The sequence below is a fragment of the Cottoperca gobio genome, chromosome 17, assembly GCF_900634415.1.
Source record: "Cottoperca gobio chromosome 17, fCotGob3.1, whole genome shotgun sequence".
Classification (NCBI taxonomy): Eukaryota; Metazoa; Chordata; class Actinopteri; order Perciformes; family Bovichtidae; genus Cottoperca; species Cottoperca gobio.
Window position 1 is genome coordinate 15,783,732 of NC_041371.1, and position 127,933 is coordinate 15,911,664.

The 127,933-nt window shown below is 40.0% G+C and overlaps 6 protein-coding genes and 1 pseudogene across 9 annotated transcripts; 4 read left to right on the top strand and 3 right to left on the bottom strand.

Annotated features, from left to right (window-relative positions):
- Nucleotides 1-30,106: 30,106 nt before the first annotated feature.
- On the bottom strand, nt 30,107-38,881 carry LOC115022717 (sodium- and chloride-dependent GABA transporter 2-like). Of its 3 annotated transcripts, XM_029453797.1 has the most exons (16): nt 38,837-38,881; nt 38,140-38,289; nt 37,197-37,399; nt 36,923-37,057; nt 36,682-36,822; nt 36,075-36,159; nt 35,841-35,973; nt 35,536-35,670; nt 35,133-35,236; nt 34,928-35,052; nt 32,716-32,828; nt 32,290-32,427; nt 31,919-32,021; nt 31,724-31,824; nt 31,400-31,567; nt 30,107-31,285 (listed from the first exon to the last, which is right to left on the bottom strand). In XM_029453797.1, the coding sequence occupies exons 3-16, from the start codon at nt 37,384-37,386 to the stop codon at nt 31,187-31,189; spliced, it is 1,770 nt and encodes a 589-aa protein (XP_029309657.1). In that variant the 5' UTR covers nt 37,387-37,399; nt 38,140-38,289; nt 38,837-38,881; the 3' UTR covers nt 30,107-31,186. The 3 variants fall into 3 exon arrangements, 2 of the variants coding, with proteins under 2 accessions (XP_029309657.1, XP_029309658.1); XM_029453798.1 differs by having other exon boundaries at nt 38,140-38,875; XR_003833949.1 differs by lacking the exon at nt 30,107-31,285 and having other exon boundaries at nt 31,544-31,567; nt 31,924-32,021.
- Nucleotides 38,882-39,418: 537 nt separating this feature from the next.
- LOC115022396 (sodium- and chloride-dependent GABA transporter 2-like) lies at nt 39,419-47,087 on the bottom strand. Its single transcript, XM_029453377.1, has 10 exons — nt 47,031-47,087; nt 45,983-46,086; nt 45,759-45,883; nt 44,632-44,744; nt 43,054-43,191; nt 42,813-42,915; nt 42,065-42,165; nt 41,784-41,954; nt 40,380-40,515; nt 39,419-39,483 (listed from the first exon to the last, which is right to left on the bottom strand). Exons 1-10 carry the CDS (start codon nt 47,085-47,087, stop codon nt 39,419-39,421), a joined length of 1,113 nt encoding a protein of 370 aa, XP_029309237.1.
- A 3,239-nt stretch (nt 47,088-50,326) lies between these two features.
- Nucleotides 50,327-57,110, top strand: trnau1apb (tRNA selenocysteine 1 associated protein 1b). 2 transcript variants are annotated; one of them, XM_029454080.1, is made up of 9 exons: nt 50,327-50,519; nt 51,167-51,264; nt 51,714-51,813; nt 52,712-52,764; nt 53,321-53,449; nt 53,931-54,047; nt 54,941-55,232; nt 55,581-55,626; nt 56,027-57,110. In XM_029454080.1, exons 1-9 carry the CDS (start codon nt 50,484-50,486, stop codon nt 56,161-56,163), a joined length of 1,008 nt encoding a protein of 335 aa, XP_029309940.1. In that variant the 5' UTR covers nt 50,327-50,483; the 3' UTR covers nt 56,164-57,110. The 2 variants fall into 2 exon arrangements, with proteins under 2 accessions (XP_029309940.1, XP_029309941.1); XM_029454081.1 differs by having other exon boundaries at nt 50,329-50,519; nt 55,584-55,626.
- An 892-nt stretch (nt 57,111-58,002) lies between these two features.
- fitm1l (fat storage inducing transmembrane protein 1, like) lies at nt 58,003-60,815 on the bottom strand. The gene is made up of 2 exons (XM_029453860.1): nt 59,613-60,815; nt 58,003-59,330 (listed from the first exon to the last, which is right to left on the bottom strand). Exons 1-2 carry the CDS (start codon nt 59,789-59,791, stop codon nt 58,652-58,654), a joined length of 858 nt encoding a protein of 285 aa, XP_029309720.1. The 5' UTR covers nt 59,792-60,815; the 3' UTR covers nt 58,003-58,651.
- Nucleotides 60,816-76,039: 15,224 nt separating this feature from the next.
- On the top strand, nt 76,040-88,363 carry LOC115022751 (myosin-7-like). The gene is made up of 37 exons (XM_029453832.1): nt 76,040-76,240; nt 76,748-76,891; nt 77,426-77,582; nt 77,683-77,710; nt 77,823-77,928; nt 78,288-78,380; nt 78,489-78,552; nt 78,663-78,761; nt 78,896-78,999; nt 79,309-79,447; nt 79,544-79,662; nt 79,822-79,971; nt 80,056-80,226; nt 80,317-80,632; nt 80,730-80,806; nt 80,917-81,122; nt 81,212-81,335; nt 81,434-81,570; nt 81,676-81,931; nt 82,010-82,252; nt 82,334-82,510; nt 82,606-82,751; nt 83,866-83,956; nt 84,043-84,432; nt 84,540-84,666; nt 84,752-84,870; nt 84,964-85,160; nt 85,707-85,890; nt 86,016-86,181; nt 86,273-86,397; nt 86,521-86,829; nt 86,913-87,116; nt 87,203-87,499; nt 87,599-87,703; nt 87,794-87,889; nt 87,973-88,107; nt 88,343-88,363. The coding sequence occupies exons 1-37, from the start codon at nt 76,040-76,042 to the stop codon at nt 88,361-88,363; spliced, it is 5,823 nt and encodes a 1,940-aa protein (XP_029309692.1).
- Nucleotides 88,364-93,457: 5,094 nt separating this feature from the next.
- On the top strand, nt 93,458-106,958 carry LOC115022753 (myosin-7-like). The gene is given in 39 exon segments (XM_029453833.1): nt 93,458-93,658; nt 93,847-93,990; nt 94,129-94,285; nt 94,372-94,399; nt 94,867-94,972; nt 95,082-95,174; nt 95,251-95,314; nt 95,406-95,504; nt 95,607-95,710; nt 96,007-96,145; nt 96,262-96,380; nt 96,509-96,658; nt 96,795-96,965; nt 97,056-97,365; nt 97,504-97,574; nt 97,761-97,966; nt 98,059-98,182; nt 98,552-98,688; nt 98,780-99,035; nt 99,187-99,429; nt 99,511-99,683; nt 99,798-99,947; nt 100,034-100,124; nt 100,208-100,426; nt 100,428-100,598; nt 100,704-100,830; nt 100,991-101,109; nt 101,195-101,391; nt 101,628-101,811; nt 102,448-102,613; nt 102,719-102,843; nt 102,927-103,040; nt 103,042-103,236; nt 103,320-103,523; nt 103,642-103,938; nt 104,159-104,263; nt 104,452-104,547; nt 104,732-104,866; nt 106,938-106,958. Coding segments are annotated over 39 exon segments (5,811 nt in total).
- Nucleotides 106,959-115,323: 8,365 nt separating this feature from the next.
- The window catches only part of LOC115022750 (myosin-7-like), a 13,980-nt pseudogene continuing 1,370 nt past the window's right edge, over nt 115,324-127,933 (top strand).

Genomic DNA, 127,933 nt, shown 5'->3' on the forward strand with positions numbered 1-127,933 from the left:
TATCAATCTTTCATCCACACACGAGGAAAGTGCTCTCGGTAGAGTGCAGATCTCTGCCAGGAGGGTCTCCCTCTCCCCTCCCAAACAAAAAAGGGTTGAATCTCACTGAATTGTCCATCCAGGCTCCCTTACAGTCAATGTGGCGGCAAAGACTAACTTCAATGGATCATAACATATCAAGTCCGGAATTAATCTGCAGATAATGAGACCAAACCTTTCTATGGATGCCAAAATATGGTAGGAGTATGACAGACAGATACACACACACAATCCCGCTAAACGCCTGGCGGGGATAATAAGCGTATTTTCCAAAATGTAGAAATATTCCTTTATGTGTGGGAAGATAAACCAAGCACATTACAAATCGTTAATTTCTATTATTCTCAAACGTCTTTTTGTACTGAGCTCTGGTATTATTAAAATTGAGAATCGACGGATAAACATATGGACTGACGGACGGACAGATACATGAATGGCAGGGTCTTTACTACGACACCTCGTGGGATTCATTTGTTTCATTGGCTTGTTTGCCATAATGGGCTTTATATGATGACTCCTCACCCCTGTCAGATTCCACCATGATCCAAACAAACACACACATTCATCACCATCTAACACACACACACACACACACACACACACACACACACACACACACACACACACACACACACACACACAGCTCAAATCAATGGTCATAAATTTGATCCCTGACAAGCCTGACACTTGCACCCACGAGGCCTTTGGTCACTCTGTTTCTCTTGACCACTCCTTATGCAACACACACACACACACACACACACACACACACACACACACACACACACACACACACACACACACACACACTCACACACACACACACACACACACACACACACACACACACACACACACACACACACACTTTTTTCCCCTCTCTCACTTCCCCTGACACACTTGTCAAAGACCTCGTTGACCCCTGACCCCGCCCCACTTGGCACCGTTATTGATTTTTCCTCCGACCCTCTCAATCTGGGATGAAGAAGGGTGAGAGCGGGGAATTAGTCGCCATAGTCAGGTATAACGGTGGGGACGCTGAGGATGAAGGGGAGCGATCAATGCGCACTGATGGCTGAGCTTGCAGCAGCAGAAACAACAGTCAACCATGGAGAAAATCAAAAGGGCTTGGGGCGAGATGTGGGAGCAACACTGATGGAGGAGACGGGGGAGGCTGGAGGGAGGTGTTGTTTTTATTGATATTTTTTACTAGACATAAAAAAGTAGTGCTAAAGATGGAAGATAAAAGAGAAATAGTTACATACTGTAATAATTACAAAACGACAGCATTTGTCAAATAAAGAACTCCTGAGTAAGTCTGTTGAGAACTAAAAGCCTTGAAGTTGACAAAGATGCAGATATTCATATCAAGTGGGAATTTTTTCCACATTACAACTTTCAGTTTTTTAGGTGATGGATGGTTTTCCTTACTTCTCCCAATCTCCTTCCTTGCTTTTAAGTTTGTTTATCCCCCTCTATTCCTCTTTTGCAAAATCTTTTATGGCGCTTTCACAAGCCAACATTTAGTCAGTTTTAATTGAACTGTGGTGCGGCTCAACTCCCAGTGCGGTTAATTTGGGCAGTTTTCGGATGCAGTAATCGTACTCTGGCACGGATCAAAACCACCAGTCTGCGAGAGGTGGTCTCGGATCGTTCCCAACCGAACCCTAGATTGCAGTAAGATCATAATCTGACTCCATCGCAGGAAGTGAACCAAGAGATGGACACAGGTAAACGACCAACATGAGTGGTAGAGGACTAACTTGGACTTCTGCAGGAATCCGATGGTTTGCTTGACGTCAGGGCATCTGTTTGGTAGGAACATTAAAGCAGGATTACTGTCAGTTTAGATGTTAGAATGTTGTCGATTTCCTTGTTTATATTTAAACAATATATATATACAATATATTTTAATTTTAGACTTCCGCTCATTCAGTCTGTATACAACAAGGCATAGCTCTGCTTCCTCACTACTGCAACGCATACTTTACTTTAAATCCCTCCTGTTTTAAGATTCAGGTGCTTGTTTCCTGTGTACCAATAAATATACCCAAATCATGTCCACCAGATGTGCATTTCAAGCTCTGCCTGGATGTTTGTGAGCTCAGGGACAGTCTGTGTGAAGCATGCTTGGATTTGTTCCAGAACATCACATGAGCAGAGCCACACCAGCAAACTAAAAGCATATTATTGCAGTAAATGGTTAAAACCTTGACATGAGTGTGCAGACTAAACTTTGCTTTACTCACATAGATATGCAGAGACTCATCACACGCACTAAAGTGAAAGACCTGTTTCTCTCGGCATCTTCGCTGAGATTTCTTCATTTTCACAAAAACAGTTTTCCCACTACATTCTTTATTTTTACCCCTTCAAGCTAATCTCATATTTTAAATTTGCAGCAGCACAACTCGAGCAGACTAACTCTAAAGAAATCTGTGATTGAAACTGGGTTTAAAGGAGGTGTCAAAGTTTTGACTTTTGAACCACACGTTGACCTCAAGCTGCTTCTGCATAAATACCATCCAATGTGTCTCGATCCTTTGAGCATCATACGCTTTACTTTCCAAACTAAAATGTACTGCCAATTCACAGTAAACAATCACTTCACTACTCCATGTACAAATGTCCATGTGTGTCTGCCTTTCTTCTGTTTGTCACTGAGAGTGTTCACATTTGAAGATGGCAGTATCTTTAGAAGATAAAGTCAGATTCCCGGCAAGATGACAAGTTACCTCCCCTTGTCTTTGCTTGTTTTTGCAAGTCACACACAGATACATCACATCGATGTTTGTTTGATATGTGTGCACTCTCTCTTAGTGGTAAGCAAAAGCTTTTTAAGCAACCGTGGGTCCTTTTTTTTTCTTAACGCGGCTTGCAATAATCCATTCTCGCTCCTCCACTCCACCACCACCTCCTTATGGATCAGGTTAGAGATTTCACAGCAGTGTTCGGAGGTGACACACTTAGACATAATCTTTTTTTTTTTTTTCTTATTTAATTTCCCAGCATCCTCTCAGCTGATTCTCCCCCTGTCACTTTAGACGCAGCTGAGAGACTGATTTGGCTTCCATAATCTCTTCTTGCATTCCCCCCTCCTCCACTTGAAGAAACCTCGAAATATCATAAGGAGATTATTTCATTCGTAATTGATTGAGTGGCTCCTCACCACAGACCAAGATACTTCAAAGTGTCTGAATTAAGACTTGGGGTGGGGTGACTGAGGCAGGGAGGGGTGCAAGGAGGCAACGGGGCTCCATGAGGCTACTGCCGGGGTCGAGCAGCTGAGCCTCTTTGGGCGGCAAATAAGAGTTGAGTCTGATCCTGTGATGGCAGCTAATTGGCTAAAGCAAAGACGTATCGGTCAGGGGAACATTTAGATGAGGCTCCTCAGCTCCTACACACCAGTTTGGAGGCTGCAACTTGGTCCACTAAGGCAGATACTTATGAGGAAGAAGTTTGTAAACTTCAGAAACCTTTAGCCTTAATTCAGAATAGTTTTGATGCAGTTTTCAGTCTTTTAGCACACATTTCCTAACGATTTGGCAGTGGAATAGATAGACATTTTGGGAAATATGCTTGCTCACTTTTTTGCCAAGAGTAAGATGAGGAAATGAATACAACTCTCATATCTGTCTGTTTGATATGATGCTGGAGCCAGGAGACGTTAGCTTAGCTTTAGACATTAAGAGTGTCAATCTGTCCAAGCAAAACAGTGAATAAGCATATTTCCCAAAATGTCAAACAATTCCTTTAAAAGGCAGATAAGATCCAGAATGTGTGTCTGTTATTGACCACAGGAATGCTAGATCCTGCAGATTTCTAGCATCCTGAGCGATCAGCATTTAAACTGCTCATACCGTCCTGCAGCCTTCAGGCTGTGGAGAGGTTGTCGACCCCCCGTTGTCTGTACAGTCAATCCAAGTATCAGGTTAAGCATTATCCCGCCGCTCCCTATCAGGAGGACACACAGATCCCAAATTATCACTCGTGAGTCTGAAGCAAAGTCTTTGGGGCCTGAAAGAGAGAGGATGAGAAGGACAGTTTCTCCAGTTTCCATTTCACATCTTTTCACCCCAAATCACCCGTCTCTGTCTAATTTTCTCTCTTTCTCTCCTCTCTTTTCCCCCCTTTTCCTTTCTCTTCCACTCATCCTTTTGTCCCTCCATCACCCCATTCCTCACTATCAGTCCTGACCCAATGCTGATCTTAATCCTCTTACCTCACGGCTCCATTACCCACTTCAGCCATTTTTGCATATACACCAAAGAAAGAGTGGCTCCTCTCCTCTTTCTCAAACCCCCAAAGCTCAGTCCTCCAATCCCCCCCCAAATATAGATCCCCCAAACCTCTGCCACATATACCATCTCTTATTGTATATGATTTCAAATGTGGATGTTTCTAAATCTGAGGAGGCAATTTATATGGGGGCAATAAGACTTTAGAGGGAGGGGTAAATTGTTCGTACCCTCTTTTCTTCTTCCGCACCCTCATCCAAATTGAAAATGGCGTTAATCAGTTCCCAGGCGGGTGTGGCCGAGCTGTGGGCTTATCTCCTGTTTTGTGTTGTTTTTAATCCCTAAATGCCACTTCTGGTCCCATCACTGCTGATAGGGAAATGCAAATGTTCCCCTCACTGCTCATTTGCTGTATAGTAATTTACCACGTCATTGTTGGTAACATAAGTGAACAAGAAGTCATCCTTCAGGCCATTTATTTATTTATCGGAAACATGCTTTTTCATGCTCTGTAATTCATCATGTCAGCTATCTCCCTTTCAACGCGACTGTTTATGATCTCTTCTTTTTCTCCCCTTTCTTTCTTTTCTAATTTACTGTTTCTCTCTCTCAAGGGAGAGATTAACCTCTAATCCCCTGATGTCCCATGGTTAATTGATATGATTTAACTATTACAAGGCCCTGGGTGGTTCCACACTGCTACCTCAGAGAGTGTGCTCCCTCCGCTGAGAACCACGACCTTCCCTTGTTTCACCATCCAACCCTCGTCTAGCCCCCCCCGCCCCTTCAATACTTCTTTCCTCCTTTTTCTCTGCTGCCTTTCCCCCATTTATCTCTTTCATCGCCTATCTTGTTTTCACTCCACCATGTCCCCACTTCTGTTCTCCCCTGACGCCCCTCGCTCTTGCTCCCAAGGGTCACCATTCAAAAGCAGTTAGCAGCGCACACTGGGAGTTAGTCTGCACCTCGAGACCAAAAGTTCAGTTGAAAGACTTTATAGAGTCCTAAGTGCCTTGGGTTGGTATGTATTGTATAATGTATACAATCAGAATTACAGTGTGCTTTTGAGTGTGAAAATAAAAGCAGCACAGAGTCCTTCCGTCCCTTTTTCACCTTTCTGTTCCCTTTGATTAAAAATTTAACAAAACAACACAAAATTAACACATCAACACAAACATTTTTCCCCCAAATATTAGCTGTTCGTGTGAACCTAACATTCAGTGTAAGAAATGTTTTAGTGATTATCTGAAAAGGACTTTCTTACAATAATTATGTTGCCAAAGCTCTATAAAGAATAACTATATTTGAATCTTTCGTTAATGGTATTACCACATGCTAACAAGAACCTGTGATGGCTTCAAGTCATGGAGGCAAAAAGTAAAACTGCTGTGTATATCTCAGAGTGGATTTAAACTAAACCACAGAGGAAAATATCAGGATTTTCAGTAATTTCCCACAACAAATCCAGCGATTAGTCTGCATCTCTGCTGCTCATAATCTCTAGATCGTGTTTGTGCAGCAGTAATATAATGCCATGAAAATCACATAAAAAGAGGTACTAATAGGTTTTATTGTGCGTTGTGTATTTTTGTTGTTTTAAATAAATAAAATAAATCAGTTTGTTAATTTCGTCTTTCGCCTCCCTCAACATTAACATTTAAGCATCAGCATGTGGAGCCTACTTTCTCTCGTTCTTTGTAGTTTAATAGTTCCTTATAAACATGTTATAATTTAAAGGAATTGTGCAACCTTTTGGAAAATACGCTTATTCGCTTTCTTGCTGAGGGTTAGATGAGAACATTAATATGACTCTCATGTCTTTACGATAAATACACGGCTGCAGCCAGGAGATGGTTAGCTTAGCATAATGACAGGGGAAAATAGCTAGCCTTGTCCAAAGGTTAAAAAGCTTCCTTAAAGCTCACTAATGAACACATTATACATTCTTTGTTTAATTTGTACAAACACCAAAGTATCAAAACATTTCCTCATGAATGTTTGCACTTTTTCGAAGTCGCTTTGGACAAAAGCGTCAGCTAAATGAACTGTAATGTAATGTAATAATTTTTTTCTGAAGCTTCGGCTGTTGACATGAGAGTGGGTATACATCTTTATCTAATTCCTGGCAAAAAAGCATTTTTCCCAAGAACTGCTGTATTTTCTGTCCACTTAAAGCTTTTAAACATCACTATAGATTCAGCCATTTGTGGTTGACTCTGTAGTTTGAAGTGTAGTGAAGAAGAGCTTTTATTTGACACTCTTGCATTCCTCATATACATCCCTCTGCCCCTAAACCTGTGCAGAGTGTGTTGACTCTATTATCAGTCTGGTGCTGAAATGTTACACCTCGATTGCAAATACGTAACATGAACTTCCTTTCACCGCATCTCTCTCTTCTTCTCTCTTTCTTCTCTCTAATCTCTTTCCTTCTTTCCCTCCCTCTCTTTCCTCTCTCACTATATATACAATTTTTCTTCAAAAGTCATACATACTCACGCATGTCCACCAGACACACACACACACACACACACACACACACGCACACACACACACACACACACACACACACACACACACACACACACACACACACACACACACACACACACACACACACACACACACACATCCCTGCCTACCTGCACTGAAACCTGAGAGTGTGTCGGTGAAATCACTGTCATATTTCTCGGGCTGATGGAACATTCTGCCCAGGTCCGAAAACATAATAAATAGAGGGCCGCGCTGTCTGCTCTCAGGCTTTAGCATGTATTCGTAATGTGATCATTCTCGAACCCACAACGCTTAGATCACAACATCCTTCCCTCAGCTTTTAAAGAAGAAAGAAACAACAAAGACTAAAATGTCAGACCTTCAAAAAAGAAATACTCAGGTCGCTCTTATGTCAAAAACCTTAAGAAAAATAATATTTAAGATAACAACTTGCCTACTTTATGTGCTTCAACCGTAAGTTTACTTATGCATTCTGAGGAGTTGGACTCAAGTATGAGCATCATGTTACGAAATAGAAAGTAATGTAATGTTTTGTGTGTGTGTGTGTGTGTGTGTGTGTGTGTGTGTGTGTGTGTGTGTGTGTGTGTGTGTGTGTGTGTGTGTGTGTGTGTGTGTGTGCGTGTGTGTGTGTGCGTGTGTGTGTGTGTGTGTGTGTGTGTCAGCTGAGGTCTTGGCTTTATATTCCTTGGCGAGCTCAGTGTAGGTGTTGAGGGAACATGTTATCAGAGGGATAGAGCTGTTTAGGGTTTGGAGTGTCAATGGGGAGGGCTAAGAGGGTATCAGTGTGTGTGTGTGTGTGTGTGTGTGTGTGTGTGTGTGTGTGTGTGTGTGTGTCTATGTGTGTATTCAGGGTTGTGTGTGTGCGTTGCCCTGCCGTTTACCTTTTGGCTCACCTAAATGTCTGCGTCCACTCGTCTGTCTTCTCGTCCCACTCATCCTCCTGCCATGCTCCTCGTAGCCCCCGTAAGTCACTGAGGTATTTCCACAGCAGTGTGTCAGTGTTAATATTTACTCTGATCTCATGGCTGGACAGAGGAGCTCCACCTTGTCGCCCAACGTACACCTCTCATAACTCGCCGGCCGTGTTTACAATACTGAATGCCAAAACTGGATGTATGAAAATAGAACGGGCTAAAATAAAACTTCTGTATATCCTTATTGTTTTATTTCAAGCATCCAAATGTGTGTGATTTTGTTTAGGTTCCTCACCAAAGATTATAGCTACATTTTATTATAGCGCACATTGTAAAAGGCAACGTTAAGTATAATTGGCTGTATTTAATTAAAATAATACATTCTATCATATAGTTAAAACTGTTCTGCATGAATATTGATGGAAGAATATGTCGCCATTTTTATTAAGTAGCTCGTGATGGTAAACAATCTCTAAAATGTATCTGGGAAAATGTTCAAACTTACCCCAAAACATGTTGAGTTCAAATGTGTGAAACATCAGTTTGCCCCAGTCAGCTGGGTTTTTTGTTTACATTTGCCGTCGTTCATATTTATTGCGCATGGTTAAAGTTGTAACACGGGGTTTAACTTTGTGAAGCGGTCGGCCATCTTTATTCTTTGTGGTTGAGGTTCAGATCTGGACATAATGCCTTTCAAAAAACTCCAAAGAACAGCAGCAGCAGTGAAAAAGTAAAGTTGGAATCATGCTTTTGCTAATGGACACGTAAACATCTTTGCTAATCTACGGGTGTTATGGGTATCCGTAGACTCAGGCCGGAGAAGTAACCTTCAGTCTTAAGAGTCACATGTCTGATTCAAAACGCATAACCCGACCTTGTCACAGCGATGCATTATGGACTATTATTGGTCTCTTAGTCTCCTCTGAGGAGTTATGGAACATTGCTTCAAAACGGCAACTTCAGAAAGATGGCCTTGCATCCAAAACACTACTAATAATAGTACTCCATCTCTATAATCTAGACATTTCTTCTTGTGCTTGTGTGCTTCTCTGTGCAGTAGTATGTGTGATGTTAAAGTGTTTATCTTTTCAAAGCGCCGTCTCCATGGAGCTGAGTTGTCTCGCTCAAACCTCTGGGTCACAGGGTCGTGAACCCTGGGTAAACCTCAAGCTGCTGCCTCCCAGCAGGAGAGAGAGGCCCAGTATTATACTATAATGCTGCACTGAACATAAGGGCAACACCACCGAACTAACTGGGAGGGAAAAGTAGAAAAACAAGAACATTCAAATTATACAAATGGAGAAAATGTCAGTTTTAATTGACATAAACTTCATTTGTAGAAATCCTGTTTTTGTGTATCGTTCACAACTGGGCTTGTGTATCATGTTTGCAGACCTGTGGGTTTGACCTGCTGCTCTGTTAAAAGATATCCCCTTTATGTGCCACAAAAGAGGCAATAGCACAATATTTGTATTTTATATAAATTGTCTATTATCCCTCTCTAACCCTAATCAGAAAAAGTTTTAAAGTACTTTATTAGTCCTCCGGTTCTGTCTTGTGTTTGTCCCCATTCATTGTTTTTCTCATTGCTATTACAGCAGACTATCAGACTTTTAATTGGCCCCTGGCAACAATTTGACAGTCGATAGAGCAACGACCCTCATTAAACACCTATTTCACTTCCATTTGGTATCAACGAAAAAAAACAGAAAAAAAAACAATCAGCACAGTCTGACTTTTGATTGAGAACAATGATGATTTAGTTAAACTGAAAATCCAATGCCTCCCTCCCTCAGCCCTGCGATCAGCACAGAAAACACCTTATCCAGTCGATCCTACAGAAAAAGAAAGGAGAAAAAAAAGGAAAAGCTGGCTCCTTTTCTTTATCCCCAAAGCAGGATAACAGCCCGCGTTAGGGGAATATCCACGCCTGCCAATTGCAGTAATGGCCCCTAATTCCAAATTAATTCAGTCTAAATGAACTGTCAGAGGGAGATTGATTTGTTGGAGCTGCTGTCTTGATGAGTGCTGTCGTGGGAGGGGGTGATTAGGCGCTGAGGCCTATGTCGCTCTCCCACAGCCGGAGGCTATGAGGCTAGATTCTATATTTTTTATTTTAGACCTGGACCTGAGCAGTGGTAACACCAGCTGTTTCAGGGATGACAGGTAAGAGGACATATGGCCACTTGGGGATGAAGTCCACTGAGTAGGTGGAAACGATCTGGGGCACATTTTCATGAACTTGATAGGACAATTTGACGCTGAGGGGGAGGTTGAAAGGGTTTCTGAATAGTCTGTGTGACTTGTCTGAAGAGAGAGAGAGTTCCCGCAGAAATACCCACAAAGACCACCTCATTTTCAATTACTTTAAAAGTTCAGTTTTTTGTTTTGCATCTATGAATTGAATTCCAGCCTCATCCACACCAAAAAGTTGCTTCTGCATATAGTTTCAGGCTTTTTCTATGAAGACAACCTTATTAATAGGCTCTCTTCAAAGTTAATTAGCTGTGGAAACGAGGCCAGGGGCACTGGCGTTTCCACCCCAGAGGACTTTGCTATCCCCGCTGATTCCCGGGCTAGGCTAATTATTTCCCAATAACCTTACTTACTGGCCATGCTCCCTCCTCTGGGCCTGAGCCTAACAAGCGTCGCCCTGCGACTCGAGAGGCTGTTCTGCTTGGAAGTTTTTAGCCACCTGCCTCCCTGCATGCCCGCCACCGCAGAGATGATTTCCTGCTCTTCCTCTTCCTCGAGTTTAGAAGCTCTCGGAGGCGAGAGGGTGGTGGCTTTCTAGAGGCGCTGCTGTTTGATGTTGAAAATTAAATTCCTTCAAATTCGCCATTAACGCTATTACTTAAAGTATTGGACACACTCCTAAGTATCCCAATGGCATTATGTCTGCTGTCATTAATTTTGCCCTCTCCTGTAGCTCTCCCTGCAAATATCAATATAAAAAAAACTCTAAATAGTTAACCTTATTACTCAGGCTGTTTATTTACTTTCTTATTTATATATTTCCTCTCCCACACCCAAAGCAGAATTGTCTGTTCTCATATACCGCACATATGAATAAATATGGGCCACATACATATTCTGAGGGCTGAAAAGCTGTTTATCATGCAAAGAGGGAACATCAGAGGCTAAGAGGGGAGGTGGCTAAAATAGGCTGAGCTATTAGAATAGATATTAGAATATATTAGAATATTGGAAATTAAATGTGAACTTGTGATCCTTTGACATACTTGAAGATGAAAGGCGAGAGAAACTAACACTTTAAAGACCAACATTCAAGATAACAGTTACCGTATAAAATAGCATTTTCCAGGTGAAAGTCATCATAATTATTCAAACGTAGCATCTGAACGAGACAAAAATAAAGTCAGTCTATAATCTATAATATATATATATATCTGACACTGTATACTGTATTTGCCCAATCATTTCTGCATCATGTGTTTGTTTCTACAGGAGTGTTTTTGTCACTCGGCCGTATTGCATTAATCCCCCTTTAAAGCTGTCCCATTACAATCCTCACTAAGCACACAGCCTGAGGCCGCTGCTCAGAAGCTGCACTGTACATACACTAACAGACCACTAATGATCAGGGAAACATGTTTTTCTTCTTCATTGATACCCATCATAACAGATTTCATGCCAAGTTTCTTCATAATAAGTGAAGGATGCATGACCCGTGTCTTTGGTAAGTTGGTTGTTTTTTTGCAGACTTGTCATGCATCCAGCTTTTAAGTGCTTTTAATTCCTGACGGCCTCCAGAACAACACGATCGAAGAGATGTTTGTCAGATAAGAAATATATCTGCCTTGCTATATGCTAGTTTGTTGTTCTTGTAATCTTTCACTACTACACATGTTTGTATCAGATCAAGCACACAGTGAGCTTGGAGTCAAATGACTTCTTGAGGTTTTAGTTTAATACATATGAGATATTTAGAGAAAAACACATTCAGATCATGTACAGCTGTTAGTATCAGCACACGTACTCTAATGAATCTAAAGATCTTGACTCGGGTATTCAGTGTCCTCCTTTTGCGGCCTCTTTGAAGAAGGTTTGTATTTTTCAGTTTAAAATGACTGAAATTAGATTTTAGAAAAACTAAAATGCTCTTAGAACATAAAAATGTCTGCTCCTCATAATATTCAGTTTTTAAGCAGATTGAAATGTCTTGGTAGACATCCAGTGTTTCTGTTTACCCTTTATTATTCAAAAATATCCATAAAACCATATTTTAAAATCCAAGTTACAAAGTTACTGAGATGACGTAAAAAAACAAACATGTTACATGTCGCAAAAGCATTTTTGTTTTAACATATCACATACAGTATGTCATATTTCTAAGTTGATGGGCTAAAACAGAGAAGCACCATTACGGTCCTAACGGCAGCCTGCAATTATCAGTCTGATCAAATAAAGCTAAAGAGGACCCCTTGTTGTAGTTGGAGCTGTTTGTTCTGTTCCTAATGTACTTAATGTACGGTTAAACAGCATTAGGATCGAGTTTATCTGTTTGACTTTTAAGAGTTTCAATTTGGACTATGAAACTGCTGCCTATGATGAGACATACGGTGGTCTGGTAAAGAAAGAACTGCACTTTAACTGCTGGACTGAATGAACTGTATTTCTTGTGCATTACTTTGTCCATTCAGATGTATACAAATTATTTTAGTTTGTCCTAATGTGTTTGTTGCAAGAACTGTCTGGACTTTATCAAGAAGAAATGTTATGCATTAAAAATGTATAAAACATTAAGATTGTAAGTATAGTCTATTTATACTGTAGATATCTGCAGACCTGTAGAAACCTCCTGCATGAGGCAAACATTTTATTATTTTATTTATTATAATCTTTTTAATCAAAAATAAAAATGAATTACAAAGGCCAAAATACATTTTCTTCAGGGGAAACATCTTGAAATAGGGAACTTGTCCATACGTAGAAAGCAGCTGGTTTTCCGCATCGCATTGTGGCCAACCTGCAGTACGTCGACATGTGCCTGTAGCAGGGACACACTGTTGTATGTGTGGTATGTGGTAAATAAACGACTATATGAGAATGTATAGTAATCTCATACTTTATAATGTGATAATTACAGATTCAATCATCATTCATGCATCAACATTGATTATAATGTTCAGAAGGCATGAGACTAAAAATAGATTTAACATGATGCAAGCCAGTTCTGTATCTCTAAAAAGACAGAAGAGATTTAAAGTCTGCAAAAGACATTAAAATGAGCAAATGAAAGATTTATTTTTGCTAAATAAAAAACAACACCTCAGAATAAAATAAACACACGACGAGAATTCTCCTCTCTTCTTTTCATTGTCTATAATCTATTTCCACCAAAAGTTTCCTTTTGTCCTCCCATAATGCACCTGGGGCCATAATAGAACCCGGGCATCTCATTTCCCTGATGGAGCTCCTCTCCGCCTGACACCACTGTCCACACACTCGTTAACAACTTTACTCCTCCGGCTGCCCCCGGCCATGCGCTGGATGGATAGACGGCCCTGACGTCTCCTTGTCTAACTCTCACTCCGTCTCTCACTACATCATTCCTCCTCCTCTACCTCCCGCACCATAACAGCCAGCTTCTCCTCCTCCTCCTCCTCCACAGCTCTGACTCCATCACTCCACACTGCTATTCTTCTGTTTCCTTGTTTTTTCCTCTTCATTTGTTCAAGAGCTATTCTGCTCTAAGCTCGCTCTTTGATCAATACAGAGTGGGGCTTTCTGACTGCATACATCCTACACCATGGCAGCTTAGCCTATCAATACTATTTAAATTCTCCTTATGGCCCCAAAGAAGCCTTTGCATTATTTAGCAGGCGTGCGGTCAATTGCACATTATCTACACAACATTAACAGGTAAATGGCGTTTGTGTGGAATCTGTCTAACAGTGGTCGTTGAGCGATGTGGCTTCTAGCGTCTTTGTCACACTGGACAGTCAATATGGTGGGTTTAGTCTCTGAATCCAATGTGCAGATCTCCTTATCTGTCTCTAACTTCTATGACATTTTCTTAATTCAGTGTAAGACTGGTGCTGGTGTCTTTTAGAAGAAGAAACAAACTTCAGAGTACAGCTATTAGAGAGAAAAACAGCCACAACATGCCATTACAAACCGCAGGTAAAACCCACTCTTTTATGCAGTTTCCTTTGTTGCTCCCGACTAAATGGAACAACCATGTTCAATCCAAAGCAGCAACACAACCATAAGTGTAATGTACTTCTAGATGTAGGAGAGAATGGGCAACAATAAAATCTGGGTCTCATTTAGTGTGGAAATGTTTTCCCATCTCCTGAGTTGAAAGGGGAAATATTCATTAAGGAATAAATCAAATGAGCCATGACTGCGACAAGGTTGCAGCGGAAATTCAATTTGTATTCATAAACAGCCACAAGCAAGGAGGTGATAATTCAGAGGAGTTGGGTTACTGAAGCTGTTTTCTACTTGTTATTTAAAAGACTTGCGTTGTGTGTGTGTGTGTGTGTGTGTGTGTGTGTGTGTGTGTGTGTGTGTGTGTGTGTGTGTGTGTGTGTGAGTGTGTGTGTGCGTGCGTGTGTGTATACAGTACATTTATATGCCATGTGCCTATACGTGTGTTTGTGTATTTCCTGCACTCGATCCCCTCATAAAATAATGAAGTCTGTTGGATCTATTAGTGATGATCATTTTCCAAGTATTGTTTAAACTCTAAACTCAATCACGCTAAACAAGCACCGGAGCTAATGTTCTTTCATTAATGTAATGAAACACGAGGTGTTTGTGAATAGTTTTGCAGACTTCATTATTTAAACGATTGTAACACTGGTTTAAATGAAAGTCCTTCACAAGGGAAGTAAATAGTTGTTCTTCTATTTATAGAAAATGAGCTCTTATGAAGTAAAAAACATTCCGAACAGATTCTCTGAACTTATTTGCTGAAAAACTGACGTAAATATTGATGCAGGAGAGGGTTAGGACGTTTAGTTATGACCTGCTGTGGATAAATGTCTGTGTCAAAGTTAATTTGCCCTATGGGAGTTTGCATTGTTGATTTGGACAGAAGCAACAAACAAATAACCAACACTGACCTGAGCTTTGATGGCTGCATGACAGAACTCGTCACTCCAATAATCATCGCTTCATCCCTCTTAGTCCTGCTAACAGCCTGGCTGCTGAATGCACTCAGAAGTTAAGATATTTACATTATGTCACACAATCCCACTAGAGACAATATATTATTCCCATCACAGTAAACAAGCAGACGTATACTTCTGATACGCACTAATGACTCGTGTCCTCTAAATCCAGACCAGCTCTGTTTTTGCTGTCAGATGGCCCTCATGTCTCGTAAGCACGTCAAGTTCCTGTTTGTTTGTGTATGTTTGGAACTGAGCAAATATACTGACATCTTATTTGTGTCTTTTCTTTCTCTTGTCTTGGTGCCAAAAAGACAAAATAGCAAAAGATTTGACAGAAACAAAACATAAAGGAGCTTCACTTTCAGTGACATTCGTAATGTGGTTCTTAACAAGATGGTTGGTTTGGGTTTAAGAAGAGTTGTGTTGGTGAGAAACCATGTTTTCAGTATATCTAATTATATGTGAGTGTGAGCAATATGAATAAAAAAAGGTAATACTTCTGGCCGAGACCTTGTGTGATAAAAAACTGTTTGGTTTAGTACTACATACGTTTCTTTTTACATAATCTTCACCCTATTTGCATTTACTTGATATTCATCTGATATAAGATTGGTTTGGTTTTTTTTTAATTGAAAATGTCTTCTTTTCCCTGCAAATCCACCTATAGCCTACTACCACACAACACTGCCAACTTACATGTATATAGTTGGAAAGCACATGAAACCAAAGGCCAAAGTCTGGTTGGTGCACATCTCCTTTGTTAATTTTGAACCACTCTTCTTCACGCTAACCTCTTCTCTTCTCAGAAAGTGAGAAAAAAAGCAAAACAAACATATTTAGAGCAGAGAGAAAGCAGGAGAGATGGAAAGAGGATGAGTTCTCTGCTGTGTTAGAGAGGCCGCCAAAATCCATTACCTAAGTGTTCTTTATCTTTTCCATATGCTTTTGTTGTCTAATCTATCTCCGCAAATCCTGGATTCAGAAAACAAACAAATGGATCAGTCCCGCCGCTTGCTGCAACCAACACCACAGAGGCGCACTGCTGCAGCGCTGCCCAGAGGCCGGGGGCAGAAGTGCAGGGAGATATGCATAAAGTGATGGGATGGATGGATAAGTGAGAGGGTGTTGGAGATAATCAGAGACAGCAGCTGGAGGAATTCGAGGACAGGAGACGGAGTTGCTAACTCTACTTTCTGCTCTGTCGGATCCTAGACTTTGGCCCTCGCATCCTTGATCCTCTCGGCTTTTACTCCCCCCACCTCTCCCCCTTCCCTGCTCTCTTCTTTTAAGGAGGATTGGAGTTTATTCCAGACAATCCACCCCAGTTCAGGAAGTGGAACGAGAGGGACTCAGGGAAATGCGGGATCATGGACGGACTTCCGAGGGGGAAAATCGTATCACAATAGTGCTGGGACTCTTATCAGATTTAAGTGAAGGGGTTTGGGGTTTATAAAGCCAAGAGCTCTGGCTCAGTGGTAAACTTTTAGATTGGTAGGGGGATGCACTGATTATTGAAATGGGTCTGAGCCTTAAGGAAGAGGGAGCGAAAAACACAGAGGCACATCATGCATCACTACTGCAGCACCCTGATTAGCTCTTAGCTAACACTGAAACAAGATGCAAACTGCTCTGTCACATGCAGACGCCATATAAACAACAGACAGGTTATTATGTATCCCACTGTAGTGGCAGAGTAGGACGTTCCTCCAAGATTCTAACTTTAGCTACTGCAAACCTAGACCTGATCCCAGCCTTGAAAGAAATACTCAGGCGGGTGGCTGACGTCTCCCTTAGAGATAGGGTGAGAAGTTCAGCCATCCGGGAGAGACTCGGAGTAGAGCCGCTGCTCCTTTACGTTGAAAGGAGACAGTTGAGGTGGTTCGGGCATCTAGTAAGGATGCCACCTGGGCGCCTCCCTAGGGAGGTGTTCCAGGCACGTCCAACTGGGAGGAGACCCCGGGGAAGACCCAGGACTCGGTGGAGAGATTATATCTCCTCACTGGCCTGGGAACGCCTCGGGATCTGGAGCTGGAGGATGTGGCCCGGAGAAGGGAAGTTTGGGGTTCCTTACTGGAGCTGCTGCCCCCGCGACCCGACCCCGGATAAGTGGTAGACGATGGATGGATGTTTAGTCTTGACACATACAGAAATGTAAAAACTAAACAGCTTTAGCAGTGAGGCTAACCGTTTCCACCTGTTTCCTGTCTAGGTGCTATGCTACGCTTAGTAGGCGGTTTAAGGGTGGAGGCCTTCGCCCTTTTTGGCAGAATGACCAGAATGCATGTCCTTAGATAACCTGCCATCTCCCCTCTCCATCCCCTAATAGCAGAGAGAGTGCAGCGGTTGTTTAGTAGAATAGTCTATTCTGCCTGACTCATTGATCCTTTATCTGACCATGGCTCTGAAATATAAAGTATAAATATATAAGTGTGCTATGTATTGATAAATTCATGGCGCTGTTTTATTAGGTATTTTTTGCATTTGCGACTTTTCTTTTGCGAGTCCTAAACTTCTTTCAGTTTTCTTCTTGAATATTCTACTATATAACATTTTCCACTAAATATGAAGCTACTTTTAGTAGCCTACTAGCTTAGCCTAGCGCAAGGACTGCAAACCGAGGGGAAGATAGCCTGTCTCTGTCAAAAGGTAACCAAATCTGCCTACCAGTACCTCCAAGGCTCACTAGTTAACATGCTGTTTCCTGATTGTTTAATCTGAACAAAAAGAAAAATGTAAAAACTAGAATTTCTTTAATGGACAAACAATTTCCCTGGAATGCACCCAAATCTATTTACAATCAATGTGTAAACATAACAATGTTTAACCTTATGCCTAAACCCAGCCTTCTGGTTTAGCAGTGATGGGATTTATGATTTTAGCACACAGGTGTATGATGTCAAAAAAGCCCAGAGATGCTCTTTTTCCTGTGTTTAATGTCAGTTAACTGCAGACAAATGACTCGCTGGAGCACAGACGCACAGATAGACACTTCTTTCATGCTTCAACCCTCCTCCACCCCACCCCCCTGTCACGCTGTAGGCTAAACTAGCTAGTGATCAGTCCCAGTCATTAAGCCCAGCAGCAGCAGCATGCTGTGTGAACAAACATCCCTAATCACAGCCTCTTAAAGACTCCTAATGAGTCTCTGCTAATTAGGCCTCTCTCTCTGAGTCAATGTTTTCTCTCTCTGCTCCACTCTGTTAGCCCAGACTCATTTGTCTGCTATAGATTAGTGGATGGAGGGGCCAGTGAATGTGTGTGTTTGTGTGTGAGGTTGGGCCAAATCAGGCTATTGAAAATCATCAGTAGTTAAAGTGAGGGTTTAGGATGGAAAGTCATCAATGATTAAAGGTGAGGCTTCACCTTTTTAGAGGTCTAATATCCTTAGTCCATCCAAATGTATATCTTGTCTGCTGACAAATGAAACTATAATTCATCCTATATAACTTATTTCTTGCGGAAAACAAGGTCACAAATCATGCTTTTTGGACCAACAACCAAAGTATTTAAATTAAAACAAGATGAAAAAGCTGTAATCAGAAAATGTTTCCTAATTGTATCAGATAGGTGGTTAAATTAATACTTATTTGTTAAAAATGTAGCCAAACATTTGGCACTATATTATTTCAGGTCCATGCAATACACTGCATTCAATGGTACGTGGCTATACTACTTTTTCCTTCGTCACCCATCTAATTAATTGTCCAGATATTTGTTATCCAAAACATATCAAAACTTCATATTTACCAAGAAAATCAGACGTAATACGATAATTATAAGGAACATTCTGCAGTTGATTAGAAGAGCCCTCAACAAAGTTTTGCTGAAACTCTTACCAACAAGAAAGCTTGTTTGTTGATGAGCATCTTTTGTCGTACAGGAAACATATTTGTGCTAAGATCTCTACCTTAGTCCCAGTGTATCTAACAATCCTGCATGAGAATCTGTTTTATACGGCTACTCGTGTCACTTTGCAGAAAGCTTAACTAGGTCATCATCACCCCTCCCTCCATAGAATAAAGGCTTCCAGCAGCAGCTATACACAGACTTCAAAACCCCTGGATTCACATTCAGACTGAACAATACAAATCCTGGCCGGGAGTCACTAGAAGAGAGACCTCATCATCTGCCAACCTATGAACCGTGCGTGCGTCTAAAAGCGAGATCTCAGAGGATAAGTTTGGAGATGAAGATGATTCGCCGTGGGCTGTCACTGACCACACACTCAACTGTTCCCTGTCTGTCTATTTTTTTCTGTCTCTCTTATTTCTTTTCTTTGTTTCAATTCTCCTCCTGTTTAAATGGGGCTGAAAGAGGCCGTCGCTGAACAAAACAAAACTTGGTCGCAGGGTCTAAAAACAACAGCTATGTACTCATCATTTACCAAACAGACAGACATTAATGTGAATGAACATTTTATCACAGAGCTGGGAATACTGATGTGCTACTGACGGCTGTGGAGCCATTATGCTGTCAATGATAGTCCTCCTGCCGGGGAAAGCGAACAAATTTACAAGTTTAATCTCAGGTACATGTATGTTTTAAGTTAGAATTCATTGATTTTACACACTCACATCTGTTTACTTGTCATATAGCAACAGTTGTGTAATGTCTTCTGTGTTGCCGTATCAAGACTGAGAGAATAATCCAACCAGTTTGGTTTGAGCCTTACATTTTTGTACATACAGCCGGCATTTGAAAGAAGTTTAAAAGAAGAAGCCTTTTATCAGGCTGGGGGGGATTAATGGCAGTGTGGAATTGCATTATGGGAACTGTATGATCCGGATCTTGGCCTCTGCAACAACAGTTTTGTCCCACTTGAAATTATTTTTAATCTGTCTCTTGGAAGTCACTAAACTTTATAAAAATACTAAAACAAAAACCAAACCCCATTTTTGATTCTCAGCTATATCCATTCAGTATGTTTGCATTCTGTAAGTAATATAGTAGATTTCATTGTTATTGGTGCAGTCCTCCTTCCCAGCATGGGAAACATAAATCCATGGACATGAAGAAGAGAGCCTGTGAATGTTTTTTGAGGAAGACGAAGCGTAGCTGTTCTTGACTGTGGTCTTTAATCTTCTTTATCAAAGCGAAACAATGTGATGCAATAAGCCCTCTCAGCACAAGGTGTGTGTAGCTGTGCTCTAAGTAGATACACAAGTTGCTCCTCTGCTCTTGTGTTTCTGACAGTGTAACCTCTTAAGGCCTTTGCCTGTCTGAGTGGTCGATACACACAAATGTAACTTTGTGTGTCACTGATACCTGACACTTACCTGACGTTACTGGTTACCATCAGGAACCAGTAACCACAGGGGGCCGCCAAATAAATCAAGACTTTTAAGGATTTTAACTGTAAAAACTCTTCTATGGAGCATGATTAGTTGTAATGACATTATAACAGGTTGATACTGATGTGTGAGCTGCCAAACCAAACCGATTTCCTTTTGGCTTTGAAAACACACACACGCACACATTAGCACACACACACTCTGGCTCTGTACTGCCCTGTGAAGGAAGGCGGTAATGGCTTGTTGAGCTGCTATAAGGCCGTGCCTCGGGGCCGGTCACAGCCATATCTCACACAGTATCGACCAGCAGAGAGCTAAGTGTGGCCCTCAGCCCTTCAGCCCTTCCTTCTTCATCTCCCTCTCCCCCCTGTTCTTGATCCTGTAAAGTTATAACTGTACTCATGTCAGTCGGGTAATTATCATTGATCTGCTGCTGCAGAAGGGGACAAATGCCACTGTTGCTGTACCAGCTGATCTGTGATCTGTCATGGTCCGCTGCGCTGACTTCACCACAGTACAGATGGACACTTGCTGCCAGGAGATGGATGGAGGGTTTTGATTGAGACAGGAGTATTTAACATACCCAAACTCATAATTTATGCATTTTTTGTATTTTCAACACAGATTGATTTCTGAATAATTTAAATTCCTCTTCCTGTGACACTCAAACACAACCCATGGCATACTGTGTTAAAGTAAATGCTTCTAAAACAGCTAAAAACAAGGTACCATCCTTCCTCATGATCATATTCTTTTTACCTATTCAGATGATGATTAATGATAGTCATATGCAGTCTATGGTGATAAGCCACAAGCCCCTTATTCATTTTTTATATTGCCAACGCAAGCACTGATGTCAAGTAACGGCTTCAAAACTTTTTATGTTTCTAATTAAAACAAATACATTTCCAATCATATTATAAATACAAACTATGATGTATCCACTACTGTCTCAGCTCCCTGAGTCTCTGAGACTCTTAATGATAAATCATTAGATACAAGCAAGGCCGAAGCAAGGGTTACAGGAAGACTGAGATCATCAAAGAATTGTAGAATAAAACCCGCCTGAAAAAAACCCTACATTTCCAGAAAAGATAAAGAGGTCATGACCTTACTGTCCTCAGAATCAGTTGGTCATAAATTAGTGAGGTGGTAGAAGTATATTATTTCTCAGGTTATTCCTCCACATCGGTAAAAGGGATTTCTATTAGATGATCAACCTCCACCTTCTTTAAAGATAAATTTAGATGCATCCCCCAAAATACAACTATACTGAAGGGGTGAAACAGCGTTGTGGGGGTCCCCCTATTGTACCCAAGAAGCTGTTTAAGCATTTCTAACAGCAAATGTGAGAACTGAGTATAGGTTGGATCACGGCTGTATGGTATCAAGTGCTTCATAGAGCATCCTGACGTTTTCATCCCACTTACCTGCTGGTACACACAGCAGCAAGTTCATCATCATAGAAAATAGTCTAGTAGGTGTCACATCATAACAAATTAGGCAGACAGGGCAACAGGGCAGCAGATTGGTACATTCATCACGGGAGAAATAGATCATGTCACTGTTGTCTGTTCTGCGGAGGCCTATCTGCTGCTGCTGCTGTGGGCCTCTGGACGGGGCGGCCCAGGCACTACATCAACCACAACTGTAGGAAATGAGGCCTTCATGACAAGTAATAGGTTTTATTGAGTGGATGATGAGTGTGTTTGAAATACATCATGACGGTCTCAGTGTGGTACACTTTGTACTTTCTCAAAGAACTCATAAAGTTTTGCTTTTTCCTCTGGAAGGCTGACGGATGACTGATTACTGAGGTGAGCAGGAAGATTTATTAGTGTTTATCCAGTCACCTGCGGCACCTCACAAAGAGAAAAGTTTGAGTGTGCATTTATGTTTTAATCTGTCTTTACTGCCTTTTAAAATGTCTTCTTTCAGTTTGTATAAGCATTTAAGCAACAGCTATCAGCATTCTCAAATCAAAGTCCATTATGGAGGGAGTGTGATTGCGTGTGTCTCATTGTCCCTATATCCTTTTGTAAAACACGACTGATAAATTCCCTTTTTGTAACCTCTGCAGGGTTCAGTGGCCACGTTCAATGACTGTGAGAGAGAAAGAGACAGGGAGAGGAAGAGCGACAGGCAATCATTTCTCTGTGCGAGCGGCAGAGCGGGTAGGCGAGCAGATGAAAGCCCATTTTCCTCTGATTAAGTCCTCTGAAAATATTCCATTTGTCAGTGCCACTGCAGCTGAGACAGGCCCTGGCCTGCACAGCCAGCCGACTGTATCTGTTGACTATGTAGCCGCCGCGATTTACATCGCTCACTGACAACATCATCATTTCCTCCTTTAATGTCCTCCTTCACTTCTGTCTATACCTCCATCCCATCCCTCTATCCCGCCACCCTCGCCACTGCTTTCCCTCCTTCATTCCCCCTCTCTCATCCCATCCACAGTGCTCAGCACCACCACCACCCCCCTTCCCCCCTAACAGCCTATTTTTGTTTGATCTGCCCTCATTGCAAGGTTGACTGCTACCAAAGAGGAGAGAGCAAAGCGGGACCTGGCTCTGTCTTCGTCATAGTCATTTTCAATGTCATAAATTTCAATTTCCAATCTTTCTGCCCTTCCCCCCCCCCCCCCCCCCCCCTGTTCTTCAACCTCCCTACTCCCCCTTCTCTCATGGCATACCCATCATGGGAATTTGTCAATTCTGTTTCTCTCTGTCTTTCCCTCTCATTCATTCTGACTCCGTCTCTCCAAACACCTATTGGCTATTATCCTGTCTCATGTTTTCCCCACACTTCTGCCACACAGAATGCAATTTTCCCCCGGCCGCATCTATGATGAGATCCAAATGAAAGATCATTAATATTTTGTTCAAAAAGAAATGGAGTCGTGTCTCCTATTTTAAATATTGTCATTTTCCCTTGTCGTGCTCGTCTGCCATTGAGGTGCTCTTTCTCACCTCCACCACATCAGGGTGATGCAGATGATCACATTTTTTTTCCTGTTACTGCTCCCTCCCCACCCCCCCAGCTCTGATGAATGCATATGTGTGCATGTGCATGTGTTTGGCTTGTAAAAGCCGTGGAAAACCCGACAGGCATACAAAAAGATATTTGCCCTTTGTCTCTTCAGAAGGTCTTTAACTCGGAGACACTGACAGGAGCAGATGAAGCAGCTGTGAGTGTTGGTGTGTCAGGAAAGACGGAGTGGCACCATTAACAGAGCCCTGGCCCAGTCCCACTGACAGACTGACTGAAGTATAAAGAGAATAACTGTTACAGACAAGTTTTATTCAGTGAGGGTATTGATGAAAAGGGCAGGCTTTGTTAGTTATGTGAGTGAAATGAAATACACTCTAAAATAAAAGACTTGTATCCGGATAATGAAACGTGTTGGAAGCATTAATGTGTCACTATTCTGTTTTGTGTAAAGCATGGTCCTCTTCATTTTCTTTGGTCGAGGAGCTTGTGCAGTAAGTGTTTGGCAGCAACAACTTGTCTTCATTCATTCTTCACACTTTATTTTAACCATCCCTATTTAGCATTTGTAGGCACTATATAAACAATTATTAAATAGCTTCTAATGCAGTGTAGTGTAGTCGTAAACAGATATAATTACAAGATACAAATGTTTATTAATGGCGTTGGCAACTCTTCCTATGAAATATTCATAACTGGGATATAAACAGTTAAGGAATACTTCATGACAAAGTATAACATATCTGTAACAATATATAATCATATTCAGAAATTGTAAATCACATCCATAAATAGTTTTACATCTGCTGTACATGTGTATAAACTGAATAAATGACACACACATTGCTATAGTATACTGTCTTTTGAACAGGTTTTGATGGAGTCTAACAGCAGTTATATTAACTTGCTTACATTAAATCTGATTAGGCAGTGTTGGCATCAATATGTTTGGCTCTGAAAATGAATAGTATAGTTGTCTTTTGCCTCCCTGTTGAAGAATAATGATTGGACAAATAAATGGAAAGAGGTCCTTCACCAAAAACGTCTTTATACAGCACTATTATCATTGATATTTTTGGAGAAAATTCCCTCACTTTTACAGGAGTGAAATGATTGATAGTTCAGAGATAATCCCAACAGTTAAAGTGCATGACTCAGACGGTGCAGCGAAAAATCATGATGTGACAGCTGTCACAATGAGTATTAGGTTATTAATAGAGTAGCCTAACGTTACCCTAAGAAACGACTTTATTCCTACAGGTTTGTCCTGGATTGTTACAAGTAAGTGCTAGTCAGACAAATACACTTAAAATACAATTTTGCGATTGTACAGTGGCCCACTTGGTCTGGTTGAAAATCCAGCATTGCACCCGACACCCAAGTCCATATGTTAAACATGAGGAACACAGTAGAAGCACGAGCTTCACCAAAAACAGCAAGGCCAGTTGTGTGGAAGCTGAGGATTTACTTTGCTGAATTATCGTTGCTGCAGTGTCATTTGGTGACTACTGCTTCAGGTGGCATTAAATCTGAGTTCAATGGAGCTTTAAAAGACGAGCGAGTACAAATGAACGAGCAAAGAATACGACTGATTTAACAGACAGTACGATATTTTTGATGGAGAATGTGCACCAAAGGAAAAAGAAACAATAAAGTTGTGAAATGTAATTTGGGAATTAATCAGCATTCATTAGCCCACAGGGCCTTTCCTCCAAGTCTCTCTCTGTCTTTCTATCGCTTAATGTTCCCTCTCTCATCGAGGCATCATGGGTAGCCCGCTCACTGCTCACCCAGGCGTTGCCCATTTGCCTGCTGTCTCGCCAGCTCGCTCTCTAACCAAACTTTACCTCCTACCTGACACTCCCTCCCTCCCTCTGCTCATTAGCATGACATTAGCATTTCATTTGCATGGCCTCCAATCTCAGTTAATCAATCTGCTCTATTTCGTGCATCTTTTTTAATTTCTCTGCGTGAAGTAGAATTGTTTCCCTCCCTGTGTTGTGGATTGAGTTCTTGAACTTCTGTTTTTGACTTTTAGTTTTGGAAATTTCAATTATTTTCACAGGGAATGACGTATTTTCTGCTTCCATTCCCTCAATGCACAAACTTTAAAGGGCCATCAGTGTTCTTGCATGTGTTTATACACACTAAATACCATTTATACTTTATTGTTAAAAAACAATATGAAATGCGAATTATACTACCGAATCAGTTTATCAGTTTAACATTTTGTTTTAACATGTTTTTCATCATCAGCATTTGTTAGCCAGACAGCGATGAAGCTCTCGTAGTGAAACATCACTAGAAGGACAAACCCACTGTACTGTACTGTATTATGACAATGTCAGTAACCTCACTTTTCATGCCAATGAAGCTTGAATGAAGTGGAATTCATTTCAATGACAGTAATTAGCCATGTGAGCAGAGCGGGGCGGGGTCACGCTCAGGCAATTAAGAAAGTGACAGCCCATCCAGTACAGTGACAGGCTGAGGCCTCTCACACACACACACACACACACACACACACACACACACACACACACACACACACACACACACACACACACACAAATGCATTCACAGAAATACAAATATATACGCACAACCAACACGCTCACAATCATTTTACAAAAGTCACCTGTGAGCAACCTAATTAACATAAAAGCACTGGATCTCTGTCGTTCACTTTGTCTTACATCCTCATCCCGCTCAAAAGTGGAACCAATACATTCTACAATGGCATTTTTAACCCACAGAGAATATTGTTATTACTAGTCACGAGAAGCAGCCTATTCTCAATATGTCAAGGATTATTTAAAGTTATCACAAACGTGTTAGCCGTAGTAGAATGAGCAGAAGTACATCCTAATTGTGGACGCTGGATGACTGGAGTGACACGTTAGAGTCAACATTTAGACCTGAGCTTTTCCTCCTATGAGTGGAAAACGGACTACAGACTTTAGCTGTTTCCATAATACATGATGAGAACATCTTCTTCCTGACTTTGATTTCACTATCTAGGACCTTGCCAAACCATAAAACCTTTTGGACCGTAGGATCTATCCTCCTGTCTATTCTTTAAGTGTACACTCAGTGCGTGTGTGCGCGCATGTGTGTGCGCGCATGTGTGTGTGCGCATGTGTGTGCATGTGTGTGTGTGAGTGAGTGGAGAGGCAAGTGTTGAGACAGAGCTCTTCTAACTCTAACTTCTAACTCTTCTAACTGATGACAGCTGAACAGTGACATGATATTTGCTTTCTGTTATCAAATGAAATCAGTCATCCCTCATTTTACGTAGACACACACCTGCTCCTGCATGCTTCACACAGATGCACAGACTTAGAAACACAGAGTTTGGATGTGATGCGACACTTCTGCACAGTGCTCATCTGTGCAGTTAAGTGTTAATGTGTTTGTGACATTAGGAGAAGGGTGCGTTCTTCCTTTGTCTCCCATCTCTCCGTTGCAACCCCAGCACCAAACTCTCAGTGTGTGTGTGTGTATGTGTGTGTGTGTGTGTGTGTGTGTGTGTGTGAGTGTGTGTGTGTGTGTCTGTGTGTGTGTGTGTGTGTGTGTGTGTGTGTGAGGTGGTGGGATACGGCGTCAGGCAGTTATAAATGGCCATCATTTCCCAAACCACTCTGTTCTCCATTGTGGAGCGTATGTCGCCACAGGGCAGGAGGGAGGTGATGTGTGTGTGTGTGTGTGTGTGTGTGTGTGTGTGTGTGTGTGTGCAAGTGTGTGTAGGAGGATGTAAGGGTGTGTGAGGTGGTAATAGAGGAAGTGTAGTCCCAGAGGGAAACTGTGACGGTAGAGAGTAGCGGAGACGCACCAATAGTCTGGAAAGCTGTTCTGAAATCGGTGTGCGTAGAGACACTTATCTAAATATAAAGACATTAGAAACAGAATACATATTTTACTAAACATGACCAAACTCATACTCAAACTAATTTCATCACATTTTAAGATATTGACTCTAAAGAATATCAGAATCAGCCTTAAAAAAACACCACTTGTAAATTGTGTGTAATTACAGAAAGTAAACCCCTCAGAGTGTTAATTCCTTGAAACAATGCGTGGGACATTTGCTATTGTAAAGCTATTGCAGTCACCTGATTGAGAGTTTGTGTTCTTTTTCCAAGTTTATATATTTTTCCCGTCTTCCCTCATAGAGAGCCGAAGTGAAACCATAGCATTCAGGTTCTGCTCCAGAAGTTAGAAAACCTCTTTCAGAATCCCATTGACATTTGTAACAATGCTAATAGCTGAAATGACAGCCTCAGAACAGAGCTACCTGGTACCTGCAGAGGTACCCCGTGTGTTAGCCTTCCCGTGGTCAGGAATCACTAGATGATGTTATAAATGTTAACATTGTAGACTTTACTAAACAGATGTTGGAAGAAGATCCTGAGCGTTTTAATTGTTTCTACATTTGAGAATGATTTCATTGCTAAACATCTGTGTCGCAGTGTTGAGCCTTTCATTTTCTCCACTTGTGTTAAGGGTTCATTGAAAGTGTTACTTTCATAATATCGCGGAGGCCGTTCTCGGTGCCAGCTAAACTTTAGGATATAATTGTCTTTTGTTTTATACTTATATCCCTCTTTTCCATCTCCATCTCTCCGAGCATTTTATTTACTCTACTGTACTCATTCTTATAACTTAAGAATCTTTTGTTAATGGTATTGTGTTTTCTTTTGGCAGTCATGAAGTTTAGGATTTAAAACTGTTAATGACGTTTGGCTGAGCTTGCCCACTATGAGCTTATATTATCCTCTTTTCTCTTAAACTGTTAAAGCGGTTTGGTTACAATGCGAGTCCAACCATTGAGATTAAATTGGCCTGGCCAAGCAACTCTTGGCCAGGTTTATCCAGTGATATGGATTGACGTCAGTGGATGTAATATAGTAGATTCCAAGAGTTATTGTCTTCGTCTGCATAACTAAATAAGGCAGTTCTGTGAAATCTCTTGATTTCTTTTACTCACTGCTGCACTTTGTTTCATAAAGCAGGACTTCCTTTTCTCCCTCTCTTCGCCAGTGTGTGTGTGATCTCTCATAGTAGTGCTGTATGTGAAATTCCATCATTAAAACACATAAACATAGAAAACCCACTGAGATTCCTACTAATGATCTCATTTCCCTAGTGTCACATGGACAGCATATGATGTGACACATTTCCTCTTGTGCTCAGAAATGTTAAAAACACTCCATCTTTCCCAAAGGTTAGAAATGAAATGGCGAAAACAGCAGGGGACACAGTGCGTATGTGTGTACACCCACTTCAATATATTACAAATGTCTTCCACTTAGGCCTATTTCAACCAGGGGCCTGATATGGTTTTGATACAAGAGACAAGTGAGGAAAGAGAGAGGGCCGGTTAAGGAGGGGAAACTGCTGTTGTTTGACAGGAGGCCTTTCTAAATCCCACACTCATCCATCATAAGTGGCATTTGTGCACTCTGAAGGCCTGATAATAGCCTTTTGCATTTTCACACTGTGCTCTGCCTTCTGGATTTGATCGGGGAGCGGGAGAACGATGTAAGGAAAAAGGTGTGGGATGGGGACACACACACATACTGCGGTTTCATTCATTCTCTTCTTTTTTTTCCAACTCCTCATCATCTAACCCTCGCTCCTTCAAGGCTGCTTCTCTTCTCTTCCCTTCAACATTTTGGGAAAATCACTTTCTGAATTGGAAAAAGGACCCTGGGGCCACAGGCACAGGGTCCAGGTTTCGTTTTTTTTTCCTTAGGATAATTGACTTTGGTTGCCTGGTAATTCATCGCTTGCATATGCCAGCTAATTCATCAGGAGAAGAGAAGCTGCCGACCTCACAACCTTGCATGCCCCATCGCCCCACACACACACACACACACACACACACACACACAATTCATGTCTTACAACCTCTCACATCTAAACCTCACATTGCTAAATCGCACATATGCATGCACACCTATACAAACACACACACCCTCTACCACCACACCGCCCACCCGCCCCAGAAGAGCCAGGAGCTTGGAATGAGAGGAGGGAGCAAAGCAGCAAGTTAGTGGATGGAAAACCTGAGATGATAGATGGGGCGCATTGTGGCATTATGAATGAATTATACCTCCCAAATACCATGAGCAGTGCAGACTGTCAGAGTGTATCTATACTAATCTGGGAGAAAATATAGCCGTTTCCACATTAAAGGGGGCCGGCAAAGAACGGGCCGCAGAATTAATTGAGCAATCAGGCCATTAGAGAGAAACATCATACTGAGTCCCGTTTCTGATGTAGCAACATTTATCACTGCTGAACACAAATCTGCTTTCATTCCTCTGGTTTTTTTTTCTTACTTTCTCTCTTGTTCTCTCTAATGTGGCCCCCATCTTCAAACAGATTAGGATTATTGTGACAAGACAAAGGTATCTTTTGTCTTTTTCCGTAGCCGTGTCAGTGCCTGCTGCATTCATCACGGTTGTCACAGTCTTAAAGCTTTCAGCTTCCACACCTTGTCCCATTTTTCTCCCAGCGGTGGGTCCATGTTAAATTTGCAAAGGAAAGTACATTATTGGAAAATGTCCCCTGATAAATTGTAGGCCTGATACATAAGCATTTGTTTGCATTTTTTTTATTTTAGTTTTTTTACTTTAGTTTTATTTTTATCGGGTGAATCTTGACAAAATGTGATCCAGATGTTTTCATTTGCTGTGACATTTTAACTCAGATTTTGATAGATGTTGGTATTATAGGTGCTCAGTGAAATATGACATCAAGGTCAACAAACAGATAAAGAAAAGTAAAGAAAATACAAATACAGTCATCTCAATTTGCGTATTAAATGCCACACATTCATGTCACTGAAACATTCAATTAAAACACAATTATTTTTTGGACATTCTTTTTAATGCCAAAATGAAAAATCCACATATTAGATTAATGATGCATTTTACAGAATACAAAAAAGTGAATTAATGGAAGAAAAAGGTGCATCAATTGTTAATTATAATTCTCATTATTATAGCAATATGGTATTCTATATTGATCCATGCCAGATGTTGGCCAGATGATATTTGAAAATGTGCATAGAAACACTGCCTGAAACTCGTGGGAACTGTTAATGATGCTGTGACATTATTGTATCATGCATGCTATAGTTATTCAAAGTACTGCAACGCACTAGACGTTTGCGTTTCCTTTCCTAAAGACTGCTTCTTTTGTCCCTCTGGCACAGCGAAGACGAAGCACCAACAGTCTATTAATATCTGGATTTAGAGATGATGCGTGTTACTTTGTGTGCGTCTCTTTGTGTGCGTGTGCCACCGGTGCATGTTTGTAAAGTAGATCCTTTGAGAATAATTAAATTAAGCAATAAAGCAAAGTAAGATGTTTCAGGCATTTTAGTATGTGATGCTGTGTATCTTTCCTCCGTTTGCAGTAACAAAGCCTTTGTTTTAACCATCTAATATTTTCAAATATCTATGCATGTGCCAGAAAATGTCTGACATCTACAGTGAATTAACCCAGCAACATGTTTGGTTAGCATGCACCTTCAATCAAAATGTACCAACACACTGAACTAGAGAAGAGGAGGCTCCTCACTATACTGACTGGACGGGACAGTTCTTGGTGATTTAATATCCAACATCTATCCCCCTCTGCTGGACAAACTTGGGAACTGTGCCAGGCATGCTGCAGATGATTCTCTGAAGTCAGTAATTGTTTAATACATTTTAATTTATCTCCCTTTTTTTTTAAACACCTTAAAGTTTAAACAGCTTCATGTTCACTGTGGGTGGAAGTCAATACTGTACTTACTTTAATTTATGGATTTTAAAGGTGAAATAAAACAAAGATTTCCATGCAGAGCCTGTCATTCTGGCACACACATATAAAGACATGCATACATTTGGACACGTACAATAATGTCTAATAAACTCCTGAAATATTAAATTAAATTGTTACATATGTTTTAAATAGGATGCTCATCAGTCCTCAGAAGTAAAACCCTTATTATTCAATATTAAGTCAAACAAATAAATCATGCTGTTATATCAATTTCAGAAAGTCTTTCAGACCTCATTAGAAATGATTGTTTCTTCATAGGAAGGACATCTTTCAAAGTTTACTCTGAACAGGTCTTCTGCTGGAGTGGTCACCACTGCCAGTCTCTGCGAGGAGAAAAACAAAGAGCCATTATTAATCCATCGTAACAAGAACACCACACTGAAAACTAGTAAAATATTGTATATAATAGTGTTTGGGATGTGTAATATTCAAAGTACCTGTCTCAGTGTTCCTGGAGATACAGACAGACTGTAGAAAAATCCCAGTGATGCCATGATGACTGAAGAGAAAGCAAGAAATAGCCCGAGGGCAAAGCCCCACCAGGGGTACTGGTAGGTGTTGTACTTCAGAGGGGTGAATTTGACCAGAGAGAAGACCAATATGCCCTGTGAAAACAAAGATACATAACATAACTTAGCAATTGAAAGAAGAGAGAAATCAAATAATGTGTGTACACCTTCATGTATTTATAGATATGGGCACATACTGTGCCCATATCTTAGTTTGACTTAGAGTAACAATAATGTGTTGCATTTACTTACTGAACATACACATGGAGTGATGCATTTCCAACAATATTTCATATAGGGCATGGGGCGGTAGCCAATCATGTCTGTAATATTATTGTAGTAGTGATCAGCACCTTGGAGACAGACAATCACGTTATTATCATAACATTTATATTAAAAGGTAAGCATGATGAAATTGATTTAGGAAAAATTAATGTTTTATTTCACCATACACCCATCCTATACAAAGGCACTCCAAAATGGCAAAAAGTATCAATGGGATTCCACTGCAGGCGTAGTAGTCAAAAAGCTGAAACACATAAAGTCCTCCCTGCAGTCCGTTAGGAAAAGGCGGGGGGAGGAGAGAGGAGGTTAAATAGATGGGAAGGACAGAACGTTCTTTCAAAAAAGAAAATCTTATCTGTTCAATTGTATCAACAGCAGGAAACGATAATATGTTGTGTCTTTCAAACTCTAGAGCATGCATATACAGACAACCACAGAACAAAACAGAACTCGGATAGAAGTCATTTTCTTTACATTTCAATCGGTTTAATTTAATGTAATGTAAAATCACTCAGAAACAAAAAGACACCCACTTCAGTGACCATAGACAGGCCGATGAGTAAGGATACACCACAGATGACCAGCAGGAGTAATTTACGTCGATGACCAGTTAAAAAGAAGGATGGATATATGTCTGATAAGGATGTGATCATGCCTTCAAGATACACAAACTGTGGGTAAAAAACAAAAAGTATGTTATTCTAAGTCCTTGACATCTCATTCATCAGTTATCCACAGAATGTAGCTGCTTTTAGGGACATTGTTTTGTTTTTAGTCTCAAGGCACTAATCAAATCTAAACCATGCCAACGTTAAGCTGTTAAATTTCCTTTTTGTTTTCACCGTCAGAGGTAATAGATTTAGTAATCTATTCAACAATGGAAAGGTTTTCATTGTAATGTTTCCTAAGTTCATATCGTATCTACAATTATTTACCAGAGTTTGATAGTAACACCTTACCTGACTGTCCAATCCCAGGAAGATTATCATAATGAAGAAGAAGGCAGCCCAGAGATGTGGTAAAGGCATCATGGATACTGCCCGGGGGTAGGCAATAAAAGCCAGGCCGGGACCTGCAAGTTATACAACGGAGATGCCAGAATATGTTAGTTATAATGGTTAATACAGCACTGTACATTTTAGGCTACAGACCAGGGGTGGGCAAACTACGGCCATATATGGCCAGTTGAGCTTTTTAATCCGGCCTGTCAAATATTGACACAAATTTTGGTAAAGACCGCATTCATTTGACCTTTTTCCTGCATTACCCGCCGTTTCCCACTAAATGGCGCACTCCAGACACAATTGACCTTTGCTGGAGTCTTGTCTATTCTCTCTAATTCACCTTTGCCCTCGCATTGAGCCCTTCTGTAACAATGAGTGGACCAAAGAAAATAAAAGTCGACGGTGAGTGCCGAGTGTTTAATGAAGAGTGGACAGCTAAATATTTTTTCACTGAAGTGCGATCTAAGGCTGTATGTCTTATTTGCCAAGAAACCATTGCGGTTTTTAAAGAATACAATATCAGCCGCCACTTTTCCACCAAGCACGCTAACTACGCTAGCAAACAGTCAACACAAGAACGGGCGGCTACTGCTCAGAGGTTGGCAGCCAATTTACAGACCCAGCTAAATATTTTCTTTCGACAAACTGCGTAACGTAAAAGACAACGCTCAGCTGCTAATTTTTATCAGAGGGATTGATGACAATTTTGAGATGACGGAGGAATTTTTGACCATGGAATCTGTAAAGGGGGCAACGCGAGGAGAGGACTTGTATGACAAGGTGTCTGTTGTCATCGAGAGGCTGAAGCTACCGTGGTATAAACTTGCCAATGTCACCACAGATGGATCGCCGAACTTAACAGTAAAACACGTCGGGCTGCTGAAAAGAATCCAGGATAAGGTGAAAGAGGAAAACCCTGAGCTGGATGTCATTTTCCTGCACTGCATGATCCACCAGGAAGCCTTGTGTAAATCTGTATTGCAGCTTGATCATGTTTTGAAGCCAGTCGTAAAACTCGTTAACTTTATACGAGCAAGGGGACTTCAGCATCATCAATTTATTAAGTTCCTTGAAGAAACTGATGCTGATCACCAGGACTTGCTTTATCAATCTCATGTCCGCTGGTGAAGTTTGCGAAAAGTATGTCAACGAGTGTGGGAGCTCAAAGAGGAGATTAGCTCATTTTTTAAGTTAATCAGGAAAGCTGACGATTTTCTTGAGCTGAGCGACGCAGATTGGCTTTGGGATTTTGACATATTGACACACATTGATGAGCTGAACATGAAGCTACAAGGGAAAGATCAATTTGTGCACGAAATGTACACACGTGTGAGAGCCTTCAAAGCCAAGTTGACTTTATTCTCAAGACAAATGTCAAACAAATCATTCGCTCATTTCCCCACACCAGCGACGTTGAAAGAGGCTCCTCGACATGTAAAGAAATACAGCAAATCCCTGGACGACCTGCACGGAGAATTCTGCCATCGGTTCTCTGATTTTGAAAAAAATCTGTCCCCTGTCACAAGACTCTGAAACCGCACCGCAAGAGTTGCAATTGGATCGATCTTCAATGTGACTCTTTTTTAAAAGGAGAAGTTCAACTCCCTTAAACTGGATGAGTTTTATGCTTCACTACGATAAGCCAGATTTCATTAGGAGGATGGCACAGAGGATGCTGGTGTTGTTTGGTTCTACCTACGTGTGTGAGCAGACGTTCAGCGTGATGAACATCAACAAATCACGCCACAGATCCCAGTTAACTGATGAACACTGAGAATCTGTGAGATTTGTCCTGAGAATTGTCACAACCAAACTGACACCAAACGTTGATGCACTGTCAAAAAAGGGTGACCGACAACCACTGAAATTAAATGTAAGTTCTCTTTTCTTTTTAGGTAATGGCTTTTACTTGTAATGTACATTAGTTCACACAAACACTCTCCATCGATTTACTACCAGCCTGGCCCGTCTGTCAAATTTAAAAACTCATTGTGGCCCCTGAGCCAAAACGTTTGCCCACCCCTGCTACAGACAAAGTCATTGTGTTTACAGTATTGCTTTGAGTTTAGAGAAACAATATGATTTTAGATGGACATCACAGGTCTTTTTTCAATACAGTGCAATGAAGCTCATGCAGACCATGTGTGGCATTAATGCAGTGTCGTACCTGATTCAGCCACCACTGAGATATCGACACCAATCTCATAAGACATAAAGCCGAGGACCGAGAATATTGCAAAGCCAGCGACAATGCTGGTCATACTGTTCAACAGGCACAAGGCAAATGCATCTCTGTAATTGAAAAAGATTCCCACTGAGTTATATAAAAAGCAGACAGAGGAAAAGAGGGGACACATATTTGTTTGTCTTACTTGTAGCAGTTGTTGTTGTATTTGTTGTAGCTTGCTAAAGATGACAAACAGCCCGTGCAGACAGCGTAGGAGAACAATATCTGGCTCCCAGCATCCATCCATACCTTTACAAAATATAACGATTGTTTTAGCATATTCTGCCATTTCTTTGCCCCTCTGCTGTAGTGTCTGCTCCCCAAAAGAGCTAGCAGTGGGCATCTAAGTCTAGATGAGCAAGGATCTATGATAAGTGAGAGGTTTCAGTCCCAGAGGGTTTGGAGCAGTGGTCAGAAGTTTGGAAATGTAATGTCCTACCCCCGTTACAATCCTGCATTCTGTTTCATTGTGACTTTTATGAAGACACAGTAGTGACATAAACTATACAGTATAGTGAAGTTTGCATTCATCCCCCACATTTCCTCACCTGCGGATCAGCCAGACGCGTTAAATCAGGGGTAAGGTAAAATCGAATACCATTTATGGCTCCTGGCAACGTCACACCACGGATCAGCAGAGCAATCATCATCACATAAGGAAATGTGGCTGTGAAATAAACAACCTGAAAGAGCAGTAAAGATGTAGGCTGGACAAAATAAAAATGCAGTAAAAATCAACCTGTAATAAATCCGACTTGTTAAGCTCATACAGTACTTAGCTATTGTTGAGAATGTCAAACAGGACTTGATTCAGTCTCTCAGTATTGTCAGACATTATTGTTTGGTAGCTCACCTTTCCAGAGGACTTGATTCCGTTCCAGACACAGAAATAACAAACAATCCAGCTAAGTACAAGACATCCAGCCAGGTCCCAGCGGATACTTCCCATCTGTTCAATGCCTTCAGACAAACCCAAAACTCTCCTCCTGAAACCAACATACTGCATGTTTAGGAACATTTTGCTCTCTAAGACTGTAAAATAATTACTTCAGTTTCAGTATCCAGTGGAGTATTTGTGAGCACATACTGCCAGAATTCTTCAACTGAAGAAGTTGCATTCTGAGAAATGAACCCATTTGATGAATGATTCAGTCCATAATCGACACAGTTCTCTGGTAAAGGGAAAAGTAAGAATAACAGTTTAGAATTGAAGTTTGTGATACAGGAAATTCAAAATCTTGAAACTTTATACATATTGGTCCCCTTGTCATTCTTCCTTGCATCCCTACTTTTCTTTCACTTAGATTTTTGCCTCTTTCGTTCAAATTCCTCGTGCATGGAGAAGTCGCCAACAACTAACGCATCATTCATGAAGCCGTCACCAACATAAGTTGCCCAAAAATACATGGCAGGATAAACGCAGTGAATCAGATGCTAAAGGATATGGCTGCCAATATATGTGTTTTTATATAGTTAATAAAGCCAATGAAAAAATAATAATATTTAATTAGCCCATCTCTCTATCCTTTCCAATAACATGCCTGCCATGCTGCTCATTCTCGAGACCAGTTGTTCCTACTGAATATATAAATCTTTTCAAATGGGACACAAATTAGTACTTTCATTTGTAAGAAAGACAAAGTATCCGTTTCCTTGAACTGAATAATGTCGTAGAGCATTTTGTATACATGCACCTGTGTTCCAGATGTTGTTGCAGCTGGCCCAGGGGAGAACAGTGTGGAAGGAAGAGAAGAGGTAGAGGAAGGCCCAAGCCAGGATGACAATGTAATACATCACAGTGTACAGCATTAGCACTTGACCGCCGTAGCCTAAACCTGAGGAAAAAACATGTTATCTACAAAATAATTGATCAGCACACAACTTTATAATATATCTACTATTTTCCACTTAAATGTTTTCTTGAGCTAGCAGTACCTTCAAATAATGGACATATTTTCCTCCAGCATGTGATTCCACCCTGACCAGTTAACTGTCCCAGAGATACCTCCAGAAAGAAGAGGGGGATTCCACAGGTGAACACGAACAAAGCATAGGGGACTAAGAAAGCTCCTAAAGGGAAGAATTGTGTGAAAAGCAACATGAACTGGAGCACTGAGTCTTACTGATGATGGCAACAGGCCAAGTTAATCCATACTGTGTCTTCTTGTCTTATTCTTTGCATAAATGACACTTTTATTCACGTTCTTACCTCCCCCATTTTTGAAGCACAGATATGGAAATCTCCAAACATTGCCCAGACCAATGATTTCTCCAACTACTGCCAAAATGAACTCCCTCTTGTTGGCCCACTGGCCTCTCTTGTTATGCTTTTCTGGAGCATGATTTGGATTGCTGTCATCTTTCATCAGCATCTTCTCTGGATTAGTCGCTGGCTGCATTTGGACAGGTCGACTGAGCTCAAATATTACATAAAAAAAAAGTGACAGTGTGTGTTATAATCAGGGTTGGCAAGCAACTTTACTCAATGTACTCAAGTACTGTACTTCAATACAAATTTGAAGCACTTGTACTTTTCATGATTACTTCAATTTGTATGTTACTCTGTACTACTTCTACTAAAGTAAAACATTTGACTGTAGGACTTTTTCTTGTTGTATGAGACATTTTACTTAAGCACTTTTCCCACCACTGGTTACTCTTTAAATCGCAACAAAATGCACATTAAAAACTTGGAAATATGTATAGTTGATTTGAAAGGCAAATGTTAAGCAAAATATGAAGTGTCTATTGATAAACAAAAAAACAATCTGGCCTGTGCGCACAAGTTGTTTTGTCTATTGCCAAACCTCCGTAGCTTATACTCATGTATAACCAAGGAGATGTATGTTCAACTCAGCACTAATAATTCTTACTGATTGCTTGGTTTATATTTTGACTAGAAAAATAAGATAAGCGGGAGGTTTCAGCCCCAGAGGGTTTGGAGCAGTGGAAAACAGTTGCATTGCTTAAAGTCCTTATTATGTATTCTTTAGGATATTGCATTATTACTGTATGGTATAATACAGTTAGTATATGTAATAAATATCATTTGTCATAATGCAGAGTAGGTTGGGATGGATCAAAAGTTCAGTCACAATTCACAAATGATCTGAAATCAGCAGCAAGGTACATAAGGGTGGGTCATTACTTACGTGTGCTTCTGGAGCCCGGTTGCGTTGGTTGGATGAAAGTAGTGGTGGAGAATTGATGATTGAAGCTACCAGGATTGGAATCTTGAGTATTGACTCACACACTCAAGATTTGGTCTCCGGTAATAATCTCATGTTATATTTGGTTGACGCCTACAGACAGTATGAAGCCAATGAGAAAGGAGGGTGCTCTCTTCACTAACATGTAGCTAATCTTTCTCTGGCTAGGCAGTTCGTTACATTTAGCTCAGTGCTTGTTCTGCAGAGTGGGCTGCTTTCATAAAGTTTGTTTTGTGGATCACGGCAGATTACAGATTTAGAATGATAGCACACATGAGCTAAATAGCTCTAGGGTTGTACGATCCATGTTTTGATAGTATGTTTATTGGTTTGGGTCCGGTGTGGGACAAGGGAACGACTCATATCTTTGTAAATTCTTCACATTCTGCTGAATGTTTTATACTAAAATTGTTGCCATATCTTACATATTACACCTCACCTTTAATGTTCTTCAGAGCCCTGTTTCAAAAAGTGGGTTTAGTTTAAACTTTGTGTTTGGTAGCACTGAGATGAGGGAAATGTTACAGGTGCTGTAAAGGTGGACCCAAATGCAGTAAACTGACAATGATAACAAAAAGCGAGCTTTAATTAAACAAAGCCAAAAATACAAAAAGGTAACAAGCAAACTGAAAAGACAAACCAGGACAACACGAAGGCTCACGAGGGGAAACATCCAGAAACGAGGTGTAACATGAATGACAAAGGGGCTGGTGTGCTATATAAAGGGAGGAACTAATAAGGGGAGTGACAACAGGTGAGGTGGCTGCAGAATTGATGGGACAGGTGAATGCAATCAGGGCAGGAAGTGAAGTGGGAAGCAAGGAGAGGAGAGTGACAAAATAAAACAGGAAACAGATCAAAATACAACTAGATTGTGAAAGGAAACTCTTTTCTTTCAGTTCTAGGAAGAGAGGTAACTTACAGTAAACTCTCGATGAAACGAATCAGCTAGCTGCCAGTTTTTTCTTCTTCCAACAAACCATGAGTGTCTGTCTGTCTCCTCCCTCTTACAGAGCCACAACGGAGGTTTACTGGATGAGAGCCAAAGTCCTGGTTGGTATTAGTTTGTGACTTTCTAACATTACTGCTTTTATGCAGTAAAAGCCCACGAGCAAACAATCACAATCCAAATCCTAGTCACCACAGAAATTATCTGTGGAATTACAAAATACTGTAGCTGTAAGCTTATAATTTACAATATAGATGAAGTTTGAACTGTATTTCAGGCTGTAGACTCTTTTATGATGCACTCATCTGGTCTTGTGGGGAGCAAAACACAATCAGTTTCTGTGAGGATGGAGAAAAACGGCAATTAGTTCTACGAGACTATTAGTTTACGACTAATATTGCATTGCAGCTATTTTACATATGCATAACAATTTGTAAAATCCTGTATATTTTCTGGGCTAGAACTCCAGTAATGAAAGCCTTTTATAAAATGCTGCTGCTCCCAGGGTAAGAAAAACAAATGTTCAAGTTGCACACATTCTGGTTTACATTCACTAGCTCCCTGCTTAAGCTTCAAAGAGTATATAATTAAGCAATAGCTGACGACAGGCCGTGGTATATGGTAATTATATCACAGTTAAGGGGCGTGGTTACAACCCCCTTAACTGTGATGTAATGAGCATATATCCACGGTCTGAAGTGAGCTATTGCTTTTATAAAACGGTTACCAAGTGTGGCAATATGAAAGAAAAATACACACTTCCAATTTAAATAGTTTTTATTATTAAATAATGATGTTCAAAATAAAATAGTCCCTCTGTTGCCTTCTGCACAAAACATAGTGCGAGGTGGTTGCTATGCAACAACACTAACAGCTCTGCTCTTCACGTAGCTCTCCATGTCGTCTTTTAGGGGCTTTCTTCTCTGGAGATAGGCACTGATCGATCCACTCCTCCAGAGTAAAGCTTTGTAAGTTTGTTTCTTAACGGACGTAATTTAACAGCTGTAGCGGTTGTAGCTTTTTCTCAGACGCGGAGGGATACTGACTTGTTGTGAAAAGTAACTACAATTCTACCCGTGATATACGCTCATTATACCACGGCTAAGAACCAATCAGATTGCTTGATTTGACATGTCCGCTTTATAATGTAAAACATAACCTGAACATGCGTTATTGCATCTATGCAGTTTGATGATCTTGTATGGATGCAGGATGCTGATCACAGGTGACTCACCTTCAGTACTGCCATTCTTTGTTTTTTCAGTTAAAGCACGCAGCTCTGTATCAGAAGGAGAGGTTTCAGGGTGAAGAACATTCTCTGGTGAAGTGTTACACAGGTCTGCTGCTGGAGTGCATAACGTTTTCAGTCTCTGTAAAAACATCAACGTTTGCCAGATCACTTGCATTGTAACATGTCCTCAAAGCATAAACTATCAGACAATAGTGCCCAACTGAAATCCTCAAATTTGACATTTGTAATAGTTCATATTTCGGTCAGTCAGTCCACAGAGAACATATGTAACTACAACGTACGTACAGAGAATAGAAATAAACTTAAATGGAAATAAGTGTATTTCTCAGTGTATCATACAGTTTCCACTGCACATTGGGGGACATGTGCTTGATTAGCGCTTGCAGCCCTCGTTTCCTGGCTATTGCTTGAATCCCATCTGTGCAGATCCCCACACAGTCCTCCCATTTCAGATCAACCTCTTTCATGTAAATGTCAACGATTTTGAATTTGAGTGCAGTGTCTCTGTTATTTATACGTTTGTAGTAAAGAAACAAAAAATATTTATATTTAGCCTCTCACAGTTTGGAAACCACTATTTTAGGCGAACTTGAAAAGAGGTGCTTTAGGTTATCAAATTAGCTTTCAGTCGAAGCTCCATGTAAGCTGCATGTGGGTTTGGTCAGAGAAAGGTCAAGAAATTGACCTTTTACTGCAAATGCGTTTACATGGACTGAGTCTTATCCCTGTTAAGACCGTATTCAGGATATGTTTTTTGCTGTTTACATGAGCACATAAAAATCAGGTTATTCCTACTCCCTGTACAGGCCTACTGGAGATGATAACTATACTAGTATCCCAGTTACTGCATTCTATTTGCCCAGGCGCTGTGATGTTTACAAAAAAAAACTATGAGCGACAGGAAATAACTGCTAATTTATGCTAATTGTTAATAATTTATTCTCTGCTCCATCTTATCTACATTATAACGTCAGCTGACAGAGGCAATGTACAGCCTCTATCATTACTCATTTTATTAATCGCTCTAGAAGTCAAGTGCTTTTGCTGCCGCTTTTGTTTGTATGACTGTCCGCGCCTGCGCAGCTAGTTGGCAGCGCTGAATAACCGAGCTGAGTTGTAGACATGCCACGTATCCCGGTTTCTTTTGGAGTACCCCAGCTCACATATTCGAGTTTCTCATAAACAGGATAAGGACTTAATGGTATATGCTGTTTACATGTGCAAACACATAATCTTTACTCCAAAAACCCGATCATAAATAAGTTATTCATGTAAACACAGTCAGTGATTTAACTGAAATTACATAATATTACCTCTTATTTTATCTTTGGCAGTAACTCTTTTGTGATGGCCGAGATATGCTGTGCTTTCAGTCGACACACTTACCTGTCTCAGTGTTCCCGGGGTTACTGCCATACTATAGAGAATCCACAGAGGGATCAGGAGAACGGAAGATAAAGCAAGAATTATCCCGATGGCAAAGCCCCACCAGGGGTACTGGTAGGTATTGTTGTATTTCAATGGGGTAAACTTTACCAGAGAGAATAGCAATATTACCTATGACATAAAAAGTGAAATGGAGAGAACATGAAAAAACAGCAAACATTTCCAGTTAACATAAATACTGTACAGTATGTGTATACGTATTTTACCATACATTTACTTACAACACAGACAGATGGTGTGATGAACCTCCAACAATATTTCATATACGACGAGGGGTAGTAGCCAATCATTTCCTTTATCTTGACGTAATACCGATCAGCACCTTAGACAGACAGACATGTTAGCTACATTATCATTTAAAGCATATGATCCAACACTGGGCATTCATCCACATTATAATTTGAGGATCATTTATATTATTTTAATAGAGCAGTGCAGTGAGAAACAGTGTAGAAGCAAAGTGGGGGCTTCACCTACTTCCAAGGGGCATGGAGAAGGGAAACCTCTTTTAGATGGAAAAACATTTGCAAAGTGGGTCCCATGATCAAATCTCTATTCACCCTAACCCTATTCAATGTCTTGTTAACATAATTTGTAATACTTTAATGAAAACAACAATGACAATACCACAACTCTTTTGCAATGTCTGATCTAAGTCTTATCTAAATTACCAAGAGGTAGCACTGTTATTAACTAGAATGGCACTTGGAGACCCCTGCCTCATTCCATAAATAAAAAATACTTTTGGATTTGGATCCGCTCTTTCTCTCCCATTCTACACCCTTCCATTAACAGTAGTTTATCCGCAATGCTGCCAACAAAACACAGAGCAAATCAAACTGAAAATATAACCTCCTTGGCGGAGGTAAATATGGCATAGTATAAAGGGTGTACCGCTACTTTAATCCACATTATTGAAGACATTTTTCACTTCTGATTGTTCTTGGTTAAAATAACTTTGTTGCTTACCAAATATCCATCCCACACAAATGGACTCCAAAATGGCAAAACTCATGATTGGTATTCCACTGCAAGCATAGTAGTCAAACAGTAAGCAGAAATACATAAAGTCCTCCCTACAGCACATAATAGAGAAGAAAGAGAGGGGGAGACAAAAGTGATTGGTTTGTTCAAGGAAAAACATATTTAATTAGGAGACTTATTGACAGACAGGTGCAGCATTTGCAGTTTTAAACAAATACACTCTCACCTCAGTCACCAAAACCAGGCCAATAACCAAGGACACAACACAGATGAGCAGCAGAAGTAGTTTACGTCGATGACCAGTGAAAAAGAAGGATGGAAATATGTCTGATATGGATGTCACCAAGCTTTCCAAACACACAAACTGTGGGTAAAAGATGAGTGTTACATTTACATTTTACTATACCGATACTGTTGATGTTGATGTTTTTACTTTTTGATATTATCCTGAACCAACAAGGCAGCAAACATTCTGTCTATGCACTTACTGCAAATAAAGCCTGATTGTTTTCTGTATTTGGCTTCTCTTACGTAAAGGCCCTGTCACACATATCCGTATGACAGAAACGTATGCTGGCGCATACGAACATTTGTCAGAGTCCAAATACGTCCAACTTTTCATCGGATCGGATTGGAAAAGTTAAGTATACAGATACGCATGTCTAACCTAGTGATAGAGTATCACTTACTTATACAAAATGTATCAGACGAATACCCAACGAATGCATAAGATATACAAAAATATGGCGTATACAAAATATCGGCAACACGCTGGTGTACGTTGATATAAGGTAAGGTATAAGTAGTATTCGTTAAGAGCTCACTGTGTTACGCTGGGGTGCGTTGTTGAACGCTGATGTTTTGAGCATGTTCAAAATTACCGGACGTACCTAACGTGTGCTTCATAAGATATGCAGACGTTACACATAAGTTACGTTACGTTAGACATACGTGAATACGGAATACGTAGGTGAATATTTACCTACGTAAATATAGTACGGAAATACCTACGTGAATACAGTACGTAAATACCTACGTGACTACGTTAGAGGAACGTTAGATATAGGCTATGTCGGCTGACGGTGAATCCTACAGCCAATGTATTAATAACGAGTGGATAACCTATTCCTACCCTATGTTAAGATTATGCCTGACGACGGAGTAATTTATTAAACGTGTTTCTACAGTACAGCTAGCGTTCAGCATTGTAGCCGTTCTCCAGCATCAGCATGACGTGAACCAGATGACACTTTTCCAGCTCCGTTGGCCAGACGCTCTGATACGTTTTAAATAGGTAAGTGATACGCTATCAATGTTTGACATATTTGTTATATATACGTCAGCTACAACACCGCTGTGGAAAAGTTGGACGTATTTGGACTCTGACACATTTTGAGCTAATTTTCATAAAAGCCGGCATATGTTTCTGCCATACAGAACTGTGTATGTCTGGCATGTTCGCCGTATCGTCTGTGTCCTTCAAATGATCACAACTTAGCCTTAATTTATATCAACCTATTGCCGATATTTTGTATGCGCCAGCATACGTTTCTGTCATACGGATATGTGCGACAGGGCCTTAATCTCTTATGTAATTGCTTATCACTAAGTGGAACTCACACGACACAATCATTGACAATATGTTATAGTTCATTTGCAAGTACTATGAATCGATACAATTATTAAAAGTGAATGGAAATTGAGATTTTGTGATAATTCAAAGCACAAGAACAGAGGGGCTTAAAACCGAGTGTTATAAACGTCTGATGTATATTTTAAATACAACTGATTGGTAAGACTTTACCTCACTGTCCAGTCCAAGGAAGAGTAGCATAATGAAGAAGAAGGCAGCCCAGAGTTGAGGTAAAGGCATCATGGATACTGCCTGAGGATAGGCAATGAATGCCAGGCCAGGACCTGCAAGTGGTCCAAATTGGATGGCAAAATAGATTAGGCATTTTTACTCTTATAGGTCATAATATATTTATAGTAGTAGGTTTATTTTGATGCTAGCATTAGACCAAAACCTGCTGAGCTTGTGTCGTAAGGTTGTGAGTAGTTAAAACTGAAACCCTTAATTATGGACCCAGCTGCTGCTGGTATTCAGTTGGTTGCCATCTGCAACCCCACCGCTAGCTGCCACTAAATCCTGCACACTGGTCCTTTAAAAAGGTGACAATAGTACAGTATTGTGTTTAAAGCTTGTTACCGCTGCCCTCAAGGCATTTTATGAGCCCCAGTAAACAGCCTAGCACTCAGTTAGCAGTTAGCTTGAGCTTGAGCTTGTTCTGGCTGAGCTCAAGTCTCTTTGGCTGCTGACTGGGGCTCTGACTGACGGAGGCTCGGCCGACCTCTCTCCGACAGGCTGCACTCCTGGATGCGCCGCCACCGGGAAGATAATAATAATAATAATAATAATAATAATAATAATAATAATAATAATAATAATAATAATAATAATAATAATAATAATAAAGAATCCCAAGGTTCTACAGAGTACAAGATAAAAACAACAACAAGAATATATGTATATATATATATATTTTTTTGTTATTATATATATATATTATATAGAGATTATATGGACCCAGTTTAGAGGTGAAATATTGCCCCCTGTTTCTTTGGAGAAGGTGGCTCGGAATTACACATAGAACTTTCAAGGACTCAGCAACACACAGCACTGTGAGGACCCACACATCTGGAGCCAAAATCCGAATGTTGACTCTGACAAGTTTTTACAGTTTAATTTAAGGGTTGAGAACGGAAAGAGTGAATGCAGGTAACTCATTTTATTTTTTTAATCTACAAACAAAACGATGTTGGTAGATATAATACCTACCATACTATACCATGTAGATATGATACTATTTATCATAGGAGCACAACAAGGCTAATATGCAGTACAGTGTTTGTCTACAATTCATTCCATACCTGATTCAGCTACAGAATGGATGTCAACACCCAATTCATACGACATGAAGCCAATCACAGAGAAGACTGCAAAGCCAGCAACAAAGCTGGTTAAACTGTTTAGTGTGCACAAGGCAAAAGTGTCTCTGAAATTTAAAAAAGATGATTATGTATTGTATTCTGCATCACATAAACAGTTAAAGGCATATAAAGTAAGTAGATAGAATAATATGTGTTTTCCTTACTTGTAGCAGTCATTGTTGTATTTGTTGTAGCTTCCCATCGCTTGCAAACTGCCTATGCAGACGTAATAAGAGAATAATATCTGGCTCCCTGCATCCATCCACACCTTAAAACAATTAAATATGCTGTGATTGTTACATGCCTTTTACATATTTATTTATTTGATGTTTATACTTCTGGACAGATCATCAATGTTGCTTTGTGTCTCTGCTGAACCTGAACCCTAATCTGTAACTGCCTGACTGCTACATTCCTTTCAACATTTTGAATGATTAACTACTTCTGATTTGCAAACCTCAACAATAATCTTTATTTATTCATAAAGCAGAGAACTTTTCAAAATCCATGATACAAAGTGCTGCCACGAAGCAGCAGAATATAACAGACAAGTCATAAATAATGCAAATGTGCTCTTCCCTTTAGTTTCCCGCCAGGTCTTTGGAACAGACAAAACACTGCTTTTTGTTGATCTCAAAGTATGTACTATGTCGTACTAAGAGGTAAGAGATATAGCGGGGAGAGAGGCAATACGAAATGTCTTAAAAGTAAGCTGTTGCAGTAATCAGGCGTGGCGAGATGAAGGTGTTATAAGACTAACCCAGCCTCATACACTGCATCCCACGTCATACAAAATGACATATAATCACAACACCATGGAGGAGACAAAACAATGTGTGCAAGGTCTCTTATCATAACCTTGAGACACCCAGAGCCTCCTCACATACTTTACTGCAAGCCAAGTGTGGAGGCCTGAATGCATATTTGTTCTACAACAATGGACTTTCAAAAAGCACACATGATTGAGGAACCCACTGTTGGAGAAGTTAGTAAGTAAAATGTATTATGATTAATAAGTGACCCGATGAGGAAAGTTATCACATTGATGTTTAAAGGTTCAATGTGTAATAATTTCTGACCTTACCATTTCTGACGACCATATGGCTATCACCCTGCACATTGACTCCCCCCCCCCCCCCCCCCTGCTAGACAGATGCACCCCATAACATTCTTTAACCTCAAGTCCATCAACCCCTCTTCTCTCTCCTCCACCCTGGCTGCCACCATCTCTGACTCTGCCCCCACTCCTAACGCCTCCCCCATTGACATGGTTAATATTTACAATGATAGACTCTCCTCTTGTCTTGACATTATTTCCCCCATAAAAACCAACCCTGTCTCCTTCACACATTCCACCCTGTCACACCCAGATTCCTTGCAGTCCGAGTCAGGGGAAACAACAGTGGTGCCGATGTTGATAATAAGGTCTTGGATGGGAGAGCCCTTTACTGGAAGGAAAAGGAGCTTGGTCTTGTCAAGGTTGAGTTTCAAATGATGTGCAGCATCGAGAGATATCAGCCAGACAAGCCGAGATCCGTTCCTCCACCTGGGTTTCAGATCTGGGAAAAGACAGAATCAGTTGAGTGTCATCTGCGTAGCTGTGGTAGGAGAAGCCATGAGAGTGAATGACAGAGCCAATTGAGTTGGTGTACAGAGAAAAGAGGAGGGGAGCTAGGACGGAGCCCTGAGGTACCCCGGTGGTGAGTTGAAAGCGGTCCGACATAGCCCCTCTCCAAGTTACCCTGTAGGTGCGATCCTTTGGGTAGGATTCGAGCAGGGACAGAGCAGAGCCTCCCAGTTCTTGGAGGGTATAGAGGAAGATCTGGTGGTTCACTGTGTCAAACGCAGCAGAAAGGTCCAGAAGGATGACAACAGAGGAGAGGGAGGCTACTCTAGCAGCATGAAGTTCCTCAGTGATATAGGAGGGCAGTCTCAGTTGAGTGGCCTGCCTTGAAACCATATTGGTGCGGAACGAGAAGGTTGTTCTGGTGAAGGTAAGACGAGAGTTGATTAAAGACCGCACGCTCAAGTGTTTTGGAAAGAAAAGAAAGAAGAGAGACAGGTCTGTAGTTGTTGACTTCAGAAGGATCGAGTGAGGGTTTCTTTAAGAGAGGGTTCACTCTTGCCTCCTTAAGATTGTTAGGAAAGCAACCAGTTGTTAAGGAAGTGTTGATGAGATTGGTGAGAAAAGGAAGGAGGTCAGGAGCGATAGACTGGAGAAGGTGAAAAGGGATAGGGTCCAGAGGGCAGGTGGTAGGACGGGCAGAGGTAACGAGAGATAGAACTTCATTTGAATAAAGGGGGAGAAAGAAGTAAGAGTGGGGGAAGTGATGTGGATGGTGAACAGTTGATGTTAGTCGGTAAGAAATGAAGAGCGTATGTCATCTATCTTTTTTTACAAAGTAGTTGACAAAGCGGAACGGTAGGACTGAAGAAGGAGGTGAGGGACTGGGAGGATCGAGGAGGGTAGAGAAGATAGCGAAGAGTTTTTTGAGGTTGGAGAAAGAGGATTTAATTTTTTGTTGGATATAGATATACATTCCACAGTGTCTTCCCTTGAGATTATTGTCATGCACTAGCCTTGAATACTATTCAACCATATATCCAATTTAGTTTTTGTTTGTAACAATGGCTGTAGTCCACAGCCTCAGTAGAGAGGGCAGTGGGCCAACCAATGATCATTCATTTTAGCATTTGCAGGGCAAATCATTGGTCTGAACAATGTTTGGAGATTTATATGGCTATGTTATTATACTCTATTAATTAAGTGTTGTTTGAAATTGTTTTGTTAGGGGTTTTCCTGGTACCATGTATTCTTATGTCTTTCAACTGACCTCAAATGTCACATTACAATATTAACAGTGTGTGTGTTATAAGCAGTGGTGGAAAGTACATTTACTCAAGAACTGTACTTAAGTACACATTTGAAGCACTTGTACTTTACTTGAGTATTTCAATTTAATCTTACTTTATACTTCTACTCCACTGCATGTATTTGATACATTTAGGGCTTTGTAGATTCAGATTATCCATACAAAATATTATCAACAAATCAAATATGATACATTAGAATCCAGCAGTATTTTTTTTTTTATCTGAAGCTATCTCCCAATGAGTAGTACAGGCATGCTGTCTACAGTACAGAGGGATTTTCACAAGGATATGGAGCCGCCTGCTGGTGGAGACAAAGTAACCAACTCCGGGGGTCTGGTGGCATGCACCCACAGAGAATATCCAATATTTGGTGGCCTCTGCCACATTCTAGTGCTACAATTCCATTGTAGCCAATACTGGTCACTGCAACTTTACATTATTACAGAATAGTTTAATTTCTGTAATAGGACAGACCAGCAGAAACTTAAGGAACAATATTAAGATACAAACTGCTCAAGCTTATGACCCCAACCCCTTTTTATGGCCCTTGCACATTCCTGACCAGAGATAAGGAGCAGACACACAGAGACAAACCAGATATTAGTAAAACATTTTATTTTGATGTGGCAATTTTACGATTTTTACGGTTGAATATACGAGAAGAAAATAAAATATCATTTAAAATGGTATTTCAATGTAGTATTACACTACTGGTTTGGGTTATCATGTTATTCCAGCTGTGCTGGCCTGGTGAGGACATTCCAATAGAAAAAAATGCAATCAAACTGATTTTGTGACTGACGCTCACTGGTGTTGTTTCTGTTTGTAGAGAGTTTAGGATATTTTGCTTGTATAAAATATCTTCTTTCAGACTAGTGGAAAGAAAACATCCAAAATACAAATGTTGGTGTTAATTTTACTACACTTTGTCTATTAGCATCTGTATATTCACAGATTGCTCCAAAGATACAGGCTGTGCAGGTGAAGCAATGTAAATCCCAGTGAGTGAGTCATATTAACAAAAGAGTATCAGACCATTTATCAGTATATGCCACAGGGCTATTGGCAATATTATTGGAACTGCAAAGGAAATAAATAACACCGTTATTGCATCTGATAGCTTTTAATTTAGTGTTGCACTAAATGTTTTTTGGGTTCCTGCTTATGTTATTGTGAAGGGAAAAGAGTCGGTAGATGTTTTGGCCAAATAAACACTCAGAATGAAGCATGTAGACCTGCAGGTTCCATTATGCAAAGCTGAATTCAAGACATTCATTAGGAGATCATTATACACAATCAGTATGGCAGGAGTAGGAGTAGTTGGGATGATAATGAAACTGGAACTTTTATATATTATGCAAAGACATGTTGAAGCTGGGAGGACAGTGAGCTGGAAATGAAGGGAAGAAGAAGAAGGTCCTACTTTGTGGTAGAAAATACAGTATAAAGAGTAATCTCCTTCATGGAGGAAAAACGCACTCAAGATATACTGTGATGTTATGTTTTCATGAAACTGATTTAGCTCAAGGAATCTAATGTTTTTTTATTTAAAAGAAATGTCCTTGCATGATCTCTACACTCCTGTCCAGTTGGTGGCGGTAATGCACCTCTAAGCTGGTTGGCTAACCGCCAATAAAAACAAAATAAATAGCTCGAGACGGAAGCGGAACAACCGATGTGTTTAGCTTGAACGTTTAGACAACTTTTAATGTTGTAAATTGTTGCCTTTTTTGCACCCCCGTCAAACACCAATAACCCCCTCAACTCTGTATTCTCTGGTCCAATTTCAAGATGTTTAACAGACAGACGAGCCTGTGGATGGGTGATGTATGTATGAAGTCTCTGTTTCTTTCAGTTAACGTTAGCTTAGCTGCGCGTGCTGGTTGCTAGCTCAGTTACGTTAAATTAGCCTGGAATATGTGACCCTTGTCGTAAAAGGTTAGGCTAAACTCTGTTCTATTGTATTTTGTTGGTAGAAACTTTAGCCGCTAAAATTGGTGGTCAAACGACTCAATAAACACACCTTAACTTACTTTCACATATTCGTTGCACACTAAGCTCCTAATCTTGAAGCAAGTATTAACGTTAGCTAACCAAGTGACTTGTTACGAGCTAACCTGAACTGTACTACTAATTTGTATTCTGGCTCACTTGTATGGCTTATTTGGTATAACGAAATGGAACAGACGGACACCATTAATGTTATAAGCAAGAACCGAGAAACAATTTCAGATATCTAGAATAAGATAAAAATGGGCTTGAACTTTTCCCAACCATATTTGCTAAAACACTCGATGGTTAATTGTGTATCCTCAACTGGTGTTAGAAATGACGCTCGCATTGTAGTAACCTTTTACTTATTCTACAGTTTTTACATTACAAAGATGTATACATACGTCTGTATTATTCTGAACATTTGTTTTTGGCTAAAACTGTACGTGATGCATGTCACATTTCTTTTCATGTGTGTTTAGTTGGACCCATACATGGATGAGAACTTCATCAAGCAGGCATTTAGCGCTATGGGAGAATCCCCGTTTGGAGTCAAGATCATCACTCACAGGATAACTGGGTAAGATATACCATAAGCCATACACCAGCCCCTGTGTTATAGCTTTGAAGACAACTGTTAAATACTAGATGTGCTGGTAGGTTTTCTCATAGAAAAATGTTTAGTAGAGTTGGACAGCTTAGCCCACCTCCACTATACACACCTACAGGAAGCCCTGCAAGTGTTTTAAGGCTAGCACAGGCTTACTCTTAACCAAAATGTGTCTGCAGGGTTTACAGCTAAATAATCTGTCTTGCTTTTAGACTGTTGTTGTAATGCTGTTTTATTGCTTTTATATATATTTAGACTGTTGTAATGCTTTTATTTATTTATTTATTTATTATTTATATATATATATATATATATATATATATATATATATATATATATATATATATATATATATATATATATATATATATATAAATAATAATAAATAAATAAATAAATCTCTCTGTCCTCATGTGCAGTGGTTCAGCAGGATACTGCTTTGTGGAGCTGGCAGATGAAGCAAGTGTCGACCGCTGTGTCCAAAGACTGAACGGAAAACTGGTTCCTGGATCAAACCCGGTCAGTTTTATGGTGTCATTTCAAAATACATACTCGTATACCTTTCATGCAATCCCTACTGCAATTTTGTATCTCCACAAATATACATATACTATTGACAATTTAATACTGCCTTCCTTTTTTTTCCCAGTATTAGACTTATGTTATCAAGCAGTATTTAATTGTTGATTTGACTGTGGATAGTGGAGCTCCACTAGTCTTGGTCCTCCTTTTGTTACGACAGTAACTCATTGCATTAGTATTGAATGTTGTTGAGTCTTTATAATATGAGGCTGTAATTTTGCTTTGTAACACACAAGATTCTTGTTAATACAAGAGATCTGTTCAATTTGCTGTTTGTGGTATTTCCACTGCCACTATGGTGCTTCCCCAGTGAATTTAAATAAGCTGTTACAAATAAGCAATGTTTAATACCAGTAACATATTTTACACTAAGTAAAACTACATTCTATATCGGCTGCAGTGAAAGCAAGCCTACTTAAGGGTCTGGTGATGTAAAAAAAAAAAAAAATGATGCTTGGAAATGTTCCAAGTCTCAAGTGGTGTGTAAAGTTGTGAGCTTTAGCTGCTTGCTACTGAATTTGAAATGCTGTTGGCCCCTGTGAGCTGGCCAAGCTACTGGGCTCCCCTGTCTGCTGGCCTGTACCTACTGCTGAAGGTGGCTGAGAGGCTGCTTGTACATGAATGTACTTTGTTTGAAGCTGGTGAATAGAGTCTCTGGTAGGAACTAACTGAGGAATGGGCTAAAGGCTGGTCTGGGTGGTGGAGGTATGTAAACCCAAATAACAACAACCATAATAACTCCGATCTCTATTTCCAGCAATATCAGTGCTATACTACAAAGCTTTGGTGTTTGTGGTTGGCTAAGTGTGTGTGTGTTCTCTCTCTCCCTGTGCAGCCCCGGAAGTTTAAGCTAAACTATGCCACCTACGGCAAACGGCCAGAGGCAGGGTAAGATATGATTCACATTCAACTTTTGCATGTTACTGTTAAAGTGAATTTAAGTTATGAAATGCTAATTGCTTTTTATGTAAGTATACAAATCAGATATGCTTTCTACTTTAAGTCTCAGTAAACTGATAATCAAAGAACTCAAATAAACTGAGAACAAAGTAAATTAACATGATTTTCCTGAAGTGTTGTTTTAAATTCTTTAGAGTAATAGAACATTGAAGATCTGGCGAGATTAATTAACGGTATAGATTTAGTTTGTTTTTTACATTAGGTTGCCTTACTCTGTGTGTGAATGTGGAAGATGGACAAAATCTTGATAATTTAGGGCTGGGCCAAAATCTTAAAGTTAATTTGATAATGTAAAACGGCAAGCTGTTAATGTTACTTATGCTATTAAAAAATTAAAGATTTTAAGCTTCAAACATTATAGATACTAATTAATTTGTCTAGTTTTAGGTAAACAGGGAATTCCCCACAAACCCAGCTGCTCCTTTAATGCTCGACTGTTATCGCTGTATAAAGAATACTCAACCAGACTGTGTGCTTCTCTCAGGCCCGAGTTCTCAGTGTTTGTGGGCGACTTGGCCTCCGAGGTGGACGACTTCCAACTGCACCAAGTTTTCAAGAAATATCTTTCCTGCAAGGGAGCCAAAGTAGTCACTGACCAGTATGGATACTCCAGGTATGTCGGCCCATAGAGGTGAAGCAGAGAGCGACTTAGCTTCAGAATTGTGGAAAGTATTCAGTTTGACATCAGATGATTTCTTGAACTACATATTACTTTGGTGTTTTGTATAATATTCTGATTTGAATGTTTTTGTAAGAAATGTATAGTAATACAAAAATGTTTCCTGGTTTGTGTGTTGTAATTCTTTTAAACGCAGTGCCATCGACCACCAGTACATCTTCATCAATTTTCGATCAAAGGCTGAAGAAATGTTTACCTGCCGTCTTGCTAAAACTATTGTTTTCCCCATATAGGCTAAGCAAGAGCAACTCACAATTCAAGTGATGCTACCTCATGTTAAAAGTAAAACAACAAGTTTCAGTTCTACCATAATAATACCCATTATATTCTGTTTCTCATTATAAGTGGCTATAAATGCCAAGTATGGAGTGTGTGCTGGAGTGGAGAGGATGTGTAACTGTTGTTTCACCTGCAGAGGTTACGGCTTTGTCAAGTTTGGGGAGGAGGGCGAGCAGAAGAAAGCGATCGAGGAGTGTCAGGGCACGATGCTGGGGGGAAAGCCGCTCAGACTCAGTATTGCTGTCGCAAAGAGGTAAGACACTGACATGAAACACGGCAAAATATCTAGACTGCTCACCTCCCAGGATTATGCTCTGTTTATTTACGGTGCCGTTTTGAGTGTGTTCATGCGCGTTGGGATTGTTGGGGCTATATCTCTTTGTGTAGGGAAAGCCATTAAAAAAATTGACAGACAATTAGGTGATCAACATAATTAAAGGTTAAAGGAACATGGAATATTGCTATGCCTTCATTATCATTACATAAAATAATTATACTGTATTTATTTCTCTCTCATGTTGAAATTTGTTTAAAATGCAGAACTTACCTTTTTATGAAATTTTAATGGCTTCACTAGAAACTTGGATTTCTTTTCTTTTCTTCTGAATTATATAATAAGCCCTTTTTATTCTTATCATGAGTTAAAAGTTTAAACCTACAGTTTTGCACTTTAAAAAACCATTGTTTACATTTTGTTTTGTGCTGCATTATACAATGACATAAATGAAATGAACTAAAAAAATAAAATAAAATAAAAAGCCATGGCTGAACAATGAATCAGATTTTTAGCAAAATCGCAATATGATCTAGTGCAATATCCAAATCACAGGAGGCGTTCCTTGTTGCTATAGCAGTACATCATATTTTAAGACCCTTTCCTGTGTAATATGTTTGTCTACATAGAAGTGGAGTACCAAGTAATTATTTTCTCAGGAGAAACTGAAATTACACAAAATGTTTTTTTTATCCATTTAGATTTCACTGAGACGCATACACATACAGTGAATTACAACTGATGATGGCAGAAGAGATGTATAAACTTCTACACAACCTACATTAACTTTTAAATTAATGTTGAATCAAAGAACTGAGCTTCACCGAGTTCCCTCCAAATGTTAATGAAATGTTGTTTTTCTTGTGTTGCAGCCAGAAGATGAGCAACTACCATGGGGGCCAGGGCCAGAATTTCAATAGCAACTACAACCAGTCCCAGTCTAGTTACTACGGAAGCCAAGGCAGCGGGGGTCAGGGGGGTTACTACCCTCAGTGGGGTGGCTATGACCAGTACAGCGGCTACAACAGCGGCTACAACAGTGGCTATAACAGTGGCTATAACTATAACTATGGGCCCTATGGATACCCCCCACCAGGCCACATGATGCCACCACCTCCCATGGGGGTGCCTCCCATGTCCACTGACATGTCAGGAACTGTAGAGGTGAGGTCAATACTTTGACACCCATGCTTAAAGGAATATAAGTTTTGTATCTGTGCAGTCAGAGAGGTTTGTCCAGGATGTTACCTCGTGGAGTACAAAGCATTTGAGAAGAGGGAAAGCAAGCGGCTTCCACCGATGATGATAAAATCCACCTGGCAGCACCTCCAAAATTGTCTTGTTTACATGTTTTGTTTGGCTATCCAGACATGTTTGGGAAATGTGCTTATTCACTTTCTACCCTGCCTCTGTCCAAATGCAATACTCTACCTACGCATAACGTGTGTTGTGTATAAAAAAGGTAGCCCTAACATTCAGTGTTCCAGAAATAATTCTTGTCTTGTTTCCCAGCAGAGCCACGAGGAGGGTGGAGATATAGATGAGGATAACTCAGAAGGTAAGACTCGCTTTTTTAAATCCTGAAAATGCTCTTTTTTTTGTGTTCCATTATTATCGTACTAGATATGCCGTCAGTAGACGCATTCTTGTGTTGCCAACTTAGATGCTTAATGCTTGGAGCATCTCAAATCAGATGTTCCTATATTTACCATAACTGGTTATGTTTATTTCATATCTAATGGGAATTACTGTGAAACAGCTGATTTTAAGTGTTGTCCTTTGGAGTGGTAGCAGTAAATACCTCACAGATATGACCACAAAGGGGCCCTGTCCATTACTATCTTGTCAGCTAATCATTTGTCAGAAACTATACAGTATTTGCGGTGTTTTGTTTTGCATGCACAGATAAGCTTATACTCTGGATGTGTACAAATCCTTGCTTGGTGTTTTTTTTTCAGAGCCCATCCCTGAATGTGACGTAGAGCAGTGGAATAAAGATTTTATGCAACGCAGCGAGGAGCTCTACGACGCCATGATGAACTGTCACTGGGAACCCCTGGACTCTATTAACTCCCCCATCCCCTCCCTCTCCTGATAAATCATCTTATTCTGATCCCTCCCTAAACCTTTCATTTTTTTATGATTTTGTACGTCCCTTAATCTGCCATGATTTAACCCCCACATTGATACCTTAAAGGTCAGCTTCAGTTCACCGTCTGTCACTGACACTGTTTGCCTAATCCTGACTGAAGGCTGAGAGTACATACAGATGCACTCGTTCCTCTTCCAATACTCCAAGTACACACGAATATTCACTTGATTTTAATGTTTACCATGTTGGTAATATTCAGACAGTTGTTCAATAATCAATGATGTTACTGTAATGCATACTGTTTAGTATGAAGTCCTCTATGAACCAGAGCTGCGAGCTTTGGGATGAAGTGCTGAAGTGTTCCTCTCTGCTGTTGACTGGCACACAGTAGCTGTAGCATTGGAAACTGAATGTCATAATTCATGTTTCACCATTTTATTGATATCACTGAGGAACAAACTCCACTGTCGATTACTTTTGTTGATCCATGTTGAAATGGAGACACCAGCAAAGCTAACTTCGCTCATTGGATATGGCCCTGACTTTTAAAAAGAGATGTCTTGCTGAAGACAAGTTCAAACTATGCTTTAATTGTAATTTGCCACGTACTTCATCTTTGTCTATAATTATCATTAGAATATTTTCCTCCTGTTTTTTAAATTTGTTCTGATAGATGAAGTAAAAGACACACAAATATGAGAAGATGATGACATGTAATTTATCACTGTTTTTCAGACAATGAGCGCAATGTCTTTCTGTATAATAAATGAATGGTACAACCCCCTGACCCTTCAGAGCGCTGTGGAACTGTAATGGTTGTCTGAGGTTGACCGCTGATTTGATCAGATGTCACGGCAGCATTCATTTTCTGCTGTTGGATGATGTTTGATGTTTTGTATATATTTTCTTTGTGGAGATGTTTTATCAATAAAACTGAGGAGGAAAACGGTGTTCCGTCTTTTCTTTATAGGGAAGTGTTTCTCTTGCGGGTGTTAGTTACTGTCGGTCAGCATGTTAGAGTTGGTTCTGTACATTTAAATAAAGATATGTAGGTCTTTTGATTGTAATGAATAAAACGGTGCGAGTGTCAGCAAAGTCGGACACACCCTTACACAACCTTTTCTCAAATTGGTGTAATGTGAGAATCACAAAGTATAATTTGAATTCTTATCCTTATCGTGTCAATCAACAAAGTTGCTTATTGGTTGGCCTGGCAAGCTGAGGTATAAAGTACCAACCGTGAACAGCAACACCCCCAGTTCATGTGTTGCTAAGGACCTTTGTTGCACGTCTTTCATTTCAACCAGCCAACAACTTGAAGAGCTTATGCCATGTCAGCACCTCTGAGGCTGTACTTAAAACCACCAGTGCTTTGAGCTAAATGCTAATGTCACAATTGGGCCGATATTTAGCAGATATAATGTTAACCATGCTCACCATCTTGGTTTAGTGTGTGTTAGCATGCTATCACATGCTAATTAGCACTGAACGTAAGGTGCAGCTGAGTCTGATGACAGTTGTAATGACATCTTCATCTTCAGCTATACTTAGTGTTCCGTGCTAATTAGAATAATAAGCTAAACATTTACATGCTAGCATGAATTGCCTTACCTATATTCTAACACAGCAGAAACTGATTTCTCTGAATTTGGAACATGATTGAGAATATTGTTGAGCAGAAGATGCATGTGAAATCTACGATCAGAGTCTGAACTTGTGTGTCTTCTTTTATGCAACAGCTGGGTGAAAAGTGAAGAGACTTGTGCTAAGGGAACCAGGATTTAGTGAAATTGAAGTTTAAAACACTGCATTTACACTCTTTGAACACAAGTGACAGCAATGCATCTGAACAATAGAGAACATGTGTTTACTTCTCTGTTCAGGTGCTTTGAGACAGTTTTTGTTGTTTATCAAACATGTTACTCGTGCAAAATAAGACACTGATAGAGAAACTCACGGCTGTTTCATAGCATCTGTCCACCATCTTGTCAACAGGCTTTACAGAATTGGAGTCTTTGATTACACAAGTTCTCCATTTATTGGATTTTCAAGTCAAATTTCCATCAAAACATTTCAGTGAGTCCTTTTTCTTTCCGCATTGCGAACAAGCTGTGTTCCAGGTAAATCTGAGTTTCTCAAACATTTCCAGCCTGAATCTAAATGGCAACTGCCCCTCGTTCTGAATTCCTGTCCTGTGGAGAGTCTCCTGTCATCTACTTTGACCCCCTGTTATGATGTCACAGGAAACAAGCCTTTGAATAACTAGAGCATGTATTTGCTTCCTTGGCACATTTGATACATATAGAGTTATACAGATACATTTTTTAATGCCCACTTTGTCCATTTGTTTGTTCCAAGTTTCAACAGGATTTTCTACTGTTAAAAGAAGACAACAAACGCAAATGGACAGGTCATCTCCAAACAACCACCTAGAGCTCATGATTTAAATCATCTTTGTCTCAGAGTTAAAACATATGTATGTTTTATTCAGTTAATTGCAGTGGTCATGGTTCACTTGTGCGTCCTCTGCTTCAGCACTGCTGGTCTTGGTGTTGAGCAGTCCCAGTCCAGGCCTCCCGGGGCAGTACCAGCTGGGCCCCCGGCGATACCAACCCTGGTACAGTCCCCTCCAGCTCAGACACCCCAGAGCGCCTCCTAGCAGCTGAGTGGGGAACTGAGGGAAGTACGCTAAGAGACAGAGCAGCAGAAAGATCCAGAGCCAGAGCAGCAGAACACAGAACAGGAAGAGGATCCTCAGTGGGGCACCTGAGATCCCACCCAGGCTCAGATAAGGGCCGAACACGGCTGTTTCCTCAGCCAACAGCAAGCAGCAGAGACAGAGGAGGAACACATCTTCTGAAACTTCATACCCCCTCCACAGCATCCCAGCTCTGAGGCACACAGACTTACTCTCCCCTTCTCGCAACACCAACAGAGGCTGCCCGTTGGCGACCTCTGGGCCGGTGAGTAAAGGTTCGTAGCAGCTTCCGGTGGTGTTCTCCAGAAGGTCCAGGAGTTTACAGAAACTGAACCACAATCCGCCAGCCACCACGAGCCGGGAGAGGTGACGGATGGAGAGAGAGAGAGAGCGACGGATGGAGAAGGAGAGGAGGAAGACGAAGGAGCCGACAAAGATGCAGGTCCAGCCCCAACCAGAGCGCAAGAACATCCTGGAGGAAGGAGAGGAGAGACAAGAACTGGGTAAGTTAAGTGAGAGATTGGAGGTGAAGTTAAGATCCATTAGATTTTGTCATGTTGAAAATGTGTAATAGTTAAACATCAGGACCTCACTGCCACATTGACATTGGATTTGCTCAAGAATTTTGACTTCACCAACTTTCTATATCATTTTTTGAGTAAAAATGCAGCCATTTAAAATTGTTTACGAACTCATAAACACAAAATAAGTTCAAAGAAGATGTGTTCAGGAAGTAAACAGGAAGCAGCCTCACCTGTAGAGGAAGTGGCTTCTCTTGGCAAAGACGCTGTGCTGGGAGACCCAGAGGCTCAGTGCAGGGCCGAACATCACCATTACTGACAGCAGCAGGTGGAAGTGCTTCCGGAACACAGTGTTACCCATGACCCGGGCCACCAGGTCCGTCAGGACCACGAGCATCGTGTTGAGGAACATCTGGACCCAGGACCAAACCTCTGACCAGATCTAAATGTAACTTAAGATTTCTATATGAAAGACTGCTGCTGGCTCTGAATGCAGCAGCGTATTTGTGTAGATTATCCACTTCAGACTAAATAGCATCCACTGTTTAATGTGATAAATCTGTAATCCTGTAAAGAATGCAGTTAACAATTCAGCATTTTGAGTAATCCAAAAGTCTGGTTGGAATCAATCAATCTATACAAACCAAACAATACTTTTCAAAGTTTGAGAGTGGATCCATTGGCGCATTGAGGGAAGACTAATCCAGATCCAGAAATCCAAAGATGCTGGCTGTGTAGTAAAGATAGTTTAAGTCCATTGGTGTTAGCTGCTAGTGTTCGGCATCCACACGCAGAGTTTACTGTATAACATGAAGGAAGTGACAGCTGGCTGTGAAACCCAACCATGAAATTCTTCAATCCAGAAGGGACTGCTTCTCCGGACTGCAAGTAGCTTCAGTGCACAGTAGTTAAGCCACAGCTAAACAATAAACCAAACCACATAACAGATGCTTTGCTGGGTTTCCTTGCAGCTGCAGAAAATTGAGTTGAGTTTCACTCTTCTCTGATCTTGTATAGCAGGTTTCCCAGTGTTTGTCATTGCTATTTTTCTCTTGTTGTGCAGTGATTGTCACTGGATCACATCTGCAAAAATGAAATAGCCGCCGCCGTGTTTCACTCAGCGATGGTCACCGCTGTGTTACCGTGAGACGTCCAGTGGTTGTAGCTTGAGAATACTTCCCCTGTCCGAACTATCAGAGTGACCGTGGCTGGTCTGCTCACACCCACCTTGTTCTCGCCCTGTCATATGCCTCCTGCGCCTTGAAGGTGTCACATTGCTCCTGCTGAGATGACTAAAGGGTACAGAGAGGTTGAACCAATGACATGGGTTCCTTACTGTTAATATGCATATCGCAAGGTTTCTGACTAACTTAGTCTCGATTGTAGAGAGTAAGCTGAGGAGCGCCAACACAACCAGTGTTACAGAAAAGTCATGAATCAAGTGTCAACAATGATGTGAAACAAGATGTAATGAGTCGAATTGTGTGTGTGTGTGTGTGTGTGTGTGTGTGTGTGTGTGTGTGTGTGTGTGTGTGTGCGTGTGTGTGTGTGTATTAATAGCAATAACCTTTGTACTATATCTGGGCAAATACTCAGCTGTTGCAGCAGTCTGTCTCTGTCAATCACTGAATGGTAACACATACACTACATTTACTGTCCTTTCTCTCCTCTTTGTCTCCTCTCTCTCAGATATCACCCACTTTTATTAAGTTTCTTGATTTGACCCTGACCAGGGCAATTCTATCAACAACCACATAGTCACTGTCAATCCGCAAAGCTCCTCCTGCAAACAAGTTCACTTATAGGCCTACCCTTTGGCCACCAAAATTAGCGCATATATATAGATTTTTAAACAAATGAAAACCTGTTTCAACCAGGCGATACATTCCATTCCTATTTCCAGTAGATGAGCGTTCAGCCACAAAAGAAAAAACTACCAGGAGAAGCTTGTTCGGCCATGTAGACTCAGTTTGCCATAGAAAATTAGACACACTAAAAGGAAAAGTTTGACATTTTGGAAAATATGTTTATTCACTTGCTTGCTGAGAGTTAGCTGAGAAGACGCTTGAAGATCCAGGAGCCAGTTAGCTTAGCTTAGCGTTAAGATTGGAAAATAGGGGAAGCAGCTAGCCTGTCTCTGTCCACAGGTAACAAAATCCACCAAAGCACCTCTTTAAAAAATAAAATAAAATACAAGGTTAAAGACGCTGTTATAGCAAAGAAATCTGTTCTGCAAAAATCTAATATCTATTTTTTTGCTTGCCTACAATATCTGGAGAGGGTACAAGTCCTTCTCGGTGCATATCACTTACACTTGTCCTTTAAATCATTCAGTTTTTATGCTATTTTTATGTTTGTGTTGAAAATAAATATTTTTGAAGGAGTATGATCATTCTTACCAGACAGATGTAGGTCAGTTCAAAAGCTACATGTCATTTTGTAATCTTGCAAAAGCGTAAAAGGTTTGTTATTCAACATTAAGCAGATCCTCTCATTTGGTGCACTAGCCCTTTATTTCTTTATTTGTTACTATAGTCTTATTCTGTCCCTTGCTGTACTTTGTATTTCTGAAATGTCTGAGCTGAACTCTCCTGTCCATCTGTCAGGTTTTGTTTTGAACCTCCCTGTCATCGGTCCAGAAATACAGGCTGACCTGGTAAGTTTTAAATGTCTCCCTGTTCTCTTTCCAACCACGTGCCGAAAGGCTGAACAGCCTAATTAAGATAGAGACTGCATTTAATCCACTAGCTACTACATTTCTTACATCACCTCTGAGTAATATAAATGCCAGGATGACACAGTTACCCTCTTTAAAAATATATATTCTTTAAAGGTTGAAAAAGTGAGGCAATTAGACAACACTTTTTATATTATTTTGTTTGGCCAATCCATAATTAACAATAAATTAGTGTAATAAATTGCATTACTTTTTCAGGGAAGGTGATCATCACATTACAGGAAACCGCACTTCTTACTTGCATTGGATTTTCATGAAAGCTCTTGTTCTGCTATAAGTGATCCTCAGATGTTGACATGGTCTATCCCTATAATTTGTCTCCACTGACTCTCAGCCAGACTTCACATACTATAAATAACAATGTTCACACATTGACCAGATAAATACAAACACTTCTGAAAGGCAATGTAACCGATTACATAGCCCTGCAATAGATCCTAATGATGTGAAGCTAATCATGTTCATAGCTGTGGGAGTACATCAGACAAAAACAGTTTAAGAACCACTTATATGGAGGAAGTTTCTAGAAAGTATTTATGGCTGGATGGTGTTAAACGCTGAAGGGAAAATGAGAGTTGATACAGTTCAGTTGTTGAGAGGATGAGTGTTGCTACCTCTACAAGCCCTGGTCAACTCAAAGTGAAGTGGGTCTAATAGATCACTCACATGCCTCAGAACCTCTCTCTTGAAACTTTTCATCATCTTACAGCGTTCAAAACTTTTATTTAAATCCTGCTGTCAATCACCACATGAACTTTATGAGGTAGGTGACTCCCACTATTTAGAGAAGGGTCTAGCTGCAGAGCTCCAGGCTCAGATCCACCTACTCTGTCAGACTCTTTTGGGTTCCGAGCTTGGCAAAGGAAGTCACGACTGAAATTGTAACTTCTGCAAATTATGTCATGATGCAAAATCAGGCCGGAGGCGTAATTTTGGGGGAAAGGTGGGACTGGGGCTGGGCAAAGGCCCATTGGCCCCCCTTGCTCAGGCCTTCTAACTCAACCTTCATTTTGATCTCAACTACACATCTGTACAGACAGATATTAACAGACAAGCAGAGAGACAGAAATATCAACATCTGGCAAAGTGCTCAATACCTCTTCTGTGGTGGTTCCCGCTCGGTGTCTCCAGGAGCACATTTTGCATGATGATGTGGTGATGATTTGGTGCCAGCGTCAAATTTGGGTCTGAGCCTGGAGCTCTTTAGGAACATTTGCTGCAGGTTTAATTTGGTTCCATACAAATCTTGTTAAGGCCCTGTCACACATATCCGTATGGCAGAAACGTATGCTGGCGTATATGAAAATTTGTCAGAGTCCAAATACGTCCAACCTTCCATCGGATCGGATCAGGAAAAGTGAACGTATACAGATACGCATGTCTAATGCAGTGGCATGCATGTTATTTAAGCAAAGTATTTTAGATCAATATCTATAATAATGATTTTTTAAACTCATAATGATGTATGATAATCAAATGTATGTTATTCTAGGATGAAAGCCATCTATAAGTGTATCCTAGAGGGAGGATTAGGTATTACAGTTTCCTGAGGGAGGGGGGAGAGCAAGAAGAGGTCAATCTGATGGAAGAGTACCAGGTGGGCTATTTAGCCCTCCGCAGGTGTGATAATCACGTGCCGTATCTGAACGAGCTGATGTCATCCCAACCAACAGGATATCATACCAGAGACCTGAGTCAGAGGAATGTGACAAGGGGCCTCTATTTGATTTATAGTTTCAAATGTATATTAACTCGAACACAAGTGTTTGGAACCCAGTGCTTTTCTCCGGAGAATGTATTCAAGAGTTTGCTTTATACATACGTGTAAAATAAACTCCATTTGTATCAAAGACCTCTCCAGTGACTTGTTTTCTTGTTCATTTATTACGCTAAGATTACATAAGACCACAAATACAATAGTTTTAAGAAAGTGATCGTAGGAGGAGATCTTGTTTCTCACCTCTGGCCCAGAGACCATATTTCTTCCATGACACTAACCTATTGATAGAGTATCACTTACATTTCCAAAATGTATCAGACGAATGCCCAACGAATGCATAAGATATACAAAAATATGGTGTATACAAAATATCGGCAACACGCTGGTTTACGTTGATATAAGGTAAGGCATAAGTAGTATTCGTTAAGAGCTTGCGGTGTTATGCTGGGGTGCGTTGTTGAACGCTGATGTTTTGAGCATGTTCAATATTACCGGACGTACCCAATGTGTGCTTCATAAGATATGCAGACGTTACACATAAGTTACGTTACGTTAGACATACGTGAATACGGAATACGTACGTGAATACTTACCTACGTAAATATAGTACGTAAATACCTACGTGAATACATTACGTGAGTACGTTAGAGGTACGTTAGATATAGGCTACGTCGGCTGACGGTGAATCCTACAGCCAATTTATTGATAACGAGTGGATACCCTATTCGTAACCTATGTTAAAGGGCCTACGAAATGATAAACATGAATTTCTACTGATGATAGTAAATGCTATTTGTTGTGTAAAATTATGTGTCATTAATGACACAATGATCGCAGTATTTAATAAATCACGATTTAGTATATCGACCACCGATGTTGACATTAAATAGATCACAAACTATCCTCTATCGAGTCGATAGCTTGGTTTCCTTGAATTGTTATGAAACCCGACTAGTTGTCCGCAAATTGCGGACAACTAGCTAAATATTCAATTATTTCTTTACTTAGACACATCGACGTCTGTAAAGCTTGTTAACTTGATAACTTGATTATTTCTCAAAGTTTCTGCGGTTGAGGTTCTATCTTTGTGTCTGATGTCAAACGTCATATATTACGAGGCTGTATATAAAGCATTTGTTATTAGCAAACAAACAGACCGGAGGACAGCGCTGGTTTATAAAGTATAGTCTGCCTACTGACCGTCTTACGGCTGCCTATAGTAGCCAGAACACTTACCACATTTTCATGGAAGTTACGATGTCGTAACTTTACGAGAATTACGTGAAACGGGTAAAAAGTTGATGCTAGATCAGGGGTGAGCAATTAATTTTAGCAGAGGGCCTCATGAGAAACTGGGACTGTTGTGGAGGGCCGAACCAACAGGCTGATCTATCTGTATTAAAAAAAGAAAATGCTTCAGGAACTCCGACAGATTGATTTCTGGAAATTGACTCGCAGGTCGCACAAAGTGAGGTATAAATGGTATGTCCATTCTGATAATTGTGTTATTAAATATCTGTATTCAGTCAACTAAATCAGCTCCTGAGCAAATACCAGGTGTAATAACTACAGCATAGCACACATTAATATTCATACTGCTCTCTCCTGACACGTCAAAACCTTTTCCAGGGTGAGCAGTAAAGATGAGTTAACCACCCACCAAAACCCAAGCAGCATGCACTATATCTTTTTTATATTTTCTCCTAAGCAGCAGGCAGAGAAAGGTTTACTGTGGAAAGTTCTAGAGAAAGCCAACTTTGAAGGAAATACAAGCGACTTATACAACTGTTGCTTTTCTATATTGCGATTATATAGTTATTGTGAATGTAATGAAAATCTGATATATTGACAGCCCTGATATATATATTATATATATGTATATATATATATATATATATATAAAATAACATATTAATTAAAAAATATATATTATGTTTTAATTTTTAAAATATTCACCCGCTGCTCGTTGAGGACAGTAACTGCAGAATTTCAGAGTCTCCAAAACATCAGAAAAGTCTCCAAAAGTCTCCAATAACACCAGGAAAAGATTTGTCACTAGTTGCTTTTGACAAAAAATGTTGCCAAGAGGGTTTGGAAAATCGCTAGATTTAGCGAGAAAGTTGCCAAGTTGGCAACACTGAATGCGTGTGGTGTGTGGCACGGATTCTGTTTAGTTCCCTCCTCTCCTTTCCTCCGCTCTGTCTCTGACTGTAAGTGTATGCGCAGTGTGTGTGTGTGTGTGTGTGTGTGTCGGGCCCCGTCCTTTGCAAAACTGAGTAAAGAAAGTAAACACTGAAACGTGCACATAAATTAGATAAACATAAGTGTTTAGTTTATTTAATAAAAGAGCAGCTGTTCAATGTGAAAAGTGAGTTGTGAATATATATATATTTTAAAGAAACAACACCTTGAATTTCAGGGGGGCGCGGGGCTCTGTGAAATAATGGTCGGGGAAACACTGCACTATATACAGATACAGTTTGGCTGAGCAGGGAGTCCATGGTGGTGCTTCTGCACTTGGATGGGCTACCAAAATACCCTGGTGTCTTCTGATGGTGGGCATCATCTGGGGTGGTCTCCAGAGTGTATATGGGATACCCATATATCGATTACATGACCGATCACTGTGTTCAATTTCATAGCAATCCATCCAATAGTTGTCACGACATTTGATTAAAACCCAAAAAACCTCATGGTGGCACTAGGGGTAAATTGATGTAATCACCAAAGTCAGTAAGTAACTTACAAATGACTAAAGAAATATAAAACGACTACAAAGACAAGCAAAGCAACTGCAAAAAGACACAAAATAATTAAAAAAAGGAGCAAAACAGCACAATGAGACACAAAATGACTACAAAACATATAGAGCTGGAGTACATACAGTAGTTTTAAAGTATATTGCCTTGTATGGAATTCTATGGACTCAATTCCATTCCAGAATGTTAACTGATGTCATAAAAAGAATTCTCGCACACAGTCTCTGAGTATGTGAGAGAATTCTTCTTCAGTGTATCACTGCAGACGAGCTGGTGTGCACCTTCGATCGTATCTGTGTGACTTTTGTGTGGCTCTCACTCTGTGTGGCTCTGTGTCACTCTGTGGGACTTCTGTGGGACTTTTGTGTGACTCTGTGTGGCTCTGTGTGGCTCTGTGTGACTCTATGTGGCCCTGTTTGGCTCTGTGTGGCTCTGTGTGACTCTATGTGGCCCTGTTTGGCTCTGTGTGGCTCTGTGTGACAGAGTATGGCAGAGTGTGACAGGGTGTGACTGAGTTTGACAGAGTATGGCAGAGTGTGACAGGGTGTGACTGAGTTTGACAAAGTATGGCAGAGTGTGACCAGAGTATGGCAGGGTGGGACTGAGTGTGACAGAATCTGGCAGAGTGTGCCAGAGTATGGCAGAGAATAACAGGGTGTGACTGAGTGTGACAGAATTATTTAAACAAATGGACCCATCTGGGAAGAGGAGCAGCTGCCGCAGAGGAATGTCAGCGGTGTCTGGCGAGCACCTCCACCTACAGCCTCTCCCGGCAACTTGGATGTTCAACACACACACACACACACACACACACACACACACACACACACACACACACACACACACACACACACACACAAACACACACACACACAGACACACACACATACACACACACACACAGACACACACACAGACACACACACGTGCGCACACACCTACAGTCAGTCAGACACAGAGCGGAGGAAAGGAGAGGAGATAAAAGCAGGGATGCTATCGTGGCTCTCTCTTGCTCCGTGCAAAAGCGACCAAAAGTCACTTCAAATGATTGCATCATGTAATTGTAATTGACGCTGTAGGAGAGAGGAATAACGTCGTGGGGGAGACAAAAAGTGACTAAAACACCCTAAATATGTTTAGAACTACAAATTAATTTTCGATATACTTTTAAATGTAAGTATTTGGCTTCAATCAGCTCGAATAGCTAACGATACAAATGTTATAAAATGAAAGGACCTTAAAACATAACATTTTCGCTAAAATTATAGGTTAAGTTACGGGACGTTAGTGGCGATGCTAGTTAAGCTAGCTGTTTTGAGCTACTGTACAATGTTAGCCTTTGAAAATAGAACTTTTAACACCTTAGCTTAAGAGTTGTAAATGTTGATTTATATTTTACATAGATTGTGGCGATTGTATAGATAATGTATACTTCATATTACCTGCTTGGTTTTCTGACAGTTGAATATTACTTAAAAAGTCCAGTGCAATCGTTCGGATTGATTATACATATTTTGTTATTTATAATATGTGTATTATTTTGCCACTTAATCTGCTTTTGTTTAGTGGTGTATAGCTAAACCTGCTCTAACAATTTGTTTTAGGGAGAAGGAGACAGAGGCAGGAGAGAGGAGAGCAGGGAGAGGATGGACAGACTCTTCTCTCTGCTGGAGACACTTGTAAATGTAAACAAATTGAAATAAATAATATATACAATGATGAATATACTGTGTATTTAATTTACATGAACTATAAATGAAAATGAATGAAAACTTAGCAAATGATTGATTAATTGATTTCAAGGTTCAAGAAGAATTTATTTAGTACGTATGTTTTATTAATTTAGAAAATATATTATGAATCAAAGTCAAAATAATCGGAAATGAGATATTTCTTTATATAAATCGTTAATCTCTACTCCATAGGTCTTCAACAGGGGGTCTGAGACCCCCAAGGGGTCCATCTTTTGGCCACACAAAGCTGGATTTGGAGACGGCCCCACATCCCCATACAACACATCACTTCACAATTATCCTTGGCGATCGATTGTTGTCCATTCTTTCTCATAATAATTGACAGCAGTCTTTGCTGGACGCTTCAACGCAGACGAACACTGGCGGTGACTGTATTCTACTTGTGACGTCATCGCCCAAACATTGCCGAAGTGGATGTTCTCGGCGCAGCGATCGATTGTTGTTAGCGGAAGTCATTTTTATGCTGTTATGATCGTGATTTATTACGAATACATCAATATTACAGCTAGCGTTCAGCTAGCGTTTTGGGAGCTTATTGGGGTTTGAATACAGTATATAGGGTCCCTGTGAGTAGCTCATCCTCACTTCTTCACAGCACGTCTTGATGAGCACATCAGCCCATCATCAGAGAGCACGGAGGATGCTGAGAGGCTGCGACAAGAGAACATTCTAGCCGTTCTCCAGCACCAGCATGACGTGAACCAGATGGCACTTTTCCAGCTCCGTTGGCCAGGACGCTCCGATATGTTTTGTATAAGTAAGTGATACACTATCAATGTTTGACATACATATAATAATTTGTTATGTATACGTCAACTACAACACCGCTGTGGAAAAGTTGGAAGTATTTGGACTCTGACTAATGTTGAGCTACTTTTCATATACACCGGCATGTTTCTGTCATACAGAACTGTGTGACAGGGCCGTATGTCTGGCGTGTTCGGCGTATCGTCTGGGTCCTTCGAACGATCACAACTTACCCTTAATTTATATCAACCTATTGCCGATATTTCGTATGCGCCGGGATATGTTTCTGCCATACGGATATGTGTGACAGGGCCTTTAGGCTAAAGGTTTATCTGTGAAGAGAGAGACCCTCACATCATCCTTGAGAAGCAATCCCCTGATTCAGTGTCCAAAAGCAGGAAACCCAGGTTCCTGTTCTGAATCTGAAGCCTGACCTCCCTGTAAAAAGAAAAAGAGAGTTTCCCTAGTGACACCAACACAATATTACTGTAACTTACACTGTAGAGTGTTGTGCTTTCATTTGGTGGTAAACTATTTAGTTTGTTGCCACACTGCAAATGATGTCATCAGGCAGATTTTGCAATGTTAGGACAAAACATGACATTGCATACAATCTGAATTTGCTGTTATGATTCACACATAATACAACCTTTCAGATGTCATAGAAAACCACCAAAGAGAGAACGATGCTGGGCAAATTTGGAGCCAAGATACGGTAAGCGTTGAATTAACTGAGCCTTAAGTTTTGGCGCTCTGATGTGGAGAAATAGTTGAAACATCTAACTCAAGGTAACACAACTGATTATGTGCTCAGGTGATACAACATCTATAAATCCACTCAGTGATTTTAGATCACAGCAGATATATTGTGATCACAAGTGTATTATTTCCATTCCCTTCAGTTTAAACAGGGAATATAAGAGCAGATGAGAATGTTTCTTCCTCCTGAAACCTTTGATGTATTCATGAAAACATACTGCCACAGTGTGGATCAACTGTGACATTACAGTTTACTCCAACACAGAGGGGCTCACGCTCACAGCATGAATCACCGAAAGGGAGTTTATGAGATTCATTCCCACCTGCAAAAATCCTGTGTAGTATTGCAGCATCAAGTATGGATGGAAGTTAATAGAGTGATAATTGGTGCATACTATGCTCTATGGGCGTCAGTGACATACTACCCACAGACACAGACACACACCTTTTCAAGTTGAGAATGCAGACCAGTGAAGAGTCACAGGCGGTGAGGTCTGGCCGGCTAGGCTAGTGGTATTGCATGTATCTACGTATTCACAAAGAGTATCTACAAGGGGGCAATGAAAAATAGATTAGGATAGCATGTCATAAAAAAAGTCATAAAAAGTCATAAAAAAGGTCATCAAAAAACATAGTTTAGTATGCCATACAAAATGTCATCGTATAGTATGTCAAAATGATCTAAATAATGAAATATACTATGGTATGACATAACAATGTGTGTGTGTGTGTCATAATAAATGTCATTTTATTGTCTTATAGTTTATAGTCATAAAAGGTAATAGCTTGTAATAAACAAAACTCATAGTTTAGTATGTAATAAAAAAAAAAGTCATAGTATAGTATGTCATAAAAAAGTCATAGTATAATGTCTTAATAACCTGTACAGTCTGTAAAGCACACTGTAGACAAATGTATCATTTGTGATATTGGGCTATATAAATACATTTGATTTGATCTTAAAAAGGTCATAAAAAAGTCATAATAAGTTACAGTATATATCAAAGTATAGTCTGTCATAAAAACATATCAGAAAATGTAATTTAAAAAGTAATAAAATAATATCATAACATTGTCCTAAGAAATCATAGTATAGTATGTCATAAAGACGAAACAGTATAGTAGGTCATAAAATTGTCATAGAAAATTTAACTGAAATATGTAATTAAAAAAATCAGTGTAGTATGTTATAAAAACATATGTACAAATATAAAAAAATCATAGTATAGTATGTCATAAAGAATATCATTTAAAACATCATACATGTATGCCATTACATTTTGTATTAAAAGTCATACTATAGTATTTCATAAAAACGTCATAGTATAGTATTAAAAACATGTGGATAATATAGTACGCCATAAAAAAAGTAATAGTTTAGAATGTAAAGAAAGTCATAATATAGTATGTTATCAAAGTCATAGTATAGTCACAGTAACATATTCACAAACATAATCATAATATAGTATGTCATAAAAATGGCTAAAAAAATGCCATAAAAACATCATAATTACTTTTACACATCTGAAATATTTGCAGATTCATAAGAGTATTCAACAAAAGGAGAAGATGTATTTTCAAGATATTTTAATAAACAAAACAAGTTTTAATACTATTAAAAAACATTACAAAGAAACATATCATTGATGCATTCTTATATTACAAGAGAACAGTTATAACCAATAGCAATGCAAGTTTCTTGGGGCCAGCATGCATCAGTAACATTGTACCTGTTGTATGTATACACTACTTATTTATCATTAAATATAAGTACTGATATATTTAGGCCCACTGTGTGTAAATATTTGCCTGTGTCCTTCAGCTATTGTTTCTACTTTGACACTCTTAATTGTATTTGTGATATCAGTTAAATGAAGAAGAATATAACACCACATACTCCCCCTCCCTGTGCTGCTCCTCCCAGTGGCGATCTATTAAAGGGCCTGGTGTCTGTGTGGCGCCCAGGAATCCAGAGGGACTGTCAGCTGTAGGATCACACCTCTAATCCTCCACTGACTGTTGTTCTGCTCTGCCCCGCCCTGCTGCTGACAATGTTCCACAACAGATTGCTTAAAGGAAAGACATGGATGGACATGTGGGAGGCCGTGTGTTCATTCCTTCCAAAAGACAAAGAAGTTTTGAATGTTTTTTATTGACTGAATTCAGTATGGGGACATTCACTTGAATTTCATCAATATTTACAAATATTCAGTATCATATTAACATTATTAAACCTTCAGTGTCTGAAGTATACCAGGAATAACATTTGTATCAGTTCAAGTTCTTTATCTCTCCGTTGTGGTTATTTTTTCCCCATGACTGGGACTTCTGAGCATGGTTCATCTCAATTCTTGTAAAAGTGAAGCCTTATCTCCCCTGCTGCTATCAGGCTGAAAATACCACTGATGGTGTGGCCAGTAAACAGGCTCAAACTCAGTTTGTGTGGTATGTCGTGCACAGAAGGCAGTGGGGTCAGGCAATGCATCAAACAAAAGTTTTTTTTTTATATCCACCACACCCAGTTATTAATAAACAGCACACATGCTTAATACCAAAATGATGAGAGAACAAGGGTGAGTGCAGCTTCTTGTGGATGGAGAACTCACTGTTCAGAAGTGGACTGGGAGTTTATTTTCATTTGAACTGAAAAACGTTGGTTTATTGTACAATAGATGCACTTAACAGCAATGTTCACTTAAACAGAAGTGGCTATAACTGTTTACCTTCTGCTAAACATTTGTGTTTCATCTGCTATTTCCTGGGAGAACAGAAGTGTCCATACACTCATGTGTGTGTGTGTGTGTGTGTGTGTGTGTGTGTGTGTGTGTGTGTGTGTGTGTGTGTGTGTGTGTGTGTTGCGCAGACCAAGGAGGCAGCAGGATGACTTCAGTGATTTTATTAGTGAGACAGATTCACAGGCAGTTAATCAAATCAAATTAAATCAAATGTATTTATATAACCCAATATCACAAATTACACATTTGTCTCAGTGGGCTTTACAGACTGTACAAGCATAAGTTAGCTCAATAATAGTTGCTCAAACACAAAAGCACAAAGAAAGAAAGCAACTAGGATGAACTGACCAGTGTTGAACAGAAGGTAACTGCAGGGCTGATGAGAGGTGGGTAGATGGGTGGAACATTCAGGAGATGGGGGAAGGAGGGAACGTTCGAGGGCACCTGGTGGATAGATGGAAAATGGCAATGAAGAGGCCTGGGGAATAGGGAAAGTGGCCAGGGAGGAGGGACGGAGAGACAGACGGTGTGACATTCTTTAACAGCTTACGTGTATGTGATAGAATCTGGAACACATTCTTATTTTCATCACTCAGGATTACTTTCTTTAAAGTCTGTCCATTTGTGTCAGCTGTATTTCATCATGCAGGATGTCATGGCAGAGCTGTCACTTAAGTGTCTGTAGTGGTTGCTAACAGGCTGGCAATCACAGCTGGACCAGCCTATAGTTTATACAATAGACATAACACCTGCCAATGCTTAGCATGTTATAATGAGACCAGTGTTCATTTACAGGTATCACCATACTATTGAACCCTGGTGACAGCACGCCTTTGTATGCCCTCTATGTACCTTCTGCCAAGATCATAGAAGAGGTTTTGCTGCTGAAGCTTTTCCGTACTATACATACATATACATACAATACATAATATATATATATATATATATATATATATATATAATAACACCCAAGTAAGAATTACCTAAAAAAAAGTTCTCAAGAGTGCTTACAAACAGACATCACTAAGGCAGGTGAAGGTTGGGATGGGGAGATTTTCACAGTAACAGCATTTGTAGAGACCAACCAATCAGTCCAAAGATGCACCTTTTTACCACCAAGCATAGCAACTTCCTATGTCCCGCATAAACTCATGATGTTTGTTAGGTATTAAAAATGTCACTATTTTTATCATTATTGCATGTAAATAGAATTGGAACGGAAAGATAGTCACCGTTTGTTTGTGCAGGTCTGTTGTGCTCTTGGCCAGCCTGCTTCCTCCACTTGATAGCTTTGTCCACATGTGGGTTTTAAAATGTCCCCCATGATAGGCATAACTGGCACAACCCTCTGGCACAAGGGAGGATTTGAACAGGGTCCAGTGAGTTTACAAGATCCAATAGAATAGAGGATCATTTTTCTACTGGGTGAAGTTGAAGACTGTGCAGACAGGGTCTCAGTCAGATGTTCCCAGTTCAACCTCAATAAAGTTTTGTGTTTGAGTGACTTGAGATTGAGAGAGATACAGTACCTGGTTGCTCTGTATACACAAACGTAGTTAAAGGATGCTGTTGGAAAACGTGTTGTTACCTGGATCGCCTTTCTGTTAATCACTTTAGAAGTTGTTAACTGACCACCACCTGAGGTGTCACATAACAGCTTTGCTCCTCCCCTTACCCGAGTGTCCAAGACATTTAGCTGCAGAAGTTGATCACAAATCTAAGGCTTAAAGTGTTCTTATCAGATACATTTAGAAACTACCTAATCTCACATAAGGGGTTTGGTATTGACAGTCCATGACCAGGACAGATGTCCAAAAAGAACACTCCACTCAGACATACTGTGGATGTAGACAGTACCTACACCTACCAGAAAAGAGGTGTTCAAGTATCTTGGTGAGCAAAAATCAGGGTAAAGGGAATTCTGAGATAAACAGTTCAGTACAGCTGCTGCTGTGATGCAGACCATGATGGGATCTTCACTTGCCTATGTGGTTTCTCCACAGGTTGTTCAGATATATTGTGAAGGTAAACCCCAATGAGTTGAACCATCTTGTTTTCAGGACAGACTTAATGCAGTATACTGTAAATAGAAGCAGTTGCTCCTATATATTAAAATGTTCTGCTGTGTACAAGATGTTTTTTAAAGGAAAACAAGTTTGCCCTGATCCCACTGGTCACAGTTGCGCACAAACCACATACTGTAGCTTTGTGTGCAGCAACACATTAATGGATACATTGAACATGACATGTGCATTCGATATTAACTACTTTGGCAATTTCAGTCATTTTATTCATTCCTTTTTGACCAATTTTGACTTGTTCCACCTCACAGGCAATAAATAGAATCTGGTTTCTGTCCATGACCAGTCCTCACTTGGAAAAAGTATTTAGCACGAGAGATGACAGAACACAATGTGTGGTAGAATTATAGATAGAGAGGCGGGTGAGTTCCAGACAAGTTATGCAGGAGAAAGTTCCTGGCACTACTCCCGAAAAATCACATTATTAGGACGTGAGCAGAAAGGGCAGCCAAACATCATGAGTGGCATTAGAGAGCCCTGTCGTAAGTGATGAAAGTGATCGTGATTAGCACAATGCGCGTGTGTGAGGGAAAAACGGGTATGTGTGGAAGTAGTGTACCTGTTGTGATGTGATGCGTGTGTGTGTGTGCGTGTGTGTGTGTGTGTGTGTGTGTGTGTGTGTGTTTTGTTAATGGGTCAGGGTGGTGCCCTTGGCCTTGTAAGGCAGGATTATCTGGGGTTATATATTTGATCTCTGCCTTCCCTCCAGCTGTAGAAGCTGCTTCCTCTTCACCTGGCCTCTGTACATCTGCACAACAGGTTGTATTTTGTATTCATGCTGTATTTTTCTATTGTCTAAATTAAAAGGTAAATCAAGTTAGATATGGTCTCATTTAACAAAATAGATGTGATGGCAAAGGTACTTTTATTTTATTTCTATTTGAAGCATAGCTAACACAATAAAGACATACTGTACATGCTTCACAAGATGTCAGGTATACGTGTACCTTTGAACAAACTAATCATCTAATAATAAACTAATGATCCAAAACACAAGTAACATTTTTATTTTTTTCTACAGATACTGATGTTAGTAAGTAATTCAGATGTTTTACCCTATCCTTAACATTTCCTGCTTATCATTTTCTCTGTCAATTTCAGATCACTGACATACACTGAAGTCCGAGCTCACCTGTCATCTGGGTTGAAGACATCGGTACATTCTCCTTTCCTAAATGCTTTCATAGCAATTCATATAATATGACTGTAAAAAGCAAACATGAAATAGTAAAATCCAAAAATATTCCTTGAAAGTAATAGTAGTAATAGTAGTAATAGTAAAAGTAAATTAAAATATATTAAGGTGAAGTTTGCAATACAGACAGAGTAAACCTTTTATCATGTTTAACTATGTACAATAGAGCAGCCATGGGGGATGCACAGATGGCTGTGTTTGGGCTGGCTGCCTCGTACCTTAGGAAGTCGGATAAGGAGCGTATGGAGGCCTCAACACGTCCCTTCGACATAAAGAAGGAATGCTTTGTCCCGGATGCAGTGGAAGAATTTGTGAAGGCAACCATCACCAGCCGAGAAGAAGAAAAGGTCACTGTAGAGACGCAGAACGGGAAGGTCAGTCGTTAAATCTTTTAACATACTCAGACAAGTAAAAAACAGAAATATGGTTTTCTTATCATAGTTACCTAAAGCCGAACCTTAATATGTCAACATGTGTTAAACTTTAAGTAGATTGCATTTTTTATTATTAATTACACATTTTAATTAACCAGAACTAGGAGGCAGGCTGTGGGCAAAGTTTGTAAATTGTAAATGGAGATAACAATGATGTCTGACTCACAAATATCTATGTGATTGAATTAATTCACAATGAAAAGACAAATAAATGTTTTGTGTCTCAAGTAAAGTGTGTGATGAAACGAGGCATTGCTGCCACCTGGCATTAACAATGTAATGTTACACAAGCAATGTTGAAAATAATATGGTTGCACATGGATGTTAACAAAAACAACAACAGAGACTGTATTCACTTATTGGCTTGCTTACTCATAAAAATATAATTTCTAGGTGAAATTCATGTGATCATTACATTAATCACAAAACTGCTTTCATTTTCTTTAGACTGTGGTGGTCAAAAGTTCAGATATTCTGCAACAGAATCCTCCAAAGTTTGACAAGATCGAGGACATGGCCATGTTGACCTTCCTCCACGAGCCAGCTGTGCTGTTCAACCTCAAAGAGCGTTATGCAGCATGGATGATCTATGTGAGTAGCCTGCAATCCAATGAACAAGATTAATCAATAAACTGTAGTGTGCACACTCATTTAAGTTTGGTTCCACAAACCCAGTCTGTGTTGAATATGCCTTGTTCTAAATGTGACAGTATAGACTGATAGAAAATCTTTCCAGGGTTAATTTTCCCACCTAATTGTAAAGGTTATATTGATTTAAAAAATGTATGTAGACAAATAATTAAACAATATATAACTTACATCTACAAAGCTTTTAGAAAGGTGCAGAATAAAAGCATTGCTTTTCCTAAAAATTGTGATTGTGATTTATTTTTAATGTTGTCGGGTCTGAAATTAATGTTCTGTTTACCTCTGTGTAAGATATCTGTCAGTGTGGGTGGCTGTTGGCGTTGCTAACAGGGCTTGTGAGCCAATAGTATAATGAGAATAGTGTGTCAAGGGAAAAACTACTTGGAATCTTCAATATATCACCACATAACAAAGTTGCAATTTACAAATGGGCAAATGGTTGATGTTAAAACAGTAATAATTTCCTGTGTTTCACAGACCTACTCTGGGCTCTTCTGTGTGACTGTCAACCCCTACAAGGCGCTGCCAGTCTACAACCAAGAGGTGGTTGCTGCCTACAGAGGAAAGAAGAGGGCTGAAGCTCCTCCTCATATCTTCTCCATCTCTGACAATGGCTACCAGTACATGCTGTCAGGTAAAAAGACAGATAATGCTTTGTGTAACTTTTGTTACATGTAATTATGCTGAATCTTGATACTTACAAAAGTGTACTCTCTGCAACCTTGTTTTTGTAGACCGTGAAAACCAGTCAATTTTGATCACGTATGTACTGTCTTATAATTGAAACGCATAAATGACACTATATGATCTAAGAGAAAATCTTATTCTACATTATGCCACTGTAGGTATTGATGATTGGCTTTTTAATTTTCAGTGGAGAATCTGGTGCAGGAAAGACTGTCAACACAAAGCGAGTCATCCAGTATTTTGCAAGTATTGCATCTGGAGGCATGAAGAAAGACCCCAATGCCAAAGACAAGGTAAATAATAAGCTCTGTCAAATGTATGAGTTTTCAGAGAGGACCTGGCTTAAACTCCAGATAACACGGGAATATGACAAACAAACTCTTACCCGCTAAACTGAAATTAAACAGATTTGCCTTACTTGCTCAGTTAAATATAAAGTAACACTGACAAGACATCTTTTTTGTGCACTGGTGACGAATCAAACTTAAATAAATGACAAATTCACCAACAATGTCTAAGACTCCTTCAGCTACTGTTTTACATCATTTGTAAATTAAGAAGTTTTTCAAACTGCCACCAGAGGTTACTAAAGTCTCTTTGTGTAGCTTTAACCAAGTACAAATGACAGACAAAGCATGTTCCTCTTTGACAGGGTTCCCTGGAGGATCAAATCATCCAGGCTAACCCTGCTCTGGAGGCATTTGGTAATGCCAAGACCATCAGGAATGACAATTCCTCCAGATTTGTGAGTGTCCTAATAGTGAATACAATGTATTCAGTTCACATGAAAACACAATCAGTGGCAGTAACAGATATTATGGTTTCTTTAAAAATACAAACTTTATTCTTTCAGGGTAAATTCATTCGAATTCATTTTGATACCAGGGGAAAGTTAGCGTCTGCTGATATTGAAACATGTAAGAACAAAACCCCTTATCCAACATGCACTAATACTGTAAACATTATTTTTATGTTTTATTACATAGTTGATCTGACACATTTCTCTTTTGTATTTGTCACTTTTCAGACCTTCTGGAGAAATCTCGTGTGACCTTCCAGCTCAAGGCTGAGAGAGATTACCACATTTTCTACCAGATTCTGTCCAACAAGAAGCCTGAACTCCTGGGTTAGTGCAAAGATGTGGTTCCTTTGTGTCACCGGAAAACAAAGCGAAGAAAAACCATGGCTGTTAATGGCATTTTATTGCAGTTGTGTGTCCATCTGTCTGACCTTGTCTCACCCTCTCTTTGTGTCCTCCAGAGATGCTGTTGATCACAAATAATCCCTATGACTACGCCTTCATCTCTCAGGGGGAAACCCAAGTGGCCTCTATTGTTGATGCAGATGAACTGATGGCAACAGATGTCAGGCTCTCAATCATTCCTCTGTTTTATAATTTTACATTAAACTCTAATCATAATGATTAAATGAGTTACACAGGATTTATACTGAAAACAACCCTGTGCTAAAACAACGCAGGGGGCTGTTTTGGTCAGGGTACCGGTGAAACAATGAAATACAATTAAGGAAGTTCAGTTAGTTAACACAGCAGCAACTATTTTATCTTTTGTCACAACGATCACAAGGTAGAAATACGATTCAGGATTTATAATTGTATTCAAAACTATATTACCTGCACACATGTTGTAAAGTTATCATGTGCTCCTCCACAGAGTGCCTTTGATGTGTTGGGCTTTACTCAAGAGGAAAAAAACTCTGTGTACAAGCTGACTGGTGCCATCATGCATCATGGCAACATGAAGTTCAAGAACAAGCAGCGTGAAGAGCAGGCAGAGGCTGATGGCACTGAAGGTGAGAGAAGCTCTGTTAATCATGTTGGCTCAGAACCAACCAAGCAAGACTCTGGCCTAAGTAGGCAGTTTTACAGTACTCACTTTCCTTCTTCAGATGTTGACAAAGTTGCATATCTGATGTGCCTGAACTCTGCCGACCTCATCAAAGGCCTCTGTCACCCAAGAGTCAAAGTAGGAAATGAGTGGGTCACCAAGGGACAAAATGTCGCTCAGGTAAGACGCAAAATACTACATTTAAATCTTTATTATACACAAAGGTTCTATACCCAATACAGGGGCACATTATGCCTTTTATGTGACTAATTCTGCCATGGTTGTGCAAAAAAAAAGTAATGTCTATGCTGGGTTTTGAATATATTGCCTGTTTCCCAGGTTACCTATGCTATCGGAGCTCTATCCAAGGCTGTTTATGAAAGGATGTTCCTGTGGATGGTGATAAGAATCAACCAGTCACTGGAGACCAGGCAGCCACGCCAATACTTCATTGGTGTACTGGACATTGCTGGATTTGAGATCTTTGATGTACGTTATCTTAGTCGCTCACAATAGACCAGCCCTCTTCCAATGTGAAATGGATATAAAATCCTTTTTGTTTTGTCTTTGCAGTTGAACACCTTTGAGCAGCTGTGCATCAACTTCACCAATGAAAAACTGCAACAGTTTTTCAACCACCACATGTTTGTGCTGGAGCAGGAAGAGTACAAGAAAGAGGGCATTGAATGGACTTTCATAGATTTTGGAATGGATTTGCAGGCCTGTATTGACCTGATTGAAAAGGTGAGAGACAGGACTTGTACAGCTAACATGTTCATGAATAAATGTATTGTTTAAAGTCATTTAAAACAAGTTATATTTGTGTCCCCTCAGCCCATGGGAATCATGTCCATCCTTGAAGAGGAGTGCATGTTCCCCAAAGCTTCTGATGCCACCTTTAAAGCTAAGCTCTATGACAACCATCTGGGGAAATCTGCTAACTTCCAGAAGCCCAGAAATATCAAGGGGAAACCAGAGGCCCATTTCGCCCTGGTGCACTATGCTGGAACTGTTGATTATAATATCAACAACTGGCTGGTGAAGAACAAGGATCCCCTGAATGAGACCGTTGTTGGACTCTACCAGAAGTCTAATCTCAAACTGTTATCTATCCTGTTTATAAATTACGCAGGAGCAGGAGCAGAAGCAGGTACCCTGCCATGACTATCTTGTTTCGAAATTACAATGTTTCTTTTTGACTAGCAAAAAGGTTACATTTTAAGGGTTATTTTTCTGAAACGCTGCAGGTGATGGAGCTGAAGGCAAAAAAGAGAAGAGGAAGAAGAAGGGGTCATCGTTTCAGACTGTGTCCGCTCTTCATAGGGTATTGTGTATATTTGTTTTTATCCTAGGTATTTTTCATATGGTATTTTGTATGATACTGTATACTTTAACAGCCTGTATTTATAAATGTCTGATTAATCATATTGAAAGGAAAACCTGAACAAGCTGATGACCAACTTGAGGTCTACTCACCCTCACTTTGTACGCTGCATCATCCCCAATGAGACCAAGACTCCTGGGGCCATGGAGAACCCTCTGGTGATGCACCAGCTGCGCTGTAATGGTGTGCTGGAAGGCATCAGGATCTGCAGAAAGGGCTTCCCCAACAGGATCCTCTATGGAGATTTCAAACAGAGGTATTATCTAATTTAATTCAGATACTTCATAATTCCAAACAGTAGTCCAATATTATTCTCCAAGATATTCTTTCCATTTTCCTTTCCAGATATCGCATCCTGAATGCCGCTGCCATCCCTGACGGTCAGTTCATCGACAGCAAGAAGGGAGCTGAGAAACTTCTTGGGTCTCTGGATATTGATCACAATCAGTACAAGTTTGGACATACCAAGGTATTGTCTAAAGCTGTTCTGATATTGGGAAAAGTTAAACATTCCAGTAGGAGTTGAAGAAGGTGGCAAACAAGTTAAAAACCCATTGGTGTTGTTAGGTGTTCTTCAAGGCTGGTTTGCTGGGTCTGCTTGAGGAGATGAGAGACGAGCGTCTCTCCAAAATCATCACTGCGATTCAAGCCAGATCCCGTGGCCTGTTGTCTCGTATTGAGTATCAGAAGATGGTGGAACGCAGGTATCTTTTGTGTACAACTCATGTTGTTGGTAAAAATTTAAATATTATTCGTTTGTGATTTGTAGTTAACTAATAGCCTTCTATTTTATTCAAAACATATTTTAGAGAAGCATTATTAGTGATCCAATGGAATGTCCGTTCATTCATGGGGGTCAAGAATTGGCCCTGGATGAAGCTGTTCTTCAAGATCAAACCTCTGTTGAGATCTGCTGAGTCAGAAAAGGAGATGGCCAACATGAAGGAAGAGTTCCTGAAGTTGAAAGAGGCTTACGCAAAATCTGAAGCTCGTAGAAAGGAACTAGAGGAGAAAATGGTCTCTCTTCTTCAAGAGCAGAACGACCTGCAGCTCCAAGTTCAAGCAGTGAGAATGCTACTGTACTGAAATTTCCTTGTGAATATGTCATTAACGTATGTGTTAATGAAATCAAATGTTTGGCAGGAGCAAGATAATCTCTGTGATGCAGAGGAAAGATGCGAGGGGCTGATCAAAAACAAAATTCAGATGGAGGCAAAATCCAAAGAGCTGTCTGAGAGACTGGAGGATGAGGAGGAGGTGAATGCTGAACTGACTGCTAAGAAGAGGAAGCTGGAAGATGAGTGCTCTGAGCTGAAGAAAGACATTGATGACTTAGAGTTAACTCTGGCTAAAGTGGAGAAGGAGAAGCACGCCACCGAGAACAAGGTATGACATCTATCTTAATCATTTGTTTCAGATCAGCAACTTAATCAGGTATCTAGTAACTCATCTTTTCTTGATTTATAGGTAAAGAACCTGGTCGAAGAGATGGCTGCTCTGGATGACATCATTGCTAAGTTGACCAAAGAAAAGAAAGCCTTACAGGAAGCTCATCAGCAAACACTGGATGATCTGCAGAGTGAAGAAGACAAAGTCAACACTCTGACCAAGGCCAAGTCTAAGCTGGAGCAGCAAGTGGATGATGTAAGAATTCTTATCAAAAGTGTAGTACTTAGATGATGTAAGTATTAACAAATAAACAATTCACAAATGTTGTAATCAAATGTATTTGCATTAAGCTTGAAGGATCTCTTGAGCAAGAGAAGAAGATTCGAATGGACCTTGAGAGAGCCAAGAGAAAGCTGGAGGGAGACTTAAAGTTGACCCAGGAGACTGTTATGGATTTAGAAAATGACAAGCAACAACTGGAGGAGCACCTGAAAAAGTACAAATGCATCATAACATTGTTCATTAAAGGTTCAATGTGTAAAATATGCCAGAATTAAAAATTAAAAAACTTATCCAACATTATCAACAGAATGTGAAGAGGTAACAGTGTTGACATGATGTCAAAGACGTCTATGTATTGCGTTGCAGAGATATCTACTGAAATTAGCATGCTAACTGACTAGCTGCGGCCCGTCCAGTCTTGTAATACCAGTTGTTCCTCTAGAGGCAATAATGAGTCAATGTAGCGCCAGTCGGTCCTCAGTACAGAGAAAGAAGCAGAAGCAGATAGCACTAATTTAGCCAACTCCCCGCCAGATCGTCAAACTTTCTGTTGCTGCAGTAACACAGGTTTGACCCAGCTCTCCATCAGCCCACTGTTACTGCCAGTGCTGGGATATTTGCCGGCCTTTTCCAAGCCGCCGGAGCTGGAGTAAGCTCCCCTCCAAGGAGGCAGTCTTATGTCGGCGCGGAGGATGAAACAAAAACACAAGTAGTTTCCTGGTCTCTGCCGCCCGGACCCAAACCAACATACAAACGACGTACGTAAACGTAACGTTACACGGACCGTACAGCCCCCCGTGTCACAGTGAACACAGATATCTGAGCCCCACTTGAAGATTATAAGATAGCAGTGATATTTAGACTCTCAGAGATCAGCAGTCTGGTTTAATAGACTGACTGACTGACTGACTGACACAGGAGTAACAAATACACAGTAAACAGGTGGTGGTGGTCGAGCGGTTAGGCTTCCAAATAGAACATCGGAAGGTTGTCTGCTAATTGATAAATGTAATGTAATGTAAATATATCAACACTAGAAGAGAGATATATATAGCTGTAGTATACAATACACAACATGAAGAATACATTGAAATACTCTAAAACTTAAAAAATATATATGAAAAGGTAAACATACTGTAGTTTGCTTACTGATTGTTTTGATGATTGATGACTTTAAATTGTATGGACCCAGTAATAGAGGTGAAATACTGCCCCCTATTTCTTTGGAGCAGGTGGCTCGGAATTACACATTGAACCTTTAACTATGGTTATTAAATACTGTGTACTCACTTTTAATTAGCTAACAATGATTAAACAAAATGCTGTAGGAAAGACTTTCAGATCAGCCAACTGAACGGGAAAATTGAAGACGAACAGGCAATGATCATTCAACTCCAGAAGAAGCTGAAAGAGCTGCAAGTACGAATGTGTACTAGTGGGCCTTAATTAGATGTTAATATTTTCCCAAAGTATTGCTACAGTAAACCATGTTGTTCTGATACTAGGCTCGTGTAGAGGAGCTGGAGGAAGAGCTTGAGGCAGAGCGAGCTGCCCGAGCCAAGGTGGAGAAGCAGAGATCAGACTTGGCCAGAGAGCTGGAGGAGATCAGCGAGCGGCTGGAGGAGGCTGGTGGAGCAACATCTCTCCAGATTGAGATGAACAAGAAGCGGGAGGCCGAGTTCCAGAAACTCCGCAGAGACCTTGAAGAGGCCACTCTGCAGCACGAAGCCACTGCTGCCACACTCAGGAAGAAGCAAGCTGACAGTGTGGCTGATCTGGGAGAGCAGATTGACAACCTACAGAGAGTCAAGCAGAAACTTGAGAAGGAGAAGAGTGAGCTCAGGCTGGAGCTGGATGATGTGATCTCCAATATGGAACACATAGTGAAGTCCAAGGTATGTACTTAAAAACCTATTAGTTCACTGAATGATGACAGTTTAATAGCCATGTCTAGTAGAAGTAGAAGACAATGCCTACAAACCATGGTATTTTTATTTTGAAGACTACCTTGGAGAAGACCTGCAGAACTTTGGAGGATCAAATGAATGATTATAGGAGCAGGTGTGATGAAAATCAGCGATCCCTTAATGACTTCACTACCCAGAAAGCCAAGCTTCAAGCTGAGAACGGTCAGTGTTACTCTTTTCACTTAAAATAGTAAACTTCTTTAAAATAGAACAATGTAATTCTAAAACCTACATTTTGCATCTCTAGATGAGTTTTCAAGACAGCTGGAGGAGAAAGAATCTCTTATTTCTCAGCTGACTAGAGGAAAGAATTCCTACAATCAACAACTTGAAGATCTAAAAAGACAACTAGAAGAGGAAGTAAAGGTATGAAAATGGCAAGATTTGTTAATTTATCTTTGTGTTTCAAAAATAGTTGCATGTTCAGGAGAAATACCCACATTATCAATATTTATCTAGGCCAAGAATGCATTAGCCCATGCAGTGCAGTCTGCTCGTCATGACTGTGACCTGCTCAGGGAGCAGTATGAGGAGGAGCAGGAGGCCAAGGCTGAATTGCAGCGCGGCATGTCCAAGGCCAACTCTGAGGTGGCTCAGTGGAGAACTAAGTACGAAACTGATGCCATCCAGAGAACCGAGGAACTGGAGGAGTCCAAGTAAGTCCAGTGCATACAAGAACTACAAACTAAAATATGATGTCAGATAAAGATTTCAAGAGAAGAACACTTCTGGACATCTTTATTCAGGAAAAGTCTGGTATACTAGAGATAGATAGATTGATGCTTTATTGATCCCGAGGGAAATTTAGGAGCCATGTATCACATAAACGTTGTTATTGACGTGGTCATTGTCACTCTATTGGCCATGCTAACTTTGCAATTGTCACCTTCATTGTAGATTTGGAGAAACAAGGACTCCAAACAATGAGAATCTGACCAAAAGTAAACAACGTCAACAAACTGCCGTGCTTGGATAAATATGGCAGCAAGTTGTTGACCCAGTATATAAGCTTAACCCAATATAGGTTTTTTTATTTGAATTGCAATGTCTCCAGTCCGAATAAAGCTGGGCACATTTGATGCATGTGGTTCCACATTTCAACCACCTTAATCTCCTGTACTCTCTCAAATAAAGGCATAAAATGTCCCAAAAATAAAGAGAACTCTTAAGCATCAGTGGATGAGACTTGTTTTGTTTTTCAGAAAGAAGCTGGCTCAGCGTCTGCAGGATGCTGAGGAGGCCGTGGAAGCAATGAATGCTAAATGTTCGTCTCTGGAGAAGACCAAACACAGGCTGCAGAATGAGATTGAAGATCTCATGGTGGATGTGGAGAGATCTAATGCTGCTGCTGCTGCTCTGGACAAGAAGCAAAGAAACTTTGACAAAGTATATCAGTATTTTCTAATCATCAAAAACATGAAGTTTTAAAGAATTGTTACAATGCAAATCTACTCAAATAGCTTAATGTGGTGATTTAAACTTGACATTGTACAACTGGTATCTCTGTTTAGGTCCTGTCTGAGTGGAAGCAGAAGTATGAGGAGTCTCAGTGTGAGCTGGAGAGCTCTCAGAAGGAAGCCAGGTCTCTGAGCACTGAGCTCTTCAAACTTAAAAACTCCTATGAAGAGTCTCTTGACCATCTGGAGACCATCAAGAGAGAGAACAAGAATCTTCAGGGTGATATATCACTGAATGTGTCTAAACAGACAATACATACATATTGCAGGTGCCAAAAAAGTGCATTAAATAAAATTACTTTCATACACAGAGGAGATTTCTGACCTCACTGAGCAACTTGGTGAGGGAGGAAAAACCATTCATGAGTTGGAGAAAGTCCGTAAGGAGCTGGAGCAGGAAAAGAGTGAGATTCAGTCTGCTCTTGAGGAAGCAGAGGTACAGTAAGACTAAAACCTCAATACTCAGCTTCTAACATATGTTCAGTTTCAAAATGAAGCTCTAATTTGCATAATAGTTGGAAATATATATGGTTTGACAAACTCCCGATGTCCATCTTAGGGTTCTCTTGAGCATGAGGAGAGCAAGATTCTAAGAGCCCAGCTTGAGTTCAACCAGATCAAGGCAGACATGGAGCGTAAACTAACAGAGAAAGATGAGGAGATGGAGCAGTCCAAGAGAAACCTGCAGAGGATGATTGACACCCTGCAGAGCTCTCTTGAAGCTGAATGTCGGAGCAGGAATGAGGCTCTCCGTTTGAAGAAGAAGATGGAGGGAGACCTCAATGAGATGGAGATCCAGCTGAGCCAGGCCAACAGGCAGGCAGCTGAGGCTCAGAAACAACTTAAATCTGTCCATGCACATCTGAAGGTAAAGAAGGGGACATACTTCTCATTGTAATTGGCATCATCACTAGGGTATCTTTGTAACCAAAGGCTTCGATCCTTTTCCAGGATGCTCAGCTCCAGCTTGATGACTCTCTTCGATCCAATGAAGATCTTAAGGAAAACAATGCCATTGTTGAGAGACGTAACAACCTGCTGCAGGCCGAAGTGGAGGAGCTCAGGTCTGCTCTGGAGCAAACTGAGAGAGGTCGCAAACTTGCTGAGCAAGAGCTGCTGGATGTTAGTGAACGGGTGCAGCTACTGCACTCACAGGTAACTTACAGAGAATACCAATACTAGCATGTTTGTTTCACATTCATTGCTTTCACAATGCATTTCTACCATTTATGTAAAACTAGAACACTAGCCTGATAAATCACAAGAAGAAGCTGGAGGCTGATACTTCCCAGCTTCAGACTGAAGTGGAGGAAGCAGTGCAGGAGTGCAGAAACGCTGAGGAAAAGGCCAAGAAGGCCATTACTGATGCTGCCATGATGGCAGAGGAGCTGAAGAAAGAGCAGGACACCAGTTCTCACCTGGAGCGTATGAAGAAGAACATGGAGCAAACCATCAAAGACCTGCAGCACCGTCTGGATGAAGCTGAACAGATCGCCATGAAGGGAGGCAAGAAGCAGGTGCAGAAGCTCGAGGCCAGGGTGAGTATTTCTTTCACATTTGTGTTTTGTGTTATTTTTGCTCAGCAGTGATTTTGAAAGTTATTAGGAGAGTTATCTAAAAACTTTGTCCCTGACCAGGTGAGGGAGCTGGAAAATGAGGTGGAAATGGAGCAGAAGAAAAGCAGTGAAGCTGTGAAGGGCGTCCGTAAATATGAACGCCGTATCAAGGAACTTACCTATCAGGTTTGTTGCATGTAGCTGGCTTCATTAATCTGCATGTGCGGTTAAAGGTATTTAAAAGTGGAACTTTGTAACCTTTTCTTATTTCCACAGGCTGAGGAGGACCGCAAGAATATTGCCCGACTCCAAGATCTAGTAGATAAGCTGCAGCTGAAAGTTAAAGCCTACAAGAGAGCTGCCGAGGAGGCTGTAAGTGGGGAAATGTGTGAAGTGAGGTCTGAATGTGGCTTCTTCCCCTGTCAATGTGTAACTATCTTTCTTTTATTGATCAGGGGGAACAGGCTAATGTTCATCTTGGCAAGTTCCGCAAGCTGCAGCACGAGATGGACGAGGCTGAAGAGAGAGCTGACATCGCTGAGACTCAGGTCAACAAGCTACGTGCCAAGACCCGTGATGCTGGCTCCAAGGTTAGAAGCATGCACAATGTGGCAGGTGCCCAACATCTGACACATGCTGCCCTCTGCTGGCTGTATTTAACATGTCGCTCTGCTCTTCAAGTATTAGTACAAATCCATGTTCAGTAGAAAGCCGTGCTTTGGTTTATATTAGTCTGATACATTGCTTTATCTTTTCTTTTACTAATCTGAAGACCTAACAGCTGTTTCTCTTTTTCTTTCTTTCCAACTTCCCCGGCTGTAACAGAAAGGGTTTGAGGAGGAGTGAAGCTTTGGAGACTGCAGAAATTCCTTAACCTGCTGTGTGCCGTAGAGCTACAACAAAGTATTAGGCCCACATTGAGGGGAAAAAATCGGAGATTTCGAGAAAAGTTGTAATATTTTGAGGAAAAAATACATAATATTGCAAGAATAACGTTGTAATTGAATTTAAATTGTAATATTTCAAGAAACAAAGTCGTACTTTTGAAACAAGTAGTGAATACCCTCTCGTAGTCAACGTTTAGGGAGGCGTCTGGGTGCTTCTCTTCACTGGAGGTGTTCAATGGAAAGGATCCTAGAGTAGGGAGACAGTCCCAAACAGGGCATTGTGCCTATAAGCGAGGGGGAAGCAGAGGAGACATGACGCTACAGTCCAAACACAAGATTACAAGTCAAAATAACAGCAGACCGATGGAACTGTCAGGAAATGATAATAAAAAAGCACATGTAAGCAAATAAACTATAAGCATAATATGACTCGAAGCAACTTTTTGGTTTTTTCAAAATGTTATTCTCGAAATCTCAGATCTTTTTCTTTCTAACAGTGATACATTACATATATGTTTAGATTCCCTCTGCTATCACTATTCACAACCTGTAATGCTTAATAAAATCTCATCAAACTGTTGAACAACATTGCATTCTTCCATTTAAAAAAAGAGTGGGTTCATGGAACATTGTTTTGGAAATACTGTGTTCAATGAAACTTAAGTATATTATATTATCCTCATGATTGTTTGCACTTATTGTAAGTTGCTTTGGACAAGAGCGTCAGCTAAATGAACTGTAATGTGATGTAATATTGACTGGTCAGTAGCAACAAAGAAGTTATAGTAGTTATATTTTGAATTAGACATTTTACATTATGGGGTGAATGACACAAATCTACATACATACAGTATATGTATACACAGTATAGAGTAGCACAACACCATCAACATCACCAATCAACATATCTTTTTGTAGCCCATATGCCATATCTTCCTTTTTCATTAGGATAAGTGGAGGGGGATTGATTTAAAAATAAATAAATAATCGGGGTGCATTAGGATGTAAGCCAGGCATCAGTTTGGGAATCAGGAATCAGGAAGAGCAGAGTTAGGCCTAAGCAGAAAACACTGTGGACCAAAGAAGTGTGGCAGAGGGCCTAAACAGAGGGACGTTGAGCTCAGGTGATTGCTAAAAGAGAGAGAGATAAAACAAATCCTTTTTTCTTAAAATAGAGTTGAAGAAATCCCAAGAGCCTGAGCCTCACGGTCAACAATAGACCAATACTCATACGCAGACCCTCCATAACTCCATGCATAATCACTTGCAGCTGCTCAGTAAATATCTGTCCAAGCCTGCCCGTTCCTCCGAAGGACTATGGAGGATTTCAAAGAACCAATAATGAAATATTTAGTTCTTATACTGAATTACCTCAAGATGAAACAACAAATTATAATAATCAATGTTCTTTTTTAAACTGAACTAATAGTGCCATTGTTACCTGTCTGTCTAAAGCTTTGCCTTGGTGCTGCTGCCACGTCTCAGTCACTGCTGCTGCTGCTGGAGACTAAATAATGATTTTGTGCAGGAGGAGGGAGGAGAGGGAGGCCCCAGACACCCATTGTGTGAAATTCAGGGAGTCCCGTCTCTGCTCTTATTACATGTCATGTCCTCAACTCCCCTAGACAACAAGCAGGTATCTATTAGCTAATGTACGCATGTTCGCACCTATGCTTAAAGGAGGTACAGCACATACAGCACGGTGTGTTGAGGATTATCAGCACGATTAACAGGACATCTGAGCCCTCGTTCGATTGAACCCACCAAAAGATGGAACAATTCACTGCCTCTATAATTAGACCATCTTTAACAACATGTATGATCTGCATGGTCTTATCTGAGTTAAGAGTCATATAGCTTGTAAACAAAAAACAGTTTGCCACTACCATAGACTGGTCTAACCCAATGGTGATTTAGCTTATAGCCAGTTTATAAAAGATTTTACACACGGAGGTCTGTCCCAGGTCTCTCCAGGGGAGATTCCTCCGCTACACAGAGTTGTTTGCTTCTTCAGCAGCATCACTGGTTGTTTGGAACAATTAAAACGAGTCATCTACAGAAACTCAAACCAACAGAAGATCCAGGAAGGATGAACTCCTCAAGGTCATATGTGACGCAAATATAAATATTCAAATATTAACATTTAATTGGGATCCAACAAAATGTATGTTTATAAAGAATAGGGGTATGTCTAGGTACATAATTAATCAGTAGTTAATTGCATAAAGGAACTAAACCACTGCTGTACTCAATGTAATTTAATATGCTTAACATGAAACTAAGATACTGTCTCAACAGCTTAGTGACAATAATAATAATGATAATAATAATATACTTTGTGTATACAGCACTTTCATAAGTTCTTTACAGTTAAAAACATGAAAGAACAAAACAATAATTTAAACAATATTTGTTGTGACATAAACAAATCATTTTAATCATGTTTCCTTTAACGAGGAGAAGTTTGACCTGTGAGGTCAGTGTTATCTTCACTTGATCTTTAGCGGGCGCAAGGAATCTCTCACTTCCATTTGGCACCCTGACGCCAGCTGTCAGTAACAGCTTTCAGAATGGAAATAATCTCAGCACTTGTCACCAGCTGTTGACCCTCCTTTTATCTCTTAACCTCTGAAGGGGCTGTGATTACTGGTGCTTGGGACTGATAGTGACTTATAGTTGATAGATATAATCACAATGTGTTTTCCTGTATGTTTCATGAGTTATACATTATTAAATGTTATTAAATAGTGTAGTTTATTAGGTCAATAAAATGTGAATTATAATGTGTTTAGGAGTATAAATCCTTAAGGTCAAACAACAGCACCTAAGCGTGAGCGGTTGGTAGGTGTACACCTACATTTGGAGAAACGTATTTTTAGATTTCCAAGATATTAGAATTATGACTGGAATCAAAGTCTGCTATGAAACTGAAGCTTAGACAGACTCCACATAGGAGTGGCATTTAAAAGGAACATTAAAAGTTGATGGGCTGTGAGATATACCTGTCACTCACAGTATATTTGTGAGACAGAACACAGTGTGGGGCCATCATCTGCTACGACTGATCCCAGATGCAGGGAAGGCAGGATTCTGAAAGCCTCGGTGGCTGATCTCCTCAATCAGTGCCGTGTGCTTAACAGGAATTTCACACAGTTATCTTTGTCCTCAAAGACACAATGCTATGTCAACGGGTTTGTAACTGAGGGGCCAGCTTTCATTAGTTGCTGACTGATAATGGGAGAAAGCTTCCACAGTGACCTTGGTATCACATTGGAGCATGCTATGTTGACATAGCTCTCTATTGTGTGTCATCATTTCTGCATTTCAGTAAATCTCAAGCATGTCACCTGTGGCAGAGCTCTGTCTGTGGTGCCTCGCACTTGTCGCTTGAATAATCCCTCAGACTGATATTCTTTATTTAGACCGACCCATTTGGTATCTGATTTATGTTACCACAATGTACATTCTATGAAAACTAAACACAATATGCTTCCAATGCCTCACTCTGACTCCACCTAAGCCTTCTGGGTAATTGATACCCATACATGACATACTTCTCTGTAATATCTCTCCACATATTTTCTGTGTCTTCCTTTGTGTTTAGACAACAATACCAGTAGTTTACATTGAAGGAATGCTTTGAAATACTGTACATTGTGCAATAATGTAAAATATCCTGGGTTTTTTTGTTGCTGTTCCAAGATGCATTGATAACGTCTACTTATGTGTTTCTCAATCTCCAACTCATTTAGTATTTAACAGTTTATCTTTTGTAAATGCAAAAATATATAGAATTAGATTATGATGATTTCTAAATTATTTTTATAATTATAGAAAACAAAAGAGATGTATAATATGTACCTTCAGCTATTTCCACTCTGGATTTAATGATTAATGTGTTCTTGTCGTCTACCTGCTTTCATTTTGATTTAATCATTATTTTCTTTAACTTTGAGTTTTGTAGAATTTATTTGACCATCATGATAAACAGTAACGTGCAGACCATTAAGGAAAGATTATGGAATTATATATACATTTATTTTAAGATGTTTTCTTTCCCTTTCGTTTATGCTGGTAATATAGACAGTTCCCTCGGACAGCTGTTCGTCCACATTGTCATTTTCTATTACATCAATGAACATTTTTGATCGACCTGCCGAATAAAATAAAAAAAAGATCGTTTCACCATTAAATATGTTAAGCAAAAATAGAATTTAAAATGTTTTGACATCCTTAAATTAAGCATATCACTATCTATTGAAATATCCCCACATCTATTTAATCGCACACTATTTACATACATTTAAACAGTCTTTCCGGTCTTAAGTGAGGATGCTTCTGCCCAGTATAACATGTACTGTTCCTGTAACAGAAGCACACTTGCGGGATGATGAGAAAAGAATTCCTCCCTGTGTCTATTTAAAGATTGAGTCCCCTGGCTGCTTGAGGATACATATGATTAATCACTGCAGTGCATGGAGCTCCTAATATGGCCTCGCCAGGAGACCCCATCACTGATAAGACTCTGACCTGCTGATTTCTATATTGCTCTCCGCAACTCATTAACCCCCTCCCTCCATGTACCCCCAACCCAACGCAGACACAATAACATTCCTGGACCCTGAACGCTCCTCCATATTTGGTAGAGAGGCTTTATTTATAAAGAGAACTCATGGTGAAACGCCCAATAGGTCACCATTCTATCTCAAGGTAAGGTGCAGAGACAATGGCTAACAGATCACAGACAAGACTTTGAATCTAAAGCATTACCTGTGTTGGTGTGGACTGCAGACTAGTCTCATCAGTTTCCATTATTTATTTCCTCAGGACCATTACACCTCAGTCGCATCGGTAGGCATTGGTAAGGTAAGGGCATCTGAAAAATTGTATTTTTTATTTGAAAAAGTTTAAATGAAATATAACATTGATATGATAAATTAAAAACGTGACTATTTATTAGCATATGCATTATTTTTGTACTGCAATTGCCTTAAGATATATGCATAACAGTTAGATTTCAATTGAGATTCTTTTTCCGTAGACAAGGTGAAAAATGGGTGACGCTGCCATGAGAGAGTTTGGGCCAGCAGCCCCGTACCTGAGGAAGTCAGACAGGGAGCGTCTGGAGGCCCAGACCCGTCCCTTTGACATGAAGAAGGAGTGCTTTGTTCCTGATGCTGACGAGGAATATGTGAAGGCTTCCGTCGTCAGCCGTGAGGGGGACAAAGTCACTGCTCTGACTGCGAAAGGGAAGGTCAGTGAGCTGGCCTGGATGCAACTGCTTTCCTAAATAAGACGCAGATGATTCAGGTCGATTTGTCCTTGAGTCATAAATGGCAGAGAAACATTAGAAACCAGAGACTCTAATGCTCCCTCCTACATCCCATTCACAACTCACAGGATTAATAACCGTGTATTAATATTGACTTTCTCCATTTTCAGACCGTCACGGTGAATGAGTGTGATGTACACCCCCAGAACCCGCCAAAGTTTGATAAAATTGAAGACATGGCGATGTTCACTTTCCTCCATGAGCCCGCTGTGCTGTTTAACCTCAAAGAGCGTTATGCAGCATGGATGATCTATGTGAGTTAAAAGCTTTAAAAAAACATTATGAGGCAAAGATTGTAGCCCTCACCTATTACTACATACAACATTCATATATCCGTGGCTGATATACTTGCATCTTAAAAACAGTTTTCTTCCTCTATCTCATTCTCACAGACCTACTCTGGGCTCTTCTGTGTGACTGTCAACCCCTACAAGGCGCTGCCAGTCTACAACCAAGAGGTGGTTTCTGCCTACAGAGGAAAGAAGAGGACTGAAGCTCCTCCTCATATATTCTCCATCTCTGACAATGGCTACCAGTACATGCTGTCAGGTAAATCACCTTCAGCTATCATTTGTTCAGTGTGAAAACGCTATGAATCCTAGAATCTTTAAGTGACTCTCTCTTCTCTTTTCCAGACAGAGAAAACCAGTCAATCCTTATCACGTAAGTTACGTTTTCATGACTTTGTTATATGTTATACTGCAATTGAGAATTTTGGTAAATGGCATTCAGTAGTTTTCCCTGGAGTATTATTTGCTGGTTTTGTGAGTTTTTGCTGATATGCTCCAGTAAATCCCAGTAATATATGTTATTATTTTAAGTGGTATGTTATCAGTGAAGAGTTGTGCATATGAATATGAACATGAATTTAATGGCAAGAAACTTAATAACTAAACAATACTCAGTATGTATTCTTTTGGACAGTTTACATGTGATGACCATTGATGCTGTCACTACTCTACCATTTGCTTTGTTTTATGAGCTACAACATGCCAATATAAAACAATGATGAATGTTTAATTATGTATTAACTGATTGAAACTTATCTGTGTTTTTGTTAATTAATTAATTAGTTGCATACAGTATGTTGCCCATTTGTAAATTTATCAAAACGCAATTTGTGTCTTCAGCGGAGAATCTGGTGCTGGGAAAACTGTCAACACCAAGAGAGTCATCCAGTACTTTGCCAGTATTGCAGCTGCAGGAGGGAAGAAGGACACAGGCTCTGAGAAAAAGGTTATAATGCTTAAATAACACCAAATAGATATTTTAACTGCACATTGTATCATTGTCTTTAGTGTTGTTGACCTCTGTGAACAAATGTTGCACTCCTGTATTCTTTTAGGGGACTCTGGAGGATCAAATCATTCAGGCTAACCCAGCTTTAGAGGCCTTTGGTAATGCAAAGACCATCAGGAATGACAACTCATCCAGATTTGTAAGTTTCTGGTTGTAATGAAATTCCCCTTGGTGCCTATTCTATTTTAACATTTTTATTTTGTCATACATTTTAGGGCAAATTTATCAGAATTCACTTTGCAGCCAGTGGAAAGCTGGCCTCAGCTGATATTGAGACATGTAAGCAGTGTTTTCTCTAAATGTTCATCTTGTCCGTTTATATGTTCACAATGATCACCTTCCTACTTACATAATGCAAATGTCTTTACAGATCTGCTGGAAAAATCCCGTGTCACCTATCAGCTGAAGGCTGAGAGAGATTACCACATCTTCTATCAGATTCTGTCTCAGAAGAAACCTGAGCTGCTTGGTAAATGGAAACGATTTATCTTTGGCACAGAAAGTGCCTAGTAGATGCATTGTTGTTATATCCACAGCATACAACATCTAACATTTCTGTTTTGCCTTTTAGAGATGTTGCTCATCACCAACAACCCCTATGACTACCCCTTCATCTCCCAAGGAGAGACAACAGTAGCCTCCATCAATGATGCTGACGAACTGATGGCCACTGATGTGAGTAGAGATGTGTTGGATTTTCATGAAACAGCCAGTTGCATGAAAACATTTATTGTTAATATGTGGCATCAGCCCAATTGATCTATTTTGGTATTCTAGACATCAAAGAGTTTACTGTGTCCCTAGATGAGGGTGAAATGACTTCAATAGACTGGATTAGATGTCGGATGTCAGATTCAAACTATTTCCCATTGGAATTACTACCTCTTACTCTCCTGTCACTCTACTGCATACCCTGATACAATGCAAAAAGTGAATGACATACCAAAAATAACACCCTTCTTCTCATGCAGGATGCCTTTGATGTGTTGGGCTTTACTCAAGAAGAGAAGAACGGCATTTACAAACTGACTGGTGCCATCATGCATCATGGAAATTTGAAGTTCAAGAACAAGCAGCGTGAAGAGCAGGCAGAGGCTGATGGCACTGAAGGTGAGAGAATCTCTCTAAAGCCCTGAAACATGTTGGCCGGGATGTGAAACATGTCAGTATTTGTTGTGTTTATTGAATGATTTGACATTTACATGTTATTTACTGTATATTCTCAGATATTGACAAAATTGCATATCTGATGGGCCTGAACTCTGCCGACCTCATCAAAGGACTCTGTCACCCAAGAGTCAAAGTAGGAAATGAGTGGGTCACCAAGGGACAAAATGTCCAGCAGGTAAGAATGAGACTTAAGAGTTGAATTCATTGTAAGGTGTCCTTTAACGTACAAAAGACGAAGGAAGCAACACTGTGTGCACAATAAGGGCGATTTACTGTCACTTTTAATTGCTGGACTTTCTTTAGGTAAACTATGCGATTGGTGCACTGGCTAAATCAGTGTATGAGAAGATGTTTCTGTGGATGGTGGTGAGGATAAACCAATCCCTGGACACCAAGCAGCCTCGCCAGTACTTCATTGGTGTACTGGACATAGCTGGATTTGAGATCTTTGAGGTGAGCTTCTTCTACTTATGTTTATATAATCTATATTCTACAGGCACATTCATTTATTCAACTCCATCTTTTTCCAATTTAATGCAGGTAACAAAGATATGTATATGAAAATGACTATATTTTTGTCACATTACAGTTCAACACCTTTGAGCAGCTGTGCATCAACTTCACCAATGAAAAACTGCAACAGTTTTTCAACCACCACATGTTTGTGCTGGAGCAGGAAGAGTACAAGAAAGAGGGCATTGAATGGACTTTCATAGATTTTGGCATGGATTTGCAGGCCTGTATAGACCTGATTGAAAAGGTGAGAGACAGGACTTGTACAGCTAACATGTTCATGAATAAATGTATTGTTTAAAGTCATTTAAAACAAGTTATATTTGTGTCCCCTCAGCCCATGGGAATCATGTCCATCCTTGAAGAGGAGTGCATGTTCCCCAAAGCTTCTGATGCCACCTTTAAAGCTAAGCTCTATGACAACCATCAGGGGAAATCTGCTAACTTCCAGAAGCCCAGAATTGTCAAGGGGAAACCAGAGGCCCATTTCGGCCTGATGCACTATGCTGGAACTGTTGATTATAATATCAACAACTGGCTGGTGAAGAACAAGGATCCCCTGAATGAGACCGTTGTTGGACTCTACCAGAAGTCTAATCTCAAACTGTTATCTATCCTGTTTATAAATTACGCAGGAGCAGAAGCAGGTAAGAACACACTGAATGTACTGCATTAACCTCTGATGATAATGTCAAGACTTTCAAATATTTCAAATGAGAACTGCAAGATTGAACATTTCATGCCAGTAACTGTTCATTTAACCTAATACACTGGTTTATTTGCAGAAGGTGGAAAGGGGGGCAAAGGAGGCAAGAAGAAAGGTTCATCCTTCCAAACTGTGTCTGCCTTGCACAGGGTTAGTAAAAACATAAATATGTGTGTGAATGGATCCTACATATGCAAACTGCTGACTGAGACTTAATTCTATATTGAAACCTAAGATATATATATATATATATATATATATATATATATATATATATATATATATATAAAATCACCGAAACGGGGATTTAAACATAGGGTTTAATTACTTCAACAGGAGAACCTGCACAAGCTGATGACCAACTTGAGGTCTACTCACCCTCACTTTGTACGCTGCCTCATCCCCAATGAGACCAAGACTCCTGGGGCCATGGAGAACCCTCTGGTGATGCACCAGCTGCGCTGTAATGGTGTGGTGGAAGGTATCAGGATCTGCAGAAAGGGCTTCCCCAACAGGATCCTCTATGGAGATTTCAAACAGAGGTATTATCTCATATTTCAAATGTTTAGTCACATGCTTATAATTTCAAAAGAAAACGTAAATATTACACTGCAAAAAATATTTTCTTTTCCAGATATCGCATTCTGAATCCTGCTGCCATTCCTGACGGTCAGTTTATCGACAGCAAGAAGGGAGGTGAGAAACTTCTTGGGTCTCTGGATATCGATCACAGCCAATACAAGTTTGGTCACACTAAGGTAATTAATAAAAGAGAAAAGTCCAAAGCACATTTGTTACATATGACTAATCTATAATCAATCATTACAGAATGATGGTAAATGCAAAAAGTGGCATTGCAGGTCAAATAATAATAGTAAAGAATAATCATCAAGTCAGTAAGCCAATTGAATAATGCCAAATACAGCTTATCTTAACTAATATCTGATATCATAACCTAGTGGTTACACCAGTTCCATGAGTGTGTTTACATTGAACAATAATTTATTTAAGTTCAACTTTTTATTTCTAAGAGGAACAAAGTTATACAGTCTGGATTTAAAGCTACAATGTCCTAATGCACAAGCTCTTTTGTGTAACACCTGGTGGACATTTACATGCTCCTTTAGGTGTTCTTTAAGGCTGGTCTTCTGGGGCAACTGGAGGAGATGAGAGATGACCGTTTGTCACTCATCATCACTGGAATCCAGGCAAGGGCAAGAGGCATGCTGGCAAGAGTGGAATTCCAGAAGATTGTTGAAAGGAGGTCAGAGGAATTTAAATTGAAACCAAGTAAATGCTCACAATGATTTTGTTTTGAGTAAGTGGTAGTAATAACTTTGGTTGATCTTTGACAGAGATGCACTTTTGGTGATCCAGTGGAACATCAGAGCCTTCATGGGGGTCAAGAATTGGCCCTGGATGAAGCTGTTCTTCAAGATCAAACCTCTGTTGAGATCTGCTGAGTCAGAAAAGGAGATGGCCAACATGAAGGAAGAATTCCTGAAGTTGAAAGAGGCTTACGCAAAATCTGAAGCTCGTAGAAAGGAACTAGAGGAGAAAATGGTCTCTCTTCTTCAAGAGAAGAACGACCTGCAGCTCCATGTCCAGGCTGTAAGTCTAATGACAACATTCCTCATATTTCAATGTCAAAATGGTAATATAACCATACAGTTTAGACCATATGAATAGGATTATATAATCATTCATATTGCAACCTACCATATTTTAACAAAGTTTTCGCATAATGAACATTTCAATTTAGGAGCAAGATAATCTTGCAGATGCAGAGGAAAGATGCGAGGGGCTGATCAAAAACAAAATTCAGATGGAGGCAAAATCCAAAGAGCTGTCTGAGAGACTGGAGGATGAGGAGGAGATGAATGCTGAACTGACTGCTAAGAAGAGGAAGCTGGAAGATGAGTGCTCTGAGCTGAAGAAAGACATTGATGACTTAGAGTTAACTCTGGCTAAAGTGGAGAAGGAGAAGCACGCCACCGAGAACAAGGTATGACATCTATCTTAATCATTTGTTTCAGATCAGCAACTTAATCAGGTATCTAGTAACTCATCTTTTCTTGATTTATAGGTAAAGAACCTGGTCGAAGAGATGGCCGCTCTGGATGAAATCATTGCTAAGTTGACCAAAGAAAAGAAAGCCTTACAGGAAGCTCATCAGCAAACACTGGATGATCTGCAGAGTGAAGAAGACAAAGTCAACACTTTGACCAAGGCCAAGTCTAAGCTGGAGCAGCAAGTGGACTGATGTAAGAATTCTACCACCTATTGATGCAAACCTTAATTCAAAGTGTTTCATGAGATCATACGCTATTTGCATATTGGGGAAAACAGTTTGACTTTCTGTAATGCTATTGTCCAGCTTGAAGGTTCACTGGAACAAGAGAAGAAGATTCGGATGGATCTTGAGAGAGCTAAGAGGAAACTAGAGGGAGACTTGAAATTAACCCAGGAGAGCCTGATGGATCTGGAGAATGACAAGCAGCAACTGGAAGAGCATCTAAAAAAGTAATCACATTATTCTACAGTATATACAGTATGTCTGCAAAACAGAACATGTTTTTCTAATTGTAACTACTGTATTTCATCCACAGGAAAGATTTTGAAATCAGTCAGCTCAGCAATAAAATAGAAGATGAGCAAGCCATAACAATTCAGCTTCAAAAGAAACTGAAGGAGCTCCAGGTAATCAACGATTAATGTGAAATGGTTAAAATTTGGGCAAATACTCAAAAGTAAGTAGTGACTAAATAATTCTTCCTTTACAGGCCCGCATTGAGGAGCTGGAGGAAGAGCTTGAGGCAGAGCGAGCTGCCCGAGCCAAGGTGGAGAAGCAGAGATCAGACTTGGCCAGAGAGCTGGAGGAGATCAGCGAGCGGCTGGAGGAGGCTGGTGGAGCAACATCTCTGCAGATTGAGATGAACAAGAAGCGGGAGGCCGAGTTCCAGAAACTCCGCAGAGACCTTGAAGAGGCCACTCTGCAGCACTGAAGCCACTGCTGCCACACTCAGGAAGAAGCAAGCTGACAGTGTGGCTGATCTGGGAGAGCAGATTGACAACCTGCAGAGAGTCAAGCAGAAACTTGAGAAGGAGAAGAGTGAGCTCAGGCTGGAGCTGGATGATGTGATCTCCAATATGGAACACATAGTGAAGACAAAGGTTGGCTAAACCGACACAAACTATTTCTAGCTAATGTTGACATTGCACAGATATGTGGGTATTTGGGTATAATAATAATATTTTAAATGTTTATTTTAAATCTAGACAAATCTAGAGAAGACATGCAGGACAGTGGAAGATCAGATGAATGAATACAAGACCAAATTTGAAGAGGCTCATCGCTGCATCAATGACTTCAATATGCAAAAAGCAAAACTTCAAACGGAAAATGGTACTTTCTTTGCTTTATTACAAACTGATATTTACTTTTTGACTTATTTTTTCAAGTTTTCAAATCATGAATACTGAGAAAACCAAAATGTTTTTAAATAGTACATCTTGGTGATACATGGTTTGCTGGGACAATAAAATGATGCATTTTCCAATACAAGGTGAACTCACAAGGCAGCTGGAGGACAAAGAATCTCTGGTATCTCAACTGACGAGAGGAAAAATGTCCTACACTCAACAGATTGAAGATCTAAAGCGACAACTGGAAGAGGAGAGCAAGGTGAAATTAAGTTTCAGTGCACAGTGACATCACTGGACAGAAGTGTATTACAGTGTTACTCATTCATAGAAGTTTGTTTCGACAGGCCAAGAATGCATTAGCCCATGCAGTGCAGTCTGCTCGTCATGACTGTGACCTGCTCAGGGAGCAGTATGAGGAGGAGCAGGAGGCCAAGGCTGAATTGCAGCGCGGCATGTCCAAGGCCAACTCTGAGGTGGCTCAGTGGAGAACTAAGTACGAAACTGATGCCATCCAGAGAACCGAGGAACTGGAGGAGTCCAAGTAAGACAGTTTGAGATCCAAATTCATGATTTGATGTTAATTCCTAAAGAGACATTGTATTTCGTCTAGAAGATCAGCTTTTTGTTTGTGTTATGTTCCTACTAAAATGTAAGACGAACAAAAAGTTTGTCTTATAGATGACTGAGCAGCAAGTCATATTAGTTGAATTTATTATAATTTATCTAAAAAGCCCAAGTGCAGGAACATTAAATGATTTGAATGATCGATTTCTAAAGGAAGAAGCTGGCTCAGCGTCTGCAGGATGCTGAGGAGGCTGTTGAAGCAATCAATGCTAAATGTTCGTCTCTGGAGAAGACCAAACACAGGCTGCAGAATGAGATAGAAGATCTCATGGTGGATGTGGAGAGATCTAATGCTGCTGCTGCTGCTCTGGACAAGAAGCAAAGGAACTTTGACAAGGTGAAAAACTACCAAGAATTTATGAGCACCAAGAGTATGAATTGGCAGGGTTGCCTCTGAACCTAGTACAATATCAGGAATTCATTTTTTGTTTGACCTTTTAGCATTCTATTTCCAGTAGTGTCCAGCTTTATGTTCACACACATTCACACCTTGGAGGTGCCCAGTACAAATACAGGATACTACAGGGCAAATTCATCGACTCTGCTAGGGGTGAAGTTCATGGCTCAAAGGGACCCTAAGAGGGGAAGTTTAAACAGTCTTAATTTGGTGCCCCCCAGTGGTGGTATCAAAAAAGACACTGCAGTATATAAGGAGATACATGGGATACAATATTGAACACATTTGAACCATAATTCTAATTTTTCCACAAACATAAACTAATGACATCTGTAAAAGATGCACATAGTGGCATTATGAGGGGAAAATTACTCTCCATCGGCCCATATGCCTATTTAACAACCTATTGAGCAAATGTGTTTAGGGATAGTATGAGCTTTATATGTTCTCCACCTTTAAGTGCTGTTTTTGTTAATGGGATCATTTGTTTCATACAAAGGCAAACTCCCCAAGCCTGCCCTTTCTTCATTCACCTGGCACACATATGCTTATTGCTGGCCTTTCTATCCACTGTAGGTCCTGTCTGATTGGAAACAGAAGTATGAGGAGTCTCAGTGTGAGCTGGAGAGCTCCCAAAAGGAAGCCAGGTCTCTGAGCACTGAGCTCTTCAAACTGAAGAACTCTTATGAGGAGTCTCTGGATCATCTGGAGACCATGAAGAGAGAGAACAAGAACTTACAGGGTAACATCTACTGCCAGCATTTGTGTCAAAGCTTCTGTAGACATACATACTTTATACATTTAATTGGAAAGCCATTTTTTAATCACACTGCTTGACATTCCACAGAGGAGATTTCTGACATCACTGAGCAACTTGGTGAGAGTGGAAAGAACCTCCATGAAGTGGAGAAATTACGGAAACAACTGGAACAGGAGAAAATGGAGATCCAGTCTGCTCTTGAGGAAGCTGAGGTACAGGCCCTGAGAATGAAACATTTTGGAGTAAAACCGTCTCCTGCTATGTATGTATAACTCTGTACCCTCCTGTCCATCAGGCCTCCCTGGAGCATGAAGAGGGTAAGATTCTAAGAGCCCAGCTAGAGTTCAATCAAATTAAATCGGATATTGAACGCAAACTAGCAGAGAAAGATGAGGAGATGGAGCAGTCCTAAGAGAAACCTGCAGAGGACGATTGACACCCTGCAAAGCTCTCTTGAAGCTGAATGTCGCAGCAGGAATGAGGCTCTCCGTTTGAAGAAGAAGATGGAGGGAGACCTCAATGAGATGGAGATCCAGCTGAGCCAGGCCAACAGGCAGGCAGCTGAGGCTCAGAAACAACTTAAATCTGTCCATGCACATCTGAAGGTAAAGAAGGGGACATACTTCTCATTGTAATTGGCATCATCACTAGGGTATCTTTGTAACCAAAGGCTTCGATCCTTTTCCAGGATGCTCAGCTCCAGCTTGATGACTCTCTTCGATCCAATGAAGATCTTAAGGAAAACAATGCCATTGTTGAGAGACGTAACAACCTGCTGCAGGCCGAACTGGAGGAGCTCAGGTCTGCTCTGGAGCAAACTGAGAGAGGTCGCAAACTTGCTGAGCAAGAGCTGCTGGATGTTAGTGAACGGGTGCAGCTACTGCACTCACAGGTGAGACCTAATAATGTTTTTCAACAACCGCAGATGGCTGACTGGTTTTACTTGGAAAATACATTGAAATAGTTACTATTTCAAAGTGCAGTAACACACATTTTCTCAAAATATTTAGAACACTAGCCTGATAAATCACAAGAAGAAACTCGAGGTTGACGCTTCCCAGCTTCAGACTGAAGTGGAGGAAGCAGTGCAGGAGTGCAGAAACGCTGAGGAAAAGGCCAAGAAGGCCATTACTGATGCTGCCATGATGGCAGAGGAGCTGAAGAAAGAGCAGGACACCAGTTCTCACCTGGAGCGTATGAAGAAGAACATGGAGCAAACCATCAAAGACCTGCAGCACCGTCTGGATGAAGCTGAACAGATCGCCATGAAGGGAGGCAAGAAGCAGGTGCAGAAGCTCGAGGCCAGGGTAAGAGAATCTTTCCAATATATAAATATCACACACTTTCAAATTCATGTGTGACCAACATTTATTTTATATCTATAAAGCTATAGTATCTCATTTTGAACTCCAAACAATAAAATACTGTGCTGAAATTGGCTAAACATAATGCTCTTGTAATTCAATGTTAAAATAAATTGATTATTGACCAATGAATTTCCAACAAATAATTTTCTGATGTTTTCAGGTGAGGGAGCTGGAGGGTGAGGTGGAGTCGGAGCAGAAGAAGAGCAGTGAAGCAGTGAAGGGAATCCGTAAATATGAGAGACGCATCAAAGAGCTCACATACCAGGTGATCTTTTGCCTATTACCATAACCTATACAAAAAGCAACAACTATATATATTTTTATTCATACAACATACTACTAGCACGTGTCTTCGTAGCCTGCTCACAAACACCGTTTTGTTAATATGCTATATGAAGAGAATACTCCTTATCAAACTTGTGAAACTCTTTCCTATTCCCTTGATTTATACAGACTGATGAAGATCGCAAGAATATGGCGCGTCTGCAGGATCTGGTTGACAAACTGCAGCTGAAAGTCAAATCCTATAAGAGAGTTTCGGAGGAGGCTGTAAGTGTGGGAAAAGTCGTCTCTCATCTGTGTGCTCGCCATCTAGATGCCATTTCTTTATTGATTTCAAAACCAAAACAAAGAGACTATTGTTTCAGCTGTGTTTACCCTTTCAAGTCGATTCCCCCACTGTCACTGCCTCTTGTAGTGAAATTGTGCCCTGTGCTTTTGTTGAATCCTGTAGGAAGAGCAGGCCAACACTCATCTGGGGAAGTTCCGTAAACTGCAGCACGAGCTGGATGAGGCTGAAGAGCGAGCTGACATCGCTGAGTCTCAGGTCAACAAGCTACGTGTCAAGAGCCGTGATGTGGGATCAAAGGTAAGAAGCTTGTCAACACTGCATATACTTTCCTACTGACTTCACAATACTGCACACTATTTCCCCCACACTACTACTTCAGTGTAATCCATTTGAGCTGGGTTTTATTTGTAAACCAAATCAGTAAATATAGAAATGTTCATATGTGAGTATATAAGTAAATAAAACAGACCAGTCGTTGAATAGATCAATTTTATTCAGATTTTTTATTTTTATTGTATTAGTGTAAATTAGTTCAATTGAATAGGTTAGTGCAGGGGTCGGGAACCTTTGGCTGGGAGAGCCATAAAAGCCGAATATTGTTTTATGTATTTCCTTGAGAGCCATATGTTTAATACATTTGAATGCAACTTTATGCATGCATTTTTAAATATAACACGTCTCTTTATTAAATAAACTAAACGCTTACGTTATTTATCTAATGTATGTGCACGTTTCAGTGTTTACTGCACGGGTGTCAAACTCAAGGCAATTATATCCGGCCCGCGAGAAAAAATCATGTCTGTCATAACTGGCCCGCCGGTTTTGGTAATTAAATCAATGCATGGCACAACCACGGGGAAATACATTCGAAGAAGTATCTAAATAGTGTGAATGAAATGAAAGTTTTTGGAAAGCAAAGGGAAACACACCACAGATCTCTGGGACGATGTGAGCTGAACTGTTTGTGCGACATAACTGAAGCATCTCACTGTTAAACCTGCAGCTTCAGGGCCGTGTGATCACGGACATGTATGATGCAGTGAGAGCTTTCCAAGCCAAGCTGCCTGTGGGAGACTCGGATGCAGAAGGAAACTTTGGTCACTACTGTGTTTCCAAACACTGACAAACATCTCCACCTGCTGTGTTTCCGACAGTCCATTCTGCTGATAAACTGAAGCGCATTTGCCGACTTTGCTGCTCAGAAATTTTAATTGAACTGCTCAGCAATCCGTTTGCAGTTGACTTAAATATGTTCCATATCTTTATGCACTTTATCCAATATGTGTATGTGTGATTGAGTTTGACCCCCCCCGGTCTACTGCTTGCTTTATGCAGTTTCTCCTCTGCTCAGTTTCGCGAAGGGCGGGGCTCCACCCCCTACACACACACACACACAGACGTGCGAACACACCTTAACCTACAGCCAGAGACAGAGCGGAGGAAAGGAGAGGGAATAACTAAAAACAAATGTTTTACTTTAAAATGACACAGTATAATTATTTATTACTTGTTAATCATGTTAAAAAATGTCAGCTCAAAATTGTCTGCGAGCCATATCTCGTTATCGAAAGAGCCATAGGTTCCCGACCCCTGGGTTAGTGGCACCATGGAAATTCAAATGCTAACTATAACTTCAAAATCTAAAAAATATTATTACTGTCTTTCTAAAACATTTTTATGGACTTTTTCATGCTTTTATTAGTGAATTGACGGTAAAATATGACAGAAAATGAAGGTAGCGAGAGCTGGGAAACAGCATGCAACAAAGGTCCGCTCACCAGGCTCCGCTTGTAGTGCCTCTAGTTCACCAGGGCGCCCCTAATTGAACATTCTTTATAATAAAAAGTGCATCAGAGTGATGTTTTTGTGAATACAGAGTCTTCGTAAAACATTCAAACAATCAAATGAATATATATAGTACAGTAGTAGAACTTGTGGCTGTGTTGGTATACTTACCCACATTTATGTTCAACTTCCATTTTTAAAGGTTAATGTTTTAAATGCCTAAAAAATGACTAAATGAATTTCACAGAACTCAGGCTCGGAATCATAGTTTTCAGTGTCAAATAAAAAATAGCTTTAAACTTGCTTAGCCTGGCACTAAAAACATCCAGTGCTTCATTGTTTAGATTAATTTAATCCCATACATTCAACATTCCTTTTCAAGCATTTCACATTTGTGTCCGAGCCAATATAATACAGCAGATGAATGCTGACAGTACAATAAACCTTTTTAATTTAGAATTACTGTCAGAAGCACTAACTTGCAACATCTTTAGCAAAGTTACCTTCGGTAACACTTGTGGAGTCTTGTTGGTCCTCTGTCACTAATCCGTCTCTCTTTGTCTACTCTCATCCTTCATCACAGAAAGGGCTAGATGAGGAGTGAAACTCACAGACGGCCACCTAAGACCTTTGAGATCTCCAGTGATGTAGTCTCCATTTGTCTGCAAAGTAACTCTGTAGAATAAAGAAAAGTGCATTTAAATTAACATGCAGAGTGAGTCCTCATTTATTTCAATCAGGGAGACTTCTCCGCATTAACCTGAAGAGGCAGAGGGGAGACCTATCATACAGCATCCTTTGTATGTTGAATTCACCAGCTTTCAAAAAACAAACAAAGAATGTGTGCGCAGCCAATCAATAGCTTACACAAAACAAATGTGTTTACTTCCTGTGGAGGTTTGCAAATGGAGACGAGTCACTAATGTTAGGTAGGTCACTCCTGCCACCTTGTGCTGACACTCTGAACTGCTCTCTGACTTCCTGTTGCAGAGATGTTTTTTGACACTGACAAACATTGTACATATTTCACAGTTTTTACTGACACCCATGAATCCTAATAGTTTAATTTTTCTTTTTCCAGTGTGACTACCTAGGTAGTTATGTGTATGTATGGATTTATGACTCAAGTAATTTAGGCTTAGAATGACACATCAGGTTGACAATATATGAGACCAATATTGTACATCAGTTAGTAAAGGTCCTTTCCTCACCACAGCAATACAACTGTAAACAAATCTTTACATACTTTGTATTTATTAAGAAAAGAGCAGCCAGCCCTCAAGGAAACGCTTTCTGTTAAAAGTAGCTCATGATGGTCTAAATGTCATTTCAGAAGTGTCTTCACCTTTTCCATAATAAACCTCAAGTACAAATGTATTATAATTGTAATTGTTTGGCAGTTACAGTTAAAGTTCATCCATCTTGCCTTGTGTCAAAATAACAACACTTAATTCTAACTGCACTGCATTGTTTGAATATCTGAGTGATAAAGTTAAAACAAATCTTTAGATGTAGTAGATGCTGCAGTATTTCTTTCATGAATGCAATACTTATGGATCTAATATGACTGGTGGAGACATGAAGCTCAAAAAGACCTTCCAAATCAAAAGAGAGCAATTTGGGAATGTCTGATATGACATTCGATACGACATCATAAATCATTTTTTAAGTTAAAGTTCATCCAACATATAAAAAAAATAAAAACTACTGTTTTTTTTTTAAAAACTTTACTTCCTTGATACTTTGCCTGAGGCTGGTGCTGCGTGCACATTGAAATCATGACGGGAAAAATAAATAAATTTAGTCTTAAAAAGAAAAAAACGTAGAATTCTTGAAGACAAAAAATGCAGAAGTTATTAAATCATATAGATATAATGTTCTCATGCTATCGTTCTACACAAGCTGTACAGCTACTGAAGTTTTGGTTTTACACATCATATCATGAGTTTGTTCTTATGTAATGCAGAACTGTGAACATCAGTTCAATGAACATTTGCCACATTGTAGTGATATTTATCAATATTGTAAAAAATAACTTATCTCCCATTTGCATTATGTAATATGTACAAGACTGTAACGTAATGTGTGTTGACTATTGTTGAGTGTAGGCTAGCATGCAATCATTGTAAACAAAACCGTTTTATAAAGTGAAGCATAATAAATACAATATTCAAACTAAATATAATTGCATCAAATACATTTAAAATGTAGTATCTAATAAACCTATGACTTACCGTACTTCATCCAGCAGCTGCACAATGGAGGGATGCTCTGACACAGTGAAAGCTGGATGTCAGCTGGACACTTGTCGAGCACTCGATGCTGACCTTGATCTCACATGGCTCCGTCCTTCCAAGGTTTCCAATATTTGCAGAGAGATTATAAAATAAGAAATGAATTGCAGTGCTATTCTTTGTCGTCCACATGCTAACACTAACAGAACTATGTAAGCCATGGCTTTATTTATTTTGATGCTGACTTTTTAAGACTTAACCTTTTAACATCATTACCTTTGTGCAATAGACTCCTCTGCGTCAATCGCTAAGCTGTTAAATTAGCAGACAATAGCGACCATAGTATATCAAGGTGACCGCATTTGCTCTTTCAATCAAAGATCTTTGCTGCCAACAATTGGCATTACCTTAGAGCAGGGGTGTCAAACATGCGGCCCGGGGGCCAAAACCGGCTCGCCAGAGGGTCCAATCTGGCCCGCGGGATGACTTTGCAAAGTGTAAATATTAGTTGTTTTGATCATAAAGTAAAATACTGCTCCAGATACCTGTGACAAAATGTTTGTGCCTTTGTAGATACACTGTGATCTGTAAGTTGCAATGCACATGTATAAATTATAAACTGAGGCATAATATTGTTGAAATTGCACCTTTTTTTCTTAAGAAATTTCAGGTTGTTCATAATGTTTTGTAAAAAGATCAAATTTGAACATTTTCAGAATGTACGTGTACTTTTTTGCACTAAAACGAAGGGATGGATTTGGAGTTGTCATTATTTCTTGGTTATTATGCTGTGATGTTACTGGTCCGGCCCACTTGAGATCAAATTGTGCTGCATGTGGCCCCTGAACTAAAATTAATTTGACACACCTGCCTTAGAGGATTCTGGTTACAACCCAAACGGCGAGAAGGGGATGAAAGCCAGGAAGGGAACACAAAACAGACGAAGATTTTCCCAGGGATTGGGACAGCTGAGAATGAGTCCAACAATGTGAAAGCAAATTCTGATCAACTCTCACAAGTCCATAGGAAAATTCCTCAGTACTCATCATTCCTATTTTACAGGAGTAAGCAACACTTGTGGACATGAAAGAAGGGCAAAAAAGCAAAATGCATTTTCTTTTTTTGCCCTGCAGTGGTTACTTAAATGTTTTTAATTGACGTTACATAAATGTAGACTGAGAATGTGTATATCCTGCACGGATTCTAACATGATGGAATAGAAATAAAAATGAGTGAAACATGTTGTGTGGAACAAAGAGGTATATCTTCTGTGTCATCCACCTGTTAGCCCTTGTCCGTCACGACATCAGACACTGCTCTTCTCAGAGAAATAATCCAGACAAGAATTTCACAGGGTTATCTTTGTCCTCAAGGCCAAAGGAAAGGGAACTATGCCATGACGACTCCATGAGACAAAGGGTGTCGACAGAACTGTGATGAGTGATCATTTTATGTCCCTGAACTCTCACTTTACAGCTACTCTACACTCTTCTCAGCAGAGCAGAGAACTTGATCTCTTCTGATAACGAATCTTAACATGAAAAGTCCAGAGCTGTTGTCAAAGAGCAAATCAAAAGTTGATCCGGTTGTTTTAATTTACTTTTTGTCTTCACATATAAACAAGTATTTACGTGGATTGTTTGAAACCCTGTAACGTTACATTTGTTTTTCCAGTTTTTCAGTTCTAGTTATCAAAACGTTTCAGCTGCTCGGTAACAAAATCAAATTATACACCCAGGATCGTCTTACCCAAATCAAAATATAGTGTACGGCCATATTTGTATGAAAACACACATAACAGATCTAATCGAATCAAGTCAGTGCCTCTTAAGAATTTAGATAAAATGACCGGATATGATTTATCTGAATAAAATAAGAGTGACTTAACATCAAGCCTGTCCCCGATCCACACCTATTCCCCTCACTTTTCTTTGTGCCATGTGTTGTCACCTGCCGTGTGTGTCACGAGGTAAGAGCAACAAACAGCAGCAGTGCATCATGTTTTAGTGAAGACAATGTAATTCCATGTTGGCTGTTTTCATGAGTCTCTAACAAAAAAAGATCTGTGGCTTCAAACTATTTGTTTTGGAAGAGGGAATATGAACTTCCCCATTTTCTCTTACTACATCTGTTATCATTAGCCAAGTGAATGTAACAGACTTTTCCAAATGTCACTCAGCATCATGACCAGCAATTAGTAGTTAAGAAGGTCGTTGGTAAAGGAGTCGTGCTAAAGGACAACAATTAACTTTTGCATATTGTATTTTGATACTGATAAAACTGCACAGCTGGTAAATAATTAGTGAGGTGTTTATAGTTTTATCTGTATACAAGGGTTACAACTTCATTATTTTTCTTGCAACATGCCAATTCAACACAAATATAGTACATCCCCAAATGAAACACTACTACTGATACATGTTTTTCAAGGTTTCTGGAGTTAAATCATAATGTAAACAGACTGCAGGATGTTGCTGCCTCAGTCCCTCACTGAAAAAGCTGACTAAAGGCAGAGCATACCGCCGATCTTGCAAGAACTTGAGAAGAAATTCCATATTCTCAATATTTAAAATGGGCCCACAGCCAAAGAAACTGCACACATATTTTGACAGAATTTACATGACTAATTAACTACTTAGCAAATCACCTGTTCATAACAGCTTTTCTTGGCAGAATTGTCCACGGCACATTGCATTTTCAGTTTGCAGTATTAGAGGTGGATCTGGGTAGCACGAGTAATATGGAAGCCTACAGAACCGTAGAGGAAACACTTTTTAAAGGTGAACTATGATAGAAACACCACAGCAAAAAGGACTGTTCCCCTACAGTACAAAGGACAATAAAACAACAATCTTGTCAATTACTCGTTTACATCTGCTAAAATAGTATAAAAACTATGACTGCTATGCAAGATAATTCTAACAAAAAACAAAAAATTCCAATTTTGATTTAAAAATCATCTAGTGGGGACTAAATGTTTGCTTTTTACATACTGTAAATGTAACCCATAGCGTTTTCATTTTAATAAGTAAAGTTAAAACTAATAACCTTCATATCAGTAGTGGAGGTCAGTCCTTCTCTAGTAACACACATGTTTTCAAAGCCAGGCAAGGGAGGGACATTTGGAACACAGAGAAGACTTGACAAAGATGTCTGACTGACATCAGATCATCTGAATTTGGTGTATTCAGGAGTTGAGTCCCGAAAGACCTAGTGAACTCAAGCAACACCATTGCATCTCTCAAAATAGAACATTAGTGGTGGGAGTATATTGTGGCAACATTAACTCTTTATCAGTTTTCCAAATTAGCAGATTTTCCAACAGATTAGATGTTTTGCATTCAAAAAAGTAGACCGTAAAATAGAACAGTACAGTACCTTTCCATTATTTTTGCCATGTCCTGGTCATCGTCACATAGGGAGATTTTAGTCCACACAGAGGTCCACAGTCTGAATAAGTGGAAAGAAGACAAGACAAAGAACAGTCAACTCCTTCCCTCCACCAGAGCTCAACAAAGAACACATACTAACAATAGCTTTGCTGGCTCTAGTTTCACACTTAAGTGAAGAAAGGTGCCTCACACCTTCTGTTATGTATTCATGATTGTGAAAGTCACAAGTACTGTGGACAGCTGAGAATGAGACTTTCAATGGACGACTCAGTGCTCTGCTAGAGAGTCTGATAGTATACTGTATACAGTATACTGAGGAATAAGTAAAGGAAATGAGAATTGCAGTTGGAAAGCAAGCAGCGGGAAGACCTGGTGAGATGTGATGCGATAGAAAGGAAGACAGCTGACGGCTCCGGTTGCCTTACTGGCCAGTATGCTTTGTATGATTTCATTTATACCAGAGGGTTTATAACTACATCTACATTTAAATTCATCATCATCCTTGGAAGTTTCATGTTGCTATGCCTCATTTCAGTATGACACACTTGCATCGTTACGTGCGATTTCAAAAATTTGGTTTGAACAGACGGATTTAGCATATTCTTTCTAGAATATAATCAATATAATATCCAGTATTACACTACATATAGTACATACGGTACATAATTGGTTTCTTGTGGGCTAGTCACCTGTTGCTGCTTCACAAATAAAAAATAAAAACTTGTCCTGACTACCTGCGTCACAAGCTGTCCCCAAGCTGCCCTCTGAACAACAAACCCCACAGGAATTTCACAAGTTATCTTTGTGCTCAAGGATAAAGAGAAGAAAACAATGCCATGTCAACAGACGCAGGCCAAGGGCACTCGCAGCACGCAACTTTTGGATAGAGCTTGGCGTATAGGTCACAACACCATGAATTTGTTTCAGTGCACAAACATATATTGAGTATGTAGGTTTTTTAAATGTATTTTTGAAAAAATAAATGATGGGAATTCATCTGTAGACAGTAAAACAGATTATAAAACCAAATTTGAGATTTTTAATGTGGATGTAAAATATGCAATCTTCACAATTTATAGTTTTAAAATGATTTATTTCTCTAATTTCTTTAAATCTTTAATTATAATTAAAAACACAGCAAATTTGAGAAACTTTAAAACATATAAAACCTTCATTTGATCTGATCTTGAACAGATCTGTTCTAATTTAAATATAAAATGACTATTTAAGTTAAGTAATTTCTAACAAAGAAATTGTCGAGTACTTTTCATTTCTTGTTAGCCGATTCTTATGACTGATCTTTTTCACACTTGGCGGGAAGAAGTGTGTCAATAGCATTTCCTGTTCCGACTATAGTGTCCTATTAATATGTTCTACTAATGTTCAATGAGCACATCTATATAAAGCACATAGGACAGGTAAACTGTTGTACCAATGACACGGCATGTTAGGGTTTAAATACAATTATTCAGCTTTCTTACCTTGTACCTTGAGTTTTTTGTTGTTTTGTGCACTATTTGCTTATTTGTTCTAAACCACAGTGTTGGATACGATCTATAAAAGATTGATAGAAGAAAGTAATTGTAGTCTTTCCTTTGCTACATCCAGTTTCCTTGATCAGTGCATTAACTGAAGGGACTGTAGGTATTGCAGACGGCGTCTGTATCGTCATCCTGTCAGCGACAGTTCTTACAGATTTATGATTTTTAACTACTTCAATTGTCTCATTGCTAATCTTTATTGAATTTCAAGCAAATGGACTTTTGGAGTCAAAAGTTCATATGCTTGCCAATCCTGGTCCAGGAAGTTGAAAAGTGTCCATCTCGAAAGGTCAACTCAAGTAACTGAAATGTCATGTATTATGAACATGAGTTGGACTATATAGTGACTGAACATCTTTTACTCCTGGTAAACAAAAGAAAGCAATTCTAAGCATTAGACTTGTATATACAGTATCTGTGAACAGTGATATAAATCTCACAGCTGTGACCTTGTGACGTCTTTCCTATAAACAGCTGCAGCTCTGTATTAAACCCGAGAAATGTATTTCACACATACCACTTCACAGACTATTGTTGAACTTTAGATCGCTAAATGTTTGATGTCACATAAATCCTGCTTGCCCGATAGGCTACTTTATTTAGTTTGAGTGAATGACAATATATATATATATATATATATATATATATATATATATATATATATATATATATATAAAATAAGTATAAGTATAATCATGCCCTTAAAAGTGTGTCAAACATTGACATATGTATAATTAACAAGCACATAAACTTTAATTAATTACATTTCTGGCATTACATTAGTTTTACTACAATTTATTTTATAATCTACTCTGATGATTGATTATTCCAAAACGACTTCATATAACTTAATAGGACAACAGACAATGAATTGATTGCAGCTGTGCCAGTGCTCCCCCACCTCCTGCCTTCCCCTTTCTTTGTCATGTCCAGTTTAGCGTCTGTTGTTCACTAGGTAAGAGCAACAAATAGCAGCCTAAGGCTCTTCCCAATTTGGAGAATGCTTTTTGGGATAGGCAACCTGGATGCCATTTCTCTGATATGCATCCCCATATTTGGTTGACTAACAACCTTTATTAATGGAGAGGCAGCCTGGTGTCAGCGACTGGATCCATTATTTCACTTGACAAAAGGTTGACAGTCGAAGGTAAGAAAAACTTCCACTCAAGTGAGAAACTGCTACGTCGCTGGTTTAAGATGTTAAAATAAGTGCAAGCTAAATATAGAATTTGTCATACATTTTTGGTGGGAAGATTAATTGTGTTTTTACTTTTCACTTGATTTGTCTTAATTAAATAATGATGTAATATGATATTTGGTTTTCTTCTCTAAAAATGATTACCACAGATCCCGATTTCTTGTGGAGTGAATCGTCTCAGGTAAAATTCACAGCGCTGCAGCATTTTCTTTATTATGATGAAGAACAGTTAACCCTAAAGCATCTTTCTTTTCTGTTGATATAAATGGACTTATTTTCTGGCTGCCATTTTTGGGTTTATTGTTATTACATATCAAATTGCCTGATACATCCAATTGAATCTAGATGTGCTTAGATGTGCATCCATTTAAGCATAATTAATGATGTTGTTTTATTTAAGGAAAAAAGCTAAATGATAAAAGGTTTTTAAACAAATACTGGTATGTTAACAAGACAATGATTGTAAATATTGTTTTTTGTATGGGGATATACAAAAGTTCTGTAAATTTTCCAGGTTCATCAACGGTGTATTAAAATAAAAAAGTGTATTTGACCACTTTTTTATTTTAATACACGTTTTTTTTAATTCTTAGAAGGTGGAAAAATGGGTGATGCCGCCATGGCAGAATTTGGGGTCGCTGCTTCTTTTCTGAGGAAGTCAGACAGGGAGCGACTAGAAGCCCAAACTCGTCCATTTGACATGAAGAAGGAATGCTTCGTTCCTCACCCCGAGGTTGAGTACGTCAAGGCATCAGTCACAAGTCGTAACGGTGATAAAGTCACTGTTGATACTGAATTTGGAAAGGTGTGTAAATCATATCAATATAGTTCAGTTTAAATGTATGCTGTGCAAGCCTGGACCTTTGTTTAAGACAGTATAATATCTTTCTGCAGACCGTCACGGTGAATGAGTGTGATGTACACCCTCAGAACCCGCCAAAGTTTGATAAAATTGAAGACATGGCGATGTTCACTTTCCTCCATGAGCCCGCTGTGCTGTTTAACCTCAAAGAGCGTTATGCAGCATGGATGATTTACGTAAGACTTTTGTCTAATCTGTAACTTTCCTTCGTTAATAAGACATCTCAGCATCTGAAACAACTCTTGTCTATGCCTCTCTTAATATGACAGACCTACTCTGGGCTCTTCTGTGTGACTGTCAACCCCTACAAGGCGCTGCCAGTCTACAACCAAGAGGTGGTTATTGCCTACAGAGGAAAGAAGAGGGCTGAAGCTCCTCCTCATATCTTCTCCATCTCTGACAATGCCTACCAGTACATGCTGTCAGGTAAATAATCTAAATTTACTGAAGTCTTCATTTTCATTAAATATTCAACTCAGACGTCATTAAAATGTTTTTACTGATACATTTGAAACCTCTCCTGCTGACAGACAGAGAAAACCAGTCAATCCTTATCACGTAAGTCACAGAGCCAAATAACATCTCTTCAGTAGTTAAGGGTCCTGGATTGTGGACTAAAACTTTCTGTCTCTCTTCAGTGGAGAATCCGGTGCTGGAAAGACTGTCAACACCAAGCGTGTCATTCAGTACTTTGCCAGCATCGCTGCTGCCCCGACCGGCAAGAAAGATCCAGCTGCTGAAAAGAAGGTTTTTGTTACACTCTTAATTTTTAATATTATACAACGAAAATATCATTGGTAAATCAGTCAGTCAAGCTTTTCGTCCTTAAAGCTTTTACAAAATTGGGAGTTAACCTGAAGTTTGTATCTTTAACAAAAACAGGGTACCCTGGAGGATCAAATCATTCAGGCTAACCCAGCTTTGGAGGCCTTCGGGAATGCCAAGACAATCAGGAATGACAACTCCTCTAGATTTGTGAGTATCTGTGTGACTGCAGTTAGCCTATTTGATTATCCTTGACAGAGTTAGTTTTTCACATTAGAAATAAAATGAACACTTTGGTTTCTTAGGGAAAATTTATCAGAATTCATTTTGACAACCGAGGGAAGCTGGCCTCTGCTGACATTGAGACTTGTAAGTAAAACTAAATCCATCCATACATCAATTTTCAAGGGTAGCTATGTGCCACCCATGTAGAATACAAATTAATTCATTTTGTAAAATGTGTTGAATTTGTATTGTTGCATCAAGAAGTGGTAATACACCTAGAACAAATAACTTTATACTGGAACGCAATATTATAACATATATTACACCTGACAGACCTTCTGGAAAAGTCTCGTGTGACCTATCAGCTCAAAGCAGAGAGGGACTACCATATTTTCTACCAGATCTTGTCTCAGGCAAAGCCTGAACTTCTAGGTAAGTGTACAATATAAATGTGATATATGGTTATTACTGTATCATGCATTGTATCATAAAACAAATTTTTTTTTTTTTTAGAAATTATGCTTATCACCAACAACCCCTATGACTACGCCTTCATCTCCCAAGGAGAGACGACAGTAGCCTCCATCAATGATGGTGAAGAGCTGATGGCCACTGATGTGAGCTGAATCTTCTATTCACAACAGCAAACATCAATTTAGAACAAAATAAGGAAATATCAGAATAACATCTTTTTTTATTCAATCAGGATGCCTTTGATGTGCTGGGCTTCACTCAAGAAGAGAAGAACAGTATTTACAAGCTGACAGGTGCCGTCATGCACTATGGTAACACGAAGTTTAAGCAGAAGCAGCGAGAGGAGCAGGCCGAATCTGATGGCACTGAAGGTGAGAGAGATTGTCATATGTAGATCGGTATTATTGTTATTATTATTGTCATCATTAGAGATTTGCTGATCCAGCATTATTAACTTTTCTTAATACATGATAATAATAGTTTGATAAAATAAAACATTTAAATGGTTAGCTACAGCTAATGTAGTCTAATACAACTGTCTTGTAATAAATGCTACCTTTATAAAGATTATAACGTTAACCTTTTGTTGAAACTGTTTTAGAGATTTGTTGATAACATTTCATGGTCAGTTTGAAGAATGTAGTTTGTGGTGATGTTGAACTGTATCACATTATACAGAGAAATGTTTCCGTTATTTAGCCTACCCTTACTGATAAATGGGGTGGACAACAGAACAGAAACACTGTCAGTGTAACGCAATACAATTCAACAGCTTCAACAAAAACTGTACATTATAACCTTCATGATGGTAGGATTTATTGCAGGATGAATGTATTATACTGCATTAGTTTTAGCTAACTGCCCCTAACAAACTGGCAAAATGTATCTACTGTATTATACATAGTCTAGAAACACTAGCTCTTGCTCTCAATATTGAGGGTTTTGCCTGACATTTTGTATTTGCTGCAAAAGACTAAAGACTTAAACAAATGCAAATGAACGAGAGTGACATTGTGAACGATGTTGGCAGGCCATCCATCCATCCATCCATCCATCCATCCATCCATCCATCCATCGTCTACCGCTTATCCGGGGTCAGGTCGCGGGGGCAGCAGCTCCAGTAAGAAACCCAAATCTTCCCTTCTCCGGGCCACATCCGCCAGCTCCGACTGGGGGATCCCGAGGCGTTCCCAGGCCAGTGAGGAGATATAATCTCTCCACCGAGTCCTGGGTCTTCCCCGGGGTCTCCTCCCAGCTGGACGTGCCTGGAACACCTCCCTAGGGAGGCGCCCAGGTGGCATCCTTACTAGATACCCGAACCACCTCAACTGGCTCCTTTCAACGTAAAGGAGCAGCGGCTCTACTCCGAGTCTCTCACGGATGGCTGAACTTCTCTATCTCTAAGGGAGACGCCAGCCACCCGTCTGAGAAAACCCATTTTGGCCGCTTGTAGCCGCGATCTCGTTCTTTCGGTCATGACCCAGCCTTCATGACCATAGTCGAGGGTAGGAACGAAGATCGACCGGTATATTGAGAGCTTTGCCATCTGGCTCAGCTCTCTTTTTGTCACAACGGTGCGGTAAAGTGACTGCAGTACCGCCCCCGCTGCTCCATTTCCATTCCAAAACAAGACCCCGAGGTACTTGAAGTCCTTCACTTGGGGTAAAGGCTCATTCCCTACCCAGAGTAGGCAATTCACCGGTTTCCTGCTGAGAGCCATGGCCTCAGATTTTGAGGTGCTGATCCTCATCCCAACCGCTTTACAGGCCATGCCATCCCAAATTATTTTGCTCCACATGACAACCACAGCTGAGCCACTGCACCAACTTAATACTTGTGCAAGCTTGTGATGTAGAAAATATTTCCTTGGAATACTCCAATTGTTATACATAAATTGGGACAGTATCAAACAAAAACACTTTTTACATTTCTGACAGTATGTTTCCACCTTGTCATGTTCAACCATGTTTGTCACTGGTCAAATAACCCTAAACAGAAAGACAAGAGCTAAAAGAGCATGCCCAATGTCAGGTTGAAGAGACACTTATGTATATTTTCACTTTCTCAGTTGCTGACAAAATTGCATATCTGATGGGCCTGAACTCTGCCGACCTCATCAAAGGCCTCTGTCACCCAAGAGTCAAAGTAGGAAATGAGTGGGTCACCAAGGGACAAAATGTCGCTCAGGTAATGACTTGAAGGGGACTTTTTGAAGATAGTTTAATTGAATAAATAATTGAGTGTTAAAGATATTCCTCATAATGTTTTCCCAAGGTGTACTATGCTGTAAGTGCACTGGCTAAATCAGTGTATGAGAAGATGTTTCTGTGGATGGTGGTGAGGATAAACCAATCCCTGGACACCAAGCAGCCTCGCCAGTACTTCATTGGTGTACTGGACATAGCTGGATTTGAGATCTTTGAAGTAAGTTTGTCATAGAATCTAAAGCTTTTAAACATTAGTAACACGTTTGCTTAACGTTTTCATGTCTGAGTGCATTTTTGCTTACTATTGATGTTATTACAGTTCAACACCTTTGAGCAGCTGTGCATCAACTTCACCAATGAAAAACTGCAACAGTTTTTCAACCACCACATGTTTGTGCTGGAGCAGGAAGAGTACAAGAAAGAGGGCATTGAATGGACTTTCATAGATTTTGGCATGGATTTGCAGGCCTGTATTAGACCTGATTGAAAAGGTGAGAGACAGGACTTGTACAGCTAACATGTTCATGAATAAATGTATTGTTTAAAGTCATTTAAAACAAGTTATATTTGTGTCCCCTCAGCCCATGGGAATCATGTCCATCCTTGAAGAGGAGTGCATGTTCCCCAAAGCTTCTGATGCCACTTTTAAAGCTAAGCTCTATGACAACCATCTGGGGAAATCTGCTAACTTCCAGAAGCCCAGAATTGTCAAGGGGAAACCAGAGGCCGATTTTGCCCTGATGCACTATGCTGGAACTGTTGATTATAATATCAACAACTGGCTGGTGAAGAACAAGGATCCCCTGAATGAGACCGTGGTCACACTTTTCCAGAAATCTACACTTAAGCTTTTATCTATTCTTTTTGCGGCGTATGTAGGAGCTGATTCAGGTATGTTGACACTCATAAGTTAAAATAAATGAATTCAAACCTACAGTAATGGTTCACAGTGATTAACATTGTGATACAGATTCATATATGTGCTTTTTTGTACAGTTTTCTCTTGACTAACTTTGCAATATTTTCATTTATTTATTTAGCTGACTCAGGTGGGAAAGGCAAAGGTAGCAAGAGGAAAGGTTCATCCTTTCAAACTGTATCAGCTTTGCACAGGGTAAGACTTAAAAAATAATTGAATTCACATTTTCAAATAGTTGCTATGGGTCTAAGCTAGGGGTGTCCAAACTACGGCAAACTGCGACCCGTGGTCCATTTTTAATTGGCCCGCAGCAAATTCTAAAAATATAATGGAATATGGCCCAGATAGAAACTTGCATTTGAATGTTTTGTACTTCTTAGTTCTAACACAGAAACACAGTTTTGACTTGTCAGCTAACTTATGTATTCAAAGTTATCTGTTGAAAACTTGCAGGAGAACCTGAACAAGCTGATGACCAACTTGAGGTCTACTCACCCTCACTTTGTACGCTGCCTGATCCCCAATGAGACCAAGACTCCTGGGGCCATGGAGAACCCTCTGGTGATGCACCAGCTGCGCTGTAATGGTGTGCTGGAAGGCATCAGGATCTGCAGAAAGGGCTTCCCCAACAGGATCCTCTATGGAGATTTCAAACAGAGGTTTGCATGTGATGGACAAGCTTACATTTAAAACTAACAATGAAAACAAATCGTTGTCTTGACAGAATTTGACAGCTTTATGATATATTTTCACAACATGCCAAAATTGTATCCGTTTGATTTATTTTAAAGATACCGCATTTTAAACCCTAATGCCATTCCTGAGGGACAGTTTATCGACAACAAGAAGGCTGCCGAGAAACTGTTGGGTTCTCTGGATATTGACCAAAGCCAGTACAAACTGGGGCATACCAAGGTCAGTATTGTATATAGAAAATGCATTTTGTACAACAGATATGTTGTTAATGACGATTTAATATGCCCATATAAAAAAAGGTGTTCTTCAAAGCTGGACTGTTGGGTCTGCTAGAGGAGATGCGAGATGATCGACTAGCACTAGTCATGACTGGCATCCAATCCCGGGCAAGAGGCCTTCTGGCAAGAATCGAATACCAGAAATTCTTTATACACAGGTAACTGCTTACAGCATGGCCAAACTGTTAGGCAAGTCAAGTCAGGTCAGTTTTATACATATAGCCCAAATTTGTGACACAGATCACAAATTCACCTCAAGGGGCTTTACAATCTGTACAGCATACAACACCCCTTATGCCAGGGGTATTCAACTAAAATTCTAAGAGGTCCAGTTAGAGAAGATGTCCGCGAGCAAAGGTCCGGAGCATCATAATGTGTAACGTGCATTATGAATTAGTGTGATATATATTGAAGCAGCCTAGTAGCTGTATCAACGTCAAATCTAATAAAGAAAGTACAATTTTAAAACATTTAGACAATATTTATTGTGACTTAACATTGAACTATACAGATATATATATATATTACTGTAGATATGTTTGTGTTCTTCTCGGGCTGCATTTAAAAATAAAATTGAGAAAATAAATAAAATAGCTTTTGACAAATCGTGCATCTTAAAATAAAGTGCTTAATCTTAGAGAAATAAAATAAAGTAGCAGCAGCTTGAGTTTCCCTTTTTCTTTAACTGTTTCACATCTTGATTTAACTCTCAACCAATGTTAGAATAAATCAGTCTCAACACATCTTAACAATTGAACATTTTAACCCAGGCTAGCACATCCTGAGTTAAACTGTTCTCTGTGGCTGATAATGCTGACAGGTGGCCTGTTTGCTTTATTTTGTCACAAATCAAAATCACATTGGGCTCTGAGTGCTTATTTTCTGTGCCCTCAGTTCAGACTTGAGTGGATATGTTTGGTCAAAAACGTTGTGCTTTGTCTCATAGTGGCGTTTCACATCACCACTTTTAATGAGCACCACGGTCTCTGAGCAGATGAGACAGCTGGTGTTGTGCTCCAGTGGGAAGGATGAACATGAATGAGTCTGTCCATCCTGGGTTGAAAGCTCTGTTGACTTCTCTCTTCTTGGAGAGCGCCATGAGTAGTTATTTTTCTCTCCCTGTCTGCCGCTCACTCGTCTCTTCTTCTGTGTTTCTCTCCCTTTCTCCATCTTCTCTCCTTGTATCGCTAACTCATCTTTCCGTCTGTCACTCGCCTCTCATCTGTCTGTATTCAGAGTCGCAATGTTTGTCAGTTGGAATGCACATATTTGATTGGCTGAGTAGCATCACGTGAGATGGCATGTAATTGGTCTGTGAGTTTCCTGAAACTCTAAACCAGTGCCGTAAAAACGAGAAAAGCTGCGCCGGTTAAAATAGAAAATTGAAAATCCCTTAATAATTTCTTGATTATAGGTCCGGGTCCGTATAGATCGACGTCTGGGTCCGGACTCGGACCGCGGTCCGCCTGTTAGTGACCTATGTTCTATACTGATAGTAGACCCCTTAATTCGGAAATGAAAAACTCAACCTAGGAGAAGTACCTCAAAATGCACATGTACTCTGTTTTACATACAAAATCCAAATAGTACAACTATTATTGAAATAAATATCAAACACAGGAGACCATTGTGAAGGGAGGAAAACAATTTAAGTCATTTTGAAATCATCTCATTGTAGATGTTTTGTGCCTCTTTGTGGTCATATTGCATCTCTTTGTGGTCATATTTAAAGACAAGGATCTGTTGTCTGCAGGGATTCACTATTTGTGATCCAGTGGAACATCCGAGCCTTCATGGGGGTCAAGAATTGGCCGTGGATGAAGATGTTCTTCAAGATTAAACCTCTGTTGAAATCAGCAGAGACTGAGAAGGAGATGGCCATTATGAAGGAAGAGTTTGCCAAACTAAAAGAGGCTTACGCAAAATCTGAGGCTCGCAAGAAGGAACTTGAAGAAAAAATGATCACTCTTCTCCAAGAGAAGAATGACCTGCAGCTCCAAGTTCAATCTGTATGTGTTTAAAATCTGTCAGCATTACAAATAATATTCAAATAAAACCAAGTCTGCCAATGTCAAATGCTGGGTGTTTTACATAATAACAGGAGCAGGATAATCTGGGTGATGCTGAAGAAAGATGCGAGGGGCTAATCAAAAGCAAGATCCAGCTGGAGGCAAAATCCAAAGAGCTGTCTGAGAGACTGGAGGATGAGGAGGAGATGAATGCTGAACTGACTGCTAGGAAGAGGAAGCTGGAAGATGAGTGCTCTGAGCTGAAGAAAGACATTGATGACTTAGAGTTAACTCTGGCTAAAGTGGAGAAGGAGAAGCACGCCACCGAGAACAAGGTACCCCAAACACTAATTATTGTGAAAGTACTCTGTGTGTCTCAACTACAATGTGTGTTGAAGCCCTTGATACAAATGTCTTCTGGCCATAGGTAAAGAACCTGGTCGAAGAGATGGCTGCTCTGGATGAAATCATTGCTAAGTTGACCAAAGAAAAGAAAGCCTTACAGGAAGCTCATCAGCAAACACTGGATGATCTGCAGAGTGAAGAAGACAAAGTCAACACTCTGACCAAGGCCAACTCTAAGCTGGAGCAGCAAGTGGATGATGTAAGAATTTACAAAATCAAGTGGATTTGTTTGTAACATGTAAAATAATGACTGAATAAGAAGTAATTTATTACGATCCACAGCTTGAAGGGTCCCTAGAGCAAGAGAAGAAAGTGCGTATGGACCTTGAGAGAGCAAAGCGGAAGCTTGAAGGAGACCTAAAGTTAGCTCAAGAGAGTATCATGGACCTGGAAAATGACAAGCAGCAAATCGAAGAGAGGCTGAAAAAGTAATGTGAAAACTTCCCCGCTAAAAACTTAAAATGATGTGTCAGCTAGTATGTATATACTTATTTTTTTAAATGTATCCACAGGAAAGATTTTGAAATCAGCCAACTCAATGGCAAAATCGAAGATGAACAATTGATAAGTGTCCAGCTCCAGAAGAAATTGAAGGAGTTACAGGTAATAAATACAATTGGATAAAGAAAGTTGGGTTAGCAGATGCATGAATATGACATTTTAAGACAACAATCAGTAATAAGAGCATTTTTGATTTTATTTTGGTCTAGGCCCGCATTGAGGAGCTGGAGGAAGAGCTTGAGGCAGAGCGAGCTGCACGAGCCAAGGTGGAGAAGCAGAGATCAGACTTGGCTAGAGAGCTGGAGGAGATCAGCGAGAGGCTGGAGGAGGCTGGTGGAGCAACATCTGTCCAGATTGACATGAACAAGAAGCGGGAGGCCGAGTTCCAGAAACTCCGCAGAGACCTTGAAGAGGCCACTCTGCAGCACGAAGCCACTGCTTCCACACTCAGGAAGAAGCAAGCTGACAGTGTGGCTGATCTCGGGAGAGCAGATTGACAACCTACAGAGAGTCAAGCAGAAACTTGAGAAGGAGAAGAGTGAGTTCAGGCTGGAGCTGGATGATGTGGTCTCCAATATGGAACATATTGTGAAGGCTAAGGTAAAATACTTTCTTTCTAAAACAACGTTCATGTCTCTTGAAGTAAGCCATGTGCCAGTGTTGTGCTTTTTGTTTTCAGAATCATTTGGAGAAAATGTGCAGGTCTCTGGAAGACCAGATGAATGAATACAAAACAAAGGCAGAAGAGGGACAGCGCACCATCAATGACATCAACCTACAGAAAGCAAAGCTTCAAACTGAGAATGGTATGCATTTGATTTGAACGATGTGTTTTGTTTGGGATATTACGAAGTCCTTATTGTATTCTTGTATATATATACACTATATAGGTGAATTTGCAAGGCGGCTTGAGGAAAGGGAATCCCTGGTGTCTCAACTAACCAGAGGAAAACAGTCCCACTCTCAACAAATTGAAGACCTTAAAAGACAACTAGAGGAGGAAGTCAAGGTAGCAACCAATTATCAGTTCAAATTAGTTACAGATAGTGGTACATAAAAATGCAAAGATATGCTTTCATTCCAGGCCAAGAATGCATTAGCCCATGCAGTGCAGTCTGCTCGTCATGACTGTGACCTGCTCAGGGAGCAGTATGAGGAGGAGCAGGAGGCCAAGACTGAATTGCAGCGCGGCATGTCCAAGGCCAACTCTGAGGTGGCTCAGTGGAGAACTAAGTACGAAACTGATGCCATCCAGAGAACCGAGGAACTGGAGGAGTCTAAGTGAGTAATTTGTATTTTCATTCAAACAACTCGGCAACGTTTAAAACAATTAACTTGGGATACATTCAATCATAATCCAGAAGAAGCTGGCTCAGCGTCTGCAGGATGCTGAGGAGGCTGTTGAAGCAATCAATGCTAAATGTTCGTCTCTGGAGAAGACCAAACACAGGCTGCAGAATGAGATTGAAGATCTCATGGTGGATGTGGAGAGATCTAATGCTGCTGCTGCTGCTCTGGACAAGAAGCAAAGGAACTTTGACAAGGTTAAATAAAAATAAATAAAAATGTCTTTTAGATTAACAAATAAGAGTATAATTGACCTTTAAGCACCCATATTTCAGGTCTTGGCAGAATGGAAACAGAAGTATGAAGAGTCTCAGTGTGAGCTGGAGAGCTCCCAGAAGGAAGCCAGGTCTCTGAGCACTGAGCTCTTCAAACTGAAGAACTCTTATGAAGAATCTCTTGAACATCTGGAGACCATGAAGAGAGAGAATAAGAATATGCAGGGTAAGGGTAACACCAGTGTACGCCTCTATTGCAGAATGTGTTCTAATGACAAAACCATTGATAATGTTACATTTTGTTTCTCAGAGGAAATAGCTGACCTCACTGAGCAAATTGGTGAGAGTGGAAAGAGTATTCGTGAGCTTGAGAAGATTCGAAAACAGTTGGAACAAGAGAAGTCTGAGATACAAACAGCCCTGGAGGAAGCAGAGGTATGTTGAATGTTCTAACAGTGGATCTTGTGAAACTATTTTGATGATTGGTAATGACGAGTGATATATTTCATTTTAATTCTTTATTTCATGATAGGCCTCACTGGAGCACGAGGAAGGGAAGAATCTCAGAGCCCAGCTGGAGTTCAACCAGATTAAGGCTGATATTGAGCGCAAACTGGCCGAGAAAGATGAAGAGATGGAGCAAGCAAAGAGAAACCAACAGCGTATTGTGGATACTCTTCAGAACTCTCTGGATGCCGAGACTCGCAGCAGGAATGAGGCTCTTCGTTTGAAGAAGAAAATGGAGGGAGACCTCAATGAGATGGAGATCCAGCTGAGCCAGGCCAACAGGCAGGCAGCTGAGGCTCAGAAACAACTTAAGGCTGTTAATGCACATCTGAAGGTATGGATTTATTTTCTTTTTCCTTTAAAAAAGAAAAGAAAAACACATGGACATATTATGTTATCACTTAAGTTGCTTCACAATACATCTCACACTCTTCCAGGATGCTCAGCTCCAGCTTGATGACTCTCTTCGATCCAATGAAGATCTTAAGGAAAACAATGCCATTGTTGAGAGACGTAACAACCTGCTGCAGGCCGAACTGGAGGAGCTCAGGTCTGCTCTGGAGCAAGCTGAGAGAGCTCGCAAACTTGCTGAGCAAGAGCTGCTGGATGTTAGTGAACGGGTGCAGCTACTGCACTCACAGGTAACTTACAGAGAATACCAATACTAGCATGTTTGTTTCACATTCATTGCTTTCACAATGCAAATTCTACCATTTATGTAAAACTAGAACACTAGCCTGATAAATCACAAGAAGAAACTCGAGGTTGACGCTTCCCAGCTTCAGACTGAAGTGGAGGAAGCAGTGCAGGAGTGCAGAAACGCTGAGGAAAAGGCCAAGAAGGCCATTACTGATGCTGCCATGATGGCAGAGGAGCTGAAGAAAGAGCAGGACACCAGCGCTCACCTGGAGCGTATGAAGAAGAACATGGAGCAAACCATCAAAGACCTGCAGCACCGTCTGGATGAAGCTGAACAGATCGCCATGAAGGGAGGCAAGAAGCAGATGCAGAAGCTCGAAGCCAGGGTGAGTGTCGATTATTTCATTAAATCACTAAATCATCAGAATCTGACAATATTAAATATCTTAGAACTGTAACGCTTCCTCATAATAAAAAGGCATTTACAACAATACTAAATATGAAAAACTCAAACATCAAATATTTCCTCTACAGATCAGAGAACTGGAAAGTGAGGTGGAGGCTGAACAAAGAAAGTCCAGTGAATCTGTCAAGGGATTACGAAAATATGAGAGACGAATCAAAGAGTTGACCTATCAGGCAAGTTTCAATTCACTTTGGAAATATTGTGGAACAGTGAGATTGTAATATCTATTGAAAAATTATTTTGTTTATTCTTGTTTTCAGACAGAAGAGGATCGTAAGAATCTTGCCCGTCTGCAAGATCTGGTTGATAAGCTGCAGCTAAAGGTCAAATCCTACAAGAGAGCTACAGAGGAATCTGTAAGTACTTCAGAGAAATGTATATATATATATAGAAAAAGCATAAAACCTATTCTAGCCCACAATGCATCTGTGTTTGTTCATATTCAATATCATGGCCATCTCAATAAAGTAAAAGATACGTGGTAGAGCCTTACATAACTTCAGGATTTTTCTTATCAGTACACTCTAACATTTGAAAGTGGACTGATCAGCCTTTGATAAATTGCATTATATTTGGACAGCCCTGTACTTCAGTACTATCAATGTAATTGGCCACTGGCACATATGAAATGTAATTGAAAAACAGTGGTGTCAGCTGATGAGGATATTGTGTTTCTGCTCTCCAGGAGGAACAGGCCAA

What these genes read in the sequence shown, in the direction of transcription:
- trnau1apb (XM_029454080.1), top strand. Translation starts at nt 50,484, where the DNA reads ATGTTTAACAGACAGACGAGCCTGTGGATGGGTGAT. An exon ending in GGCAAACGGCCAGAGGCAGG is followed by an intron (nt 52,765 to 53,320) that starts GTAAGATATGAT and finishes TGCTTCTCTCAG; the next exon opens with GCCCGAGTTCTCAGTGTTTG. An exon ending in GACCAGTATGGATACTCCAG is followed by an intron (nt 53,450 to 53,930) that starts GTATGTCGGCCC and finishes TTTCACCTGCAG; the next exon opens with AGGTTACGGCTTTGTCAAGT.
- LOC115022751 (XM_029453832.1), top strand. Translation starts at nt 76,040, where the DNA reads ATGGGGGATGCACAGATGGCTGTGTTTGGGCTGGCTGCCTCGTACCTT. An exon ending in ATGACAATTCCTCCAGATTT is followed by an intron (nt 78,381 to 78,488) that starts GTGAGTGTCCTA and finishes TTATTCTTTCAG; the next exon opens with GGTAAATTCATTCGAATTCA. An exon ending in CTGTGTCCGCTCTTCATAGG is followed by an intron (nt 80,807 to 80,916) that starts GTATTGTGTATA and finishes TCATATTGAAAG; the next exon opens with GAAAACCTGAACAAGCTGAT.
- LOC115022396 (XM_029453377.1), bottom strand. Translation starts at nt 47,087, where the DNA reads ATGTCAATGGGGGAGGCGTTAGGAGTGGGGGCAGAGTCAGAGATGGTG. An exon ending in CCATTCTGTAGCTGAATCAG is followed by an intron (nt 44,745 to 45,758) that starts GTATGGAATGAA and finishes GACCACTTGCAG; the next exon opens with GTCCTGGCCTGGCATTCATT. An exon ending in AAAGAATGGCAGTACTGAAG is followed by an intron (nt 39,484 to 40,379) that starts GTGAGTCACCTG and finishes CCATCCTCACAG; the next exon opens with AAACTGATTGTGTTTTGCTC.
- fitm1l (XM_029453860.1), bottom strand. Translation starts at nt 59,791, where the DNA reads ATGTTCCTCAACACGATGCTCGTGGTCCTGACGGACCTGGTGGCCCGG. An exon ending in AGAAGCCACTTCCTCTACAG is followed by an intron (nt 59,331 to 59,612) that starts GTGAGGCTGCTT and finishes TCCTTCCTCCAG; the next exon opens with GATGTTCTTGCGCTCTGGTT.
- LOC115022717 (XM_029453797.1), bottom strand. Translation starts at nt 37,386, where the DNA reads ATGCAGCCAGCGACTAATCCAGAGAAGATGCTGATGAAAGATGACAGC. An exon ending in GTGCTTCAAAAATGGGGGAG is followed by an intron (nt 37,058 to 37,196) that starts GTAAGAACGTGA and finishes TCTTCCCTTTAG; the next exon opens with GAGCTTTCTTAGTCCCCTAT. An exon ending in TCACTCCATGTGTATGTTCA is followed by an intron (nt 31,568 to 31,723) that starts GTAAGTAAATGC and finishes TTGTTTTCACAG; the next exon opens with GGCATATTGGTCTTCTCTCT.